Consider the following 120,808-nt stretch of genomic DNA (forward strand, 5'->3'; position numbering starts at 1 on the left):
AAAGGTGGGAGGCACCCATTTTTCTTAGGGCGTTAAATTGTAGATTAAACAAATAATAGAGCGTATTCTTAGGTTTTTTTCGGTAAAGTCACGTAGGTAAAAAAATAAAATTAATAAAAGTAAAATACAATTTTTTATTTTACTTTTATTAATTTTAATTAAAATTTTAATTAAAATTCATAAAGTAAAATAATTTATTTTATTTTATTAATTTTAATTAATAAAAGTAAAACAATTTTTTATGATTTTACTTTTATTAATTTAATTTTTTTACCTACGTGACTTTACCGAAAAAAACCTACGAATATGAATCCTTGCAGTCACGAAAGCTTCAAATCTAGAAATAATAGAGCGGCCTTGAGGAATATTTGTGGTTTTAAGGTCGAGCCAGGTTAGGCGTTGACATGCACTCTCACTTGGGAGGCAGTCAACCGGTTGTCTTTTATTGTTTTTGTGAGTGTTGGGTCGCAATAATAACTCATAAACAAGCTGTATTTCCGGGGTTATTACACATGTAATGCAAATACAGTATGTGTTAGTTTGATATGTCTATGGTGGAAATAATATGTAACATTACATTTTAGTTTTTATTTCATAACAACAACGTGATGGACAGACGATTTTTTTTATTTACAAGGCTGAATGGAGGCCTACATGCCGAGGCTTGAGTATTATATTTTTTACATCACATTTTTAGGGCCTAATGTTCAGCATATATTTTGTCTTTTCGTATGCACATGTATTACTCTGGAAATAATCAAAACGCACTTCCATAACATTTGCAAACGGCTAACAGCTAGAGTATACATTCTCTGCAAACTGGTGGTGTGCGTGCAGCATTGACTTATTTACGTGTTTATGTTTGCTTCCGATGTGATGCGGGTCGCTAAAATTACAAAAACCAATAACAACAAAGTACGACACAGCACACGGCAAATCGAAGATCAGAGGAAACAAATAAATCCAGTTACGGTTGAAATCGAACAAGACTGCACAAATATTATCAATATCAAATTAGGTATCTTCAAACACAAGTTACCTCGGATAAATGACTTAAAAAAAAACTATAAAAGCACAAAAACAAGTTTCAGAAACATGAAATTGATTTGGGGATAATTTCGCTCATATACACACAGATACGAAATAAGGTACGGTTTGAATATCATCAACATTTCATGGCAGCTTTGATGATGGTGCGTGCATTTTTAATATACAGTAAACTCGATTATCTGCGTGCGACTTATCCGCTTTGAGGATTAAGTGCGCGCCTGAGATTTTGGCATAAATTAATAACGCGTGTATTTTCCCTTCAGCCCAAATTAATAATCTAAAAGCAGGGATACATTGTTTTCTAGTAAATGTATATTACAAGTCCCGTGTTTTTAACCAAACAAATGTGATGCGGTTAATCCGATATCCATGTGATCGCCTCTACAATACAGTAGTTGCCATATCTTTACAACAGTGGGCGGAGTTTGATTATTTTTTGATTGTCTGCGATTTTGAATTATCCGCGGCTGTCCTTCCTGTCAGTGCGGATAATCCAGAGTTTACTGTAATTTAATATGAATTAACATTAATATTTAAAATGGCTCAGCTTTGAAGCAAGGTTAGTTTTATGGCCAGCGAGAATAAGAGCACACCCACTCTAAAGTGCACTTGCTTCCTTTGTTAAGGATAATTTGAAACCGATCGTGCGAACTCATTGCTAATCAAAGAGTCTTTCGGTCTTGAGATTATAATATGATGTTCTACCACGTCGAAAGTCTTTATGCAGATAGCTGACCACACTTTCTTATCTCTAAAGCCACAGACATCTCGACAACTGCTACAGTAGCCATCGATAGGGCGCTACCAAGTGAACGAAATCCTGATTCATAATAACGTTTTTTATTTATAAATGTGTCAGCAACCCTCCACCACCCGACACGGCCAATCAGTAAAAGAAAGTGTCACGTTGACAAAAGACAACTATTTCACTACTTTAGCCCACCGGTGTGTTGAAGAGTGAATCCACAACATTTACAATTTGAGTACGACGTTTCGCTGGTAATTACATCCAGCATCTTGGGGCGATTTGCCAGAAGAGTGAAGCCATCCACCTGCTTCCGGTCTTAAATAGTGCAGGATGACGTCAATGGTCAGTGGGCAGATCAGCTCCACGGTAGGTCCTGGTGTCAAGGACATGGACCCGCATCCGCTGCTCTGTCACTATGTAGTCCAGCAGATGTTCTTGCTTGGATCCGGCATGCATCCATGATGTTTTGTGGATGCTCCGATGCCAGAACAGCATGTTGGTAATTTCAAGCCCATGGGCTGCACGAAAATCTAGCAGCCTCCTACCATTGTTATTGAGCTGATCTGGCCCATATCTTCCAATCACTCCAGACCAGGTGCTAGCATCATGACCAACTCGGGCATTGAAGTCACCCAACAAGATGATTCTATCCCGAGGGGCCACTTTAGCCAGTACCTGTGACAGGTCATAGAAGGCATCTGACTCATCGGCCTTACCTGCATCCTTCCACGGATGTTCGTCTTCGGTGGGGGCATAAGTAACCACGACCACCACTCCTCGCCTCTAGTTAATGGGAAGGCGAGCCCAAAGTAGCCTGGGGCTTACAGCTCCCCAAACCTCACCGCCACGCTCCCACGCCTCCTTCATTCTTTTGTTCAGAAGAGCCACTCCCTGTTGTTTGGCAGTCTCCTATCCCGAGTAGAGGACTCATGGTGGCAGGAGCCAGAACCGGTCCACCATACCTCTTGAATACCACAGAGATCCAGGAGGTACCGGTCCAGCTCCCGACAGAGGAGTGGCAGCCTCTCCTCCGCAGTGAGCGTTCGAACATTCCACTTGGCCATCCGAAGTGGCTTTTTGTTCTTTCTGGAGGAGCCCCGAGGGTGAGGATTCAGTCTCCTGGCTCCGCCACCCACACCTCAGCCTGTCATCTAGAAACGTGATGGGGTTCAACAATGATGACGTCATCCTGCACTTTTTAATATTGGAAGCAGGTGGATGGCTTCACTATTCTGGCAAATCGCCCGCAGATGCTGAATGCAATTTCCAGCAAAACGTCGTACTCAAATTGTAAATGTTGTGGATACATTCTTCAACACAACGGTGGGCTAGAGTAGTGAACTATTTGTCTTTTGTCAATGTGACACATTTCTTACTGATTTGCCATGTCGGGTGGTGGAGGGTTGCGACGCATTTATGAATAACTCGACCCGGAATGCATCCATAATCTGTTATTATGAATAATACTGGTCATGAAAGCTAACGTGTTAAACTGAATCCCGATTGTCTCGGATTAATCCTGCCTCGACAATGTTGCTTGTGTACAAGCTTCCCCACAAGTATTGACAATACCGTATGGGCAATTTTTGTGCATATTGGATGGGAGGGTGTTTGCATGGGTGGGTGTTTGCATGGGTGGGTGTTTGCATGGGTCGGTGTTTGGTATGGTGTTTGCATGGGTGGGTGTTTGAATGGGTGGGTGTTTGCATGGGTGGGTGTTTGGTATGGTGTTTGGCTGGGTGGGTGTTTGAATGGGTGGGTGTTTGAATGGGTGGGTGTTTGAATGGGTGGGTGTTTGCATGGGTGGGTGTTTGGTATGGTGTTTGGCTGGGTGGGTGTTTGGATGAGGGTGGGTGTTTCGCTGGGTTGGGTGTTTGCATGGGTGGGTGTTTGGTATGGTGTTTGGCTGGGTGGGTGTTTGGATGAGGGTGGGTGGATAACTGGGTTGGTGTTTTGTTGGCTGGGCGTTTGGATGGCTGGGCGTTTGGATGCATGGGGGTTTGGTTGGGTAGGTGTTTCGATGGGTGGTTTCGATGGGTGGGCATTTGGCTGGTTGGGCATTTGGCTGGGTGGGCATTTGGCTGGGTGGGCATTTGGCTGGGTGGACATTTAGATGGGTATTGAGATGAGTGGCGGTTTGGGTGGCTGGGTGGATTTTCTGGTAGGGTGGCTTTCCTGAATGAGCGAGCTCACCCGAGTGTTTTTTTTTCTCTCTTGCAAGGCAATGCAGTGGCTGTCACTCACACCTCACCGACCACCCAAATCAGACACCACACACACACCCACGCGAACCATTGGACCGACGCGATGGGGGAGGTTAGCGTTAGTGGGCGGTGTGACTGGCCCTTTTCGAAGACAGTGCTACGACGATTGGCTCTGCAGTGATATTCCTGGATAGGGGAAGGTTTTTTTTCTTTCAAAACCAGTGGGCCGATGCTGCAGTTGGTGCTGTGGTAGAGCGAAATAATGTGCTCCACGTATTTATATGGAGGGTTAGTGTGCATTTACGAAGGCGGATACTGTACGTTCAAGCGTGCTGCTGAATGGTGATTTATCGGTAGGTGTCTCTGTTTGTGTGTGTGCAGAGGACAAACGCATCAGCACACAAAGACATTTGAACACATCCGTACATATACATACGCGTATGCAGACATGTACATGGTCATACGCGTACGGTACGTGAACTCAAGCACCTACACATCCACACACGTGTCAGACACGTACAGACGAATGTCCATACACATACACGCATGTCGGCACGTGTGTGGCAGTACACGTAGACTGTAGTAGGTATGTGCATACACAATCATACACACGTACAGTCATAGATCGTGTGCATTTCCCGTGTAGCCTTAACAGACTGTAGGGGCAAGTGCTGTTAGCGAGTAGCACCTATGACGGCCGACACTGGTACACGAGGGGGTGGGTGGACAGAACCACGCCCGACCGCCTTTGTCTCCCCAGTGGCGATGTTTACACACCGCACCAGGTACACATTTGAGGCTGAGTCGACCTAGGGGAAGCCCAGGACCGATTCAGATAATTGTTACTGGCGGTGTTGGCCGTGAGCGGGAATCGAACTCGGGTCGCCGGGTTCGTAGCACAGCGTGGCGCTAACCACTCCACCACCGCTCCTCATAACACATATATGGACATGTGCGTACATACAGTACACACATGTGCACATACAGTACACGCATGTGCACGTACAGTACACACTCGCTGCTACGGTGGCGGCGTTGGGCAGAATCGAAGTAACACAACAAAATAATCAGACAAAATGCGTTTGCGTTGTTAACTCACGTATATTGTATTGTTTCTATTTGTGCACATCCACGACCCCGGACCGGTTTCACACGCTGTGTCTCATCAGCAGTCTCAGGCTTGCTGAGCCACTGGTTTAACACGAGACACACTATGGACCGGTTTCCACACGTTGTGTCTCATCAGCAGTCCCAGACTTGCTTGAGCCACTGGTTTAACACGAGACACACTATGGATCGGTTTCCACACGCTGCGTCTCATCAGCAGTCTCAGGCTTGCTTGAGCCACTGGTTTAACACGAGACACACTATGGATCGGTTTCCACACGCTGCGTCTCATCAGCAGTCCCAGACTTGCTTGAGCCACTGGTTTAACACGAGACACACTATGGATCGGTTTCCACACGCTGTGTCTCATCAGCAGTCTCAGACTTGCCTGAACCAATGCTGAACTGCCAGATCTTCATAGACAAAGACCCTCTCTGTCAAATATTGGTCCTGGGTTGACGCATAACGATATAATGAACAACACAGAATACACAGAACACTCATTAGCGTGGAGAATATCCAATAACAAAGTCAGAATCTTTATGCAGACTGGAGGAATCCGATGAGCTATGAAGCTCTTGATGGCAATGTCCAGTATTTCACAGGTAGAACGGTTAAGCAAGACCTGTTTGACTTTAAAAATAAACGATATATTTTTGTTCACATATCCCCATCTGCCCCATGTGGACTACGGGATGTGTGAAAACATCACGGGAAGGTGTTGACTTTGGACTGTGCAGCACACAGCACGTTCTGCAACTATACGTGCGTGTGTACAGGGGCAGGAGGCAGTCTGTGGCCGTGTTATGATAATTTGAGCTTCTGGTTTGCACGCACAAAGACACGGTACACCATCACCCCTCTACACACGCGTAGCAGTCGGCGGCACGGTGGCTTGGAGATGTTAACTACCTCGCCTGGTACACAGGAGGTCGTGGGTTCGATCTCGACCCTGACGCCTGCTGCTGTATATTTGGAGTTTGCGTGTCTCTCTTTCATCATGATCACGATGGCTAGGAGATGTTAGCTACCTCGCCTGGTACACAGGAGGTCGTGGGTTCGATCTCGACCCTGACGCCTGCTGTATATTTGGAATTTGCGTCTCTCTCTCTCATCATCATCACGGTGGCTAGGATATGTTAACTACCTCGCCTGGTACACAGGAGGTCGTGGGTTCGATCCCGACCCTGACGCCTGCTGCTGTATATTTGAAGTTTGCGTCTCTCTCATCATCATCATCACGGTGGCTATGAGATGTTAACTACCTCGCCTGGTGTGCAGGAGGTCGTGGGTTCGATCTCGACCCTGACGCCTGCTGCCTTATATTTGGAGTTTGCGTGTCTCTCTCTCATCATCATCACGGTGGCTATGAGATATTAACTACCTCGCCTGGTATACAGGAGGTCGTGGGTTCTAACCCGACCCTGACGCCTGCTGCTGTATATTTTGAGTTTTCGTGTCTCTCATCATCATCACGGTGGCCTGGAGATGTTAACTACCTCGCCTGGTGTGCAGGAGGTCGTGGGTTCTATCCCGACCCTGACGCCTGCTGCTGTATATTTGGAGTTTGCGTATCTCTCTCTCATCATCATCACGGTGGCTAGGAGATGTTAACTACCTCTCCTGGTGTGCAGGAGGTCGTGGGTTCTAACCCGACCCTGACGCCTGCTGCTGTATATTTTGAGTTTTCGTGTCTCTCATCATCACGGTGGCTAGGAGATGTTAACTACCTCTCCTGGTGTGCAGGAGGTCGTGGGTTCTATCCCGACCCTGACGCCTGCTGCTGTATATTTGGAGTTTGTGGTGTCTTTCTCTCGCTCCCCGTGGTCGCGTGGCTTTTTCTCCGGTTCCTCTGGGGTTTTCCCTCCACATTTAGAATCGACCTCACTCGTTCGGAGTATTCGCCTGCCATAAATGTCCATGCGACGCTCACACCACTTTGTTTAGCTGTCATCTGTGGCGAGGTCGCTTCTGAAAAAATTAACCCGTAAAAACAAAGTTTTTCACTATAAATCCTTTATATGCGTGTTCAATGGGCCACAACCCAGCCCACATTGGTCTTTGAAGCGGGCGGCTAGAGTCCTCTCGTCCTCTGGCTTGAGATGGCTGCCACCTATGGGTGAGATGATTGTCTGCCACCATTAAGCAATTGGTAATTAAATATAATGTTTTTTTTCCTAAAAGGTGTAAAATTTTGGAATTTTTTTTCACGGAAATACATTGTCACGCACAACGAGTCTGTGTGCAAAATGTCAGCTCGATTGGATCACGGGAAGTGGGTTAAAAAACGACGGAAATATTTGCACGGTCGTAAGCGGGCAAGTAAGTGAACTTAATATAAAGGATTTAAAAAGAAACAACTAACACAGCTCCCTGGGCCCAATCTGGTGAAACGAAAGTAGTTTTTTTTTAACATGACCGCATGTTTCGATTTAAAGCTTTCGTGACTGCAGGGATTCATCTTCTTGGTTCTTTCTGTAAAGTCACGTAGAAGGGAAATAATAAAATAATAAAAATAAAACATAATAAAATACAATTCTCACGACGTTTCGGCCACAACGCAAGCAGCCGTCCTCAGGTGAAGACCAGGTCTGTCGGGGAGACAGCGATTCAGACGCTGTCTCCCCGACAGACCTGTTCTTCACCAGTGCCTGACACTGTCTTCCCGACAGACCTGTTCTTCACCTGAGGACGGCTGCTTGCGTTGTGGCCGAAACGTCGTGAGAATTATTTTATTATGTTTTATTATTTTATTATTTCCCTTCTACGTGACTTTACCGAAAGAACCAAGAAGATGACCGCACGTGTCGCCTTAACTCTCGGGGTAAGTTAGCGAGCACCTATGAAGGTCGGCACGGCACACGAGAGGGGTGTGTGGCCAGCACCACGCCCGACCGCCTTTGTCTCCCCGGTAGCAATGTTAGCACGTCGCAGCCAGGTGTGTTTTCATTTGAGGCTGAGTCGATCTAGGGCAGGCCCAGGACCGGTTCAAATATTCGCTGTCACTCTTTAATTGCTCGTGCACGGGAATCGAGCTCGGGTGGGCCGCGTTCGCAGCGGAGTGCGCTAACCACTGCGCCACCGCTCCCCACAACAACAACAACAGCCATTCGTCACAAGTGGCGGTGACGTCGGCACGGCGCTCGTGCCAGGCTAGGTGCACTTTAAGGCCACGTGAAGTGTCGAAGGCAGGTCACGGGACAGACCCGGTTACCCATGGCTTGACTGAGATGACCGGCAAATGCACCACCTGTGCTCCCCCATTGTGCTACCTGGCTGCGTTTTATCCGCCCAGCGCTCTATTCGTTGTTGTGAGCGTCGCCCCCCTCCCGTTGTTGCTGGAGGGCGACTGCCTCCAACTGCGTCCTTCACGAGCCTCCTCCACAGAGGCCGATCTTGACACCGCTGGTTACCAGTCTTCGGCAAGTCCGCTCAGCTCCACATCCTCCTGCACCAAATCAGCTCCATCTCTTCTCTGGCCCGTGTCCGTACCCGTTGGGCCCCCTCGATGCGGCCAAATAAAACCTGCTTGGCCATGCGGTGGCCGGGCATGTGGGCTACATGACCCAGACAACGTCAGCCTTGGCCGCCGGAGGAGCTCACCGATGGGGCTTTGTCCAGATCTTTTGTCCAAACATTTCAAATATCAGCAGCATCGTCACGCGGCTGATAAAAAGATAATGCCGCCCGAATGATTCATTCAGAGCGAGACCTCTGCTGCCAAACCGCAGCTGGGCATGAGCACACTGCCCAGGTATGGTTACTCCTGCATGGATATGCATATATAGCCTCTACAGACCGTTTCGGAAAGTACTGTTAGCACACGAGGAGGGATGGGTGGCCAGCACCACGCCCGGCCGCCTTTGTCTCCCGAGTGGCGATGATTTTACACACCGCACCAGGTACTCATTTGAGGGCTGAGTCGACCTAGGGGAGGCCCAGGACCGGTTCAGATAATCGTCACCGGTGGTGTTCGCCGTGAACGGGAATCGAATTCGGTTCGCCTGGTTCGTAGCGCAGCGCTGCCACTTTTTCCACATCCACACGGACACACACACACACCAGACAAAGATCCCCCGTATAGCCTGTAACAGACTTTTGGGGCAAGTGCTGTTAGCGAGTAGCACCGATGAAGGCCAGAACGGGTACACAAGGGGGGTGGGTGGACAGTACCACGCACTCGTACACACGGACACACACACGGTTACACACACGGACACACACTCACCACACACACACGGGGACACACACACCACATACTGTGTGACACACGGGGACACACGGAGCGCGTGTAATAGGAGGAGTAGCGAAGGCGATGCTGCTGCTGCTGTGTCATCATAGCCCCGTGTGCGCGCACACACATACATCCACATAGACAAACATCCACATAGACACACATCCACATAGACACACATCCACATAGACACACATCCACATAGACACACATCCACATAGACACACATCCACATAGACACACACACATTCACACAGACCCACACACATTCACACAGACCCACACACACCACACACAGACCCACACACACAACACAGACCCACAAAGACTCACACACAGACTCTCACACCCACAGACTCTCACACCCACAGACCCTCACACCCACAGACTATCACACCCACAGACCCACACAATCACACACACACCGGCTCGCACACAGACTCTCACAACCCACAGACTCTCACACCCACAGACTCACACACAATCACACACACACCGGCTCGCACACAGACTCTCACACACATAGACTATCACACCCACAGACTCACACACAATCACACACACCGGCTCGCACATAGACTCTCACACCCACCGACTCTCACACCCACAGACTCTCACACCCACAGACTCTCACACGAACATACTCTGACACCCACAGACCCACACAATCACACACACACCGGCTCGCACACAGACGTTCACACCCACAGACTCTCACACCCACAGACTCTCACACGCACAGACTCTCACACCCACAGACCCACACAATCACACACACACCGGCTCGCACACAGACTCTCACACCCACAGACTCTCACACGCACAGACTCTCACACCCACAGACCCACACAATCACACACACACCGGCTCGCACACAGACTCTCACAACCCACAGACTCTCACACCCACAGACTCACACACAATCACACACACACCGGCTCGCACACAGACTCTCACACACATAGACTATCACACCCACAGACTCACACACAATCACACACACACCGGCTCGCACACAGACTCTCACACGCACAGACTCTCACACCCACAGACCCACACAATCACACACACCGGCTCGCACACAGACTCTCACACCCACAGACCCACACAATCACACACACACCGGCTCGCACACAGACTATCACACACACAGACCCACACAGTCACACACACACCGGCTCGCACACAGACTCTCACAACCCACAGACTCTCACACCCACAGACCCACACAATCACACACACCGGCTCGCACACAGACTCTCACACCCACAGACCCACACAATCACACACACACACCGGCTCGCACACAGACTATCACACACACAGACCCACACAGTCACACACACACCGGCTCGCACACAGACTCTCACAACCCACAGACTCTCACACCCACAGACCCACACAATCACACACACACACCGGCTCGCACACAGACTCTCACAACCCACAGACTCTCACACCCACAGACTATCACACCCACAGACCCACACAATCACACACACAATCACACACGCACAATCACACACACACCGGCTCGCACACAGACTCTCACACCCACAGACTCACACACAGTCACACACACACCGGCTCGCACACAGACTATCACACACACACCGGCTCGCACACAGACTCTCACACCCACAGACCCACACAATCACACACACCGACTCGCACACAGACTCTCACAATCCACAGACGCTCACACCCACAGACCCACACAATCACACACACACCGGCTCGCACACAGACTCTCACCCCCACAGACCCACACAATCACACACACCGACTCGCACACAGACTCTCACAATCCACAGACTCTCACACCCACAGACCCACACAATCACACACACACCGGCTCGCACACAGACTCGCTGCGCGGGGGAGGGAGGGAGCGTCGTGGACACGCGCATGGAACAAGAGGAGGACAACACGCACGGTGAGGCCGGTTCCACGCTGCCGTGTCCGTGCGTGTACCTGTGTGTGTACCTGTGTGTGTCTCCGTGTGTGTACCTGTGTGTACACGTGTCTCCGTGTGTGTGTACCTGTATGTGTCTCTCCGTGTGTGTGTCTCTCCGTGTGTGTCTATCCGTGTGTGTCTCCGTGTGTGTACCTGTGTGTGCACGTGTCTCCGTGTGTGTACGTGTGTCTCCGTGTCTGTGTGTGTTTGTGTGTACATGTGTGTGTGTACGTGTGTGTGTACGTGTTGTGGGGAGCGGTGGTGTAGTGGTTAGCGCTACGCTGCGCTATGAACCCGGCTACCCGGGTTCGATTCCCGTTCACGGCCAACACCGGTGACGATTATCTGAACCGGTCCTGGGCCTCCCCCTAGGTCGACTCAGCCTTAAACGAGCACCCCGGTGCTGTGTGTAATCATCGCCACTGGAGAGACAAAGGCGGCCGGGCGTGGTGCTGGCCACCCACTCCCTCGTGTACCGTTCCGGCCTTCATAGGTGCTCGCTAACAGCACTTGCCCCTACAGTCTGTTACGGGGGATCTTTGTATTTTATCTTTGTGCATGTGTCTATGTGTACACGTGGTGTATGTGTGTGTACACGTGGTGTGTGTGTGTGTACACGTGGTGTATGTGTGTGTGTACACGTGGTGTATGTGTGTGTGTACACGTGGTGTATGTGTGTGTGTGTACACGTGTTGTGTGTGTGTGTACACGTGTTGTGTGTGTGTGTACACGTGGTGTGTGTGTGTACACGTGGTGTGTGTGTGTGTGTACACGTGGTGTGTGTGTGTGTGTACACGTGGTGTGTGTGTGTCTACACGTGGTGTGTGTGTGTGTACACGTGCTGTGTGTGTGTGTGTACACGTGGTGTGTGTGTGTGTACACGTGGTGTGTGTGTGTGTACACGTGCTGTATGTGTGTGTACACGTGTTGTGTGTATGTGTGTGTACACGTGTTGTATATGTGTGTGTGTACACGTGCTGTATGTGTGTGTACACGTGGTGTATGTGTGTGTACACGTGTTGTGTGTATGTGTGTGTACACGTGTTGTATGTGTGTGTGTACACGTGCTGTGTGTGTGTGTAAGTGTAGCGATTAGCGCGCTGCGCTACGAACCCGGCGACCCGAGTTAATTTCCTGCTCAGGGCCAACACCAGCGACGGATTATCTGAACCTGTCCCGGGCCTCCCTCTAGATCGACTCGGCCTCAAACGAGCACCCGGTGCGGTGTGTAGTAAACATCGCCACTGGGGGAGACAAAGGCGGCCGGGCGTGGTGCTGTCTACCCACCCCCTCGTGTGCCACAGTGCCGGGAGCCTACATAAGGTGCCCGGGAGCCTTCATAAGGTGCCCGGGAGCCTTCATAAGGTGCCCGGGAGCCTTCATAAGGTGCCCGGGAGCCTTCATAAGGTGCCCGGGAGCCTTCATAAGGTGCCCGGGAGCCTTCATAAGGTGCCCGGGAGCCTTCATAAGGTGCCCGGGAGCCTTCATAAGGTGCCCGGGAGCCTTCATAAGGTGCCCGGGAGCCTTCATAAGGTGCCCGCGAACGGCACTTGCCCCAGCAGCCTGCTACAGGCTACACGGGGGATCTTTGTCTTTGTCTCCGCGTGTCCCTTTGTGTCTGTGGCGGCCTTCAGAGGGGTACGCTCACAGCACTCGCCCCACGGTCTGATCACGGATCCGTGTTTGTGTGTCTGTGTGTGTCTCTGTGTGTGTCTGTCTGTGTGTCTGTGTGCGTGTCTGTGTGTTTGTGTGTCTGTGTGTGTCTGTGTGTATGTCTGTGTGTATGTCTGTGTGTGATGCCTTTGTTTTTCAGTACTGTACCCACGTATATCGGTATCCGTGCCAGCCTCTGTCTGTGTGTAGGTCTTGGTTTGTGTGTGTGTGTCTCTCCGTGTCTCCGTGTCTTGCTGTGTTAGTGTGTCTTTGTATATATCGGCGTGTGTGTCTCTGCCTTGGTCTCTCCCTGTCTCCGTGTCTTGCTGTGTGTACGCGCTTCTGTGTCTCCACGTGTCTCTGCCCTCGTTTTTGTGCCTGATTTTGTGTGTGTGTATTTGTGTGTGTGTGTGTATTTGTGTGTGTGTTTATGTAACCCTTTATCACTACTTCTGTTTTTAATGCCTCCTTGTGTCTGGCTGTCCACGTGTGTGTTCGTCTTCATGGCTGTTTGTGTGTCCGTATGACTCCATCTCCTTGCCTTTGTCACTGTGCCTCTGTCTTCGTGCGTGTCTCCGTGTGTAGCTGTGTGTGTCTGCCTGTGTCTCGCTGCTGTTGTCTTTTCATCCGTGTGTTGGTCTCATTGTGTCACGGTCCGCCTGTCTCTGTGTGTGTGTTGTCTCAGCATAATTGTTTAATTGTCTCCGTGTCTCCCTTTCTGTATCCGAGTGTGTCTGTCTTTCTGCCTCGCTGTCTGTCTTGGTTTATTTTCGCCTTGTCTGCCTCTGTCTCTGCGCGTGTCTAAGTGCGTGTCTGTCATTTTTGTATCTCTGTGTCTCTACTTGACTTTACAGTCTGTACTGATGCGTCTGTTGTGTCTTTTAGTCGATAACGTGTTGAGCCTCCAACTCTAATGTCTCGCTAGAATGTATCCATCTTCCTGTATTTGTCTTTATGCCATATCCCTACGTTGTGTCTACATTGGATTGCCCGCTCCATTATATCTGATATATCGCTCACTGGGAGGTCGCTCATTCTTTTCTGCTGCCCCCAATGTCTGGGAATCCCGACCTCCCCCCCCTAGCCAACGATGGTATCGACTCCCTGGCCCACGTTCAATAACCTGGGGCATTAGTCTGCCAGTAGGGGGGGCGATGATGATTGCTTTGTACAGTCCCAATTGAGTTTTCGAATCCGGCATTTGTTTGAGTCTACAAGTGCTCCCAGCAAAGGAACGTGGAATTTCCACGCCTGACTTGGGCACCGCTCCATAATCACTGTAGTAGGGGGGGGGGGGGACACTTTGACATTTTGACCTTGGCTTGATGATACGTAGTTTGCACATCTGTAAGGATACACGGTGTGAACAGCTTCATAGCTTCGTCTCGGCATCAGTCGGCCTGTCACAGCGTGCTCCCGAGTAATTTGCGTCACGCAGAGTCCAGTGAGGGCTCACTCCCTCGGGAATAACTCGAGGACCGATGGTATTGAAGACGAAGCTGTAATTCATCCAGATGAATATTCGTGGCTCAGCGGTAGAGCGAGCAGCTGCTCGCAATTGGAAGGTTGCGAGTTCAAATCCTGGTTGTGGGGGTTGACTCGGTCCATCATCCCTATGGGGTCGATACAGTTGCTACCGTAATTTTTTTGGGGAAGTCAATGTTGGTTGTCCTATGGAGAGACACGCCCCTGCCATATGAACGTGACATTTCCCCCACTGACCTTAGGGCTGTAAATGAGAAATGAGCACCGATGTGTCAATGCTTATTTCAGCAGGAAATTGCTTTGCATGTTTTGTGCAAAACCTACGACCTTTAACCAAAACTGCATTTTTTTTGGGCTTAGATCGTGTGAATATAAATGTGTCATAAACCCACCCAGGATGGCTTCTTCGCAATGCTGGCAATCGCCTGATGATGTGTGGTGTAATCACCAGCGAATCGTTGTTAACTCAAATTGTAAATGTTGTGGTTTTACTCTACAACACAGCGATGGTGCTGAAGTTGCCACGTTCTGTTCACGTGACAAACCTTACTAATTGGCTGTGTGCCGGGTGGAGGTGGCTTCACGACACATTTATATTTCGGCAATCTAACCCAGAAAATCAAACCGCGTTTTAATGAATGTGGGAGAGAAAGTGCTTCGCTGTGGTGGCTGGAGACTGTGGGAGGCACGGGGGTGGGGGGGGGGAGTTGCCACAATCATCGATTTGAAACTATTTCTCTGAACCGAGCTCGTGGATTGAGTAGAATAATCCAACGTATCATCATCATCGTCGTCGTCATCGTCACGGTTCATGGGCAGGCAGCCCACAGGTTTCCACTGCACGTTTCATCACTTGATTCCAAAATATACAAATTCAATTACATTCGAAATTTAAACGCTTTCTATTATTCTTTCTCAGTGTCCGCCCACACGAATACACTCCGCTTTGTCTTTTCCACATTAATCCTCAAGTCCTGCATCCTTTTCTGACCCATGCAGCGTATGAAAACTTTCCTGCGGTACTACACAGCTTTCTTCCATCAGATGTGTGATCCAGCGTGTGTGTGTGTGTGCTGCGCTACGAACCTGGCGACCCGGGTTCGATTCCCGCTCACGGCTAACACCAGTGACGATTATCTGAACCGGTCCTGGGCCTCCCCTAGGTCGACTCAGCCTTAAATGAGTACCTGGTGCGGTGTGTAAACATCGCCACTGGGGAGACAAAGGCGGTCGGGCGTGGTGCTGGCCACCCACCCCCTCGTGTACCGTTCCGGCCTTCATAGGTGCTCGCTAACAGAACTTGCCCCTACAGTCTGTTAAGGCTATACGGGGCATCTTTATCTTTATATATTCTCACCGTTCCGAGCGCCGGCCAAGACCGAATTTCTGTGTCATTTACAAAATGTCATTTCATAGGCGACCAATATTTACTTTTCGGATAATGTCGGGATTATTATCGGTAACCCCCTACATTAAAAAAAAATGTAGTTTAAAATTTACGTTTTGGGTGATTAATTTTCTCAGCCGTCTTGAGATGTTGATTTTGGGTATCGGGTGAGCACGGAGTGGTGACTGAGCGATTGGTGAGTGGTGTTAGCTGAGGTTGTCAGTCAATTAGTGGGTGTCCGGTGGGTGGTGAGTGTCTCAGGCAGGTGAGTGTTGTGTATCTGGTCATTGTCTCGGGAGAAATGAGTGTTTGGTGAATATCTGGTGACTGGTGACTTTCTGGTGAATGTATAAGGAAACTGGCTAGCGTTGGTGCCTGGTGTGTGGTGAATGTGAGTGGTGAGTGTCAGGTGAGTGTCAGGTGAGTGTCGGGTGAGCTGGAGTGATCCATAGAGGGCAGATTGCCCTGCGGTTTATATATCCCCATGTGTGTGAAATGACTCAACTGTGCTGAACGTACACAAAGACAAACACAGACAAAGATCCCCCGTATAGCCTTAACAGACTGTTGGGGCAAGTGCTGTTAGCCAGCACCTATGAAGGCTGGAACGGTACACGAGGGGGTGGGTGGCCAGCACCACGCCCGGCCGCCTTTGTCTCCGTAGTGGCGATGTTTACGCACCGCACCGGGTACTCATTTGAGGCTGAGTCGACCTAGGGGAGGCCCAGAACCGGTTCAGATAATCGTCACTGGGTGTTTGCCGTGAGCGGGAATCGAACCCGGGTCGCCGGGTTCGTAGCGCAGCGCGCTAAACCGCGACACCACCGCTCCCCACACACAACACACACACACACAGACACACTCACGGACTTTCATTGCTATCCACATTCATTGCTCGCAATTCCGCACTAAAAGCCTCTCCATTGAAATGGTCCCAACGAATGCAACTGGCCCCTTTTGTTTGAATCGGAGGAGCCCTTTTTAGAATGACAATAAAAAACAACCCCCCCCAGGCATCCCATAGCCAACACCCCCAACCTTAGCATTAGCCCTCACCCCAACCTCACAGCAACCCCCCCCCCATTCACGAGAAAACCTCCCTTTTCTACCACATCTCCACCCCCCCCTACACAAGCACAACCTCACAATTGGAGGTGTCTCGGAGGGACCGCCGTTCCAGAGTCGTTGAGCCAGGGCACCCAGATTGCAATCCCGAACTCGAATCATCGGTTTCGTGCGACCTGCCTCCGGGTTGAACTGATTTCAAGTGTAGCAAGTTGTTGATGGCCTTGGCTCGGTCACCAGAAACTGTGCACACACACACACACAACAAACCAGCCCCCCCCTCCCACCACCTCCCTTCACATAAAATATGCTCTTCACTGAATGGGGGATCATCCCGTCTTGAAGAACTAAAGCTCTAATGTTTGTTCAACTGCGCAGAGTGACGATAATACGATACTCCGCTAAATCACTGCGTACATTCGGCAGTCGTGCGTATGAATGCGTCAGAAAGTAAAACGTGCTTAAGTGTATGTACACAAGGGAGCAGACATCGCAGCTATCACGAGTTTCACCTGAAGACGAACGCTTGCGTTGCGTTCGAAACGTCGTGATTTATTTTATTTCTACCCTCGTGACTTTACCGAAAGGACCAAAGAGTATGGATTCCTGCAGTCACGAAAGCTTCAAATCAAGATTTTATGTACACACCTGCGTACATGTACCTCGGTATTCGTTCTCGGTCCTTTGCCAGTCCACTGCTGGATGAAGGTCTACACCATTGCTGTGTAGGTCGCGACGGATTGTTTGACCATACTTCACCATGCTGGTTCAGTGCGGGCTGGGGAAGGGATTGAGCGGTTCAGAGCCAGCTAGAATATCTACCCGCCACACCGATGTTAGACCTGACCGAAAGTTGAGCTCAGACCTCCAGGGTTTGATGGCACAGTGTAGCAATCGCCGCGCCATGTTTGGTACATTGAGTCTGGATTAATGGGATTTCACCAAAGCACAAGCTGAAGGCAAATTATAAGCAGAGCCATGCAAGTTTAGACGAGACGCATTAAACATTTGATTGTGTCTGCCCATCCTCTGTTAATCCTCCCTTTAATGATCGGATCTCTGGGTACGTGGGTGTGAATGTCGTCATATACGATCAGACACTCATAAGTACAGTACTCCAAAATGTGTATTATTCCACAAAGAAATGTTGTTGACGACTTGATTCAACTTTTTATATTTAAAGACGTACCCATCGGAAACCGCTCCGTTTTAAGATTCCGTTCCTTTTCATTAGAAAGAACACAAATTTATTAACTTAATACTCTGAGGGGAAGCTCCTGTCTCTTACCGTTCTCAAATTATTCAGATTTGAACATCATAAAATACAATTTTTTTCGTTAAAAACCGTTTGAGTCAGAAATATCTCAAATAACAATAAAAGATAGAAAAACGGTTCTCGCTTAAATTTTATTTTCTGTTTAACGCTTTCAAACTAAGAAACCCGCAATCTTATATGTTGAACGGTTTCTGAAGGACACCATGCACATGAACATGTTTGTGGGGCACTTAAAATCGAGATTTGGAGGCCTTAAAATGAAAAGCCACGGATTTCCAGATGGTTCTGTTGGTTGTGGTCTAAAAGCTACCTATGTACCACATTGCAGCTTCCTACCTTGTCGAGAAGTAGAGGAGTTTGAGACATACAGATGAAGGTCTTTATTTGTATAGATGACTGGGATATGTGTGTGTGTGTGCGCATGCGTATCTATGTCATTCGGTCGGTCCTTTAGACCCAAGTGCGTATGCATGTGCATGTTGGTGCATATCCCTTGTATAGGGGACGTGGTAATGTGGTGATTAGTGCACGGCGCTTACAGGCCTGGCGATCCGAGTTCAATGCCTGCTCGCAGCCAACATCCGCGACGAATATCTAAACCAGTCCTGGGCCAGCCCTTCGCGAGCATTAAATACAGGTACCTGATGTGTGCAAACATCAGCACCGGGGAGACAAAGGCGGCCGGGTGTGGTTCTGGCCGCATCGCCCACTCAATAGACGCCCCCGTGCAAAACTTTCTCCAGCAGTCTTTAAGGCTATACGGGGGATCTTTGTCTTTGTTGCTTAAGCGCGTGTTTCTGCGCGTGCTAAACGCGTGCATCTGTGGGCATCTTTGGGGTTGTGTGTATTCATGTCGGTATGCGTGTTGCGGTTGTTGAGTGCGTGGGTTGTTTGTTTGAATAGGCTTCCCAGCACGTGGAGTGGAACGTCGGACATTGTGCCAAACAACACTCGGTACAACGCAAACACGGGTCGTAGAGCTGTTCAGCGCAACTGCACAAGTAACTTAGCCGAGTTTTGTTTCTTAGTCCCGGATTGAATTGGATAAAAAATTAACTCGTAAAAACAAAGTTTTTCACTATAAATCCTTTATATGCGTGCCAGCCCACATTGGTCTTTGAAACGGGCGGCTAGAGTCATCTCGTCCTCTGGCTTGAGATGGCTGCCACCTATAGGTCAGATGATTGCCTGCCACCATTAAGCAATTGGTAATTAAATATAAAAAAAAAATTCCTAAAATGTTGAAAATTTATGAAAAAAATTTTCACGAAAATAAATTGTCACGCACAACGAGTGTGCAAAATGTCAGCTCGATTGGATCACGGGAAGTGGGTTAAAAAACGACCGAAAGATTTGCACGGTCGTAAGCGCGCAAGCAAGCAAGTGAACTTAATATAAAGGATTTAAAAAACCGAAGTTGACATGATGGTTAACGTAAGAATCCGGTTTCATCGCGGGCAGCTGAAGAAACATGGATTGGAATTTAGGATCTCAGTAGTGCTGACTCAACACTGACTCCTAAAACGTCCAACTCCCTCGTTGTAAAACCTAATAGAATTAATCAGATGAATAGAGTCTCAGGCACAGTATTGATCAAAGGCACGATCGTCATTCCGTTGAGTATATCATTTCAGCGTCGTTTATTTAGACTGCCAAGAGCCCACTTAGACTCATTCGCTGTCAAACCGAGACACGGATGAGAGTGGGTAAGCGTGTAGAATTGCGTGCGTATTTCTCTCGTTCGGTTTGTCGAATGAGTGGCTGCCGACTTGTGGCATGTCACGAGCAGTCGTCGGGTTGAGGAGACTGGCCTCGGCCATGGTAAGGTGGAATATCCACCGCTGGCTCTGCACCGCCCTGGAGATTAGCGCCGCCAAAGGAGGAAGACTGGGACCAGTTCGTGAAGCGTCTTTTGGGTGCGATTCCGCCGATGCGAGGCAGTTGACATCGTCCGAACGTCGTACGCATGCGGTCATCGCAATAATCACGTTTATAAGAACATGACCACCATTGTCATCAACATCATTACCATCATCATCATCAATCATCGTAGTCGCTGTGGTTTGCGTTGAGCGTAGCTGCCAATCGTTTGACGCAAGGCAAACGGCATCCATAGCACGCGCAATTTGCATGTTGCGCGCGTCTCTCTCCTTTCTGTGTGTCAGATGCACTGCAGTCCGATTGGTCAGCTCCGTTTGTGGGCAGAAATAGCATCATGACATCATGATGCTGGTGCCAGCACAAACTTTCCCTCCCCCCAGCCGAATGATTTGCTGCCGGGGCTGGGTGTGCAGTGGTGCCATGCCCATTCATTCCTCCGGGTAAATTGGTGGCCTTCCCTGACATTGTTGTGATTGCAACACCACGCGGCTCTTGATGGACAAGTTATACGACGAGTAATAATGTACAAGTTCTCTGCCAGGCCGCGGGGGGTTTGTTTGACCATGCTGGTCAGTGCGCGTCGGTGTAAAGGTGGGGGTCCAGGACCGATTCAGATCAAGCTGCGGACCTCCAAGGCACTCGATGGGTTAACCTCGCAATGTTTACGGGAACTGGCCCTTCCCCCCCCCCTCAACCATTATATATACGGAGTGGTATTTCCTGTAATCTCTCATTTACTTGATACAGCTGTCGGGCTGTGACGGTTCCACCTGAAGACGGAAGCTTGTGTTGCCTCCGAAACGTCGTGATTTTTATTTTATTTTACTTTTATTAATTTTAATTTTTTACCTACGTGACTTTACCGAAAAAAACCTAAGAATATGAATCCTTGCAGTCACGAAAGCTTCAAATCTAGAACTGACCCGTGTTTATACTCCGACGAGGTCCTCGAGATCTTCGTATTGTCTTCTTCTTCTAAGCACTCCGAGGTCCAGGCTCCGTTGCTGGGACGATTGGGCTTTTGCCACTGCACAGCGTCCCGATGTTTGGAACACCATCACCTTTCTTCTTGGTTCTTTCGGTAAAGTCACGTAGAATGGAAATAATAAAGTAATAAAAAGAAAGTATAATAAAATTTTATATTATATTATTATGTTTTATTTTTATTTTATTATTTCCATTCTACATGACTTTACCGAAAAAACCAAGAAGATGAATCCCTGCAGTCACGAAAGCTTTAAACCATCACCTTTGCCCATAACACAATTTAGAATCGTCGGATATATTTCAGATTGTCTCAAAAACTCGCCTCTGTAAACCAGCCGTTACCCCCTCGCTAGTTCTGGCCGCTTACCCCTGACAGGTTCTGTTGATTTCCTGGCTCTTCCATACGTGGCAACACATTGGGATCTACGGATGAAATGCGCCGTACAAATGTCATCATCATAATGTTGACGATCCATGGGGCAGATGGCTCATAGTAGGTGTCCGCTGCACATGTTTGTCATTTCTTTCCAGTTCCCTCGGTCTTGTAGTGCCAATATTCTCAAGTAGCGCCACATCTTCCTGGCAGCAGTCTTTCCGGTTCCTTACATTTTATCCGAACAACGACAACACACTTTAAATTTTCCTGTTGTCGTCCATCCCACGTGTGTCTAAATAGTGTCAGTACCCTTCTCATCGCTGCCTGCATCGTCAGTTTGTCTCCTTCTGCGTGCAACCTTATTCTTGCTTCTGCCTTGGTCACTTTTTTAGGGCCAGCTTAGACGCAGTATCTTTCTGTCACTAATACACTCCCAGTGCCAATTTCTAACATCTGCCCCCTTAGAAATGTATATTATTGTAATTGGTTTTTTACCCTTCTATCTGGCAACAAAACTGACACCTTTTTTTACAAGGAGTCATGTTTGCATAGACCACAATACCTGCAGTCATAATGCAAACAAAAAACATAACTCTGATAATGTATGCACTGTCCTTGAAGTTGATTGGTCAGTGCATACATTATCAGAGTTATGTTTTTTGTTTGCAAACATGACTCCTTGTAAAAAAGGTGTCAGTTTTGTTGCCAGATAGAAGGGTAAAAAACCAACTATCATATTTTTTACTGGCAAATGAGGTTCCAATGATGTATATTATTATTCTAGCTCGTGGAGTGGTGGCACAGTGGTCAGATCACTGTGCCACGAATGTGAAAAAGTCAACACTGCGCTGTACAATTATAATCTGGCATTTAAAATTATTTTAACACGTATTTTTTTGCAGCAGAGATTATGATTCATGGCTGACTTTTGACTTGGGCCACGTAATTATTTCGGCCAAATGTGTCACTAAGACTCTGCACCACTCAATACAGCCAAACAAAATGAAATCCTCACATGTACAAGCGTTTAATGCGCCAGATATTATTGTTGAGCTCGCAGTGAAGGTGAAGAACAGTAAATGTAGCGAGTTGGGCCCTGTGGCACGACCCAAAAATCAACTCCAAATATTTCAAATTAAGTAAAAAAATTACTTTAAACATTTTTTTACTAGCTATATAGCCCTTTTTCAGAAGCGACCTGGCCACAAATGATAGCTCAATGAAGTGGCTTATCACGTGGAAATGTATAAATGCCACATACTCTTAAACGCACGTTGATTCTAAATGTGGAGGGAAGAACCAGAGGACCCGGAGAAAAATCCAGCCGAACACGGGGAGAGAGACATACAAACACCAAATATACAGCAGGCGTCAGGGGTCGGGATCAAACCCACGACCTCCTGTATGCCAGGCGAGGGAGTTAACCTCTCGCCACCATGGCGATATTAAAATCAACACCGTGGCACGAGTGTTATATTTTAATTGTAAAACCTAACAACCGTCCACGGACTGGATAGGGGTGACTTTGGGAGCCCCCCCCACCCCGCGCTTCCGTGCGGCAGAAGAGCCGCACTGTGAAATTAACACACATCGACTCCGCTATCCCGATAGCTTGTGTTTAAGGGCCATTAGCACAATCGATCGCTGATTCACCGCGTGTGGCCCTTGTTTATATCAGTTCTCATTCTGCTGTTTAACGTCATTTTACAAGTCGTTTGATTTGACGCGTGTTCGGACGGTTTTGACGTCGTCGCAAATGCTACGGCAAGCCCCCCCCCCCCCCCCGTCTTCGCTTGCTTCCTTCCGCTGGAGCCTGCCACTCATGCAGTGAGACAGAGGTTCACAAACGGGTTTTGATTCCTTACCCGTACCCGGCCGCACCAGGGTCGCAAACGGGTACCCGTACCCGTACCCGGCCGTACCCGTACCCTACCCGTACCCGGCCGGGTACCCGGCCGGGTACGGGTAGGGTATGGGTACGGCCGGGTACGGGTAGGGTACGGGTATCGGGTACCTGATTGCGACCTCTGGGATGAAGCCATGTTGCAGGCGCGGGTGGGTTGATTCTAGGAACTTGAATTGTGAGAAGAGACAAGACGTTGGGAAATGAGTGACAAACGGTGACTCACCAGTGACTCACGGCCTACCCGTACCCGTACCCGGCCGCACCAGGGTCGCAAACGGGTACCCGTACCCGGCCGGGTACGGGTAGCCGGGTATCGGGTAGGGTACGGGTATCAGGTACCCGGTTGCGACCTCTGCAGTGAGATCACCATCGTCAGCTTCTGGATTCACTTCATCCGTCCACCCATCGCAAGCCCCTCTTCCTGAATACAACTAGGTGACTTTTGTTGTTGTTGCTACTTTCTATTCCATACCTCCAGGTTGTTTACCCTATCCTCATCCAAGCTGTACACGTGTCCCGCCCATCGCGGTCATCTCTTCTTGATTAACATCCCTCCTTCAGAGCACACGAAGCTTCCCGATTGCGTCTAGCGATGCTTTACTGCCGCACTCTGTTCCAGTCCTCGACCCTATCCTCCTCTACCCTGCACAACGCGTCCCACCCATCGCGACCCTACACCTCCACGGTTACTTCCAGAGACGCATTCTTCCAATGCTCTTGCGCCTCCCAACCTCCGACTTGTTTATCGGATCCCTCGCGTGACATTCCGGCCATCTTCCACCGTGCAACCGCACGCGCACACGCAAGACCAGCAGGACATTTTCCCCGGTGCCTTTTTTTCTTCCAGTGCCAACGCCACGTGGATGGATTCGTGCAGCATCTTTAAATGCAAGCGCATTTCAATGGACTGCCCAGTGGGCATATGCATTGTATAGAGAGGCAGGTAGTTGGTTATGGGTAAAAAAAAAACAACAAGCTATAATTCGAATTCATTATTAATGATGTATTGTTATTATTTATTTAAGCAGGTCCGTGAGCTGCATTCAATTACAAACCATACAAGTGGCATTCTGAGTATTCTGAGACGTGTACCTGCATTCGGAGGCTTACACTTGCACGGCTCGTTCAGAGTCGCGTTTGACCGCACGCCGGCTCCTCGCTGTGACAAATTTGCGGAAGATCAATGGTTGCTGTTGTTGTTTGTGTTTGTTTGAGGCGTCCGTCGGTGCCTCTGTTATTTTGGACGCTGCAAGCCCTGCCTGCTACTGCTGCTGCTCCCCTCCCCCCCCTCCTCCTTCTTTTTTATCCACATCAGCCACGGTGTGGTGTCATTACCTGCTGATGCAATCGTTGGGTTTTTATTGAAAATATGTTTTTCGGTCCAATTAATGACGACTTGCGGAGGCCGCGGTGAAAACCCCCCACGGCTTTGCGCGAGCGTGGGCAACCAACGCTCCTGGCCCCCTCGTACGGATGGCGACGGGTGGCGATTAGTCCACTTGCTGTACTGCCTCCTCCTGGCAAGCCCGGCGGGTATGGCGTCGCCTCCTGATGGCCACATGTGCCAAGGGAGTTTAGCGACGTCTTTGCGGTGACCCACGAACCCTCGCTGCTGCTGCTGCTTCCTTCGCCACCGCCGCCACCGCCACCACCGCCACCCCCACCACCGCCACCGCCACCGCCACCGCCACCGCCACCACCACCGCCCGGCTTAGAGAGAGTGCGATGTGTGGGGGAAGGGGCCGCTTCGACTCTGGGCCAATTGATCTCGTCCGCAGGGCCTGTCGATACACGGCAGTCACGCTTGAGATCAGGCACCGCGTTTGATCCGTTTCCGACGCCAAGTATATGGACGGGTTTCGGATTGAAGACCGTCTGATTTCTGATTTTTAGACCCCGAACGCCCGGCATGACGACAGCACCCACAGCTGGGTGTAGCTGCTGGCCTCACAGCGGACTCAGCAATCCAGCGGTCGCCCGCCCGATGCAATTTCCCTGGCTGTTGGAAGGATGGGCATTGTTGATTTGCTTTTATTCCCGCGACCATTTCTCACGGTGTCACAGTGTAAACAATTAATATGACCCTCCTGCCGACGAGATTATCAGTCTCGAACACCGGGGCCGTTATCCTTAAATTGCAGTGAGTGACAGGGTGGGGAATACTCATACTCTTAGGTTTTTCGGTAAAGTCACGTAGGTAAAGAATAAATAATAATAAAGCAATTGAAATAATAATAGAAACAAAATAATTTATTTCTACTATTATTTTATTTCTATTACTATTTCACTTATATTTTTATTATTTATTTTTTACCTACGTGACTTTACCGAAAAACCTAAGAGTGTGAATCCTTGCAGTCACGAAAGCTTCAAATCTAGGAGGGGGAATGCATGGATCAGAGAGCAAACATAAGGTAAGAGGCATTATATATAATATATATATGTTTTATATATATATGGGCTGCTCAGAAAAGTTAAGTGGGTTTGGCCACCTTGCGAGAAGGGCATCAATTATTCATGGGCTGGTCATGCAATGCGCAGACATGTCGGAAGCGTGTTTTGAACACACAGCTGCGGTTTGGTGATGCGGTTCGTGATGATGATACTTTCATTTTATACAGCCTCATTTTATACAGTGGATGTCTTGATTCTGTCCAATCTTCTCTGCCTTGTTTATTATCCCTGCCTTGTTTGTAGTGGCTGAATCACAATTTCTGCCTCATCTGTACTGACCGGAACTCAATATCTGCCTTGTTTGAGTCGGCCTCATCATTTATGTTTCCACTGTCGACGTCGTTTTCAACGAGGTTGTTTCACGATTGGTCGCCAAACGAGTGTCCAGATGGGGGCTTACCCACGCGCATTTCTTGTTCGCACGCGATCATCATCCAATAAGTAATATTTAAAAATACTTTTTTTTTTTTTTAACACGCTTTAATGAAATGTACCGTACTGGTAATGGAAGAACTCCACGACTCCAAGAAGTGGCCCCGAGGCTTGCCGTAACGTAAGGGGCCGTGATCATTTACAGCCAACGTCAGTTGAGCGTGGACAATTAGACCCAAGCCGAAACATAACATATAAAAAAGAATGTTTACATTATTTATTTTTATTTTTAACGATAGAATATAGTATTGTTATCAGTATGACATAAGTATACAAAGTTTGCAGTCGATACCACATTGGGAAGTTGGTTAAAATTGAGTTGCAAGATTTGAGGATACGACAACAACAGACAGTGAGTTAATAGAAAGCGTGTAAACAGATTGTTTAAAAAATAGATTTTAAATTTCTTATGATAGAATATAGTACTGTCATAAGACATAAGTACATGTATACGAAGTTTTCAGTCGATACCACATTGGGGAGTGGGTTAAAATTGAGATATAAGATTTGAGGATACGACAACAACAACAACAGACAGAGTGAGTTAAATAAAAGCGTGTAAAAATCAATCGTCACGAATGGAATGAAATATCCCGTTCACCTTTGCGCTTTTCATTTTGTAAGTTGCGTACCTAAAGTGCCCTTCCTCTGAATCGGTGGTTCTTCTTCTTAACCTGGAGTGCACGCTGCACCGTCCTGGGGGGGTGCGAGATGCCCTCTCTCAGCGGTGCGGCACGTGGCCAGATATATATGTTTTATTTTAGAAGATAAAATCATCAAACTCAAACTAGGCACGTAAGTAGAACGACTCTGTTTCATCAAACGCCTACGTATTTATGAACATTATGCAATTTTTTAACGATTGAGACCCAAAGGGGGGTGTAAGGCTGCTGTAAAGGTTTAAGAACCACTGCTTTCAGTGGGCCATTCGGGTTAGTTTCGCGTTCCAGGTCTATGTTCATCATTAGGGTACTTTTCCCCCATCCACTGCATGAATGACAATCGCGTCCAGGATAATATACGGAAGAGCCGTGGGTAATCGCTACGCGTCCCCTGATGAAAGGCACCGAAGCAATATTAATATTTCTATTCTTAGGTTTTTTCGGTAAAGTCACGTGACTTTACAGAAAAAACCTAAGAATATGAATCCTTGCAGTCACGAAAGCTTCAAATCTAGAATTAATATTTCTACTTTTGATAATTGTGCTAATACTATTCGGTGCGAAGATGTACACAGCAGCATATTCTCCGCATTACAAGACGCTCCAGGATGTTAGAATGTACCACAGATCTCGATTTGAAGCTTTCGTGACTGCAGGAATCCATACTCTTTGGTTCTTTCAGTAAAGTCACGTAGGTTTTAAAATAATAGATCACGATGTTTCGATCGTAACACAAGCAATCGAAACGTCGTGATCTATGATTTTTTCGCAGTGTAAATACATCTATACACATCTGGTCACACTCAATTTTCATATTCACCCCCCAAACTATTGCTTTCAAATACCAGAGGAAAACGTGTTTTTTGTTAATGCCATATACCACTATTTTATTTATTTAAGTTATAAATTACAGTGCTTTGTTATCTTTCGGTGAAAGGTGGAGTGATAAAATATATGATTGTTGTTATCTGGAGGATATGGTAATAAAATACTGTGCGCTATTAGTTGCTGATAAACGAAAGTTGCTTAATCTTTGACAGCTGTGCTGAAGATTGAGCTATGCCTTATCAATCGATTGTGCTACTCCAAGCACGGTTGTTGTAAAACTGCCCCTGTTTGTTCTACCCTGCCTCGGGTTCAGGTTATGTGAAGCTACACTGGTGCTTAGGGTTCAGGTGAGGTCAGGCTACACTGGTGCTTAGGGTTCAGGTAAGGTCAGGCCACACTGGTGCTTAGGGTTCAGGTGGAGCGTCAACAACGAATGCGCTGGCATGGCACGTGGGGGCCTGCAATCGGCACGGCGTGGCTAAGTCACCGCGTGGTTACGTTTAGCCCTCGTTTCTCAGTTTAAATAAGGTGAAGGTTGTATACAGAAATTCGCCACACTATACGGATCAGATTCACTCTACGCGCGGCTATGCAGTCGGACGTGGGGCAACACTGTGGTGGCTAGGAGATGTTAACTACCTCGCCTGGTGCACAGGAGGTCGTGGGTTCGATCGTGACCCTGACGCCTGCTGCTGCTGTATATTTGGAGTTTGCGGTGTCTCTCTCTCTCCCCGTGGTTGCGTAGTTTTTTCTCCGGGTCCTTCGGTTTTCACTCTCCACATTTAAAATGAACATCACGTGTCTAAGAGTATTTGGCTGCTAGAAATGTCCACGCGATAAGCCACTTGGTTGATCTATGATTTGTGGCCAGGTTGCTTCTGAATAAGAGATACATAGCTCAGTGGGCCTTACCTGGTAAATGAGTAGCTGGTCCGGTGTGTAAAAACATCGCCACTGGGGAGACAAAGGCGGCCGGGCGTGGTGCTGGCCTTCATAGGTGCTGCTCGCTAACAGCACTTGCCCCTACAGTCTGTTAAGTCTACACGGGGGATCTTTGTCTTTGTGTGTGTGTAGTGTGTATACTGTGTGTATGCTATGTCTGTGTACTGTGTGTGTACTGTGTGTGTACTGTGTGTGTAAAGTGTGTGTGTAGTGTGTGTGTGTACTGTGCGCTACTCAGGCAGGCAGCTGTCTCGTGCCATTTCACTTAATGCGCCCGTTTTGTTTGGAACGCATCTACTACGACCGCACAAAGCGAGGGGAAAACATGTAATTGCCGCCGGATGTTACAGGGTTCACAGTCGGTTCACTGCCAATTTCCCAAGAAACTGGAAAAGCTGGCTTTTGTTCTGTAACCTCTGCAGGGCATCCAATTGGAGCTTTTAAAGTTTAACCTCGGCTCTTACACAATCTGGAAAAATCACCCTCGCAGAGTTTCCATGATCCCTTATACAAAGGTGTCCCGTATAGCCTTAACAGGCTTTTGGGGCAAGTGCTGTTAGCGAGCACCTATGAAGACCGGCACGGCACCGCTCCCGAAACCTTTTCCACACCTGTCCTCCACGCACCTAACTGTATTCAAAAATAAGTCAGAGTCAACAGCGTTCCCTGCTCAGACGAGTATTGAGGGCATTGTTAAGCTCCTGTTCACAGCCCTGAGAGAGTGGTTGACATTTCCACATCCCTATGGCTGGGGTTGAGTCTATTCACAGGACAACCGCAGTTCAAAGACCATCCTACACAATATTATTTCAGGCATCGATGATGCCCTGGTTATGCATCGATGGTGAAGACCTGGCACTTTTTTGACACACATGTGGGATGGACAACAGGACAATTCAAAGTGTGGTGTTGTTCGGATTAAATGAAAGGAAGCGGAAAGAGAGGAAGACCTTGCAGGGAACGGCTTGACGACGACATGTGGCACTACGACACGTGGCACTACGACGTGTGGCACTACGACGTGTGGCACTACGACGTGTGGCACTACGACGTGTGGCACTACGACGTGTGGCACGACTTGATCACATTGGCACTACAAGACGGAGAGAAAGGTGAAAACAAACGACAAAAATGTGCAGCGCACACTTACGGGGCCATCTGCCCATGCATTGTGATATGATGATGCCCTGTGCTATGCAGCCTCAGCAGGCAGTTGTCTTTGTTTGATTGATGGGCCTTGACAATGCCACCAAACCTCATTTCTGCAAGTCGGTGATATTGGGCTGGCGGCGGACGGACACGTTGACAGACAAGCAGACTGACAAGCAGACTGACAGGCAGACAAGCAGACCGACAGGCAGACAAGCAGACCGACAGGCAGACGAGCCAGATGGACAAACGCGCAGCACGACGGACAGATGAGTAAACGGACAAGAGAAGGTCAACAGCCGAACAGACAGCAACAAAACAGACATGATGTGCCGTTTCGTACAGAGATACTTGGGGCTGCTTCAGCAGAGAGACAGTGCGTGATGGTGAATTTAAAGTGCAGTTGAAATCTCAGGTGAACTGCCAATGAGCTTTGTAAATTGCGGCTTTGGTGAAGTAAACAAGAATGTGGTAACAGGAGTGGACTTTTATATTCTTGGTTCTTTCGGGAAAGTCACGTAGAAGGGAAATAATAAAATAATAAAAATTAAACAATAAAATTCTCACGACGTTTCGATTGCAACACAAGCAATCATCAGGTGTGAAAACCACAGCAAGAAAATTATAAAAAAAATTGTGGACTTTGTACAATTTTGTGCTGTGCCCTTGGAGCTAAGCATTCGGTAAAACATTGCCCTTGCAATAATACCTACGGTACATTTATAATTTTACCCAAAAAATTTCCACCCAACTTTATCTCAATTGTGCCGTCGGTGTCAAGAGAAGCGGATAGTGCAGAGCTACATCTTAGAGACCCCTTCAAGCGATCTTTGGGTCCGCAACACTAGGGCGGGCAGCACTTTCCCACCCACCCTGTCACTGGTGATTAAACGTCCGTAGCGTGGCGCGGTCCATACTGAGATTTTTCATAATTTTTATTTTATTTCAGAGCTGTGCATTTGGCGAGTTAAGTGCAGGAGCAAATGTAACGCGATGGGTTTTCTTCGCACGCTCATTGGTGACCGAGCAGAGGCTACCAACTCTGCGCTTGAACACCTCTTGAGAATTCTAGATTCGAAGCTTTCGTGACTGCAAGGATTCATACTCTTAGGTTTTTTTCGGTAAAGTCACGTAGGTAAAAAAAAACATTAAAAAAACCGTACTTTGGTTGACTTTACCGAAAAAACCTCAGAGTACCTCATGAGAACCCAGTCTATTCACAAGCCACTGCCTGGGTTTGAACCCAGGCTCTCATCGGTTTACTTATTTATCCAGGAAATGTCGCACTGAGTCGTATGAGAACCTCCTTTTCAGGAGGGTCCTGCATTGTCTTTTTTAGTCTATACTCCTGAGGAGCCTCCCCTTGCCATGCCTGGTAGCGGTGGTTGTTTTGACCGAACTTTGGTTGGTGAAGTGGGAGACCAGTTTAGAGACTGCTCGCCATTGATGTTAGCCGTGCCTGCCAATCAGATGTTATCTGCCTCGCCTGCTATGCAGGAGGTCGTGGGTTTGATCCCGACCCTGACGCCTGCTGTATATTTGGAGTTTGCGTCTCTCTCTCTCTCTCCCCGTGGCCGCGTGGATTTTTTCTCCGGGTCCTCTGGGTTTTCCCTCCACATTTAGAAACATGTGCTGACTATTTAGATTGTTTTGCTGCTGTAAACGTCCAAAACGATGGGCCACTTTGTTGAGCTATCCATTTGTGGCCGAGTCGCTTTTGAAAAATAAGTTTCATACCTCAGTGAGCTTCCTCTGCGTTTAGAGTATTTGGCTGCTATACATTTTCCAACACGCGAGAAGCAATTTCGTTAGGCTGTCATTTGTGGCCAGGTAGCTTCTGAAAAAAGAGCTACAAAAACTCAGTTGGCCTTACCTGGTAAAATAGAAATAGGGAAACAGTCGTGAAACTCAGGTCGATTGTTTCGTAGCGCAGCACGCCAACCACTGCATCCCCACGTCCACATCGTATTTGCACAGTGAGAGTAACAATAACACTGGTCAACAAAAAAAAAAATTCTGGCCTGGACTTTTGCAGCTGTTTTAGACTAATTTCAGGGTGCTGATTCCAAATCTGATCTCAGATTTGCTCTATCACATCTCATTTTTATGCTATCGGCATACCCCATTTTCATTGATTTTACCCGAAATTAACTCCGTCACTTATGATTGCAAGTTGTTGCGAGTCAGTGACTGCTTTAGTGTTAAAATATGGTGCTGTATTTTTAGGATGGTGTGTTTATAATATATTTTTATGTAGATATCCACATTTTAAACATATTTTTCTTCTGCAGTTTTTATTGAAAATGCAATATTTGATATCTCAAAAACCTGATGTGATAGACAAAAACTGATGCCAGATTTGGAATCGGCACCCCAAAATTATCTTACAAAACGTTGGAATACCCTATGCCAGAAAAAGTGTGTTGACCAGTGTAATAGAGGTTTTTGTTGGGTTAGATCGTGTAAATATATAAAAGCGTCGTTAAACCCGCCACCACCCGACACAGCCAACTAGTAAGGGTTGTCACGTAAACAGAACGTGGCCAAATCGTAACTAGTACAGCACTAGTGTGTAGTGTATAGTGTAGTGTATAGTAGTGTAGTGTATAGTGTATTATACTAGTACAGCAGTAACCGGTGTGTAGGAGAGCAAAGCCACAACATTTACAATCTGAGTACGACGTTTCGCCAGTAATTACAACCAGCTTCATCAGGCGACAGCCAGATTTGTGGAGAAGTCTAACTACTACCGTTAGAATACCTGATGCCAGAAAAAGTATGTTGACCAGCCCTTTGTTGCCCAGGAAAGTGTCAACCATCAGAATAACCCCTGGTCCCTCAGTTGGTGGCGAATTGATTTCCGCACCGCGCTATCAACCCGGTGAGCCAAGATCGATTCCCGGCCGTGGATAAGATCGGCGGAGAGTAATATCTGAAGTGGCTGCACCATCTTCACCAATCCACATTGACCAGCATGATGAAGTATGGGTCAACACAAACCTCCCTCCCCCTTATTATTCATTCAACAGTGGATTAACCAAAGAACTGTCATTCATTTTATATATATTGCGATTATTATTATTATTGTTATTCTCCACCTATAACCAAATAACACATAGTGCACTCCATCCCGAACGTTTCCATGTACTGTGCATTGCAGGGGTTGATATACAGGATGCTTCAAAAAGTGATAATTTGCAACAATACTACAAGAAATGTGCCTACGGGCTCTGGAGACCATCTGGAGAAGATTCCAGGCACGTGTTGACTGTAATGGGCAAACAAGTGGACACTCTTTGACTTTTTGAAGCTATTAACATTACATTTGTTTTAATGTTATCGTGTATTATCCGTTCTTCTTCCATTAAAAACGATAGTCCTATGTAAGTGTTCACATTTTTTTGAAGCACCCTGTATATGAACCCAACATTCACCGTCTCGCGGGCTCATTAACGCCGCTCACAGTCGCTCCCCTCTCCACTCTATCACCCGTCAGCCTCCCCGTCTCGTAGCCACGGTGGCGAGATGTTAACTACCTCGCCTGGTATGCAAGAGGTCGCGGCGTTCGATCCTTACCCCGACGTCTGTATATTTGAACTTCTGCATGGGTGTCCCCGTGGGCGCGTGGATATTTCTACAGGTCCTCCGGTTTTTTCGTACACATTTAGAATCAACGTGTGTTTAGAGTATTTGGATACTATGCATTTCCACGCGATAAGCCACTTCGTTGGGCTACCGTTTGTGGACAGGTCGCTTCTGAAAAAGAGCTGTACAGCTCAGTGTGCTTTACCTGGTAAGCAATATAGTTGAGTTTTAGTCCAGTACATGGGCATTTATTTTCCAGGATGGTCATGCTCTGAATATCTGACCGGTTTCTCGTAGAGTTCCCCTCCCCCCCCACTCCACTTTTCTTGCGAGCGCACTGAAGGCACCACGCATACGTTTGCAGAAAGGGGGGGGCGGTAATGGGGGGGGGGGTGCAGTAAGAAACTTCACGTAACGCCGCGCAGTTTCTTAGAGAATTTGAACCCGCAATCCGACTCGCCGCCCTGGGTTTGGGGTGACGGATGGACGCAGTTGCGAGGCGTGGGCTGGTAAGGTGTGGCTGGGAGCGGTGGCGCAGCGGTGAGGCATTGTATGTATGTTGAACTTCTTTCGCGCCATACAGATCCGACCGTGCTCATCAGAGGTGCGGGCATCGCAGGCGGGTGTCCGATTCCCGCTCACGGCCAACACCGGTGACGATTATCTGAACCGGTCCTGGGTCTCCCCTAGGTCGAGTCAGCCTCAAATGAGTACCTGGTGCGGTGTGTAAACATCGCCACTGGGGAGACAAAGGACGATCCGTGCGTGATGTTGGCCACCCACCTTGCTTGTGCCGTGCCGGCCTTCATGGGTGCTACTCGCTAACAGCGCTTGCCCCAACAGCCTGTGAAGGCCACAACGGTGTGGATGGGGGTTGGTGGTGAGGGTGGGTGTAATGGCTGTGGCCTGAAAGCAAATACCCTGGGCAGGCGTCACAGTCGCAACTCAATCCTTGCGGGGTGGAGGGGGGGCGACAATCCACACGTGGCTCGCAGGCTTTCAACTCTTACAACTCCGGCCGTCCCACGATCACCGCGGGCTGTCAGCGTTCTGCGTCACTGCTCCGCTCGGGTTATTGTGTCGCCTTTGCGTTTTGTCTGTCTCGTGCGCTGTGTCTCGTCTCACAAACTGAACGAAAGTGTTAATACCAGGCGTCATCTGGTCGAACACCATATGAGACGAGGCTCCAAAGAAAGCTGTCTCTGGTGTGGACCAATCAGTTTCAAAGACAATGCATAACTTACCAGAGTATTGTTTGTTGTTTGCATTTGACTGCAAGTATTGCGGTTAATGTAAACATGATTCCTTGCAAAAGGTGTCAGTTTTGTTGCCAGAAAAAAGGGGAAAAACCCTATTAGTATATTTTGGTACTGGCAAAAGAGGTCCCATGATGTAAACGAAAGTGTGTTTTGTTTTACGAGGAAAGTCCCCAACGCCGAGCTGTATAGCTCTTTTTCAGAAGCGACCAACCTGGCTATCACAAATGATTTTGATCTTTGACACTTTCCTGGATAACAAAGGGCATTATTGTGACTACCACTGTGCAAATAATAAGATGGGGAAGTGGGGATTGCAGTGGTTGGCGTGCTGCGCTGCGAACCAATCGACCTGAGTTTCACGACTATTTCCCTATTTTTGACACGTAGGCTTTCGCGAACAATATTATTCATAATCAACGTTTTTGGGTTTAGATCGCGTTATTTATAAATGTGTCGTAACCCTCCACCACCCGACACGGCCAATCAGTAAAAAAGTGTCACGTTGACAAAAGACAAATTAGTTCACTGCTTTAGCCCACCGGTGTGTTGAAGCGCGAAACCACAACATTTACAATTTGAGTACGACGTTTCGCTGGTAATTGCATCCAGCATCATCGGGCAATTCGCGAAACCATTCTGGCGAATTGCCCGATGATGCTGGATGCAATTACCAGCGAAACGTCGTACTAAAATTGTAAATGTTGTGGTTTCGCGCTTCAACACACCGGTGGGCTAAAGCAGTGAACTAATTTGTCTTTTGTCAACGTGACACTTTTTTACTGATTGGCTGTGTCGGGTGGTGGAGGGTTACGACACATTTATAAATAACGCGATCTAAACCCAAAAACGTTGATTATGTTCCCTATTTTTATTTTACCAGGTAAGGCCCATTGAGCTTTTATAGTTCAACGTAAGTGGCTTATCATGGGGACATTTATCGCAGCCACATACTCTTAAGCGCGTGACGTTGATTCTAAATGTGAAGGGAAAAACTGGAGGACCTGGAGAAAATCCACACGACCACCCGCAGAGAGACACGCAAACTCCAAATATACAGCGGGCTTCAGGGTCGAGATAGAACCCACGACCTCCTGTATACCAGGCGAGGTAGTTAACATGTTTGATGATGGCCAGCACCATCGTGGCGATGTTTTCCACATTGCACCAGGTACTCTGGTGGGAGGCCTAGGACCGGTTCAGATTCTCGTCACCGGTAGTTGGCCGTGAGCAGGAATTGGAACTCTGATCGCCGGTTTCGTAGCCCACGACCGCTTCCCACCATCATCACTATACATCCTCATCACACATCCTCCCCCCCCTCTCTCCAGCTGCAGCTGCTCAGGGAGTCTGCCCCCAGGCCTCCCCCTCCCCTCCCAGCCAGGCCACCTAAGCCACCCCATTTCCCAGGGATCACGGTTCCCACGGAGACCACCTCTGACCTCTGCCAGTCCCCAATGCAGATTGCTTCCTGCAGATATGGCCACGTGGGTGTGCTCGCGTGCATGTGGGTGCAGTGGTTAGTATCGCTTTGCTTAGCGCACTGTACTACGAGCCCGGCGGCCTGATTGCAGGACATCTCAATGCTAACACCCGAACCGCGGGGTCATGGGCCCTCCCAGAGGTCAACTCCAGCACCTGGTGTGGCGCGTAACAAAAACAAAGCAACGACAACAACAAAAAAATCACCACTGGGTGAGACAAAGGCGGTCGCTCTCCCTTCGTCGGCGCGCACTGCGGACAGCAACTCGCCGCGGCAGTCGTTTTAGTCGGCGATTTGTCCGTCTTTCGTCGTCTACAGATGCTGGTGGCGCTTGTGTTGCCATCTGGCCGCTTGAGTGCAACGCTGTCGTTTGCAATGTACAGCGGCGGTGTTGTCTTCAGCCACGCCACTTCACCGCACTGCCATTCCACCTGGCCTACCTCCCTCACCAACCCCTGAAGCACCGTCGGTGCCAAATCATTCAGTCAGAATCTTTATTCACAAGTGAGGAATCCGATGAGCAGACAAGGCTCTTTCTCACAGATGTCCAGCCGGGGCACGGGGTAAGAACGTAAGGACAGTACGAGAACACGAGAGGAGTGCAAAGAACAAGAAAGGTAAATAAACCATCAAAAGCATTGGAATCTCATTTGCCAGGAAAAAATATGATAAACATTTTTTTACCCTTCTATATGGCAACAAAACTGACACCTTTTTTACAAGGAGTCATGTTTGCATAGACCACAATACCTGCAGCCATAATGCAAACAAAACACATAACTCTGATAATATATGCACTGTCCTTGAAGTTGATTTATCCACACCCGAGACAGCTTTCCTTAGAGCCTAGTCTCACATGGGTTGGACCACATGACGCCAGTACCTATGAAGGCTGGCACGGCACACGAGGGAGCGGGTGGGCAGCACCACGCCCGGCCGCCTTTGTTTCCCCAGCGGCGATGCTTACGCACCGCACCGGGTGCTCATTTGAGGCCGAGTCGACCTAGGGGGAGGCGCAGGACCGGTTCAGATAATCGTCACGCACACAGGCAGTGTGCGTGCTAGCATGTGTGCTGGTGTATGTTGTTGACTCGCCTTTAGACGAGCACGTTGGTGCGGTGTGTAAACGTGGGCACTGGGCAGTAGGCACAGGCAATCTGTTGGGCACGGTTGTGGTCACTCCACCCCTTTGCCTGCCGTGCCTGCCTCTTCGATAGGCGCTCGCTAACAGCAATAGTCGAGGGTCAAATGTCACGCCTGCGTTGTGGCTCTTTCAGGGTCGCCTCGCGACGTTTGTTTAGTAAGGAACCACCGTGCATTGGTGTCTTGAAATATTGATTCTTTTTATTATCAAATTCGAAGAAAAATGTCTCTTCTTCTTCTTGGTTCTTTCGGTAAAGTCACGTAGAAGGGAAATAATAAAATAATAAAAATAAAACAATAAAATAATTCTCACGACGTTTCGGCCACAACGCAAGCAGCCGTCCTCAGGTGAAGACGCTGTCTCCCCGACAGACCTGGTATTCACCTGAGGACGGCTGCTTGCGTTGTGGCCGAAACGTCGTGAGAATTATTTTATTATTTTTATTATTTTATTATTTCTCTTCTACGTGACTTTACCGAAAGAACCAAGAAGATGAATCCCTGCAGTCACGAAAGCTTTAAATCGAAATTTACGTCTCTTCTTGTTATTTTGGTTACCCCACATTGTCCAGCACATAATTGCGATCGTTAAATCGTCGTTATCAATCGCCTTCATCCTGGGTGGATGTCCATCTCTGTTGGCAGCCCAGAGTTGGTTGTTGGAAAATTCATCTTCCCATGGCAGTGGACATCCGTAGGCAAACCATCAAAACGTCTCGCGAAGTGGTGTCAGTCGTCGTATTTATGCAGCAAAGATGACGAGGATGACGATGATGATTACTGCCAATTGGTCAGAACCTCTGAGATATCTTGAGTTTAAATCTGGATTTCAGCTGCCTGTGGTTGAACCTCGGTTCTCAAGTGGAGGAGATTGACAGTCATCAATGACTGGACATAAAAACCCATCGATGGTTTGGTCACTGAGTTTGACGAAATCAAGTGAAACGCCAGACTTAATGTTAATTGTGTCAGTTTGGCTGTCATGCGATGAACATCGCTGTCTGTAGCAGAGTGAGGCACCATGGTGGTGAAATGTTCACTACCTCGCCTGGTATACAGGAGGTAGTGGGTTCCACCCCGACCCTGATGCCTGCTGTATATTTGGAGTCTGCGTCTCTCTCTCTCTCTCTCCCTGTGGTCGTGTGGATTTTTCTCCGGGCCATCCGGTTTTTCCCTCCACATTTAGAATCAACATCACGCGTTTAAGGGTATTCCACGCGGCGATGAGCCGCTTCGTTGAGCTATCATTTGTGGCCAGGTCGCTTCTGAAAAAGAGCTACATAGCTCAGTGAGCCTTAACTGGTGAAATAAAATACAGCGTTTAGTTGAGGGTGGGAAATTGCTGCCCCCTTCCTGTGTAGGCCAGAGGTCACTTGCTGAAATGATCTCAGGTGCGGCTCTGCGACATCAACTTCCGCGGGCTATTCTCCACGACAGAGTGATGCACCGCTCTGCAAAGAGTTCTGAATGGAGACGATGCGTGACACTGACACCACAGCCGGGATCTGAGAAGGGAAGAAGACAGCATGAGAATGAATAAAAATAATGATGATAATTAGCCGATTGGATGAGTCACCTAACAGGATTATGTAATTCCCTGTGTACGTGTACACAGTAGGGGAGAGGGAGGTGCGAGGCGTGTGGAGGCAAGATCCAGTGATGGACGTGATGTGAAAACGCTGCTGTGGCACAGCCGGCGAGGGAGGGAGAGAAAAAGGGGTCGTTTCTTATTCCGTGTTATCTTGGAACCTGTGTAAGAAACCGGAGGCCTTGGCCTAGAGCGGGGGTGGGGGGGGGGGTCAGAAACCAAAATAACAAGAAGAGGAGCCATCTGTTGGGAATTCGGTCAAAAGAAACCCCTCAATATTTCAAGAGTCGCGACACGTGTGAATGTCTATACGAGACTCAATTCTAGATTTGAAGCTTTCGTGACTGCAAGGAATCATATTCTTAGGTTTTTTCGGTAAAGTCACGTAGGTAAAACATCAAAATTAATGAAAATAAAATAAAACAAAAATCACGACGTTTCGGAGGCAACACAAGTCTCCGTCATCAGGTGGGACCGTCACAGCCGAATTAGCTGCATCAAGTGAGGCAATGATTCAAGATGTAATCCCTTATAAGCAAGTTGAAGGGGGGGAGGAGAGGGGGGGGGAGCTCATCAGAATGTGGTAGCCAATGAATGGAAGGTATCGGGAGGGAGGGGGGCGGGGCTCAAAGACAGCACGGGGCGCCAAGCACAACGCATCGGGAGGGGGGGGGGGCGGGGCCAAAACAATGGACGACGGCTTGGACGCGGTTTACACTTTTTTGGACCATCTTATCTGACAGGCACTATTTTACTTTACTTTACCGAGTGTTAACATCCCCAGTTGTTTTTTGGCAGTGCTCTCTTCATTGTTCAGCCGGCATTGGTGTAGGCATGGGCATTTTCGTTCTTTTGTCTATCGTGTGTATCAGACCTCCCCTCCCCCCTCTCTGTCTATTGTGTTGGCGTGTGCAGCGGCAACCGCGTCCAAGCCGTCGTCCATTGTTTTGGCCCCGCTCCCCCCTCCCCCTCCCGATGCGTTGTGCTTGGCGCCCCGTGCTGTCTTTGAGCCCCGCCCCCCTCCCTCCCGATGCGTTCCATTCATTGGCTACCACATTCTGATGAGCTCCCCCCCCCCTCTCCTCCCCCCTTCAACTTGCTTATAAGGGATTACTTGTTGAATCATTACCTCACTTGATGCAGCTAATTCGGCTGTGACGGTCCCACCTGATGACGGAGACTTGTGTTGCCTCCGAAACGTCGTGATTTTTGTTTTTATTTTATTTTATTTTCATTAATTTTGATGTTTTACCTACGTGACTTTACCGAAAAAACCTAGGAATATATATACGAGACGTCGCCCCTTAATAAACAACGCGGCACGTAGCGGTCCTTGAAAGAGCTGCGAACGGCCCCGGAGCTGCAGTTTGCCGACCCCTGGCCTAGCGACGACGAGTCGGTGACTCGGAGAGACTGGGGTTCGAGCCCCGATAACAACACCGGGCGATCCAAATGTAAGTAAGAGGTAATGGTACGGCCCTGCAAACACTGTGTCGCAGAGGTCGCAAACGGGTTTTGATTCCTTACCCGTACCCGCCGCACCAGGGTCGCAAACGGGTACCCGTACCCTACCCGTACACGGCCGGGTATCGGGTAGGGTACGGGTAATCGGGTACCCGATTGCGACCTCTTGGACGAAGCCATGTTGCAGGCGCGGGTGGGTTGATTCTAGGAACTTGAATTGTGAGAAGAGACAAGACGTTGGGAAATGAGTGACAAACGGTGACTCACCAGTGACTCACGGCCTACCCGTACCCGTACCCGGCCGCACCAGGGTCGCAAACGGCTACCCGGGTATCGGGTACCCGATTGCGACCTCTGCTGTGTCGGTCACGCCGCACCTGTCGAAAGGGTCCCCCCCCCCCCCTCTGCTAGAGGGAGCTCTGCAAAGGGTATTTGGCCTACTCTTTCACGCCGACTGGATGTGTCCCCTTGACGAATCCGCGGGCCAAGTGCTGTTGCACATCTGCCTTGGCCCCGCACTACACGGAGTAGGCCTTTCATCCAGCAGCAAATTCACATCGAGCGGTAACGTTTCATTTTTTAAAACAACCTGAATTATTGTCGCAGGAGCTGCAGATCGATGATGCGGAATGACGACGACTGATTTAAAAGAGATGTCGATGGCGACGATGATACAATTATGAAGGCGATTATGATAAATATATTATAATGTTGGTAATGTCAATACTCACAATCCTTGCACCAATATGCCCAGTAATTTCCCGCTTTCAGCTATTGCGCAAGCTGTATCTAATGTACAGTTTAAAACAAATATTCAGACGATTACATCGAAAGGCATTACCCCTGCCTCCTGTTGTCCTATGATTGGGTTTCAACAACAAGAAGAAACGTCCCATATTTCGTATCATGAAATGAAAATAAACTTTAGCATTAATGCACGCTTAATATTGAAATGCTCCTTTGGATACCGTGAAACCTTTAAATTCCAAAAAAAAATCTATGAAGCCACAAATGTCATTATAAGGTGTTAATGAAGAGAGCACATGTGGCACAGTCCTCGGGAATGAAAGCGCCCTTGAGGATTGCGTCCAAAAATATACGCTCCAGAGAACCCTGGAGCTTTATTTGCAGGGCTTGACGAACATTGTCGCCTGGATTGTGGCCTCGTTGTTTCTCTGTATGGCCCACTGAGGGCCCATCACGCCTGGGCCCTTCATTAGCACCATGACCGTCATCACAACCATTATAATCAATACTCAAGTGTCGATCCCTTCCCTTCTGGTATTGTGCTGCTGCTGCTGTCACTTTAAGATGTTTTTTTGTTCATGTTTTTGGTTTTTTGTTTGTTGCGGTTGCACCCGATTCAAGAGCCGAATGGCTCACAGGGCTCTACCTAATACATGAAACTTGAAACCCATCCTAGAATCTCACCCAGATCCGGAAGACCGCTGGCGACCAGAGTGAGAGAATCCGCACGCACTCACTTTTAGCTCTGGTTTTGTGAATTATTTTTCTTTGCCAAATTCTGCCGCTCACATGAGTCTTCCCTACACACTAGCTCTGGTTTTGCGAACGGCTTTAGCAATGGTTTGAGTCTCCGAGCTTCGGACATGCTTTGGATCGACGTGACCGGTTTTGGATGGGGTTATGTCGTCTATGATAGCAGACAGACGTCACACTGAAGTTTCCTCTGCTGCGGACGATCTGTTCGAGAGTTGTGAAAATTGAAAGCGACGGACAGAGATATGCGTTGACGATTTCAACCCGAGTGGAAGATTTGATGTTTATTTCTTGTCCTTCCTCTGTACCTCTGACTAGTACGGTGGCTGCGTACGGCGCGAAAGAAGTTCATTGTACGTACGTGCACTTTGTTCTCAAAACACTGCAATGGCTCCTTGCAAGTGTATGCGCGCTGTGTGTGCGCTGTGCGTGCGTTGTGCGTGCGCTGTGCGGTGATTCATAAATAAAAACGCCTGTCAAAATAGCCTGGCGCAATCAGCGCTTTGTCGGCGAAATGCATTAACGTGAATAGATTTAACTATGGGCTAAAATTGTGCTTAATTATAATTTTCCCGTCCATGCCCTGGCCCATTGTCCTGGGTCTTCAGCATGGCAATTACAGACTCGTGTTAGCAAAGACAAAGATCCCCATATGGCCTTTACAGACGATTGACTAAGCATCGAACAAAGAGGGTCACTGCACCAGATGTGCTTCTGCGGCTGTCTGGAACGCTCTTCCCTCCGATATTCGTGAGCCACTGGAGCTGTGCACTTCTAAGTCTGCTAGCTTGAAAATTCATTTCTGTGTTTGGTTTGTTGTCCTTCCCCCGCACCTTCGATTAGTACAGTAGGCTACGTACGGTGCGAAAGACCTAGGCAAGGCCAAGGACAGGTTCGGTGAATTGCCACTTGTGTTTGTGGCCGTGAGCGGGAATCGAACTCGGGTCGCCGGGTTTATAGAACGCGCTAACCGCTACACCACCGGTCCCCCCACACACACAGTGTGTGCATACTGGCATGTGTGCTGGTGTAGGTCGACTCAGCCTTAAATGAGTACATGGTGCTGTGTATAAACATCAGCACTGGGGAGACAAAGACGGCGGGGCATGGTGCTGGCCACCCTATCGTGAGCTGTGCCGGCCTTAATAGGTGCAGTTAATCAGTCTGAGAGATGCCAGTCATCTCGGGTAATTTACAACATCTACCCGGGTCTGTCCCGTGACTTCCTGCCAGCGAGCCTTACGCACTTCACGTGATGACCCCGTTATTGTATTGTATGCTGATCTATTTGGTTATTTATATTATCCGCAATGACGTTAGTGATTATTTCCCCGTCAAAATCAGACCCGCATCTTGGAGAGCGTCCTTGCCGATAGCACCTGGCAATGTACCAGCAGCGATTCCAACAAGCGTTACTCTGCCGATCACACTGGCTCTTCTGAGGAGACTGTGCATGTTGAAACCGGTCCAGAGTTTGCTTGTGCCGAATCAATTCTTCTGAAATGTTCCACAACCCGGAAGGCCCATTTGGGCGATGGGTTTTTGTAAGAAAAAAAACATTTACGTGTGTATTCAAATATGGGAAAGACACAATATGGATGCTTATGTATTCTATTTCATTATATTCTACGCAACTATTTTATTTCATTATACTGTACACAACGACACTCAGCAATTCAATTATTATTCCAGTGATGCATATTACTGGTAAAACATTATCCATTACCACTGCACTGGATCCTAACTAGCCCTTACCACCACCATGCCCACGACATACCCACACCGCGCATGCACCAACACCATACCCGCACCAACACCATACCCGCACCAACACCATGCCCACGACATACCCACACCGCGCCCGCACCAACACCATATCCGCGCCCGCACCACCACCATGCCCACGCCATCAATCAACACATCACTGCAACGCGAGACAGAGAGAAGAGAGAAACAAATCGGGCTTTGTGCAGGTGGTGGCCTAGTGGCCCCCGTGGGGGGGTGGGGGGGTTACAGAACTCGGCCCACACTGCTCCCCACATCCTTAGCTTCAACTCGATTGACTGTGCAAGCGAAACTTCATGGCCAATTGAATTTCCCAGCTTGGCAATTGGTGTAGCGTGTTGCGCGTGAATCGCCGAGCCACGCGGTTGTTGTCAGGCCTCCGTGGCCCCGGGCGTGTGTGGCTCTCGTCGGGAGGGGATCTCCGCCGGACTTGGTGGACGGTCGTCAGAACAATGAGCGGCGTTGTTTTGACGAATTAGCCCCGGCAAAGTTATGCCGTTGAAAATGATCAGTCCCCGGTGCGGATAACTGAGATCGAGTGAAGTGACAATTCGGAAGCGGTTCTGCGACGTCCTCTTCCGAGGCCTTTATTTGACACAAGGTGGTGCACTGCTAGCTCCAAATGAAAGACTTTCTTCGTCTTGTGACGTGACATGGGTAGCTCGATTCAAACATATTTCGGGGGGGAGTGGGGGATGGGTGGGAAATAAGTACATCGAAAATCAAACTTCTCGTTACGGAGTGTCACATTGTAAAAAAAATGGGAAAAACAATAGATGTTTTAGGAAGTTCGTGAAATATCTGTTCAGAGCGGAGCAGGTGCCCGGAAAGGAAGTTACAATGTCTGACAGGCAGCAGCAGAAAGAGAAGCAGCAGCAGCAGCAGCGGAGGTAAAGTTGTTTGGGTATATATGTTGAACTTTTTTTCGATGTAAAGCTTTCGTGACTGCAGGGATTCATCTTCTTTGTTCTTTAGGTAAAGTCACGTAGAAGGGAAGTAATAAAATAATAAAAATAAAACATAATAAAAAAATTCTCACGACGTTTCGGCCACAACGCAAGCAGACGTCCTCAGGTGAAGAACATCTGGGAGACGAAACAGGTCTGTCGGGGAGAGACAACCTCTGAATGCTGTCTCCCCGACAGACCTGTTCTTCACCTGAGGACGGCTGCTTGCGTTGTGGCCGAAACGTCGTGAGAATTATTTTATTGTTTTATTTTTATTATTTTATTATTTCTATGTTGAACTTCTTTCGACTCGTACGTAGCAAACCATGGCGATCGGAGGTGCGGAGGAAGGCCGTGGATATCTGCGCGCGTCGCTTCAATACTCCAGCGAGGGCTGCCGCCCCTGCCACGCTTGATACATTTTTTTAAAGTGGTTCCGTTTCGATAATTGTTTTTTTACCATTTTATCTGGCAAATGAGGTACCAATGGTGTAAATGCTTATCCCGAGCTCTCATACTCTGATGGTGCATTGTCTTTGAGTTGTGCGCCTTTTGGCGTCATCTGGTCCAACACCATGTGAGACTAGGCTCTAAGGAAAGCTGTCTCTGGTGTGGACCAATCAACTTCAAGGACAGTGCATATATTATCAGAGTTGTGTTTTTTGTTAGCATTATGGCTGCAGGTATTGTGGTCTATGCAAACATGACTCCTCGTAAAAAAGGTGTCAGTTTTGTTGCCAGATAAAATGTAAAAAACCAATTATCATATTTTTTTTACTGGCAAATGAGGTACCAATGGTGGTTCAGTTTCTTTAATTCGGTTCCTGAAGAAGCCTCCGAAGCACGCGTTGACGCGAAACGTCGTGCATAGCCGAGCGTAAAGAACGTGCGTGGAATTTTCCCCGCGCGTGGCACGAGCGGGGAAAACACGTCGGGAGGGAGAGGCGTCTGTCGCTGACCTCTGCACCCAGCGGCGTTCCCATTTTACGAGCGTCATTGAATCCAGATCGAAATCGTGGAAAATCCCGACGCTGATCTGTTACCACCCACTGCAGATTGTTTAAAAAGAAAACGACAATAAGTTAAAACACTGGGGGGGTCGATATTTGCCCCGTTTCTGTGGATTATTTTTTTGGTTTTTCCACCACATAGCTTCATTGAAAGCACCATACAAATACACCAAATGACAATCGTTCGCGATTCAAAAAAAATAGTTGGGCCAAGCCAATGATGGGGTGAAAAGAAAAAAAAATCCCTTCAACATTTCAGTTGGACTCGAGCCATGGGTCAGCAACCAAAATAACGGGGCATTTTTTTTTTATATTCGGTAAAAAAGACTTTCAAGAGCTGCAACGCATGTGAATATGAGGCGGTGTTTCCTTAATAAATACTATGCTATTTGTTATTTTACCAGGTAAGGCCCATGGAGCAACGTAACTTTTTTTCAGAAGCCACCTGGCCACACATGATCGCCAAATGAAGTGGCTTATCATGTGGAAAAACGCACGTTGCTAAATGTGAAAAACCGGAGGACCCGGAGACAAATCCACGCGTCCACGGGTAGAGACAAACTCCAAATATACAGCAGGCGTCAGTTGGGATTGAACCCACGACCTCCTGTATACCAGGCGAGGTAGTTCACATCTAGCCGCCCTAACTAACGTGAGGAAGTAGACTTTAAAGAGCCGCATGCGGCTCTGGAGGAGCCCAGGGTCTCACGAAGCAGCGAGTGGCTTTCATCCAGCTGATCGCATTATCTAAGACCTTAAGTGAAATGTTGTGAAAATTGTACTGGAAGTGAACACTGCTCTACGCGGACGCGTTTGACAGATGTATACTGCAGAAGAGAAACACGGTGGATTCTTGTTCCTGGAAAAATATAATAGGAAAGAATGAATAGGGTTTAAAAAAAAATCATTGAGTATAGCATTATAAGAAAATATCTTAATTGGTGGTCTGGCTACCTTTGCTATGGTTGATAGTCTATGGGCCAGAGGAGAAAATGGTACCCACCTAAATTATATTCTCGGTTCTTTCGGTAAAGTCACGTAGAAGGGAAACAATAAAATATAAAAAATATAATTTAATTTTTGTTGTTTTTATTGTATTGTTTTATATTTTTATTATTTAATTGTTTCCCTTCTACGTGACTTTACCGAAAGAACCAAGAATATGAATCCCTGCAGTCACGAAAGCTTTAAATCACCTAAATTAGTTACACTTTATTCGTGCCGATAAGAGTGTATGATTTTAACACCCCCCCCCCCCACTCATTTTAACACAATTCACTGTTGTTGGTCACGGAACGAAATTGGAACCGCGAGCAGTTATGTCACCCCAAGTCGTACTGACAAGTGGGATGTCTCGTCTGGGCGACGAAGATATGACAGCTGCCATTACCCCCGTCAATACAAAAACAAGTGAAAGGAAACAAGAGTATGGGAGGACAGAACAAACAACGATTGGACATCTTTGAAAAAGAGCTTTATCGCTCATCGGATTCCTCCGGTGTGAATGAATATTCCGATTCTGAAGAGGCGGCGGAAAGATAAGAGAGATGAGACTGGCGAAGGATTTGCATTTATTGCGCGCTGGCTTAATCACCCCGGCTTCTCTACACGTTTTTCCATCTTATCTCTTATCATTCCAATTCCCAGTTGTCGTTTAAAATTTTAAATAGTTTGTTGTTTTCCTCCCACACCTCCGATTAGCACGGTTGGTTACGTACGGTGCGAAAGACCTAGGGAAGGCCCAGGACCGGTTCAGATAATTGCCACTTGTGTTGGTGGCCGTGAGCGGGAATCGAACTCGGGTCGCCGGGTTTGTAGAACAACGCGCTAACCGCTGTACCACCGGTCCCCCCACACACACACAGTGTGTGCATGCTGGCATGTGTGCTGGTGTAGGTCGACTCAGCCTTAAATGAGTACATTGTGCGGTGTATAAACATCAGCACTGGGGAGAGAAAGACGGCGGGGCATGGTGCTGGCCACCCTATCGTGTGCTGTGCCGGCCTTAATAGGTGCAGTTAATCAGCCTGAGAGGTGCCAGTCATCTCAGGTAATTTACAACATCTACCCGGGTCTGTCCCGTGACTTCCTGCCAGCGAGCTTTACGCACTTCACATGATGACCCCGTCATTGTATCGTCTGCTGATCTATTTGGTTATTTATATTATCCGCAATGACGTTAGTGATTATTTCCCCGTCAAAATCAGACCCGCATCTTCGAAAGGGTCCTTGCCGAATGCCCGGACCGGTTCAGATAATTGCCACTTGTGTTGGTGGCCGTGAGCGGGATTCGAACTCGGGTCGCCGGGTTTGTAGAACAACGCGCTAACCGCGTACGCGTACATACGTACAGCCGTACCCCGTGTGGCGTAGCGTCACGTAGCACCAGCCCCAGAGTGGGCATGAGTCCGTTAAGGGTGCAGCTGCTATTGGTTTTATCGCCACTGAGTAAGTTAGTAAGTTGCGATGTATAAGAGATAAGATTGCGACTGAACGGAGCGGTGATACCGGAACCGTGGCGTAAATGACCCCGCGCCCCCCCAGTTGCCGCTCACGAGCCAACTGAAGTGACAAATGGTGACTGTTATTGTTGGTATCTTCATTGGCCTTAATCACAAGATAAGACCCGGCATTGCTTTTTGACAAATTTGTTGAGTAGAAGTACGCGGGAACCTACATTGACCTTTGCTCCCCCCCCTTCCGTAATAACGGCGGCGGCGGCATCGTCAACGATGGCCCATTAACTTTGAGCCTTGCTCTGCCCCCCCCCCCCACCGCGTCTCTCTCTCCGTGTGTCAGATCGACACTCGCCTCTCACGCGATGAGCTCCTGACCGACTCTCCTGCCACCCCCCCCCCGACCGGGAGACTCTCACGCACCTGACGGCGTGGGGGGGGGTGCTGGGCGGCCTGGGAGGGGGAGGGATGGTGAGCGGAACAACGGGAGGGAGGAGGAGGAGTTGAGTCGCGGCGGTGCCAACAAGGGCGGCAGCGATGTTCGCAGAGCGGTAGTGCCGTCGCAGTCGCTGGACGACTTCGCCGCCGAGTGCGCACGCAGTGAGACCGGCACTGGGTCGGAACGGGTCCAGGCTCCAGGCCGCAAGGAAGGGGGACTGTGACGGGGGGTGAGGGTGGGCGGGCACCACTTTAATGAGCTTCACAGCTCATCGGATTCCTCCCGTCAAAATATTCCGATTTAGCTCCTTGCAACACGGGCCCGTGTGAACCACACTGCGCAAGTGCTACTACTGCCGGTAGCAACACCGCCTCTCCTGCTGCCGGAGGAAGGCAACCGTGGCAGGCGGGGTGGGATTTTGGGAAATGGCCTGCCAGCGCCGGCGTGTGCCCGGCTGGCGCCTCTTCCTCGCCGCCTGCTTCCTCTCGTGGCTGCTGGCGCTCGCCGCCGTGTGCCTGCTGCTGGGCGACGTCAACCGCGACGCCTCCGCTCCCGCCGCCCTCTCGCGCTCGCTGGGCGCCGTCACGCGACTCCTGGGGAGCGGCGGCGGCAACCGCCGCCACCCGCGACCCTCGCGGAAACCTCCGAGCGACGCCGATGACGGTGGAATCGGCGGGAGGCGACGGGACGACGGGTTCCGCGGGCCGGCGCGGCCGGGTCCGGCGGAATCCTTCGCGGGGAATCCGCCCCGGGCTTTGCTGCTCGCCAATCGGGAAGACGGGCGGCTCGGGGCGGGGGCCGAGCTCTCGCCGCCGCCGCCCGCGGAGGCCGGAGGCGACGGGCCGGCGCTCCGGAGGGCGCCCGGCAGGAGCGGCGTCCTGAAGGTCGTGTCGCGAGACGGCGTCGCGCCGGCGGGAGGTCCCGTGGGGAATGGCCGGGCGAGACCGCGACCCCAGAAACCCCAGCAACCCCGACCCCAACAACCCCGACCGAGACACCAACAACCCCGGTGGCCCCAACGACGGCCGCGGCCGCGGCCCGCGGCGCGTCCCGCCGCGTGGCCACGCGCGATCCACGCGGGCGTGTGGAACGAGGGCACGGGCTCGCGGCAGCTGGCGCCGCGCCTGCAGCGGGCGCGCGAGAAGTACATCGAGCAGAACAAGCACGGCGTGCGCTACGCCGGAGCGGTCGGGCGGCCTCCTCCCGCGGGGCCGCTCTCGGCGGCCGGCCGGCGCGACCTCCTGTGCCTGGTGGCCGAGCGGGTGGCGGCGCTGCGGTCGACGCTCACGCTCGGAGGCTCCGAGGCGCCCTTCTCCGCGATGGGCGCGTGGAGAGAGGCGCTGGACGCGGGCGGGCTGGAGCGCGCCGTGTCCGGGGGGCGCTCGCTGGAGCGCTGCGCCGTCGTGTCGTCGGCAGGAGCCATGCTCGGGTCGGGGCTGGGACGAGAAATCGGTGAGGGTTGTGTGTGTGTCACCCCCCCACCCCCACCCCTCTCCTTCTTACCCAAACACATCCCTTCCACACACGTGCCACCAACTGGAACGGTTTGAGAGAAGCAATGAGATGGTAGCGGTGGTTGGTTGAGCGATTCAGCCAGATCGTCAGGGTGCCGAGATGTTAACTACCTCACCTGTTCTACAGGAGGTTGTGGGTTTGATCCCCTACCTTTGACGCCTGTATACTTGGAGTGGATTTTTCTCCGGGTCCTCGGGTTTTTCCGACCACATTGGGAAACACGCGTTAAGAGTATTTGGCTGCTATAAATGTCCACGTTGGGCTTATTATTTGTGACCAGGCCGCTTCTGAAAAAGAGCCACAAAGCTCGGTGGGCCTTACCTGGTAAAATGAACCTCGTTTCTTTGTGTCATGGCCCGTACACTTTTAAATCGTCGAGATTGAAAACTCCATTTATTTTCGAACTGCTTTTGGTGTTTGGTTTGTTGTCCTTACCCCCGCACCTCCGATGAGCACGGTTGGCCTCGTACGGCGCGAAAGAAGTTCAACGTACATTGAACAAGCACCTCCCAGGTCGTGACCTCCAACCCTGTTGATGGGTATTGTTGTCTACAGGAGGCTCACAATGGCCTCGTCAGATATACGATACACACATGCATTGGTATGCAGCAGCGAACCGCATGCACAGTGCATTGTGGTCTATAGTAGGTCACGTGTAGCCAACCATGTGACTGACCTAAAGCCTCCAGTGACACTGAGGGTTAGTGTTGATGCCGTGGGTCAGTGTTGACACTGTGGGTCAGTGTTGACGTCGTGGGTTCATGTCGCGAGTTCCTTTAAAGGCCCTCACCATCGCGCCCCTCCTCCGACAGACGCTCACGATGCTGTGCTCCGCTTCAACGCTGCGCCGACCGAACACTTCGAGAATGACGTCGGGACCAAGACCACGATCCGTCTCGTCAACTCCCAGGCAAGAGCTGCGGTGTAGCACAAGACAAAGCAGAGTAGAACCAGTAACAGAGTAGAACCAGTAACAGAGTAGAACCAGTAACAGAGTAGAACCAGTAACAGAGTAGAACCAGTAACAGAGTAGAACCAGTAACAGAGTAGAACCAGTAACAGAGTAGAACCAGTAACAGAGTAGAACCAGTAACAGAGTAGAACCAGTAACAGAGTAGAACCAGTAACAGAGTAGAACCAGTAACAGAGTAGAACCAGTAACAGAGTAGAACCAGTAACAGAGTAGAACAGGTAACAGAGTAGAACCAGTAACAGAGTAGAACCGGTAACAGAGTAGAACCGGTAACAGAGTAGAACCAGTAACAGAGTAGAACCGGTAACAGAGTAGAACCAGTAACAGAGTAGAACCAGTAACAGAGTAGAACCAGTAACAGAGTAGAACCAGTAACAGAGTAGAACCGGTAACAGAGTAGAACCGGTAACAGAGTAGAACCGGTAACAGAGTAGAACCGGTAACAGAGTAGGACCGGTAACAGAGTAGAACCGGTAACAGAGTAGAACCGGTAACAGAGTAGAACCGGTAACAGAGTAGAACCGGTAACAGAGTAGAACCGGTAACAGAGTAGAACCGGTAACAGAGTAGAACCAGTAACAGAGTAGAACCGGTAACAGAGTAGAACCAGTAACAGAGTAGAACCGGTAACAGAGTAGAACCGGTAACAGAGTAGAACCGGTAACAGAGTAGAACCAGTAACAGAGTAGAACCAGTAACAGAGTAGAACCAGTAACAGAGTAGAACCGGTAACAGAGTAGAACCAGTAACAGAGTAGAACCGGTAACAGAGTAGAACCAGTAACAGAGTAGAACCAGTAACAGAGTAGAACCGGTAACAGAGTAGAACCAGTAACAGAGTAGAACCGGTAACAGAGTAGAACCAGTAACAGAGTAGAACCAGTAACAGAGTAGAACCGGTAACAGAGTAGAACCAGTAACAGAGTAGAACCAGTAACAGAGTAGAACCGGTAACAGAGTAGAACCGGTAACAGAGTAGAACCAGTAACAGAGTAGAACCGGTAACAGAGTAGAACCGGTAACAGAGTAGAACCAGTAACAGAGTAGAACCGGTAACAGAGTAGAACCGGTAACAGAGTAGAACCGGTAACAGAGTAGAACCAGTAACAGAGTAGAACCAGTAACAGAGTAGAACCAGTAACAGAGTAGAACCGGTAACAGAGTAGAACCAGTAACAGAGTAGAACCAGTAACAGAGTAGAACCAGTAACAGAGTAGAACCAGTAACAGAGTAGAACCAGTAACAGAGTAGAACCGGTAACAGAGTAGAACCAGTAACAGAGTAGAACCGGTAACAGAGTAGAACCGGTAACAGAGTAGAACCGGTAACAGAGTAGAACCAGTAACAGAGTAGAACCGGTAACAGAGTAGAACCGGTAACAGAGTAGAACCAGTAACAGAGTAGAACCAGTAACAGAGTAGAACCGGTAACAGAGTAGAACCGGTAACAGAGTAGAACCAGTAACAGAGTAGAACCAGTAACAGAGTAGAACCAGTAACAGAGTAGAACCGGTAACAGAGTAGAACCAGTAACAGAGTAGAACCAGTAACAGAGTAGAACCAGTAACAGAGTAGAACCAGTAACAGAGTAGAACCAGTAACAGAGTAGAACCGGTAACAGAGTAGAACCAGTAACAGAGTAGAACCGGTAACAGAGTAGAACCGGTAACAGAGTAGAACCGGTAACAGAGTAGAACCAGTAACAGAGTAGAACCAGTAACAGAGTAGAACCAGTAACAGAGTAGAACCAGTAACAGAGTAGAACCAGTAACAGAGTAGAACAAGTAACGGATGAAGGCGCGGCCCTGCAGCTGCCTGCTCACACCACTGCTGGCAGAAGGGGCCTCTGCTCCTAGGCGGGGGCTCCAGAGAGCTCCTCTAAGAGGGTATTTGGCCTACTCTTCCACACTGGTCAGGCATCTTGGATAGACGTGGGAGTACCCACACTTTACCCCACCACACACGGACCCGTCTGTCGATCGGCTGGCTTTTGAACAGGGGGGCATGACCCTGGTCCGAGCGCGGTATTTTTCCTTTCCACATTTTTGCCACGAGTTGTCCGGAGGAAACTCGGCGTTCTGGGTCGAGAGAAAACATTGGAACGTTCTTCCCCCACTGGAGGTGCATTGCTGGGTCCCAGGAATACATCGCCACCGTGGCTAGGAGATGTTAGCTACCTCGCCCGGTATACAGGAGGTCGTGGGTTCGATCCCGACTTGGACACCTGCTGTTTCTTTGGAGTTTGCGTGTCCTCGTCATAGTCATGTGGATTTTTCTCCGGGTCCTCCGGTTTCTCCCTCCACATTTGAAGAATCGACGTGCGTTTACGGTGTTTGGCTACTGCTATAGATTTCCACGTGATAAGACACTTTTGCTGAGCGATCATTTGTAGGGCGAAGTCGCTTCTGAAAAATATCTACACAGCCTCAGCGGGGCCGTGACCTGTTAAACTAAGAAGTAGTTTAGTTTAGACGGCGGCGGGCCGTGAAAGGGTTCAAGAGGGCGTCTAAGAATCACCTCCCGCACCCCCCCGGGTCTGCCCCTCGCGTTCGCAGATCCTGGCGCGGCCTCAGAACAACTTCTCCCGGAGCACTCTCTACCGTGACGTGGCGCTGCTCGTGTGGGACCCGGCGCCCTACTCACTCAACCTCACACAGGTACGGGGGGCAGGGGGGGGGGGGGGGGCGGGGGGGGGCACTACGCCGCCAACAGACTGTTGGGGCAAGTGGTGTACAATGACAAAGTCATAAGATTCCCCCGTATAGCCTTCAATAGAACGTTGTGGCAAGTGCTGGACAATGACAAAGTCATAAGATTCCCCCATATAGCCTTCACTAGAACGTTGGGGCAAGTGCTGGACAATGACAAAGTCATACGATTCCCCCGTATAGCCTTCAATAGAATGTTGGGGCAAGTGCTGGACAATGACAAAGTCATACGATTCCCCCGTATAGCCTTCAATAGAATGTTGGGGCAAGTGGTGTACAATGACAAAGTCATACGATTCCCCCGTATAGCCTTCAATAGAACGTTGGGGCAAGTGGTGTACAATGACAAAGTCTAAGATTCCCCCGTATAGCCTTCAATAGAATGTTGGGGCAAGTGCTGGACAATGACAAAGTCATACGATTCCCCCGTATAGCCTTCAATAGAATGTTGGGGCAAGTGGTGTACAATGACAAAGTCATACGATTCTCCCGTATAGCTTTCAATAGAATGTTGGGGCAAGTGCTGGACAATGACAAAGTCATACGATTCCCCCATATAGCCTTCAATAGAATGTTGGGGCAAGTGCTGGACAATGACAAAGTCATACGATTCTCCCGTATAGCCTTCAATAGAATGTTGGGGCAAGTGCTGGACAATGACAAAGTCATACGATTCCCCCGTATAGCCTTCAATAGAATGTTGGGGCAAGTGGTGTACAATGACAAAGTCATACGATTCCCCCGTATAGCCTTCAATAGAATGTTGGGGCAAGTGGTGTACAATGACAAAGTCATACGATTCCCCCGTATAGCCTTCAATAGAATGTTGGGGCAAGTGGTGTACAATGACAAAGTCATACGATTCCCCCGTATAGCCTTCAATAGAATGTTGGGGCAAGTGGTGTACAATGACAAAGTCATACGATTCTCCCGTATAGCCTTCAATAGAATGTTGGGGCAAGTGCTGCTGTTAGCGAGTAGCTCACCTATGAAGGCCGGTACGGTGCACAAGGAGGTGTAGGTAGTGTGGCAAGAAAAGTGCCCGACCGCCTTTGTCTCCCCAGGTACTCATTTAAGACCGGGGCCGGTTCATATAACGTAGCCACAGATGGTCGCTGTTGCCGGGAATCCAACTGAGGTCACTGTATTCATGGTACGGTAATCATCTGAGGCTGAGTCGACCTAGGAGAGGCCCAGGACCGGTTCAAATAATCGTCACCGGTGTTGGCCGTGAGCGGGAATCGAACCCAGGTCGCCAGGTTCGTAGCGCAGTGACGCGCTAACCGCTACACCACCACACCACCACACACAGGCACAAAGATACCCCGTATAGCCTTCACAGACTGTCGGGGCAAGTGCTGTTAGCGAGCACCTATGAAGGCCAGAACGGCACACGAGGGGGTGGGTGGCCAGCACCACGCCCGACCGCCTTTGTCTCCCTAGCGGCGATGTTTACACACCGCACCAGGTACTCATTTGAGGCCCAGGACCGGTTCAAACAATCGTCACCGGTGTTGGCCGTGAGCGGGAATCGAACCCGGCTCGCCAGGTTCATAGCGCAGCGTCGCGCTAACCGCTACACCACCACACACACATGCGGTACGAGGTGGGCGTGCGTGTGCCTTTGACAAGTCCTCTCCATCTCGGCCATCCCGCAGTGGTTCCACGACCCGGACTACAACTTCTTCCCCGCGTTCCTGCGCCGCCGCCAACGCCACCCAACGCAGCCGGCGTTCGTGCTGCACCCCGCCTACCTGTGGCGCATCTGGGAACTGCTGCAGGACAGCGCCAGTGAGCGCATCCAGCCCAACCCGCCGTCCTCCGGCTTCCTGGGTACGCAGGCAAAAGATCCCCGCCCCCCCCCGCCCCCCCACCGCCCCCCCGTTTTAGCCTTCACAGACTTGTTGGAGCAAGCGCCGTCAGCGAGTAGGACCCTACGATCAGAATTCAGAATATGATTTCATACTGGAGGAATCCGATGAGCTGTGAAGCTCTTTTTCACAGATTTCCAGTAGGGGGCTGGTCAGAACGTTACAACAACAAACGGCCGGCACGGCACACGAGGCGTGGGTGGCCAGCACCACGCCCGGCCGCCTTTGTCTCCAATAATATGAATCCCTGCAGTCACGAAAGTTTTAAATCGAAATTCGACTTCAGTTTGTTTTTGCTGTCCATTATTCTGGCCTCACCGAAGGCGGGAAACCCCTGACAAGCCACGCCCAGCGTGACGGTGATGCCGATGACGTCACCAGCGGCACACGGCTGGTTGAGCAATCATTTCAGTTTTTCAGTTTCATTTATTAGGTATAGCCCTGTGAGGCATTCGGCTCTTGATTCGGGTGCAACCGCAACAAACAAAAACATGAACAAGAAACATATTTTTGATTTAAAGCTTTCGTGACTGCAGGGATTCATATTCTTGGTTCTTTCGGTAAAGTCACGTAGAAGGGAAATAATAAAACAATAAAAATATAAAACAATAAAATTCTCACGACGTTTCGACTGCAACACAAGCAATCGAAACGTCGTGAGAATTTTATTGCTTTATATTTTTACTATTGTATTATTTCCTTTCTACGTGACTTTAACGAAAGAACCAAGAATAAGAAACAAAGTAGATTAATCGTTTTCTGCTTAAAATACTCGGGAGGGGCCAGCTGAGGCTTTTCCCGTAGAAGTGGCTGGGCCACTGGGTCAGGCGAGTGCGGCTTATTCGTACTTGACGCGCGCTCAGCACAGCGGTGCCCCATCTGCTGGACAAAGCGCGCTACTGCACCTCGTGCAAGCGACACCACCTACAGAGCGCGAGTGACCACTTTGCAATAAGTCACAATTTCGATTTAAAGCTTTCGTGACTGCAGGGATTCATCTTCTTGGTTCTTTCGGTAAAGTCAGGTAGAATGGAAATAATAAAATAATAAAAATAAAACATAATAAAATAATTCTCACGACGTTTCGGCCACAACGCAAGCAGCCGTCCTCAGGTGGAGAGCAGGTCTGTCGACAGACCTGCTCTGGTACGCAGGAGATCGTGGGCACAACCCAGACCCTGACGCCCGCTGTATATTGGGAGTTTGTGCGTTCTCCCCGTGGTCGCCGTAGATTTTTCTCCGGATCCTCCGGCCCACATTTAGAATCAACGTGCGTCTAGAGCAGGGGTCCTCAAACTACGGCCCGCGGGCCACATGCGGCCCGCCGAGGACATTTATCCGGCCCATGGTCACTAATTGGGCTGCGCTTGTGAGCACTAATTGGGCTGCGCTGGTGAGCACTAATTGGGCTGCGCTGGTGAGCACTCATTGGGCTGCGGTGGTGGGCACTGATTTGGCTGCGCTGGTGAGCACTGATTGAGCTGCGGCGGTGGGCACTGATTGAGCTGCGGCTGTGGGCACTCATTGGGCTGCGCTGGTGAATGGTTCAATGGGCCAATTGACTGGACTTGCCCCCCAGGCCTAAGACTGCCAGCCCTCCCCTGGCTGCGCTTGACTGGCTCAACCCTCCCTCAGCTCCCTCACTTGCCCCTCGGCTCCACTCCCAGTGATATTCCTGTGTGCTGGGGATGTACTGCGATCTGTGAACAAAACTGCAGGTGTAATTAACGTTTTAATGGCACCGGCACCAGTGTGAGCCTGGGGTAAAAGCGGAGTTCCCTCAATCAGACTGCATTGATGGGCAGTGCAGTCTGTATGTCTCTGTGTGGGCAAAGTTATTGCTGGTATATTGTTTTTGTAGCGCTGTATATATATTGGTATTTTACTAATAGAAATTTTGACTCCCTAGGAAACTGATGTCAAGAAAGAGAAAAATTGACTCGGAGTGTAGGATATTCAAAGAAAAGTGGACTTATGATTACTTTTTCATGCAGTACAAGGGAAGAGCTGTGTGTCTGATATGCCAGAATATAGTGTCTGTGTTCAAAGAATACAATTTACGTCGACACTATGAAACTCAACATAAAGATAAATATGATTGTTTGGTCGGAGAAGGGAGAAAAGATAAAATATTAAAACTGAAAAATACATTAACAACTCAGCAAAATACTTTTGTGAAGCGGAAGCAGCTAAATATTTCATCACTGCGAGCAAGTTTGCAAGTTGCCAAGCTAATAGCGTGCACTGGCAGACCATTCGTGGAGGGAGAATTTGTTAAAGAATGCCTTCTTTCTGTTGCCAAAGAGATGTGTCCAGAGAAGGCCGATTTATTTAGCACAGTGAGTCTTTCAGGACCTACAATTACACGGAGGATTGAAGAAATGGGAGACAAATTGCATCAGCATTTGCAAAACTCCACAAAAAAACTTTCCGATTTTTCTTTGGCACTCGACGAAAGCAATGATGTTCGTGGTTCTGCACAACTTCTAATTTTTATTCGTGGGACGAATGACTATTTCGAAGTCACAGAAGAGCTTGCTGCACTGCAAAGCATCAAAGGAACAACTACAGGAGAGGATATCTATGAAAAGGTTTGCCAAACTGTGAATGGTTTGGAGCTGAACTGGGCTCAACTAGCCAGTGTGACAACTGATGGTGCTCCTAGCATGGTGGGGTCTAAGAAAGGAGTAATTGCTCGCATTAACCAAGAGATGGACAAACATAACCATTCTCATCCAATAGCCATACACTGCCTCATCCACCAACAAGCGCTGTGTAGTAAATCACTGAAGTGGAACTCTGTTATGAAAATTGTGGTATCTTGTGTTAACTTCATTAGAGCTCATGCACTAAACCACAGACAATTTCTGGAATTTCTGTCTGAACTAAATGTTGACTATGAAGATGTTCTGTACCACACAGAAGTCCGTTGGCTGAGTCGAGGGAGAGTTTTGAAACGTTTCTATGACTTACTTCCACAGATTACAGCTTTTCTGCTTTCAAAAAACAAAGAAGTACCAGAGCTCAATGATTCAGAATGGAAATGGCACCTTGCCTTTCTGACAAATGTAACAGAGCTACTCAACAGTTTCAATGTGCAACTTCAAGGAAAGGGGAAGCTCCTCTGTGATATGCAATCACATGTCAAAGCATTTGAAGTAAAATTAGGCCTCCTCATCAAACAAGTTAAGGAGTAAAACTTCTGCCATCTCCCCACAAGTCAAAATCTGTTAGCGGAAAAACCATTGGTTGCAATTCCCAAATAAAACATGTGTGGATTCACTGGAAAAATTGCAAAAGGAGTTCCAATTTAGATTTAAAGAGCTTCATCTCCATGAACAGGACATACAGCTTTTCCGTAACCTATTTTATATTGACATTGAAAATGTGGATACAATTTACCAAATGGAACTGGCTGAACTGCAGAATTGTGACTCTGAAAGACGCATTCAAGTCAAGCAGCCTCCATAATTTCTATGCATCTCTCCCCTCTGAGACATATCCTCATCTCAGGAACCATGCACTCAAAATGGCAACCATCTTTGGCAGCACTTATGTCTGTGAACAGACTTTTTCCAGAATGAAACATTTGAAATCTCCAACCAGATCTAGACTAACGGATGCACACTTGCATCACTTGTTACGACTAGCAGTGACAAAATGGAACCGGACATTGACCATCTCATTAGCCAAAATCAGGCCCATAGTTCCCATTGAAATACCGGCAAGTTTGTTGATTTAACTTTACTTGTTCTTCATTTTAAATATTGTATTTGTTCCTGTTTTGTTTCTTCACTTCAAAACAAGATATATGCAGTGTGCATAGGAATTTGTTCATAGTTTTTTTTAACTATAGTCCGGCCCTCCAACGGTCTGAGGGACAGTGAACTGGCCCCCTGTTTAAAAAGTTTGAGGACCCCTGGTCTAGAGTATTTGGCTGCGGTGAATGTCCACACGGCGATAAGCCACGTCGATGAGCGCTGTCATTTGTTGGGCCACGTCGCTTCTGAAAAATAGCTACTGTAGCTCCAGTGGGCCTTACCTGCTAAGATACAAACCGTTTTGTTTTTAGCCGAGCGTGAAACGTGCGTGCCCGCATCTCGGTCTGTACGTGACCCCCCCCCCCCCCTTAACGCGTGTCGCCACGTGCGTGCGTGCGTGCGCGAGCAGGCGTCGTGCTGATGATGTGGCTGTGCGACGAGGTGAGCGTTTACGAGTTCCTGCCGTCGCGGCGCCGCACCGACCTGTGCCACTACCACGAGGACTACACGGACCGGGCGTGCACCGAGGGGGCCTACCACCCCCTGCTCTACGAGAAGAACCTCGTCAAGAGACTCAGCACCTCCTCCGACCACGACCTCTTCTGGGCCGGGAGGGCCACCCTGCCGGGACTCAGGAGGGCGATGGAGAGCTGCCCCCCGCGGACTCGCCAATAATCGTGGCCGCCCAAACTGTTGCGGTCGACGACATCGTCGTTGCGTTCGCCGTCACGGATGGGGGATGACGATCGCTGGGATTGCGTCGGCAAGGAAGAGCGTCGTCGCAACAATCATGGCCACCTAAACCTCAACGTTGTGACGACGATGATGACGATAACAGGTGATTGTGGTCGGGAGGTCCGCAATTCTCATCCACTGGCTGCTGGACTGGGCCCTGCCACTGGAACGTGGAATTGATAGTGGTGTCGCCTTGTAAACCTGCTACCCTTGCCGCCGCTGTTGACCCATACCAACAGCACCAGGAATTGCCGCAAGGGACTTTTACCAAAGCAATTCTGAAAGACTCCATGATGTCATCATCACCGCGAGCAAGCCGTTATGTTTCCGGTCAATGTCCTTTCAAGAGCGATCGGGTTCTTTTTTGTCCAATCCAACCGGGAGAACGGAATCGGCCAACGATTGCCGATTATTTATGATTTGAAAAACCACAACAACGACGCCGAACGTCGTTTTATTAAAGAGAGGGTGAGTGACGATTAGAGGACGTGGGGACGGACGCTGTACAATGAAGAAGCTTGACAACCAGTGAATGGACTCCAACCTAGGAAGCTGCGATCTCGCGTATCTGTATTTGTCGCGTTTAGAATATTTGGCTGCTCGAAATTGCCACGTGACGATAAGCCACTTAGTTGAGCTATCATTTGTGGCCAGGTCGCTTCCGGAAAAAGAGCTGGCACGGTATTAGCTCAGTGGGGCTTCAACAGAAGAAAAGTACAAAATAAAATAAAAAGTTTAGTTTAGTTTATCTGTGATCCGGCACGATTGAGGAAAGGGTCAGCGGATCACACGGAGATTTTACAAAACTCCCAAACCCGCTAGGGGCTTCGGGTTAAACCAGATGTGTGGTACAACAAGCGGGGAGGGGGGGTGGGGATGGTTGCGAACCCATATGTGCAGACCTTTCGAGCATTAACCCATCGTATGCAAGGTGGGGTTTTCTCCAGGTGGTCCGGGTTTTAGGACAATGAACGGAAAACAAACGGAATTTGTTTCGACAATTTAATTGTTTCGACGATCGACAGTTCGACGATTTCATTGTTTCGATGATTGACAGTTCGACGATTTCATTGTTTCGACGATCGACAGTTCCACGATTTCATTGTTTCGACGATTGACAGTTCGACGATTTCATTGTTTCGACGATTGACAGTTCGACGATTTCATTGTTTCGACGATCGACAGTTCGACGATTTCATTGTTTCGACGATTGACAGTTCGACGATTTCATTGTTTCGACGATCGACAGTTCGACGATTTCATTGTTTCGACGATTGACAGTTCGACGATTTCATTGTTTCGACGATTGACAGTTCGACGATTTCATTGTTTCGACGATTGACAGTTCGCTAATTGCATTTTCCAACAATGAAATTGTTTCGACAAGCAACAGAATAGTTTTAATAATTCGTTGCTCAAAATGGCCTGATTCAGGACTCTCCTGAAAATGAGTCCTGAGATTCGGCGAGTGAGACGAGCGCGCGAGTCTTCCCTCGATGACGCGAATTATTTTTCAACTTCTTAACACCTGGGATTTTTCCGCAGCCAGTGCTACGATTCACGATCGATCTTCCGGGTTCGGCAACGACATCGTGATTTGTGCCAAATTTGTGTTGTGTTAATTTACCCTCCACCACCCAACACAGTCAAACAAAAGAATTGTCACGCCAGTGTACGCGTGTCGAACAACACGCTACATTCCTCTCCTGATTCTTTCAGCTCACTCACCGGCAACCTGGAGAACAATTCTCACAATGGAAATTAGAAACTCGTTGCTGATTGTACGCGCGCCTGCTCATCGGCTGCGTCGGATGGTGGAGGGAATTGGCAAACGCAAATTGAGATGTGTTGACAACATTCACAATGTTTATTGCAGAGCCGTGACTAGCGGTGGATTTGCCAGCATGAGCTGCGTGGGAGTTCTTGGGGGGCTGGGAGCGGGAATTCAGCTTCTCTGGCATCCATTCGCGGGAGCTTCGGCTGGCTTCGTTGATGATCCTAAACACGACCAATCCCAGCAATAGGATGTTCAAATGTATACCCGGTTCACTGTCTGGTAAGCCGACTAGGTTGGTGTACTAAAACGTACAGATATGTACACACACACACAAAGTACATAATACCAAAGCCATATGTTAAGTATGGTATCCACACGCCTGCGTGCGCGCATAACGGAGCGGTAGGGTGCGGTGGTTACTGCGCCCTGCGCAACGAAACCCAGAGATGTAACACCAGGACCTGGGCCTCTCCTAAATCGACTCGGCCATAAATGAGTGCCTTGGCACGGCGTGTGAAAACCGGTGCCGGGGAGACAAAGACGGCGGGGCTGGCGTGGTGCTGCATGCACCACCAACTCTCCTTTGCCATGCCGGTCGCTCGCCAACAAGCTACCAAGATCTGCGAGGCCAAATGGAGGATCTGTATATGTAGACGACAGTGATTTGTTGATGTTAAAATATCAATCGTATTTTGACAAGGGGCCCTCAATGCATGCAATACAGAACCCTCATCTCATCCGATCGTAGCAAAACAAAACCCTCATTGATTCAGAGAATTCTCGCAGTCAGTGTATCGTCAACGGATCGCTGCGATTAATTCACGCGCGCACGCGCAGACACAAGTGACGCACTCAATGCTCAGAGGAGCATCGGTCATTTCTCGCGTCTTTGGGCTATTCTGAGAGAGTGCTGGAAATTCCGCATTTTTTTCCCCCATGGAGGGGGGGAGGGGGGGCAGCCTGTCCCATCAGACGAACGTTGTTGAAATCCCCATGAAGTTGCATCAGGTTTATCGACCCCCTCCCCAGCGAGATGATGAACCATGGCGACCCGCACCAGGGTTTGAACTCGTAACCTACCGGTCACGAGTCAATCGCTCCGACTGCAGCGTCGCCGCCCCTGCCACTCAGCCGGGTGTGCGCGTATCGGGTCGGGGTCATGCTTTGGACAGACTGTGCCCCGCCAAAGGAATGTGGAATTTCTACCGCTGCGTTTGGGGGGGGGGGAGGGGTTTAGCCTGTGGATAATGAGCTCCGGCCACAACGATTTTTTTCACTTAAAAAAATAAAAGTACGAATAAACTGCACTAAACACGAGCTTAAAAAAACCCTTACTTTGTACAGAAAAAAAATGTGACGTTTTTTGATAGACCCCTTTATACATAAACGTTGCGTGCATAATGCTCATCAGCAGTCACTTGTTAAGTATTTTATTCACACGTCGGTACTGTATATCCCAGGAGGGAATTGGGATCTGTGTGGAAACGTTTTTAAGAAAAAAAAGTAAAGCAAAAAAAAACTCCCGAGGCTTGATAAACAAAAACACTTTTCGGATGCGATGAATTTAAAATTGGGTAAAATACCGTTGGGCTTAGTTTACAATTGAAAATATGCAGTCTTGCATATCATTTTAATGAGGTTCAAATATTGTTTCAAACGGAGTGTCACCTTGGCCATCATGATTGCCACCGTCATATCACAGTGCCAGTGTCCACCGTTATCGTCACCATCATCATCATCACCACCATCACCACCACCACTACCATCATCACCACCACCATCATCATCACCGTCATCACCATTACCATTACCACCATCATCACCATCACCACCACCATCATCATCATCACCGTCATCACCACCACCACCATTATCATCACCACCACCATCATCATCGTCACCACCATCATCATCGTCACCATCGTAATCACCATCATTGTTACCACCATCATCTTCATCATCGTCATCACCACCACCATCATCATCATCATCACCACCATCGATGTCCCGAGGCTGTCATCCCAGTCTAGAAGAACTCTCCGTCTGGCTCCTCACTCCACTCACAGCTCACAGCTCAGGTTGCTTGCTCGCCACACAGACAGTCGCTGCCCCCCCCCCCCCGTGAGCGATTTCACAGCTGGGGAGACACGTGGGGAGACACGTGGGGTGGCACTGGGAGCTGGGTGCAGTGAGCGCGCGTTTCATTTCGATTGACAGATTTCACCATTTTTCAGTTAACACACCAACAATCCGGCAAAGCGTTTAAACCCTTTAAACAAATTCATCGCACCTGAATCTGGCCGCCAAATCACAACAGGCACAGAGGCACAACTGATGGAAAAAAACCGATTCCATCATTAAGTGCGGTCACACGCGTCGACATCGATTTGCCCCTTTGGAGCCAGTGGTGGAAATTCCACGTTACCGTGCCGGGAGCGATTTCCTCATGGGACGAATGGAACTCTGTGGCCACGGCGAACATGAGCTGGCGAGCACTGCCGATTTCTCCCCAACAACATCGCCGTCGACCGAGCGCCAGGCAAAGTGCGGGTGAAGTTCCGGTCAATCAAACCTCACGCGACTGGCACTGAGTGCAGAGGCCTTCATCCAACAGTGTATTTGACCCTAAAGGGCTGCGATTTTTGTTTTATTTCAATGAAATGAAAGGGGACAAAGAATGGGATCGAGATTGTTGAATTGACGTTCTTCATGAGATACTCGCTTTGAACTTCCTGCCGCTTTGGATAGCAAAACACTGTCGCCCAAACGCTCCATACGGCCAGAGCACTGCGTTGGCACTGGCCTGTATATTTGTTACACGATTTCTACGTGTATATGTAGACACAGACACACACATACGCATGTTGGAAATTCTTTCGCACCGTACGTAGTCAACCACGTGGGTCCGCACTGCGTTGTGCCCGTTACATTACGCTGAAGCTTCGGTGTCGAGCCAGCGGTTTGCATCACTCGGGTAATATTTGAATGGGATGGGGGGTGATTTAAGCGGTGGGTGGTCATGCTGCGGTAATACGTTTGCGTGCTGCCGATACGTTTCGGAGAGGGGGGTGGGGGAGGGAGGCTGCACTTTAGCAATGCAACGAAATTGGAAGCTGCTCGCCTTGGAATCCAGGTGGCGGGGTAAGGATGGTGGGGATTGCCTGGCAGGAGGGGGGGTGGGTGGCAGTGGGGATTTTTTGTGTTTACTCTTGCAGGGGAGTCGTCGTTGTTGATGGAATCGGGAAGAGGAGGTTGCAATGATGAGTTTGGGGGGGGGGGGACGCACACACGTGTGTGTGTGTGTGTAAGGTTGAGGAGGGAATGGTAAGCTGAAGGGTAGGGGGGCATCCATTTAGTAGGTACGCACAAATCTGTCAGCTTGACCCCCGTCCTGTACGCACGCGGACTTTTTACACCGCCACCCCCCCCCCCCCGAATCCTATAGAACGGCCGATATTTAATCCACGCAGAAGCGATCAGGGAATAATAATAATATTAACGCGTTTAAGCAAACAGTCCACCCACCGGACTATCTAACTCATTTGAAGGCCAATGTAGACAAATTATTGTCGAGGCTTTACCCCCCCCCCCCCGTTTCCTATGCGTGCATTGTCAGTAGACCCCCCATACGCAAGCGTACGCGTTTGGGTTAACCCCCCCTCCCCCCTCCATGCAAACGTACTCAATGGATGGCCCCTAAGATCGGGTTAAGCTCAGGATGGATGGAGGATAAGGTGATGGGAGCGCTGCGGTGGCTAGGAGATGTTGACTACCTCGCCTGGTATACAGGAGGTCGTGGGTTCGATCCCGATCGTGACGCCTGCTGCTGTGTGTTTGCGTGTCTCTCTCCCCGTGGTCGCGTTGATTTTTCTCCGGGGCCTCCGGTTTCCCCCCCCCCCCCCCTTCTACATTTATAAACACGCGTTTAGGGTGTTTGGGTGCTATAATAACCATCCACACGATGATAAGCCGCTTCGTTGAGCTATCATTTGTGGCCAGGTCGCTTCTGAAAAAAGAGCTACATAGCTCAGCAGGTTTTACCTGGTAAAACAGAAAACGTTTTAGCAACTTGTAAGTTGTCAATAGAGGAGGTCGAAATGACGGGTGGGACACACACACGTGTGCAGGGTGGCGGAGGGCAGGTGCACCTGGCCTGGCACAGGCACCGTGGTGACGTCACTGTCAGGGCATTGGTATTGGAGGGGCACCCAGAGGTTGACGACTCTAAATAACACGTGTCATTGATAATTGATCATTGGTTTTTTACCCTTTTATCTGGCAACAAAACTGACACCTTTTTTACGAGGAGTCATGTTTGCATAAACCACAATACCTGTAGTCATAATTCAAACAAAAAACACAACTCTGATAATGTGCACTGTCCTTGAAGTTGATTGGTCCACACCCGAGACAGCTTTCCTTAGAACCTAGTCTCACATGGTGTTGGACCAGATGACGCCAAAAGGCGCACAACTCAAAGACAATGCACCATCAGAGTATGAGAGCTCGGGGTAAGCATGAGGTAGCAATGGTGGAACACGTGTCATTATGAAGGTGATTTTCGACAGTCTTCGAAGATGTGGCCGACGAATGAGATGCATCAGTGCTTTGACACACGGACAAACATCTGAATGCGCCATCCCGGTGTGGAGACGAAAGTCGGTTCTTGTCCGAGTACGTTCAACATCGCGGTATTTGATCTCCCTTGTCAAGGAAGGTGGACATCCGTTAGAGGTTCTTTGTGGGTTAGATCGCGTAAATATAAATTTGGCACGTTCTGTTTACGTGACCAACCTTATTAATTGGCTGTAACGGGTGGTGGCGGGTTGAACGACACATTTATATTCACGTTATCTAACCCAAAAAAACCTCTTATGGATAATATTGTTCGCGAAAGCCTACGTGTTAATTATTGACATCTTAATTAGAACCCTAAATGATTGGCACACCATTCCGGAGTAAACGACCACTTTCGTGACCATGCTGATGATTACCCACATGTTTTAGAGCGTCTGAAACGTACGTCCGACGTTTTGGAACTACCCTCAAATAAAAACACGAGCCTGTCACTCGACTCTTGTCAGCAGCCCAGCTCAAAGCTAGTGGTAGAAATTCCACATTGCCATGACAGGTGCCAGATCCTTCAGTGGTATTCCTCTGACCTTTGGGTTAACCAAACAAAAAAATCTTCAAAAAATAGAAAAAATCTGATCTAGAAATGAAATTTCGGATGATACAATAAATGTTTTGGATGGATCTGAAAACCGGACGTGCCGTCACGAGCATGACCTCGCGTCCGTACTCTTCCCGCCAAAATATGATGTCACGTGGTGTCGGGTGACATCACTTCTGTGAGGACGTGGACACGTTAATGTGACGTAATCTAAACAATCCGAAAGTTGTAATGATATTTCAAATGTCCACGTAAGCTTTCGCGACGAATATTATGACCCATCATTTTATTCTGGGGCAGATCACGCGAGAAAAATGTAACGACACATTTTCATACTCATGCGATCTGGCCCAAAAATATTGTGAATCTGAAATTTCCCATAACAATCGATGTTTTTTTTTTACTCATGCTTACACAAAAAATTCAACACATTCGTCCTCCCAACAGCCTCTCTCCGTCTCTCAGCCCTGCAACGAACACCTCCATAATGAAAATGTGGTCGTCGGTACGGTGTGGAACGGATCGCGAGTGTTGATGAGGTCTTTCACAGCCTTGTAAACCAATATTTCAATACCACGACGGCTTTTTATTGCCTAAAATTGTATAATCAGGGTCGTTTTTTATACTGAACGTGTTGTACGCTGTGTGTATTTGAAACCGTGTGTTCTATACAACTATGTACTGTGGAATAATACGTACTCCGCCTATGGCCTCCTTTCGTGGCCAAAAGGGACTTTAACATTTGAACGGAGCGACCTTTTCTACTTTACTGGGATGTACTCCTTGATATTTAACGTAGGCTGAAGACGTCGCAGCGTAGCTTGTAGCGCTGTTCGCCGCTTGTTCACGGTTCGGATCGGCGGCCACCCTGGTTATCGCTGCGGTTTAAACCGAACGCAAAACGCGGCATCTTACGTCACAGTGGAATAGGACGTCAAAGATCCGGCGACGTTGATTCGCAGGAGCAGGACATCGTGCGCCGACTGTCACGCTGCCAAATTTTCCCAAATTTTATCAAGAGAAACGATCCGCAAATTACTCAATTTGAATATGCACAGTGGCCGTCGCTCACTGTTGTCAATACTTGTTAGGACCCTCCTAAAAAACTCATGGAACTCAAGTGAAGCTTCCGGGGTAATCAAGTGTAATAATAAAATCAGTGGCGAGCGATATCCAAACCGGTCCTCGGCTTCCCCTTCACAAACCCCAACTGACCAAGTCGCGGTGGTCTCCTTTCGTGTGGTGGGGAGTTGATCAGCAACATTTATATTCGGGTTTGACCCGGCACACTCTGGGAATCGGCATCCGTGTTCAGGTGACGAACTTGAGTTTATTTGTCCCGACATCTGGTGGCACTGTGTTGGAAACTTTATGACGGTGACACTTTCGCAGTGTCGGTAGACCTGGGCTGCATGAGAAAACGTCTGTGGGTTTTGGTCTGCAATGGAAAGGGCGGCAGCTCTAATGCTCACGTCGAGGTTGGTGGGCGAGCCACTGGACGGCTTTAACCCAATTCCAGTTCCGATGGCGTACGTGTACGTCATCAGTTTTTTTCCTTCTGGTTACGTTCCAACGACGTCATCGATGACGTCATCGGAACGCAATCGGAAGGAAAAGTCAACTAACTTTATCGGTACCGAGGCTCCCACACAAGGCCATGCGGGGAGGGCACGTGGCACAGTTTGGCTCCAGCTATCATAAGAGTGCGGCGGTCGTTTCGCTACGGTTCTCTGCGGTACCGATGTCTTTAAAAACAATGGTGTTGCGCCCCTCTAAATGGAATAAAATAAAACGCCGAGCCGCTGGTGCGTTCCGAGCTTCAGCGGTGAACGGTACACCTAAGGAGTTGCGGCGGTGAATGTGTGAACGACGTCAGCGAGCAGATCGAAGCGGCCAGTGGTCCATGGCTTGAGACGAGCCGCTGAAGCGATTGACCGCGGCAGACTTTGGGAGGTTTGGCTGTTAAAACTCTGTTTGCAACAGCTTGGCAGAAGGGCGTAAGGAAGCGATAGCCATGCGTGGGTGCCATCACAGCGGAATTGGCCATGAAAATGAGCGCACATTGATCGTTTAAACGTCGACGGTAACGTCTGACGGACGGGTTTGTCAGTAGCACTGTTTTACTATTTCTACTGCTGTTCCCACGTTTTGTTTACGTTTGCGTTTTTTTTTATTCGGGTTGCGGTCGTTTCCCGCGGTTTATTTGAATACGCGGTACGGGCAACGCAACAACGTAACGTGTTTGCGATTGGTCGGAATGAGATCACTTGGGTTTGAGAATGCCGTCACAAGGTAAAAAAAAACCCACGTGTTTTTTTGTTGTTGTGTAGCGTTTGACAACAATAATTGCCGACCACTCTTTTTTAAGATCCGAACGGCACGCGCGGGAACTTTGTACGAACACCTTTTGAACGTGAAATAAAAAGTAATCTCTCTCAGGTAGTCGTGCGGACGTTAACAATGTCGTGTTTGTTGTCCCCGATCATTCGCTCACATTTCTCCTTTTATGCCACGAGCCGCGCTGCAATATAAACTCGCGGCATTCCGTTTGTCCGTGAACTAATACATTATAAGAGAGCCTTTCAGAAGGCCTGAATCAACAAGTTACAGGAAGTGGACCTCACACACCACCACCAGATGTTTGGCTCAAAAGTTGATTCTGCAGGTTTCGTGTCGGCCGCCGAAATTGTCGTGATCTAAAACTGGGCCGATTGAGCGACATACGGGGGCCCTGTGAGCGCCTCTCAGAAGACAACTCGAAACAATTGGAAACAATTGGAAACCTATAGACCCAGTAGACATGGCGCGTTGGCTCCAGTGGTTTCAAGCACGTGCTGACAGCCCCTTTGGCCCGATGATGACGGTGCATCGACTGCACGTACCTACGACAGCGTTGATGGTGCCGCTGCATTTGCACGTACAGATGATGGAATATAAAGAGTTTATATTATTTCCGTTTAAGGCAGTCTTATCTACACGCCTGTGTTAGAGGCTCCCATAGACTTAAATGTTAAATATTCCCATAGACTTCAATGTTAAATCCTCCCATAGACTTCAATGTTAAAACCTCCCATAGACTTCAATGTTAAAGGCTCCCATATACTTTAATGTTAAATCCTCCCATAGACTTCAATGTTAAATCCTCCCATAGACTTCAATGTTAAAGTCTCCCATAGACTTCAATGTTAAAGTCTCCCATAGACTTCAATGTTAAATATTCCCATAGACCTCAATGTCAAATCCTCCCATAGACTTCAAAGTTAAATCCTCCCATAGACTTCACGGTTAAAGTCTCCCATAGACTTCAATGTCAAATCCTCCCATAGACTTCAATGTTAAAGTCGCCCATATACTTCAATGTTAAATCCTCCCATATACTTCAATGTTAAATCCTCCCATAGACTTCAATGTTAAAGTCTCCCATAGACTTCAATGTCAAATCCTCCCATAGACTTCAATGTCAAATCCTCCCATAGACTTTAATGTTAAATCCTCCCATAGACTTCAATGTTAAAGTCTCCCATAGGCTTCAATGTCAAATCCTCCCATAGACTTCAATGTTAAAGTCTCCCATATACTTCAATGTTAAATCCTCCCATAGACTTCAATGTTAAATCCTCCCATAGACTTCAATGTTAAAGGCTCCCATAGACTCCAATGTTAAATCCTCCCATAGACTTCAATGTTAAAGTCTCCAATATACTTCAATGTTAAATCCTCCCATAGACTTCAATGTTAAATCCTCCCATAGACTTCAATGTTAAAGGCTCCCATAGACTTCAATGTTAAATCCTCCCATAGACTTCAATGTTAAAGTCTCCCATAGGCTTCAATGTCAAATCCTCCCATAGACTTCAATGTTAAAGTCTCCCATATACTTCAATGTTAAATCCTCCCATAGACTTCAATGTTAAATCCTCCCATAGACTTCAATGTTAAAGGCTCCCATAGACTCCAATGTTAAATCCTCCCATAGACTTAAATGTTAAATTCTCCCATAGACTTCAATGTTAAATCCTCCCATAGACTTTAATGTTAAATCTTCCCATAGACTTCAATGCCAAATCCTCCCATGGACTTCAATGTTAAAGTCTCCCATAGACTTCAATGTTAAAGTCTCCCATAGACTTAAATGTTAAATCTTCCCATAGACTTCAATGCCAAATCCTCCCATGGACTTCAATGTTAATGTCTCCCATAGACTTCAATGTTAAATTCTCCCATAGACTTCAATGTTAAATCCTCCCATAGACTTAAATGTTAAATCCTCCCATAGACTTTAATGTTAAATCTTCCCATAGACTTCAATGCCAAATCCTCCCATGGACTTTAATGTTAAAGTCTCCCATAGACTTCAATGTTAAATTCTCCCATAGACTTCAATGTTAAATCCTCCCATAGACTTTAATGTTAAATCTTCCCATAGACTTCAATGCAAAATCCTCCCATAGACTTCAATGTTAAATCCTCCCATAGACTTCAATGTTAAATCTTCCCATAGACTTCAATGCCAAATCCTCCCATAGACTTAAATGTTAAATTCTCCCAGACTTCAATGCCAAATCCTCCCATAGACTGTAATGTTAAATCTTCCCATAGACTTCAATGCCAAATCCTCCCATGGACTTCAATGTTAAAGTCTCCCATAGACTTCAACGTTAAATTCTCCCATAGACTTCAATGTTAAATCCTCCCATAGACTTAAATGTTAAACCCTCCCATATACTTTAATGTGAAATCTTCCCATAGACTTCAATGCCAAATCCTCCCATGGACTTCAATGTTAAAGTCTCCCATAGACTTAAATGTTAAATTCTCCCATAGACTTCAATGTTAAACCCTCCCATAGACTTAAATGTTAAATCCTCCCATAGACTTTAATGTTAAATATTCCCATAGACTGCAATGCTAAATCCTCCCATAGACTTCAATGTTAAAGTCTCCCATAGACTTCAATGTTAAATTATCCCATAGACTTCAATGTTAAATCCTCCCATAGACTTAAATGTTAAATCCTCCCATATACTTTAATGTTAAATCTTTCCATAGACTTCAATGCCAAATCCTCCCATGGACTTCAATGTTAAATCCTCCCATAGACTTCAATGTTAAATCCTCCCATAGACTGCAATGTCAAAGGCTATCACAACGAGTTGTGAATCTCTTACTCTTAGTTTTTTCGGTAAAGTCACGTAGGTAAAAAAAATGAAATTGAAATTAATAAAAAAATAAAAAAAATAAAAAATCACGACGTTTCGGAGGCAACACAAGTCTCCGTCATCAGGTGGGACCGTCACAGCCAGATTTGCTGCATCAAGTGAAGATCTTGTTCACAGTTGTCCATGCGGGGGGCACGTGGCGCTGTGTTTAGCTCAACAAAGACAAAGATCCCCTGTATAGCCTGAACAGACTGTAGGGACAAGTGCTGTTAGCGAGCACCTATGAAGGCCAGCACGGCACACGAGGGGGTGGGGTGGCCAGCACCACGCCCGACCGCCTTTGTCTCCCCAGTGGCGATGTTTACACATCGTACCAGGTACTCATTTGAGGTTGAGTCGACCTAGGGGAGGCCCAGGACCGGTTCAGATAATCGTCACTAGGTATTGGCCGTGAGCGGGAATCGAACCCTGGTCGCCAGGTTCGTAGCGCAGCACGCTAACCGCTAAACCACCGCTCCCCACAACACACACACACACCGCCAGCCGACACGGGGTACACTGCGCACACCTGGACGAGTGGCTCCTCGGCCTGGCATCAACTCGTCCTCCTCCCCATGCGGATGGAGTTCGCTCCAGGACACCGACACGCGGCTCAGGCGGTTGTCCACTGCTGGATGGTTTTGTCTCTCTCAACTGCACGAGGCTACGAGGCTGCAGCCCTCGTCGTCGCCGTTCTTCGTCGACGTTCACAGCGGCCGCGGTTTGTCGCCGACAATCGCAGCCGCGTTCAGGCGCCTCTCTCGGGGCGCTCCCAACCGCGGCTCACTCCCTCCCCCCCTCCCACAGCTACCCCCCAGCTCCTCCCACCCTCATCCCCCACACCACCTCCCCCCAGCCTCCATCTCCCCCCTCCCACTTCCACTCCCACTCCCCCCCAACCTCCACCCCCCCAACCTCCACCCCCCCACATCTCACCTCACCTCCCACCTCCCCCCAGCCTCCATCTCCCTCCTCCCACCCTCATCCCCCACACCACCTCCCCCCCAGCCTCCATCTCCCCACTACCACTCCCACCCCCCAACCTCCACCCCCCCACATCTCACCTCACACCCCACCTCCCCCCCAGCCTCCATATTCCCTCCATTCCCCATCTCCCCCACCTGTCTCACCCCCCCCCCCACATCTCACCCCCTCATCTCTCCTCCACCTCCCTCGAGCCTACCCCCCATCTCCCCCCCCCATCCCCCATCTCCCCACCCCTCTCACCCTCCCCACATCTCTCTCCCCCATCCCCCCCCATCTTCACCCATCACCTCCGCCCCCCAAATCTCCCCACCCCCCCTCCAACTTTTAATTTAACAAATACCATAATAATAATGATGAGTGTGTGCGTCTCATACTCCATAGAGCCTTGAACATTGACGTCTAGATTTTTTTATCAGGGCCTCTTCACGGCTCGGCTTCACGATCCGACACCCAGACCCAGGCTCAGGCTGTGAGCCTCCGACACCCAGACTCAGACTGTGAGCCTCCGACACCCAGGCTCAGACTGTGAGCCTCTGACACCCAGGCTCAGACTGTGAGCCTCTGACACCCAGGCTCAGACTGTGAGCCTCTGACACCCAGACCCAGGCTCAGACTGTGAGCCTCCGACACTGAGGCTCAGACTGTGAGCCTCTGACACCCAGACCCAGGCTCAGACTGTGAGCCTCCGACACCCAGGCTCAGGCTCACACTGTGAGCCTCCGACACCCAGGCTCAAGACGCAGGGGCGGCTCAGCCGTGTTCCTGGCTCAGGCTCAGGCTATTGTGGGAATCCTGAGCGCCGTGGCACACTTGAGCCAGAGCGGAGCCGGCTCCTTTGGGCTGCGAAGTGCAAATGGCGCGGACCAAAATAGAAAACGCAAATGAGGCCGAACAAACGAGACAAAAATCTATTGATTGGAAGGGTGAGGCGAGCCCAGAATCGTTGCAACTCATCAAACCACGACCCTTGGGGATTAGAATCTCCGCGTGACGAGAAACACCAAAATCATCACAACAGAACCATCGGTTGCAGGCTCAACAAACCCAGACGTTTTCTACAACGCACAAAGCACGCGGCACCTTCTTGCGGTACAACAAAGCTCTTGGCCTTAAGCGCCATGCGAAAAAAACCACCACCAGCTCCTGAGGATCTGCATTGCCCAGGTCATACATTGTCTCAAGTCACATTTGTTTGATGTATTGGTAACTTAAGACGACGTTACAACGATGCAGTTCTTCAGGAACTAGTGGGTTTTTTTAAATCGCAGAATGATTACGGCCCGATAACTTTTTGTACACATGCAGTGTGGGTCGACGATGCATGTTGATCAGACGGTTATGAACGACATTGTTGGCTATAAACTATGAACTATAAACTATTTTTTTTATTTCACCAGGTAAGGCCCACTTGAGCTATATCGCTCCTTTTTCAGAAGCGACCTGGCCACACGTGATAGCTCAACGAAGTGGCTTATCGCGTGGAAATGTATCGCAGCCAAATAGTCTCAACGCGTGTTTCTTAATGTGGAGGGAGGAGCCGGAGGAGCCGGAGAAAAAAATCCACGCGACCACGGGGAGAACATGCAAACTCCAAATACACAGCAGCAGGCGTCGGGGTCGGAATCGAACGCCGCGACCTCCTGCATACCAGGCGAGGTAGTTAACATCTCGCCACCGTGGCTATGAGACGGGGAGGCTGACGGGTGATGAGGTGCAGAGGGGAGCGACTTTGCGAGCGGCGTTAATGAGCCCGCGAGACGGTGAATATGTCGGGGTCATATACAGGGTGCTTCAAAAAAATGTTAACACTTACATGGGACTATCGTTTTTAATGAAAGAACAGATAATACTGGTAGGAACTACCTGGTTCCATCAGCCCACAGGGCATTATTGTGCCCGTCCGTCCGTCGTCCATCCAAAAATGGGAGGAGTGGGGCTGGGTGGAGAGGGGAGGGTGGGGAGGGGCTGGGTGGGGAGGGGTGGGGAGGGGCTGGGTGGGGAGGGTGGGGCTGGGTGGGGGGTGGGAGGGGTGGGGCTGGGTGGGGAGGGGCTGGTCACCCCGTGGTGCCCTTATAAAACTCAACGTTTAACCTACTCACGCCGGCTTGGGCCCGCCCTCACAGTCGGCCATATTTGCGGAATACACCACGCCGCCGTTGACCCTGGCCATTGACCGAGCAACCCAACGTTCCTACCAGCTCCCTCCGCAGGAATGTGTTACACTGCAACATGATAACAAATGTAATGTTAGTAGCTTCAAGTCAAAGAGTCTCCACTTGTTCGCCATCGTTGTCAACACGTGCCCGGAATCTTCTCCAGGTGGTCTCCAGCGCCCGGAGGCGCATTTCTCGTGGTGTCGTTGCAAATTCTCGGAAGTGTTCACATTTTTTTGAAGCACCCCCCTGTATATCAACCCCTGCGATGCACAGCACATGGAAACGTTGGGACGTCTCTGGGCCCAGCTTTGGCCCAACGATTCCGACCACTCACCAATGGTCGGCTTAACGTTACCGGGAAGACAGAGGCGGCTAATGTGTGAGCAGCGTTGGGTAGGGTTACTTTTTAAAAAGTAATCAATATCTCATGGTTGTCCTCACATTAACCCACGTGATAAGACTCCATCATTAGCACCCCTCCCCCTGCCCTACCACCCGTCAATTGTTCTTTTGACTCATTTTAGAAACATTCTTAACGACGAACAACGACCACAAGTAATCAACCGGGACAAGTTTACCGGAAGTAATCCGACGGCACGGTGAGTGGAGTAATCGTAGGGGGTTGCCGGCACGCGCCGGCCTGCTGGCAATCCGATTATAGCGGTTGTGGTGTGTGGGTTACGGTGTGAGGATGTTGATGGCGGTGATGGTGATCATGGTGGCGGCGGTGGTGATGGCCGTGGTGACGTTGATGTCGTTGTTGATGGCAGTGGTGATGGTGATGGTGGTGTTGTGGTGATGGTGGCGTTGCGATGGCAATGGTACTGATGCGGTGGTACTGGTGGTGGTGGTGGCGGCGATAGCAATTGGGATAACGGTGGCGGTGTTGGCAGTGGCAGTGAGAGCGGTGACGGTGGTGGTGATGTGTCGGTAGTGGTCGTGTTGGTGGTGCTGGTGGATGATGTGTTGGTAAGGTTTGGCGGTGCTGCTGGTAGCGATAGCAATTATAATAATGTTGGTATTGGCAGTGGCAGTGAGAGCGGTGACGGTGGTTGTGATGATGCGTCAGCAGTGGCCACGATGATGCGTTGATACTGGTCGTGTTGGTGGTGCTGGTGGCGTTGGTTTTGCTGGTGGGTGGCGGTGGTGTTGGCAATGGCCGTGTTGGTGGTGCTGGTGGTGGTGTCGGCAGTGGCAGTGAAAGCGGTGATGGTGGCAGTGGTGTATCGATAGTGTTCAGCGATCGTGTTAGCGGTGCTGGTGGTGCTGGTGGTGCTGGTGGTGTTGCTGGTGGTGTTGCTGGTGGTGGTGCTGGTGGTGCTGGTGGTGCTGGTGGTGGTGCTGGTGGTGCTGGTGGTGCTGGCAGTGTTGGTGGTGGTGGTGGTGCTGGTGGTGTTGGTGGTGGTGCTGCTGGTGGTGCTGGTAGTGCTGGTGGTGCTGGTGGTGTTGGTGGTGCTGGTGGTGCTGGTGGTGGCGGTGGTGGTGTCATCAGTAGTCGTAGGGGTGGCGACTGTGTGGGCCGCGGGCCGCGTAGTAGGCGTCGTGCACGCCCTCTTGGTCGGCGTTGTCCTGCCGGCGGAATCGCCCGTCCACCCACACGCCCGGCACCCCCAGCTCCTCCATCATGCGCATGTAGCGGTCCTGGTATTCGCGCATGCGCTCGTACTGCTGCTCGGCGTCGCGCGGTTGGAAGAGGGAGGGAGGGAGGGAGAGACGCAACAGCAGCAGGAATAATTAACAGCAGCCGGATTCACGACAACGGCGGCAGCAGCAACAGCATCATCGACGGCGGTGAGAGCGCCACCCGTCGCGACGCTGCCGTCTCACTCACTAGCTGCTGGTACTCGTGGTAGGGGTTGTAGCTGCGCGAGCTGGAGTACGGGTTGTACTCGTTGCTGTAAGGGTCGCGGTGGTCTCCGTACGAGTCCTGGTGACCGCCATAGCCGTCCTGGTGACCTTCGTGGGATCCCCGCTGACCCCCGTAGGGGTCGTAGGACTCCTGCTGCCGCCGCCTCTCCTCCTCCTCCTCCTGTCGCCGATCCTCCTCTTCCGCGCGCGCGCGATCTTCTTGGCCGTAGTGGCCGCCGCCGCCGCCCCTGCGCGACTCGTCGTCATGGTCGGGCTCGCCGTAGTCCTGGCCCCTGTCTTGTCCGTCATCGTCGTCTTCACGATGACCTCCGCCCCGCTCTTGCTGCTCCTCCTCCTCCTCCTCCTCCCTGCCCCCGTGCCTCTCAGACTCACTGCAACATCGGGGGAGGAGATCGAGAGGGACCGGGGTTGGGGTGTCAACTCGGTCTTGAATTTTCAAGCCTTTTTAGGTTTTTTTAACAAGGCCCTCCGTTAATTAGAAAATACACTCCGCAATGTAATTTCCCTGGTAAGTATCGATGCACTTTGAGGCCACATGAAGTGTCGAAACACCCGCTGGCAGGAGGTCACGGGGACAGACCCAGCAGGGCCACACTGGCGAGATGTTAACTACCTCACCTGGTATACAGGAGGTCGTGGGTTTCATCCCGACCCTGACACCTGCTGTATATTTGGAGTTTGCGGTGTCTCACTCCCCATGGTCACGAGGGTTATCATCCAGGCCCTCCGGTTTTCCCCTCCACATTTAGAAGAGTATTTGGCTGCTATAAATTCCCACGTGATAAGCCACTTCGTTGAGCTATCGCTTGTGACGGCGCTTCTGAAAAAGCAGCACACAGCTCAGTGGGACCTTACCTGATGAAACAAAATTAACAAAATAGGCGGAACGAGATGACCGGCCGATGCACCACCACCTGTGCCCCCCCCCCCCCCCCCCCTTGTGCCAACCTGCTGGGCAGGCCTGGCTCCACTGGCTCGGCAGGACCCACGGGGTAGAACTTGGGCGCCAGGACCCCGTCCATCTCCGGCGGGGCCTGCGGAGGGTCTCCCCCGGCCCCCTCCGTGTCAGAGGCCTCCTCCTCCGCCGGCTGCCTCTTCATGCGCTGCAGGCCAAGCTGACAAGACGAGAGGGGCGGCGGGCCCGTCGCTATCGGCATCACAATATTGATTTATACTGGAGGAATCAGATGAGCTACGAAGCTCTGTTTTTCGCAGGTGTCCAGCCAGGGGCAGCAACAACGAGGCCCCGGCGCATCGCCTTTAATTATTAAACTCAGAATGAATAATGTGATGCACTCCTGGTTAATATTGTAAGCTGCCAAGTATAAGTGCCTTTTGTTTTTTTTTCTTATTTATTTTTAAGCATCTCCCCACGATTCTTTGGCGCCTTTTCAGGTTTAGTTTTACTTGCCGATGTCGCACGCTTCTATGAAGTTAACAGAAAACTTTCGGTGAAGTTGATTAAATCTCAAAAGGTCGGCTCACCTCCTTTCCCTGCGGGGTCAGCAGTTGACGGAGCGCGTTCTTCGGACGTGCAGCTGCTGCAATCAGAACGTCAACAACAACGACAGTGTCAGCTCGTAACGTCACACAGTGGTCGCTCACTCTCTGGGCGCGTGGGTGGGGTGGGTGGGGTGGGTGGGGTGGGTGGAGTGGGTGGGGTGCGTGGGGTGGGTGGGGTGCGTGGGGTGCGTGGGGTGGGGTGGGGTGGGTGGGGTGCGTGGGGTGGGTGGGGTGCGTGGGGTGCGTGGGGTGGGGTGGGTGGGGTGGGTGGGGTGCGTGGGGTGCGTGGGTGGGGTGGGTGGGGTGGGTGGGGTGGGTGGGGTGGGTGGAGTGGGTGGGGTGAGTGGGGTGCGTGGGGTGAGTGGGGTGCGTGGGGTGGGGTGGGTGGGGTGCGTGGGGTGGGTGGGGTGCGTGGGGTGCGTGGGGTGGGGTGGGGTGGGTGGGGTGCGTGGGGTGGGTGGGGTGCGTGGGGTGCGTGGGGTGGGGTGGGTGGGGTGGGTGGGGTGCGTGGGGTGCGTGGGTGGGGTGGGTGGGGTGGGTGGGGTGGGTGGAGTGGGTGGGGTGAGTGGGGTGCGTGGGGTGAGTGGGGTGCGTGGGGTGGGGTGGGTGGGGTGCGTGGGGTGCGTGGGGTGCGTGGGGTGGGGTGGGGTGGGTGGGGTGGGTGGGGTGGGTGGGGTGCGTGGGGTGCGTGGGTGGGGTGGGTGGGGTGGGTGGGGTGGGTGGGGTGGGTGGAGTGGGTGGGGTGCGTGGGGTGGGTGGGGTGCGTGGGGTGCGTGGGGTGAGTGGGGTGGGGTGGGTGGGTGGTTTGCGTGGTGTGTGGGCTAGTGCATGGGTAGGTTGGAGCAGTGGTCAGCGCGCTGCGCTACGAACCCGGCAGCGTCGGGTTTCGATTCTTGCTCACGGTCAACAGCAGTGAAGGTTATGTGAACCGGTCTTGGGCCTCCCCTAGGTCGACTCAGCCTCAAATGAGTACCCGGTGCGATGTGTAAAGATTGCCACTAAGGAAACAAGGGCGGCCGTGCCGGCCTTTATAGGTGCTCGCTGACAGCACTTGCCCCTACAGTCTGTTAAGGCTATATGGGGGATCTTTGTTTTTGTTGGTGGGTGTGTGCGCATGGGTTGGAACGTGGGTGGATGGGTGCGTGGGTTGGTGCGTGGGTAAGTGTGGGTGCGTGGGTGTGTGGATGGGTGCGATTGCATGGGTTGGTGTGTGGGTGCCTGTGGGTGGGCACGTCGGTGCGCGGGTGGCGGTGTGTGTGTGTGGGTGTGTATGTGGGTGGGTGTGTGGGTTGGTGTGTGGGTGGGTGCGCGGGTGGGCGTGTGGGTGGGCGTGTGGGTGGGCGTGTGGGTGGGTGCGCGTGTGGGTGGGTGTGTGGGTGGGTGCGTGGGTGGATGCGTGTGTGGGTGTGTGGGTGTGTGCGCGGGTGTGTGGGTGGGTGTGCGGGTGGGAGCTCGGGTGGGTGTGTGGGTGCGTGCGCGGTTGGATCTCAAATTCACCCAACTGTGAGACAAACCAACCGAACGGCTGAACGCCTCCCTAACAGCTGCCCTCCATTGGCCGCAGGGGAAGTGAGAGTGGGGGGACCTGCCTTTGCGCGCCGCCCCGTGCTGGCGTCGTGGCAGCGGTGCTCCCTGCACGAGCTCCGCTGCAACAGAGATGCGAAGGGCACAGTTCGATTCAGGATCACAGTCACCGGACTAACGAGCGGAGATTTCATCGGACGCATTCCCGGTCGTTCGCGTCACTTCGTGTGAAAGCGGTGCGGCTCTGGCAACGCTTGCTCACGCCACTGCGAGCGGGATGATCTCCACTAGAGGGGGTTCTAGAAGGAAGGATGGCAAGACAAGAAACAGGATATGAACCAGGTCAAGAAACACGGATAGAGAGTGAGTGCAGACCCTGGCAATTCCACATTCCTCGTAAGAGAAAACCACGGATAGAGAGTGAGTGCAGGCATTGGCAACTCCACATTCCTATGAAGAGAGCCAGTCACACCAACACACAACAACAACATTATTATTATTTTAACCCGAGCCTGCTATATGGAGCCACTGAATGGAATTTATTACAATTGTTGGACACAGTCGGGGGGGGGATAGAGAGAGGGAATGTGGAAGGGGTTGGGCATTGGGGTAGAGTGGAGAGGGAGGAGAGGCCTTATTACGTAACTTGGCCGGTCTAACAGTGGGACCCACTGTGCGTTCGAAAAGTCCATGACCGGACAAAGAGGGGGCCGCCACTACAGGAAAGGAATACCAGCGCTGTGAACATACTTTGTAAAAAATGAATAAACCTACCGTTGTAGTGATAAACAACCTAATGGCGTCGAATGGCGGGTGTTTGGAATAATATTCGTCGAGTGAAGACCGTGGAAAAACAAGTTGGACAAGCCGCACACTCAGCACACCTGGGCTCTGGGCTCTCAGAGCCGTCCGCGTGTCCCTACAGCTGGAGAATCACTCACGGGGAGAGGGGGGGGGGGCTGTCCTCGTGGTTGTGAGCCGTGAGTGGAGCGAGGAGCCAGACGGGGAGTTCTTCCAGACTGGGATGATAGCCTCGGGACAGCGATGATGACGATGGTGGTTGTGGCGATGATGATGGTGGTGGTGGTGATGACGTTGGTGGTTGTGATGACGATGACGGTAGTGGTGATGACGATGGTGGTTGTGATGACGATGATGGTGGTGATGATGATGGCGATGGTGGTGGTGATGACGATGGTGGTGGTGGAATTGATGTTGGTGGTTGTGATGACGATGGTAGTGATGAAGATGATGGCTGTGATGGTTGTGATGATGATGACGATGACGACGACGACGATGATGATGGTGGTGATGACGACGTACCACGTGCACTTCAAGGGAGCCACGTAGAGAAATAACCACAGCTTGGAGGACAAAAGCCCGCTCACGACTCTGTGTGTGTGTGTGTCAGCGCACAGACTCGTATGTCACCGCACGTACGCGGCTCGCACGCATGTGGAAGCACTCAGCCCACGATGCTCAGCAACAAATTACCCTGTCCAATGTAAGCAGAGGGAGTTGATTTATATATTTATGCGAAAAAGGGCCCTGTCTGCTCAATGTCCCCGGTGGAAAAAATGAGTCGCTGTGTTCAGACTCAAATAGGGGGTCTCGCTTTGGGTTCAGTGTGTCACGTGTCACTTTTAATATGGCCTGCAGCCGGGCGATGTTGATATAAATGCGGAACGAAACTGTGTTTGCGTACAATATTACGTAATTATCGACTTTAATTTTTGTTTATTCGCTGTCTGTAAAAGTTTGCACTCGAGCGACGTGTCGACCATGTTCTTGGTTCTTTCGGTAAAGTCACGTAGAAGGGAAATAATAAAATAATATAAATGTAAAACAATCAAAATTCTCACGACGTTTCGACTGCAACACAAGCAATCGTCATCAGGTGTGAAATCCACAGCAAAAAAAAAACGTCGTGAGAATTTTAATTGTTTAATATTTTTATTATTTTATTATTTCCCTTCTACGTGACTTTACCGAAAGAACCAAGAATATGAATCCCTGCAGTCACGAAAGCTTTCAATCAAAAGACGTGTCCACCCTTTAAAACAGAAACCAAGAATATGAATCCCTGCAGTCACGAAATCTTTCAATCAAAAGACGTGTCCACTCTTTAAAACAGAAACCATGAATATGAATCCCTGCAGTCACGAAATCTTTCAATCAAAAGACGTGTCCACTCTTTAAAACAGAAACCAAGAATATGAATCCCTGCAGTCACGAAATCTTTCAATCAAAAGACGTGTCCACTCTTTAAAACAGAAACCAAGAATATGAATCCCTGCAGTCACGAAATCTTTCAATCAAAAGACGTGTCCACCCTTTAAAACAGAAACCAAGAATATGAATCCCTGCAGTCACGAAAGCTTTAAATCAAAACACGTGTCCACTCTTTAAAACAGAAACCATGAATATGAATCCCTGCAGTCACGAAAGCTTTAAATCAAAACACGTGTCCACCCTTCAAACAGAAACCAAGAATATGAATCCCTGCAGTCACAAAAGCTTTAAATCAAAACACGTGTCCACCCTTTAAAACAGAAACTTGCAGGCCGAAGACAAAACCACCCCCCGCCGCCCCCCCCATCTCTCCCTGTCCCCCCACCCACCCACCCCCCCAACGTCTTGGATGCGCCACTGACCAGGGATCAACGTGGAGAAGAGCACCAGGAAGGCGACGAGAATCACCGAGGGCACCTCCATTGTCGGCCGTCCGGTGATGCTGGAACCTTCGTGACCGCACCTGCGGTGAACAACGTCGACTTGCTGCTACATCGTCACTCGCAAGGGCCCCCCCCCTCCCCCCAAACTGGGCACATTTATTAATGTATTTTCAGTGGTTTACAATAAAGATGAAAACTATATGAATAATATACACCCGCAATGCACGAGTCAAATTTTGCCCACGCCAACCGCAAACCCTGATCATTATACATTCTCATCATCATGAAATGAATACCAGTTCTAGCATCGGTTGTCTTATGGAATCCGGACTGGTCCACGCCATAGGAATGTGGAATTTCCACCACTGGCTCGGGGCCACCAATGTCGACGAGGGCCACCGCACGTGATGCTGCTCGGGATTCGGTTTCTGGCTACGCTTCTAATCGTGCCATGAGTTGGTTGAAATATTCAAACGCTTCTACCAGATTTGTCGTTGGCGTCGTGTGAACGGTCAGACGAGGATCCCCAGTGCCCTGCAAGCAGGGGGAGTTCCCTGGCCGCCCTCCTGGTGGCCAACGCTACGAGTTGGGGGGGGATGGGGGGGGGGGCCTTGACAACCACCGTGAGATTATAACGTGGGACCTTTTTTTGCCAGAATCAAAGCACGAAACGAAACGGCGTTTCATCCGTGTGGAAGTTTACAGCGCCCAGACACTCTAGACACGTGTTTCTAATATTGTCTTTATATAGCCTCTTGCATTATATGTACCTACATAACACTGTGCCAAAGTCAAGTCTGCAACTATATATCAATGGGTCTGTGTAGAAGGCAGCGGGTTTCTATACAAATCTGTGTAACATCGACAGGCCTTTGGGCAAGTCCATTGACTCCCTTGCTTACATTTCATCAAACCTCCAGGTATTAAAAAAATAAAAATACTGTAGAAGTTACCCTTTCTGGCAGGTGTTAAGATGTTCAAACACCAAATAGAAACCTTTTCGCGAGGAATCGAGCGTAAAACAACACCGCCGCCACTTGTTTTCAATGATGCGACTAGTCTAGAGGATTTAATTTTTCAATTTAAAGCTTTCGTGACTGCAGGGATTCATCTTCTTGGTTCTTTCGGTAAAGTCACGTAGAAGGGAAATAATAAAAATAAAACAAATAAAACATAATAAAATACAATTCTCACTATTTAATTTTGTTTTGTTTTCATTATTTTATTATTTCCCTTCTACGTGACTTTACCGAAAGAACCAAGAAGATTTGATGCTGCTAATCCTGCATAATGCACGGGCATAATATGACTTTGAAACCCCCCGCCCACCTCCTACGCATTTCACAAGTAGTACTAATCCCTTATCTGCATTTTTCATAAATATGCAAAATTACTCTTGAAATGCAAATTCTTTTGTCAAGGCGCTCTTCCCCCTTCAACCCAGCTTTATTATACGCTCCAAGCCTGGTGGTGTTCATTCAGACGCCGTCTTCTCGACAGACCTGTTCTTCACCTGAGGACGGCTGCTTGCGTTGTGGCCGAAACGTGGTGAGAATTATTTTATTATGTTTTATTTTTATTATTGTATTACTTCCCTTCTACGTGACTTTACCGAAAGAACCAAGAAGATGAACGAAGAAGATGACTCTAGAGGAGCCGTGATTTACGAACCTCGACACGACCATGCGATACAACATCAAATATTGGAGGGGCCCCCACCTGACCGACGGCCTCACCCCGTGAGCTGATTAATTATAAATGCCGCTACTACGTGCAGCACGCCGATCTGCATGCTTCACGTTGTCTGCAGAGACAGGGAGGGAGGCAGAGCGATTATCTGGTGGCCACGAAGCGATGGGAACCGCGAGCTTTTGGGGGAGGCTCGGCAACTCTGTGACTAAAAATGTTCCAAATGCCGAAACTATTTTTCCGTAACCCCCCACCCCGCTCCGCAGCGACCCCCTTCCGATCTCATTCCTCAAGCAGCATCGATGCCTCCATCCGTGCCGAGGTGATCTGGGACGAGAGCGGACTGTGTTTCCTCTCCTCATCCACCACCACACTGTTCAAGCAGTCCCACACTGCAAGTCACACCACCACCACTACAACACGCACCCTCCAACTCACCCACGCCGCACATACGAACTCACACAACACTCACATCGCACTCACATCACACAAACTCACACTCACTCACATCGCACACACGCTCACACTTACACACTCACATCGCACACTCACCCGCCGACTCGTCCACTCCCTCGTCCACACAATCACCCGCTCACTCACCCGCTCACTCACCCGCACACTCACCCGCCCACTCACCCGCACACTCACATGGTACACTCACCCGCCGACTCGCCCACTCCCTCGCCCACACAATCAGCCGCTCACTCACCCGCCCACTCACCCGCACACTCACCCGCCCACTCACCCGCACACTCACCCGCCCACTCCCTCGCCCACTCACCTGCATACTCACCCGCTCACTCACCCGCCCACTCCCCGCCCACCCACTCACCCGCCCACTCACCACCCTGTGGACCACAATCCAACGTCGCTTTCTGATCCTTCCCTAGCACCGCTCAAAATGTAAAAATTCCCTCCCGTCATCAAAATCTCCCCTCCCCCCCAAAACGTCTCAACAATCTTTTGTTCGGTTTAAGAAACGTCACTGGCTCCTTTTTTTGTTTTAACAAACACAACCCACTTAAACAAAAAGTATACAACGGCGAAGTTTACTGCTGACCAGCTCGGCGTCGTTGGGTTCCTCTTGGAGGCCTTCTCGTGCTCAAGAATCATCGATTATAAAACACAAAACAAAGACAAAGATCCCCCGTAATGGCACAACAGACTGCTGGGGCAAGTGCTGTTAGCGAGAGACCTATGAAGGCCGGCACGGCACACGGGGGGGTGGGTGGCCAACACCACGTCCGGCCGCCTTTGTCTCCCCAGTGGCGATGTTTTTACGCAACGCACAAGGTACTCATTTGAGGCTGAGTCGACCTAGCGGAGGCCCAGGACCGGTTCAGATAATCGTCACTGGTTGTATTGGCCGCGAGCGGGAATCGAATTGGGGTCTATAGGGTTCGTAGCGCAGCGCTCACCGCCACACCACCGCCCCCCCCACCCAGAGCCCCCCCCCCATCACAGCACGCAATGGAAATCGCCGTGAAAATTTAGAAAAAATGCGAGCGAAGAGGAGGAGGATGGGCAGAGCTCTGGGGGGATGGATGGGACTTTGATCAGAATGGGATCAGAGAAGTCTGGGGAGATTGGGGGTAGGGGGGGAGATCGGGGCTAGGGGGGGGAAGATCGGGGGGGGGGTATTTTGGGTGGCGTGGGGCGAGGAGGAGGAGGGGGATGAGACTTGAAAGGGTTTTTGGTATTCGCGGCTCTGGCTGCCGTCATGTGGGCAGCAGACAGAGAGGAGGTGAGGGCGGGTGGCAGGCTACAGCCACCCGTCCCAACAGTCTATGTAGACTGCACAGTATGCAATATATAGACTGTATAGTATATACTGTGTAGTATATATAGACTGTATTGCCACCTCTCACACGACTTTAATACACCAAGCCGATGTTATTATTTATCCAACGCCGAAACGTTGTGGCCGAAGCGTCGTGAGAATTGTATTTTATTAAGTTTAATTTTTATTATTTTATTATTTCCCTTCTACGTGACTTTACCGAAAGAACCAAGAAGATGAATCCCTGCAGTCACGAAAGCTTTAAATCGATATTTATCCACACTGGACACACACACACACGCACATGATATAAAACTCAACATATATCAAATAACTCCGTGCCCTACAAAGGACATCGGCGACGTTTCGGGCAATGGCCCTTCCTCGTAGCACAACATGCGCGAAAGAAGTTCAACATGCACGTGCTTAACAGCACCTCGACTCTTGTATTTAAACGTCGCCTATTGCTGGACACGCGTTTGCTTTGACACGGCACAAGATGCAGCCGTGGGGTGCTGTGAAGAGGGGTCATTGTCCAAAACGTCGCCTGTTGTATACTGTTACTTGTAAGGCCACAGCGTTGTTGACGAATGTGTTGAGTTTTGTTTGTTATTGTTATTTGTGTACCACTGGCAAAGCAGCAGCAGCAGAATTTAAGTTTGGTTTTGTGTGTGTGTCCCCGTCTGTGCCTGTGTCTCCGTGTCTCTCTCTGGGTGTCTCTGTGTCTCCGTGTCTCCCTCTGTTGTCTCTATGTCTTTCTGTGGGTGTCTCCGTGTCTCTCTCTGGGTGTCTCTGTGTCTCCGTGTCTCCCTCTGTTGTCTCTATGTCTTTCTGTGGGTGTCTCTGTGTCTCTCTGTGGGTGTCTCTGTGTCTCCGTGTCTAACTAACTGCAGTGTCTCGGTGACGCTGCTGTATGAAGTTAGACGAGTCGGCCCAACTCACCCTCAAATTAACCGGTTCGAACCGGTTGTATGCAACAAATTAACCAGAACCGAACCATTTTAACATGTGCCGAACCGTAATTATTTCAATCGGTTTTTGGTTCTACCGGAAACGAATCAGAAATAACGACGGTGACCGCGTAACCATGAAATCATGACAATGATTTGTCATTACGATGTTGATGATTGTATAGCACTTCTGTATTGTGATGATGATTGTGGCACTCCGATGGGTAACGATGAGTGTAGTACACCTTCGAAATGATGATGAATGTGCCATGAATATAAGATGGCGATGATGATCAGTGGAGTCGGTCATCTTTATTTAGCCAGTAGATGAACTAATACAAAACGAGACTGGCGAATTATCGAGGGCGACCTGGGTTACACCATGAAGGACACGTCAAGAACACGCAACGATTTGTTTTAAAAACATTTAAACGCAACAAATCTGGACCAAGTTTGACAATGATTTTACAAGTGCGTAGAAGGCTGAAATGTGACGCAGGCGAAATTTGCACTTGACAATTTGAGACGAACATTCGACAGTGACTCGTGGAACTCGCATGACATGATTCGAGTCAGCGACGTGTGTGGGATCATGTTGATGGTGGTGGTGATGATGGTGATGATGGTGATGATGGTGATGATAATGGTGGTGGTGATGATAGTGATGGTGGTGATGATGGTGGTGGTGATGATGGTGGTGGTGATGATGATGATGGTGGTGATGATGATGATGATGGTGGTGGTGGTGGTGGTGATGATGGTGGTGGTGGTGATGATGATGGTGGTGATGATGATGATGGTGGTGATGGTGGTGGTGGTGGTGATGATGATGGTGGTGATGATGATGATGGTGGTGATGATGATGATGATGGTGGTGGTGGTGATGATGATGATGGTGGTGATGATGATGGTGATGATGGTGGTGGTGATGATGATGATGTTGGTGATGATGATGGTGGTGATGGTGGTGGTGATGATGGTGGTGGTGATGATGGTGGTGGTGGTTATGATGATGATGGTGGTGATTATGATGGTGGTGGTTGTGGTGATGATGGTGATGATGGTGGTGATTATGATGGTGGTGATTATGATGGTGGTGGTTGTGGTGATGATGGTGATGATGGTGGTGATTATGATGGTGGTGATTATGATGGTGATGATGATGGTGATGATGGTGGTGATGATGGTGGTGGTGATGATGATGTTGGTGATGATGATGGTGGTGATGGTGGTTGTGGTGATGGTGGTGGTGATGATGATGGTGGTGATTATGATGGTGGTGATTATGATGGTGGTGGTTGTGGTGATGATGGTGATGATGGTGGTGATTATGATGATGGTGATTATGATGGTGATGATGATGGTGATGATGGTGGTGGTGATGATGGTGGTGGTGGTTATGATGATGATGGTGGTGATTATGATGGTGGTGGTTGTGGTGATGGTGGTGGTGATGATGATGGTGGTGATTATGATGGTGGTGATTATGATGGTGATGGTTGTGGTGATGATGGTGGTGGTGATGATTATGATGATGGTGGTGATTGCGGAGCGGCATTGTAGCAGTTAGTAGGCTGTGCTACGAACCCGGCGACCCGAGTTCGATTCCCGCTCACGGCCACCAACACCAGTGATCATATTCTTAGGTTACCTACGTGACTTTACCGAATAAACCTAAGAATATGATTCCTTGGAGTCACGAAAGCTTCAAATCTAGAATTAACACCAGTGATTGTGAACCGATCCTGGGCCTCCCCTAGGTCGACTCAGCCTCAAATGAGTACCTGGCGTATAAACATCGGGAGACAAAGGCGACCGGGCGTGGTGCTGGCTGGCACCTTCATAGGTGCTCGCAAACAGCACTTGCCCGAATCGTCTGTTAAGGCTATACGGGGGATCTTTGGTAGCGGTAATGGTGATGATGATGATGATGGTGACGGTGCTGTTCGGAGTGAGTCGTGAAGGCGGAGTGATCACGGAAGGTGAAGAAAGAGACGACCACTTTACCAGAGGTCCGCGTGTCCGTTCCGAGCTCCCGCAGATCAAGGTCTGAGTTCGTGTCCGGGTCAGTGGTGGGTGAGCGCGTGGGTGAGTTCGTGGGTGAGTTGATGGGTGAGTTCGTGGGTGAGGTGAGAGAGACGGAGAGACGCGGCAGAAAGTGAGAGCGGTCAGCCCGGTGGGTGAGAGTACTTGCCGACTGCAACTCCCCTTACACCCCCCCCCCCATTCTCTCTCCCCTCTCCCCTCCCCTCTCTCTCCTCCACCCTCGCTCTCCTACACCATCTCCCCCCTCTGCTCCCCTCTGCTCCCCTCTCTCTCCCCACCTCTTCCCATCGCCCAACTTTTTCCCTTCCCCCTCCTCCCCGTCTGTCCCTACCTCCTCCCCACTCTCGACTCCCCCCCCCCCAGACTCCACTCTCTCTCTCTCTCTCCTTCCTCTCTCTCGGCTCCTCTCAACCCCAATAACGCCGCATATCTTCCATCTCGCCCCCCTCCCTCCCTCCCAACCCACCACCTATCCCCGTCCAACTGCCCAAGGCTGCCTCCCATCTGGCATTCGTCGTAATGCGCGAGCGAGGCGGGGGTTAGAGATGAAGGGAGATATTGCGTGTGCGTGCGAGGAGAGCATTAGCCAGTGTGTTTGGGTTATTGTGGGGGCGCCGTGGTGGCTATGAGATGTTAACTACCTCGCCTGGTGTACAGGAGGTCGTGGGTTCGATCCCGATCCTGACGCCTGTTGCTGTATATTTGGAGTTTGCGTGTCTCTCTCTCTCTCTTATCATCATCATCACGGTGGCTAGGAGATGTTAACTACCTCGCCTGGAATACAGGAGAGGTCATGTCTTCGATCCCGATCCTGACGCCTGCTGCTGTATATTTGAAGTTTGTGTGTTCTCTGCGTGGTCGCGTGGATCTTTCTCCGGGTTCCTCAGATTTCCCCCTCCACATTTCGAATGAACATCATCACGCCTTTAGAGTGCCTGGCCGATAAACACAGCCACGCGACGAGCCACTTCGCCGATCTCTCATTCGTGACGGGCAGCTCGCTTCTGATAAACATCTACACAGCTCAGTGGGCAAATACCTCGGTAAAATAAAACACTGAGAGTCTGAATTAATTATGGAGATAATCCGCTGCCGTGCTGCGCCAGCGAAAGTTACGATCCATCCCCGTGCCATTGTTTCGCAAGAACAAAGTGTGGAATAGACACCACGTGCGTCGGTGTCATGGCGACATTAGTGACGTCACACGGCGACATTAGTGACGTTACACGGCGACATTAGTGACGTCACACGGCGACATTAGTGACGTTACACGGCGACATTAGTGACGTTACACGGCGACATTAGTGACGTTACACGGCAACATTAGTGACGTCACACGGCGACATTAGTGACGTTACACGGCGACATTTGTGACGTTACACGGCAACATTAGTGACGTCACACGGCGACATTTGTGACGTTACACGGCGACATTTGTGACGTTACACGGCAACATTAGTGACGTCACACGGCGACATTTGTGACGTTACACGGCGACATTAGTGACGTAACACGGCGACATTTGTGACGTAACACGGCGACATTAGTGACGTTACACGGCGACATTAGTGACGTTACACGGCGACATTAGTGACGTAACACGGCGACATTAGTGACGTTACACGGCGACATTAGTGACGTAACACGGCGACATTAGTGACGTAACACGGCGACATTTGTGACGTTACACGGCGACATTAGTGACGTAACACGGCGACATTAGTGACGTTACACGGCGACATTTGTGACGTTACACGGCGACATTAGTGACGTAACACGGCGACATTAGTGACGTTACACGGCGACATTAGTGACGTTACACGGCAACATTAGTGACGTAACACGGCGACATTAGTGACGTTACACGGCGACATTTGTGACGTTACACGGCGACATTAGTGACGTAACACGGCGACATTAGTGACGTTACACGGCGACATTAGTGACGTTACACGGCGACATTAGTGACGTAACACGGCGACATTAGTGACGTTACACGGCGACATTAGTGACGTTACACGGCGACATTAGTGACGTAACACGGCGACATTAGTGACGTTACACGGCGACATTAGTGACGTTACACGGCGACATTAGTGACGTAACACGGCGACATTAGTGACGTAACACGGCGACATTAGTGACGTTACACAGCGACATTAGTGACGTACACGGCGACATTAGTGACGTAACACGGCGACATTAGTGACGTTACACGGCGACATTTGTGACGTTACACGGCGACATTAGTGACGTAACACGGCGACATTAGTGACGTAACACGGCGACATTAGTGACGTTACACGGCGACATTAGTGACGTAACACGGCGACATTAGTGACGTTACACGGCGACATTAGTGACGTAACACGGCGACATTAGTGACGTTACACGGCGACATTTGTGACGTTACACGGCGACATTAGTGACGTAACACGGCGACATTAGTGACGTTACACGGCGACATTAGTGACGTTTCACGGCGACATTTGTGACGTTACACGGCGACATTAGTGACGTAACACGGCGACATTAGTGACGTTACACGGCGACATTAGTGACGTTACACGGCGACATTAGTGACGTAACACGGCGACATTAGTGACGTTACACGGCGACATTAGTGACGTTACACGGCGACATTAGTGACGTAACACGGCGACATTTGTGACGTTACACGGCGACATTAGTGACGTTACACGGCGACATTAGTGACGTTACACGGCGACATTAGTGACGTAACACGGCGACATTAGTGACGTTACACGGCGACATTAGTGACGTTACACGGCGACATTAGTGACGTAACACGGCGACATTAGTGACGTTACACGGCGACATTAGTGACGTTACTCGGCGACATTAGTGACGTAACACGGCGACATTAGTGACGTAACACGGCGACATTAGTGACGTTACACAGCGACATTAGTGACGTACACGGCGACATTAGTGACGTAACACGGCGACATTAGTGACGTTACACGGCGACATTTGTGACGTTACACGGCGACATTAGTGACGTAACACGGCGACATTAGTGACGTAACACGGCGACATTAGTGACGTTACACGGCGACATTAGTGACGTAACACGGCGACATTAGTGACGTTACACGGCGACATTAGTGACGTAACACGGCGACATTAGTGACGTTACACGGCGACATTTGTGACGTTACACGGCGACATTAGTGACGTAACACGGCGACATTAGTGACGTTACACGGCGACATTAGTGACGTTACACGGCGACATTTGTGACGTTACACGGCGACATTAGTGACGTTACACGGCGACATTAGTGACGTTACACGGCGACATTAGTGACGTTACACGGCAACATTAGTGACGTTACACGGCGACATTTGTGACGTTACACGGCAACATTAGTGACGTCACACGGCGACATTAGTGACGTAACACGGCGACATTAGTGACGTTACACGGCGACATTAGTGACGTTACACGGCGACATTAGTGACGTAACACGGCGACATTAGTGACGTTACACGGCGACATTTGTGACGTTACACGGCGACATTAGTGACGTAACACGGCGACATTAGTGACGTTACACGGCGACATTTGTGACGTTACACGGCGACATTAGTGACGTAACACGGCGACATTAGTGACGTTACACGGCGACATTTGTGACGTTACACGGCAACATTAGTGACGTAACACGGCGACATTAGTGACGTAACACGGCGACATTAGTGACGTTACACGGCGACATTAGTGACGTAACACGGCGACATTAGTGACGTTACACGGCGACATTAGTGACGTAACACGGCGACATTAGTGACGTTACACGGCGACATTTGTGACGTTACACGGCGACATTAGTGACGTAACACGGCGACATTAGTGACGTTACACGGCGACATTAGTGACGTTTCACGGCGACATTTGTGACGTAACACGGCGACATTAGTGACGTTACACGGCGACATTAGTGACGTAACACGGCGACATTAGTGACGTTACACGGCGACATTAGTGACGTAACACGGCGACATTAGTGACGTTACACGGCGACATTTGTGACGTTACACGGCGACATTAGTGACGTAACACGGCGACATTAGTGACGTTACACGGCGACATTAGTGACGTTTCACGGCGACATTTGTGACGTTACACGGCGACATTAGTGACGTAACACGGCGACATTAGTGACGTTACACGGCGACATTAGTGACGTTACACGGCGACATTAGTGACGTAACACGGCGACATTAGTGACGTTACACGGCGACATTAGTGACGTTACACGGCGACATTAGTGACGTAACACGGCGACATTAGTGACGTTACACGGCGACATTAGTGACGTTACACGGCGACATTAGTGACGTAACACGGCAACATTAGTGACGTAACACGGCGACATTAGTGACGTTACACAGCGACATTAGTGACGTACACGGCGACATTAGTGACGTAACACGGCGACATTAGTGACGTTACACGGCGACATTTGTGACGTTACACGGCGACATTAGTGACGTAACACGGCGACATTAGTGACGTAACACGGCGACATTAGTGACGTTACACGGCGACATTAGTGACGTAACACGGCGACATTAGTGACGTTACACGGCGACATTAGTGACGTAACACGGCGACATTAGTGACGTTACACGGCGACATTTGTGACGTTACACGGCGACATTAGTGACGTAACACGGCGACATTAGTGACGTTACACGGCGACATTAGTGACGTTACACGGCGACATTTGTGACGTTACACGGCGACATTAGTGACGTTACACGGCGACATTAGTGACGTTACACGGCGACATTAGTGACGTTACACGGCAACATTAGTGACGTTACACGGCGACATTTGTGACGTTACACGGCAACATTAGTGACGTCACACGGCGACATTAGTGACGTAACACGGCGACATTAGTGACGTTACACGGCGACATTAGTGACGTTACACGGCGACATTAGTGACGTAACACGGCGACATTAGTGACGTTACACGGCGACATTTGTGACGTTACACGGCGACATTAGTGACGTAACACGGCGACATTAGTGACGTTACACGGCGACATTTGTGACGTTACACGGCGACATTAGTGACGTAACACGGCGACATTAGTGACGTTACACGGCGACATTTGTGACGTTACACGGCAACATTAGTGACGTCACACGGCGACATTTGTGACGTAACACGGCAGACATTAGTGACTGAACAAACTAGGAAGAAAGAAAGAAAGAATACAGTTTGGGTACTCACCAGTCTCCCGATAGCGAAGGAATTGGGGGACAGCTGTTGCAGCAGCTGGCTTCTGTTCCACATGCCCTCAGATGGTTTCATTCTTTGGTGAACCGTGTGAGTTAGGGGGTGTGTGCTGTGTGTGTGTGTGAATGCGAGCGGTGGTGCAATGGTTAGCGCTAATCTGCGCTACGAACCTGGTTACCCGGGTTCGATTCCCGCTCACGGCCAACACCGGTGACGATTATCTGAACGGGTCCTGGGGCTCCCCTAGATCGACTCGGCCTCAAATGAGTACCTGGTGTGGTGTGTCAATATCGCCACTGGGGAGACAAAGGCGGTCGGGCGTGGTGCTGGCCACCCACCCCCTCGTGTGCCGTGCCACCCTTCACAGGTGCTCGCTTAACAGCACTTGCCCCAACAGTTAAGGCTATATCCGGGGAATCTTTGTCTTTGTATGTGGGTGTGAGAAAGAGAGATGTTAAGAGAGAGTTTTCGACACCGCCGACTTCGCATGGAGACGTTATGTGGCCGCATGGACGGGGCTGTCGTTGCCTTGCAGATGAATTCCCAACTGCCCTCGACTCCCAACAACCGCCGAGATCCAACGCTGGACGAATGACAATTGGCCAAAGCTTCACCCGGGCAAGACGTGGGAGGTGGGTGGGGTGGTGTGAACCAGAGGTCGCAAATGGGTTTTGATTCCTTACCCGTACCCGTACCCGGCCGCACCAGGGTCGCAAGCGGGTACCCATACCCTACCCGATACCCGGCTACCCGTACCCGGCCAGGTCTGTCGAGAAGACAGAGTCTGATAGACCTGTTCTCCACCTGAGGACGGCTGCTTGCGTTGTGGCCGAAACGTCGTGAGAATTATTTTATTATGTTTTATTTTTATTATTTTATTATTTCCACCTGAGGAATGTCGCCCCGCTACACACGACGACCTCCGAAATCTGGTCCGCCGTGACGTGCGTCAAACTTCTTTCGCGCCGTACCTAGCCAACCGTGCAAATCGGAAGTGCGTGGAGGGGGGGTGGAAGGACACCAAATTGAACACAAAGAGCAGTTGTAAAGAAATTAACTTTCAATCTGGATGATGATTATAATTTAAAAGTGCATAGCTCCAGTGGCTTCCTAATATCGTAAGGAAGAGCGTTCCAGACGGCCGCAGAAGCTCATCTGAAAGTGCGCGATGCGGTGACCACCATCTTTGTCGGATGACCCAGCAGCCAAAAGCCGCCGCTGCTGCTGCTGTTGCTGCTGCTGCTGCAGCTGCTGCTGCTGTTGCTGCTGCTGTTGCTGCTGCTGCTGCTGTTGCTGCTGCTGCTGCTGTTGCTGCTGCTGCTGTTGCTGCTGCTGCTGCGAGGATGACGACCGGAGTTCGCGTGATGTTGGCTTATGCTCTTGGACGAGATCAGCGAGGTATTTATTGGTGGTTCATTTGTGGAAAGCTCTTCGTGTGGAATGAGTGCGACCTTGTAATGCCATCGTTTGGCCACCGGAGTCCGATCCAAGAGTACGGGTAGCCGGGTATCAGCTCCAGTGGAATCCTGATATCGGAAGGAAGAGCGTTCCAGACGGCCGCGGAAGCAGCAGATCTGGAAGCGATGCGGTGACCACCGCCGTATTTGTCCGATGGCCAAAAGCCGCTGCTCGACTCCCGTTAACCCTGCGCCCGCCAGGGTCACCCGGCGCGACATCGATTAGTTCACTTGTTAATGTGCAATCGGAGGCCATACCGGGGGACGCTTGTCTGTTGTGCCGCTAGAGAATACGCGGGTTCGTGAGTTCCGCGTTCCCGCTTCACGTGTTCACGGAGTGGCACACGGGCGATGGTCCATCACCATCCTCACCATCACCTTCACTCCCTCCGCCATGCATGCCCCAGCACCCCCCTCCTTCCTGGTCCCACCAGGCAATGGGATTGGTCGTGACCCGCCGTGGTGGTTATTAAATGCCGCCAGTACCTCCTAGCATATGGGCGGGTAGGCACCGTGGACAGACAGCGGAACGTGTGTAAGCAGGGGACTCCCCTACTTACGAACATTCGACTTACGCACAGACCTCTGGAACCGAACTTCTTCGTAAGTAGAGGATGCTTACCCCGAGCTCTCAATACTCTGATAGTGCGCTGTCTTTGAGTTGTACGCCTCTTGGCGTCATCTGGTCCAACACCAATGGAGACTAGGCTCTAAGAAAAGCTGTCTCGGGTGTGGACCAATCAACTTCAAGGACAGTGCATATCATCATTATCAGAGTTGTTTCATTTTGTTTGCATTTTGACTGCTTGTGTTGTGGTTATTGCAAACATGATGCCTTGTATAAAGGTGTCAGTTTTTGTACCAGTTTAAAGGGTAAAAACCTATTACTCTAAGTAGAGGAGTCCCTGTACACCATGTCAGGTATGTATTCAATCGTTTAGGGGGGGGGGGGGTGTTGGTTTAGATGCCACTCACCACTGGTGTTAGCCAGGAATCACTCGGATCGACTGGATTCCTAGCACAGTGCGCTAACCACAGCACCACCGCTCCCTGCAGTCAAAACAGTGTTTAAAAGCAAATAAATCCCCGCACGAGTAGCGCAGACGCAGTTAAAAATAATTGAGCGGTTTCCTGTGCGAATGAGTCCTGTGGCTCGCTTGCTTGCAGCTCCGAGGCAGTGGTGCAAATTCCACATTCCCATGCAAAATGTGCGAGTCTCCCAAAGGGTGAGTCGCAGTCTCCTGCTCTCGTACTGCCGGTGATGTCGACGCGGAGCAACAAGCGACAATTCCACGTTCAGGTGGCCAAGGCCAGACAACCGCGCCAGCAGCGTCGCTGTGATGTTTCCTCATTCGTAGCTGTGGATCGGGGCTGTTCTGGGGTAGTGGTCGGGGTTAGGGTAGTGATGGGGGTAGTGATAGGGGTTGGGGTAGTGATGGGGGTTGGGGTAGTGATAGGGGTAGTGGTCGGGGTTGGGGTAGTGATGGGGGTAGTGATGGGGGTAGTGGTGGGGGTAGTGGTAGGGGTTGGGGTAGTGATGGGGGTAGTGGTCGGGGTAGTGATGGGGGTAGTGATGGGGGTAGTGATGGGGGTAGTGATAAGGGTTGGGTTAGTGATGGGGGTATTGGTAGGGGTAGTGATGGGGGTAGTGATGGGGGTAGTAATAGGGGTTGGGTTAGTGATAGTGATAGGGGTAGTGATGGGGGTAGTGATAGGGGTTGGGTTAGTGATGGGGGTAGTGGTAGGGGTAGTAATGGGGGTAGTGATGGGGGTAGTGATAGTGATAGCGGTTGGGGTAGTGATGGGGGTAGTGGTCGGGGTAGTGATGGGGGTAGTGATGGGGGTAGTGATGGGGGTAGTGATAAGGGTTGGGTTAGTGATGGGGGTATTGGTAGGGGTAGTGATGGGGGTAGTGATGGGGGTAGTAATAGGGGTTGGGTTAGTGATAGTGATAGGGGTAGTGATGGGGGTAGTGGTAGGGGTTGGGGTAGTGATAGTGATAGGGGTAGTGATGGGGGTAGTGATAGGGGTTGGGTTAGTGATGGGGGTAGTGGTAGGGGTAGTAATGGGGGTAGTGATGGGGGTAGTGATAGTGATAGCGGTTGGGGTAGTGATGGGGGTAGTGGTAGGGGTTGGGGTAGTGATAGTGATAGGGGTAGTGATGGGGGTAGTGATAGGGGTTGGGTTAGTGATGGGGGTAGTGGTAGGGGTAGTGATGGGGGTAGTGATAGTGATAGCGGTTGGGGTAGTGATGGGGGTAGTGGTAGGGGTTGGGGTAGTAATGGGGGTAGTGGTAGGGGTTGGGGTAGTGATAGGGGTTGGGGTAGTGATGGGGGTAGTGATAGGGGTTGAGGTAGTGATGGGGGTAGTGATGGGGGTAGTGATAGGGGTAGTGATAGTGATAGGGGTTGGGGTAGTGATAGGCGTTGGGGTAGTGATGGGGGTAGTGATAGGGGTTGAGGTAGTGATGGGGGTAGTGATAGGGGCATTCTCTCTCGTACGACAATTCCACGTTCAGGTGGTCAAGGCCAGACAACCGCGCCAGCAGCAGCAGCAGCGGAGTGTGTCGCGTGTGATGTCTCCCTCGTGTTCGTGGATCGGGTCATTGCGTCATCCGCTATGCGTCGTCCGGTCTCCTGGTTGAGGCGATGCAGACGTCGAGGGTGAAGGCAAAAAAGGATGGGGGGGGAAGGGGTGGGACATGTTGAGGGTTTGGCAAAAGGCAGTGGAAAAATTCAACTTACCAAGAGAGCCGCGGCTCACATGACCACAAAACACGCCGTGGGAAGGGAACCCTCAAGGATTGGGAGTGAGTGTGACCGTGGTGAGTGCGTGTGTCTGTGTGGAGTGCAGCGGTGAGCGCTACGCTGCGCTACGAACCCGGTGACCCGAGTTCGATTCCCGCTCACGGCAAACACCGGTGGCGATTATTTGAACCGGTCCTGGGCCTCCGCTAGGTCGACTCAGCCTCAAATTAGTACCATGTGCTGTGTGTAAACATCGCGACTGGGGAGAGAAAGGCGGCTGGGCGTGGTGCTGTCCACCCACCCCCTCGTGTGTCGTGCCGGCCTTCATAGGTGCTACTCGCTAACAGCACTTGCCCCTACAGTCTGTTAAGGCTACACGAGGGATCGTTGTCTTGTAGGGGGCAATGCGCTCTGGTTAGCGGCTTAGCGCACTGCACAACGAACCCAGCATTTGATTCTTAGCCATGGAAATCGCAGTTCGATCCCCAGATCCGAGTTAGATTCCCAGCCATGGCTAACGCCAGTGGCGAGTGGAATTTGAACTGTAGGTCGACTCAGCCTCGTGCGGCAGGCTAAATATCAACACTGGTGAGACAAAGGCGGCCGGGCGTGGTTAATAGGTGGCCACTAACAGCACTTGCCCCAACAATGTATGTAGGCCATACGGGGGACCTTTGTCTTTGAATTGTACGTGCTATAAAGAGATTCTCCCCCCAGAAACGTCGCCAATGATACATCATTCCTTGTCAAGGTAGTTATTGATGAACGCGCTGAAGTTGTTTGATCTCTGCACCGCCGCCGCCAATGTGGTGTCACCAAAGCATTCGCGTCCTTTCTGATGGAAGTGGCTCGCGGAAGCTCGGTCCGACCGTTTGGAACGGCCAGCACAACCAGTGAAGATTATCTGAACCGGTCCTGGGACTCCCCTAGCTCGACTTAGCCTCAAATGAGTACCTGGTGTGGTGTGTAAAGATCGCCCCCTGGGGAGACAAAGGCGGCCGGGCGTGGTTGCTGGACACCGACCCCCTCGTGTGCCGTAACGGCCTTCATAGGTGCTCGCAAAGAGCACTTGCCCCGACAGTCCGTTGGAGGCTATACGGGATGAGCTTTGTCTTTGTATTACCATCTGGACCATATAACCCATCTACAATACACACATCGCCTCGTGTGCCGCGTCGGCATTCACATGGGCGATCGTTTGGTCTTTGTACAATTCATGCGTATGGAACTCTCATGCTGCACCCAGACAGCCACCGTGCTACATACACACAGCCACCGTGCCGCACACACACTGCCACAATGCTACACACACACGCAGCCACAGTGCTACACACACATACACACAGCCACAGTGCTACACACACACAGCCACAGTGCTACACACACACCCACCCACACCCACACACAGCCACAGTGCTACACACACACACACAGTCACCGTGCTACACACACACACAGCCACAGTGCTACACACACACACAGCCACAGTGCTGCACACACACACAGCCACAGTGCTGCACACACACACAGTCACAGTGCTACACACACACACAGTCACAGTGCTACACACACACACACCCACAGTGCTGCACACACACAGCTACAGTGCTGCACACACACACACACACCCACAGTGCTGCACACACAGTCACCGTGCTACACACACACACACAGTCACCGTGCTGCACACACACACACACACAGCCATCGTGCTGCGGTCGAGTCGTGAAAGTTTATTCCACAATTGCTACATCTTACAGGGCAAGGTGTGTGTGTGTGCGTGCGTGTGTGCGTGTTGTTATAAACACAGCGTCTGTGTCAGAGACCGGAGTCGGCCTCCCTCCCCAAAACCAGACACCGGAGCGCGCCTTCACCGCCTTGGGACGTGCGAGCATGCGGCCCAAAAATCATCAACAACGTCCGGTCACCCGGCAAGCGTCAGCGAGTGGCCCACGGCCCCCATCAGACGTGTCTCGCTACTGCAAGCGACCGACTCTCAAGTACCACTTCGTGGGAAGTCAGCGGTGGGCGTCCTATGGGGCTCGTCATAGAAATGCGGAATTTCCACCGCTCGCTGTGTCGGCAGCAGCTGAGACGAGCACGCCTGGGAAGCAGGGGCGGATTGAGGTGGTGGGGGGGGTCGATTTGGACTTTTGTCCAGAGCCCAAAAATGTCAGAGGGGGGGGGGGGGTCCATGAAACACAAAAAAATACAAAAGCTTAAAAAGTAGAATGCACTCACGACGCGAGAAGCGTCTTCAAGGGCACAGCTTTACAAGGCAGGGAGGAGGAGAAAAAAAATGGAAGGAATTGAGGGGGTCGAGCCAGAAAAATGCGAGAAAAACAGAAGTTGAGGAGGGGGGAGCGGGCGTCCCCGAAGGCGACAGAGGAAGGGCGGTGGGAGGAGAGATTTGAAATCAGAGAGGGGGAGAATCATGGGCACGGAGTTGGGGGGGGGGTAGGCAGTGGCTGAGAGCAGCTGCTGTCACCAAGTCGGGCTGTTACCCTTATTGCCGTTCTAACTGCGAACAATGCGCAACGCCGCCTTGATCAATTGCCCTCTCAGGGGATGATGATGGAGGAGGAGGGGGGGGCGAGAAGATATATTCTGCTCAGGACTACTTGGGAGTCAGGAACACCCAAACCAGGAGGCCCCCCCCCCCCATGTGTCGCAGGCTCCCTCACCCGAGCAGAGTGACGGCGGCGAGGTTGTCGTGTCTACATACTCTTAATTCTAGATTTGAAGCTTTCGTGACTGCAAGGATTCATATTCTTAGGTTTTTTCGGTAAAGTCACGTAGGTAAAACATCAAAATTAATAAAAGTAATAAAATAAAAATCACGAGACTTGTGTTGCTTCCGAAACGTCGTGATTTTTATTTTATTTTATTATTTTTATTAATTTTGATGTTTTACCTACGTGACTTTACCGAAAAAACCTAAGAATATACATACTCTTAGTTCTTTCGGTAAAGTCACGTAAAACTTCGATTTAAAGCTTTCGTGACTGCAGGGATTCATCTTCTTGGTTCTTTCGGTAAAGTCACGTAGAAGGGAAGTAATCAAATAATAAAAATAAAACATAATAAAATATTTTATTATAAAATAGTCTACGTGACTTTACCGAAAGAACCAAGAAGATAAAGTCACGTAGGTAAAAAAATTAAATGAAAATTAATACAAATAAAATAAAAAATCACGACGTTTCGGCAGGCAACATAAATCTCCGTCATCATATTAATTTTAATTTCATTTTTTACTTACGTGACTTAACCGAAAGAACTAAAGAGTATGAATCCTTGCAGTCACGAAAGCTTCAAATCTAGAAATTGTCGTCGTGTCTACTTCACGTGAGGTTTGCGATCGAGATCTGCGGTATCGTGAAGCGACGTAAAGGAAAGTTTCCCAAACGGCGCTCCTCGTCACCCACCATCACCAACTACGCTCCGTCTCTTTCCCGAAATGACATCTCCCCCCATTCAAATGATACTCGTTCCACGCTGCCCGCGCCCGATGATGGTTAAACACGTCCCACGTGCCGCGCGAAGCGAGTGACGCTGTTCCGCGCCACGTGGTACACGCGTACACGCACACTGACATCTCGATCTTTCACTTTGAATCGGCTCCATGAACGCAGACGGCGTCAATTGTTTTTTGCGGCACGTGGGACGTGTTTAACCATCATCGCGTGGAACGAGCATAATTTGAATTGATCATAAATTGGGATAGCGAGGAAAGACGTGGGAGTCGTGGTGGGTCGCAAGGACTGGAGTTCGGTAAACCCAGACGTACACTCGAGGTTCATCAAACACACTTGATTCTTATGCTCACTGTACATTCATCAAATCGCGTATTGTTAAGAATGCATGATTTATACATCGAGTATTCTGCGTTATCTTTGCACTGATTTGCGTGCGGTTCATTGAACCCTCGGCTGCCACTAGCGATTCTACATGCACCACAAGGACAACAACAACAATAACAAAAAGCACCCAGACCTATTTGCGAACCAAATCGTGACAAATCTTGGGATTTCGCGGAAGGTGGCAATTGGAGCGTCCTGGACAAAACGCTTGGAAATCCACGAATTCTCGCGGCCCAGAAACGAGGCTTTTGTTCAGATTAAGCGGATTAAGTGGATGAAAAGAGTTAATGATTAATTCAATTGTTCGGCCATCGGTGGGGGAGGTGACAATCAAAACAACGGTGTATTGTAAAGTGTTCCAATGGGGTTATATTAAAAATAAGTACGTATACCTTAGCAATGCGTGTGCTTATATTGCGTCCATAACCCATCTCAGAGGAGGGTTTTTCTTTATTTTATCAAGGGGACCTCCCACCCCCTCTACTAATGGCAGCTGGCCCTGTTCGGCACAAATTGAACACGGCACCAGCCTGCAACGAGGCATTCGTCTGCCAGTAGGTGGGGGGGGGAAATCATTCCCCTCTAATCTCAACAGAGTAACTTGCAAAAACAATTTGGACCGTGACGCCGGCACAGGTGGCCTACTTTCTTTGTTTGTTAACAATATCCACTGAAAAGCGGACGGCGCGTATTTACGGTCAAAAGTATTCACCTGGGACGGCCAGGAGGTTTGAACCGCAAACCTCCACAAACGGCAAACGCACGGCCGCATATACAAAGATAAAGATCCCCCGTATAGCCTTAACATACTGTAGGGGCAAGTGCTGTTAGCGAGCACCTATGAAGGCCGGAACGGTACACGAGGGGGTGGGTGGCCAGCACCACGCCCGACAGCCTTTGTCTCCCTAGTGGCGATGTTTATACACCGAACCAGGTACTCATTTCAGGCTGAGTCGACCTAGGGGAGGCCCAGGACCGGTTCAGATAATCGTCACTGGTGTTGGCCGTGAGCGGGAATCGAACCCGGGTCGCCAGGTTCATAGCGCAGCGCGCTAACCGCTACACTACAACATATGTCTGCGTTATAAAGTTTAATTTTTTGTTTGTTTCCAGAACACCCTCCAATTGTCACGCCCCTATATGTCTTAGACTCGTAGACACATTGGTGTGTAGCTTTCCCCTCTCGTTAGTGACTCGTGTCAGCCAGCAGCAGCAGTCTTTATTTTCCGGTTAGGTGTGGAAGACGTATCGTTTAGTAACCAATAACTGTTCAAAGCATTGTTAAATATGGGCATCTCTATAACTAGTACCTAGTTTATAACCGTGGCACCTCGCCGTGTAGTCGGCGATCAGTGTGCGGTCGGTGTGGTCGAGTTCGATCATTGCATGGTCTCAATTATTGTGCGGTAGAGTCCAGTCTGTGTGATCAGTCTGATCAGTCTGTGTGATCAGTCTGTGTGATCAGTCTGTGTGATCAGTCTGATCAGTCTGTGTGATCAGTCTGTGTGATCAGTCTGTGCGATCAGTCTGTGTGATCAATGTGCGGTCTAATTCAGTGCGTGTGATCAGTCTGATCAATCTGTGTGATCAACATCCCCAGCGTTTAACAGGTACTCTCCTTTTTTGTATTTGTGTTGTCACCAGCATCATGTGCACCTTTAACATGTGCACATGTTGTTCCCTTTTAGCCCCGCCCCCCCCCAATACGTTCCATTCATTGGCTACCACACTCAGATAAGCTCCTCCCACCCTTAACTTGTATTTAAGAACTTGTATCTTGGAATGTTTTGCCTCACTTGATACAGCAAATCTAGCTGTGACGGTCCCACCTGATGACGGAGACTTGTGTTGCCTCCGAAACGTCGTGATTTATTATTTTATTTTGTTTCTATTAATTTTATTTTTTACCTACGTGACTTTACCGAAAAAAACTAAGAGCGAGCCCACACGGCTTACAGCCGTTTCGATACGGGCAAAAAAAATCCGTTTGTTTCTGTTTCTCCCTTGCAATGTGACTTTGTAGGATGAACGTTGAGATTCATAAGGGGCACGGGGTGGCCAATAAGGTGTGAGTTGGTCTGTAATAAGGTAGGGGGCACTGATAAGGGGTTGACAGGTACGCGAAGTGCATTCGCTTGCTGACGCCACAGCATCAAGGAGGCTTCACCTACTCCACCCCCCCCCAACATTATCATAACCTCTGGAAATCATCACCCACGTCCTCCACCACCACCACCACCACGCGCTGCTGCTTAACTCAGGAATTGACCACCCACCTTTCACACGACATTGCCAAACTCTTGGAGCTCACGAACCCTGCTCCCTTTGCAGCGTATATAACTTACACACTGGACCATCATCACCCCACCACCACCACCATCCTCCTCCTCCACATCCACATGCTGTGGTGCTCTAACTCGAGAACGTAGAAATCCTCCTGCGTCTTCCCACCCGAATACAATTTGCCGTTCACCGTTGGCTCTGCACTGTTCGCCCAATGTTTACAATGTGTTGATACGTCATCAGCAACCTTCTATGCATGTGTAGTAAGTTCGAGGAGACGAGGTCGGAGTTGAGGCACACTCTGTTTATTAATTCAGTGACAGGCACAATCGTTGAAGGGGTAACGGCCCCTTCACCCGTACTATGGGAAACCCACCCTAGTACTAAGCCCTCTGTCCTGTTCCCCGGTCCTCCTCTAGTGGGCTACGGGAGGCTGACTGATCTGGCCCTGGCAAGCACAGATCTCGGCACCAGCTAAGCCGGCCTTGCCCTGACAAGGGCAGAGGTCCGGGAGCTCTTGGTCCGCGCCGCTGGCTTACCCAGCTCGGCCCTGACAAGGGCAGCGAGACAGGGGAGTCCCAGGGCCTAATCTCCGAGTCTTCGATCTTCACCGGTCACCTTCGTGTCGAACTGGCCTCGAGCTCTCTGGCTCCCCGCCTTTTATAGGGATCCCCTCAGAGGGCTGAGGGCGTGGGGGATAACGGATGCGGACGTCGGTGTGACCACCCGTGTGTGTGAGTGCAGACACCCCTGTGTTTCTCGTCCGCCGTTTCTCCCGTAATAACCCCTACATCACCCCCCCCTGTACAGCTCGCAGCCGTCTCGACTGCAACAATCCCTCAACCCCCAAGAATAAAGATTAACCCCAGTCAACACGCGTGTGCCTCGTAACCGTAACAATAACAAGTGTAACAACAACAACAACCAACGGTCCCCTATACGTACCCACTTCCCCAAAATGCAACATATATACAGAACGTGGTTCCCCATCCCCATGCACACAACAGGAAAAAAACAGGTGAGTGAGCCCACCAGCAGCGGAACGCGCGCGGAAAGCACTTTACAATAACCGGCGCGTCCTGGCGTGTGTCCGTGCAGTGGGCCCGTCACAAAGGCCCGACCTGGTAGGGTCGGCGGCAGGTGGTGAATGTACAGGTGCGCGGCGCACCGACATCCTGGACGAGCCAGCGTCGACCTCCTCGGAGGAGGCTGGCGGCAGAGAGGGCATCAGTCCTCGGACCCCTGAAGATGGAACAGTCAGCAGCGGATCGGAGGCAGACAGCGACCCCGCCCTCCCGGAGTCAGTGGACCCCCCACATGTACGGCTCTAGTCATGAGAGGAAGCATGTGGAGCAAAGAACGGCTTCAACCGTGAAGGGTGGACAAACCACCGACGTTTCCCCCATTTAATGCGAACACATTGCGGCCGCATAACCTGCACAATTTCCACGGGGCCCCTCCACGGCCTCAACAACTTCGACGAGGTGGCCAATGGCACCTGGGGGCAGTGCAGCCACGCTCTGTCACCCGGGTGCCATTCGTGCGTGTGTGACCGGCGCGATCGCAACTTTTCATTTTGCTTCTGGCGTGAGGCAGAGTTTTGCATGGCCGCCTCCCGTGCCTCAGCCAACCGGAGGACGTTAAACTTAACATGGTCCGCCAACTTAGATTTAGCGTGCGGCGCGGTACACGTCAGCTGAGTCGCGACAGGCGGGTCAACTTCGCGGCCATACATTAAAAAAAACGGCGAGAATCCGGTCGCCGCGTGAGGAGCCATTCTGTATGCTGCTAGGACTCCAGGGATCTGAAGGTCCCAGTCGGTTTGGGACTCAGATACCTGGTGGGATAGCATGGACGTAAGAGTCCTATGCAGGCGGTCTACCATCCCATCCGTTTGTGGATGGTAAGGTGAAGTACGAATTTTCTTCATACCCAGAAGCTCACACACCTCGTGTAAAAGGGCACTAGTGAAATTCTTCCCCTGATCGGTTAACAATCGTTCCGGAGCGCCCTTGTCAAGGACATAGCCGTGAACAAAAGCCTCCGCAACAGCCGCTGCTGACTGGTTGGCGAGGGGCCAAGCCATAGGCCATCGCGTGAAATACTCGACGCCAACCAGCAGGTACTTATTACCCCTCGGCGTGGAGGGAAACGGCCCCAAAATATCGAGGGCGACAAGCTCATTAACCTGGGTGACCGAAATAGACTTGAGCGGTGGGCAGGCTCCCCTCGCCGGCGGTTTCCGTTGAGCACACTGGGTACAAGATTGCAAGAGATCGTCCACATCCCTTGCTATGCCCGGCCAAAAGAAATTAAGCTGGAGCATGGCAAGGGTTTTGAGGGTGCCCAGGTGCAGGAGCCGCTCGTGAGCGGCCCATACAGCCCTACCCCTCAACGCGGAAGGCACCACCAGCCTGTGGCGGCGGATCGTACCATCCCAATGCATGAGGAGGCCCTGGCACAACCCCCATGAGTCCATGCCCGACTTTCCCTGAGCGGATCCTTCCGCGCGACGCCGTAGCGCCAGGAGGGAAGCATCCTCCATTTGGAGGCGCCCCCACTCCGCACATGACAAGCCCAATAGGGAATCCTTCCCTCCCACCGCAATAGGGTCAACGTCCGAAGGGGCCTCAACGGCGGCCGCTAGGACCGGATTGTGGCCGTCGTTTGCCGATTTGCAACGCCCCGAGCCCAAGAAACAGGTGCAATCAGAAGCGACCGGCAGGCGTGACAGGGCATCGGCATTGGTGTGGCGAATCCCCTTACGGTAAGTTGTTTCGAAATCGAAATCTTGAATGATCTCCAGCCATCGGGACAACTGCCCCGATGGCTGGTGAATACGCAGGGCATACTGCAACGCCGCATGATCTGTACGGACGGTGAAACGCCGGCCGTACAGATATGGCCGGTACTGTTGGATAAAGAAAACAATAGCCAACAGTTCGCGGCGGGTGACGCAGTATCGCTGCTCGGCCGGAGACAATACTCTACTACCACAAGCCACAACGCGCTCCACGCCACCCACAATTTGTGACAGCATGCCTCCAATCCCGGTGTTGCTCGCGTCCGTGTCGAGCACGAAGGGTATAGAAAAATCGGGGTAGCTTAACGGCGGGGCCCCCACCAGGGCGTCCCGAAGAGAGTTAAAAGCGGCCTCCTCCTCCGGTCCTCAATGAAATTTGACCCCTTTGGCCGTTAAGGCATGTAATGGCTTAGCGATGGAAGCGAACTCCGCGACAAACCGGCGGTAATATGAAGCAAATCCTATGAAGCTTCTAACCTCCCCCACCGAGGTGGGAGTTGGCCAGGAGCTGACACAACGCGTTTTGGCGGGATCGGTTGAGATGCCTGACCGGCCGACGATGTGACCCAAATATTTTACAGATTCGCGCAGCAAATGGCACTTTTGTGGCTTGAATTTCAAATTAGCTGCGCGCATTTTGAGAAAGACGGCCCGAAGCCTATCAAGATGTTCCTCGAACGTCTTACTGAATACGATAACGTCGTCCAGGTAAATCAAACACACCTCCCATTGCAAGCCAGCGAGAACCAATTCCATCAGGCGCTGGAACGTCGCGGGAGCGGAGTGGAGCCCCATGGGTAACCGATTGAATTGGAAGAGGCCGTGCGGCGTTCTGAAAGCTGTTTTGGGCTTAGATTCGTCGTCCAAGGGAAGTTGCCAAAATCCTGAGAGTAAATCCAAAGTGGAGAAGAATCGCGATCCCGCGAGGGCATCCAGCGATTCGTCCATTCGAGGAAGCGGGTAAGCATCGGCCACCGAGATCTTATTTAACCGCCGGAAATCAACGCAGAACCTTAGGGACCCGTCGTGCTTTTTAACCAACACTATGGGTGCACCCCAAGGGCTGGTCGAGGGAGAAATGATGTCAGAAGTCAACATGTCATCTACAGCCGATTTGACATGATCCTTTTCGGCGGGACTTAACCGAAAAGGATTTTGTCGGATAGGAGCGTTGTCACCGGTGTCAATATGGTGGCGCAGCAAATTGGTACATCCGATATCGTATTTATGTTTACTAAAGACGTCGGAAAATTCCCGCAAAAGGGTGCGCAATTTAGCACGTTGTGAGTCGGACAGGTCAGGTGACTCAGCACACAGCGCCTCGAGCCAACCCTCGTCAATGTCTGAGGGCAGCCGCGACTGAGAATCGGTGGCCACCTGGCCAATGATCGGCATCTCCGCAGGTACCGGAACTGCATGTGCGAACACGGTTCCCTGCGAAACCAGCGCCGTCCGTGTTCCGACATTTAGGACCGCGATAAACGGGTCCGCATCCCCTTTAACAATAGTCTGGGCCGTCACCAAATCTGGTCCATTCACCCCGGCCCTAGACGGGCCCAGCATAATGCCCTGGTCTGAGACCCCTTTAGCGAATGGTCGACGCAACCGCAGGGGCACCAGCATCTGTGCCCCCGGGGGTACGCGCACCGTTCGAGCAACGAGCGCCTGTACCGTTGCACAGGCAGTATGCAAGGCAGGGGTGGAAGGCAGGAACGTTATACGTCGGCCCGATGGAAGCTCGATGCATCGCTGGTCAATCAAAATTTTGATGGGCAATTTGGCCAAAAAGTCTGTCCCCAACAGGCACGGAATTGCCAGCGAGGAGGAGACGAACACCGGGCCAGATAGTTTAATGTCTCCGATAGAAATTTGCGCTCGAATTTGGCCGATAATACCTAACGAGCCCCCATTCGCAGCGTAAAATGGTATGTCGACAGGGAGCAATGGGCGACTCTGAACGGGCAGGATATTATAAATCAAATCCGAAATGATAGTCGCCGAAGCTCCCGTATCGACGAGTACCCGTACCTCCACCCCGTCAATATGCCCCGTGACAACGGACGACCCCGCCGACGCAGCTACAACCCGGTGAGCCAACTCGGACCATTGGCCCGGTTGGAGCGCCCTCCCCGACAAGCCGCGACCCGACGCACCAGCACCCAAACCCCGAGACTCGTGTGTCGGAACATGTGAGAGGGAAGTGGGTGTGCGTGCAGGCCGAACATGTGGGGTGCCACGACTTGCCCGAGGATGTTGCGAAGGCTTGTGAAGAGGACCGTCCGCAGCCCCAGGTCTCGCTCCGCGCTGTCGAGGAGCCCGGCATCCCGACGCCACGTGGCCCCGGAGGCCACAATTGTAGCACGCGACGAGCGCTCCCGAAGACTTGGGCTGCTCTCGGTGGCTCGGTACGTCCCGAGCCGGTCGCTCGCCAGATCGCCATCCCGCAGAACGGTCGGTAGCGAAGGCCCCCTCAGATTCGGAAGTGGTCGCCGCCACGGTGTGTCTCGCAGCTGCCTTGTTAGCCTTCCTCCGCTGGGAAATGAGATTGGCATGAATGTGCCTTGCAGCCCGCAATGACGACATGTCCGCATCATCCTGTGCTAGGATGACGAAGTCCAAGTCATCGGCCAGCAGCAAAATTTTCTCGGTCACCATCGCATCGATCCCCTCTTCATCCATACGCAGGAAGGCCTCCTTCGCCAATGACAGCAGGGCCGTGCGATACGCAAGTGGTGACTCCTTGTCGCCCTTCTGTCGCTCGTAGAAGAGCTGGCGACAATCGGAAGGCGGCCCATAAACCGTGGCCAGCAGCTGCAGCGCCGACTGAAGCGTGGAGCGTGTTGACTTGGGTGCAGCGGTGAGGGTGCCCAGGGCGTCGCCATCTAGCATCGCCGGGAGAGCACACAGCGCCTCGTTGTCTGTCCACCCAGCCATTTCTTGGTGGGCGAGGAACCGGCGCTGGAACCCACCCCAATCGCCGCCGCTTGCTACGAACACCTGCAGGGCCGGCAGGCGTTGTTGAAATGTCGGCTCCGTCTCCGATCCTCTCGCAGCACTCGTACCGTGTCCATGGACAGTATGAGCAATGACGGCCCCTACTGGAGGTCGCGCCGTCAGTGACGCGCTGGTTTCAGCTTGGTCGGTGCTGGCGTCCACTGGTGGTGACGTGGCAACCCCTGATAGGCAGCCACTGCGACCCGCCCCCGCCGATGACGTGGCGCCCGCTGGTTGGGCCCCGCCACCCGCGTGACGAGCTGGGGCCCCTCCCTCGGCCCCTACTGTCCCCATGGCGGGAATTTCAAGCTTCCTGCCCATCGCAAAGGCGGGAGTTTCTGGCGGGCGTTGTGCATCTTCCTGCCGCCTCGCTCCTCCCGGCCCCAGGTGAGTTATCTGCTCCAGCATGGCGGCCGCTGCATATAGGAGCTCCGCCAGCCGCGAGTGGGCTAACGCCAACTCGTCAGCCGACGTCCCGAGCCTCTCCGACGATCCCGCAGGTGTTGGAGCCAGCAGCGGTTGTGCAGGTACGTCGGCGGCGACGTCTTGCACCACCTCTCCCTCGTCGTCATCCTCTCCTGGGTGTTGGGCACGAGCCGTCCATCTCGTATCCATGCTTGGACCACTTCTGACGCCAGATGTAGTAAGTTCGAGGAGACGAGGTCGGAGTTGAGGCACACTCTGTTTATTAATTCAGTGACAGGCACAATCGTTGAAGGGGTAACGGCCCCTTCACCCGTACTATGGGAAACCCACCCTAATACTAAGCCCTCTGTCCTGTTCCCCGGTCCTCCTCTAGTGGGCTACGGGAGGCTGACTGATCTGGCCCTGGCAAGCACAGATCTCGGCACCAGCTAAGCCGGCCTTGCCCTGACAAGGGCAGAGGTCCGGGAGCTCTTGGTCCGCGCCGCTGGCTTACCCAGCTCGGCCCTGACAAGGGCAGCGAGACAGGGGAGTCCCAGGGCCTAATCTCCGAGTCTTCGATCTTCACTGGTCAGCTTCGTGTCGAACTGGCCTCGAGCTCTCTGGCTCCCCGCCTTTTATAGGGATCCCCTCAGAGGGCTGAGGGCGTGGGGGATAACGGATGCGGACGTCGGTGTGACCACCCGTGTGTGTGAGTGCAGACACCCCTGTGTTTCTCGTCCGCCGTTTCTCCCGTAATAACCCCTACACATGTAAGTTCACCTTATAATAATAGGTTTTTAACCCTTTTTTCTGGCAACAAAACTGACACCTTTTTTTTTCAAGGAATCATGTTTGCATTAACCACAATACCTGCGGTCAGAATGAAAAAAAACTCTGATAATGTATGCACTGTCCTTGAAATTGATTGGTCCACACCAGAGACAGCTTTTCTTAGAGCCCAGTCTCACATGGTGTTGGACCAGATGACGCCAAAAGGCGCACAACTCAAAGACAACGCACCATCAGAGTATTGAGAGCTCGGGATAAGCATTAAAATCACGAAGCCTCCTTTGCAAACATGATTCCTTGAAAAAAAAGTGTCAGTTTTATTGCCAGAAAAAAGGGTAAAAACACCTATTATATTTTGCTACTGGCAAAGGAGGCCTCATGAAGATACGTTCACCTTCTTTTGCACCGCACGTAGCCGAGCGTGCTCATCGGAGGTGAGGGCTAAGCAATACAATGACTTGTCCGACGCGTGGGACGTGACGCGTAAGAGTGTATGCTTTCTACAAACAAAGCTGCACCGAACATCACAAAAATAATATTCAGGGCCTACCTTGGCTCCTCCCACCCTCAACCAGTATATATACAAGGACTGTTTTCTTGGAATTTCTCTCACTTGATACAGCTATCGTGCTGTGACGGTTCCACCTGAAGACGGAAGCTTGTGTTGCCTCCGAAACGTCGTGATTTTTATTTTATATTTATTTTACTTTTATTAATTTTAACTTTTCACCTACGTGACTTTACCGAAAAAAACCTAAGAATATGAATCCTTGCAGTCACGAAAGCTTCAAATCTAGAAATTCTACAAACAAATCACTGCAATGTGGAAATTAACCACAAGATTGAAAATGCAGGGGACTGACTCAGTACCTCATGGCTCCTCCTGGGGTCAATAAAAGTGCCGCCACTTCGATGGAAAGCTGTCTTGCAATTGTGCTTTGGATGGAATCGCCCTTGCGGTACGAATGTGGAAATCCCACCACCGACTCCTGGCATTGGACTGGACGACGGCAATCATCTCCACTGTCTGTTCATCGATTCCCGTGACCCTGTGGGTCACCGCTAGTCTAGTTCGTGGCGAGGGACAGCTACTGCTGGGGGGGGGGGGTGGGGGGGAGGTGGGGGGGGGTCTCCTTTGGCAAGACTGCAGCAGAGCATTGGGATGAGCTGTAATGGTAAGGCGCTTTGAGTTGCGTTTAATTCGGCGCCCTATAAACACAAAACCTTAGTTGTCGCACGTGGCCGAGTTGTCGGTTTCACGCATGGCGCGTGGGTCCTACCCTCGAGTTAGTGCCTAGAGTTAGTGCCTAGAGTTAGTGCCTAGAGCTTGTGCCTAGAGTTAGTGCCTAGAGTTAGTGCAGCATTGAACAGAGTGCAGAACAAGCTGCGATGTTGCAGAGAGCAGAACTTGATTCGACACGACAGAGCACAGATTGCGTTTCGACGTCCAAGAGAGCGATGAGGGCAACTTGCACGCTGCGGAAGGGACTGTGTCGGTGACGTCACAACGTGACGTCACAATGCCACCGTGACAAAAATGGTGGGCTTAACCTTGCAAGACGCGTGGACAGTAGTTAAGACAGTTCACAGAGCCAGTGTGGCTTGAGACGACACACCGGCAAACTCGTCAAATGAACACAAATATATATACAGGGCTATTTAAAAAACCGAGCACACACACACGATATAACCCAAACACCCAATTGACAGACAGCGCATCAGTTCAAAATTACACGTTCATTTTGCGTGAAGGAATGACGCAAAAAATAATAATACTACACGCATATCACAATGGAAACGCAAGGCATCTATAAACGGCGTACAATGATTGGCATGACAATTGTTTTAGCTCGTAATAAAGGCAAGACGTGTTAAATCAATGAGTTAGATTTCATATTATATATATGTATAAGGGCTGTCTCGACGTGAAAGTGACCGATATAAATCAACTATCCGCCGATTAAAAAGTCGCCCGATGATTTGGAAGCGCGCGAGACAGAACGAGCGCAGCTCCACGCTGCAGAATATCGATCACGTTGATCGTGTCCGCACGCGCGCCGGAAACCCATGTCGCTTTTAAATACAGAGCCACCTTCCTCCAGAGGTCGCAAACGGGTTTTTATTCCTTACCCATACCCGCACCCGGCTGCACCAGGGTCGCAAACGGGTACCCGTACCCGTACCCTACCCGTACCCGGCCAGGTACGGGTATCGGGTACCTGATTGCGACCTCTGGGATGAAGCCATGTTGCAGGCGCGGGTGGGTTGATTCTAGGAACTTGAATTGTGAGAAGAGACAAGACGTTGGGAAATGAGTGACAAACGGTGACTCACCAGTGATTCACGGCCTATCCGTACCCGTACCCGGCCGCACCAGGGTCGCAAACGGGTACCCGTACCCGGCCGGCCGGGTACGGGTAGCCGGGTATCGGGTAGGGTATGGGTATCGGGTACCCGGTTGCGACCTCTGCCTTCCTCTCACTCGTTGTTCATGCCAACAGAACAATCACACGTTTAACCAGCATGGTAGTCACATAGGCGTTGCGATTGAAAGGTCTTTGTCCTGACACAGGAAGCAGTGGGATGGGGTGGGGGCTTTAATGAAGCGGCGTTATTTCTCTACGTGGTCACCTTGAAGTAAAGTACACTTGATCTATCGTCACCACCACCATCATCACCATCATCACCACCACCATCGTTATCATCACTATTATCATTACCACCGCCATCATCATCACCACCGTCATCATCACTATTATCATTACCACCACCATCATCATCACCACCACCACCATCATCACCACCAACATCACCATCATCACCACCATCATCATCATCACCACCACCACCATCATCATCATCACCACCACCATCGTCATCACCACCACCATTATCATCATCATCATCACCACCACCATCATCACCACCACCATCATCACCACCACCACCATCACCACCACCACCACCATCATCATCACCACCATCATCACCACCACCATCATCACCATCATCGATGTCCCGAGGCTGTCATCCCAGTCTGGAAGAACTCTCCGTCTGGCTACTCACTCCACTCACAGCTCGCAGCTCAGGTCGCTTGCTCGCCACACAGACAGCCGCTTCCCCCCCCCCCCCCCCCGTGAGTGATTCTACAGATGGGGAGACACGTGGGGTGGCACTGGGAGCTGGGTCCAGTGAGTTTTGTTCAGCTTTCTCCAGATTTGACGACTTTACTCGCGTTTTTCGCCTGCGTTTGTAAAAAAACAAAAATCCCCGTTTTTCAGTTGACACAAAAGAGATACATTTTTAAAAGCCTGTGCACAAGGTACATCTATTGCCATGAAACGTGGTAATCGTGAGCAACGTCACGCACATTCAACTGCGAATACATCCTCCTCCTCCTTCCCATGTCAGGTCACAGAATGCTCAATCGACCCTCGCATGAACACGCGCGAGTGAAGGAATAAAAAAAGACCTCTAAGACCGGATGAGTTCAAGTCGGGGTTCCTGTGGTCGGGGTTCCTGTGTTCTGGCCGGACCCTACAGGTTGAACACCCCGGTCTCGCTCAACTCACCGCAATTCCCTTTGTTTTTTTCTACCCTTGTCGTTGCATAGAATGAAACTACTGCATGGAACGGCGCATTTCGCGTTAAAAAAAACTCGACAAATAAGACGTAAAATTCAACGCGGTTGTAAGACCCCCCCCACCACCACCACCATATGCATTGGCTGCCCCCCCCACCCCCCCAAACATAATGTGGAATTTCCACCACTTGCTGAACAGTGATGAGACACTTTCACGCTCTTTCCTAAGACCCGACGAATTGACTTGATATTTACGATATCTTTAGAATCATCAACGTCAGCGGACACACGCCGCTGGCGATAGCCCCGGCAATGTAAGAGGGCCGCGTGGTGCACGAACAGGACGCGCCGCGCCACGTGAAACGCCTCTGTCGCTACGGGCTCGCGAGAAGACGCACGCACGCACGGGGCTTTCTCAGCTCAAACCCTCGCACCGCGGGACTTCTTGACGCGCGCGCGCACAGAGGAGGAGGGAAGGACTGCAGCAGGCAATCGAGCGCCAAACGCCGAAAGTAAACGCGGGCCGCAGTTGGCGTAAAGTAGGAAAAAAAGAGCAAAGAATAAAATGGCACTCCGATCGTCCTTGAAGGCAAATGCAATCCAAACACCAAAACTCGCAAAGGGGGTTATCTCTCTTCCCAATAGCCCCTGGTAATCGAGCAACAGATTCTGAGTTTCCTCGCTCAAACAAGTGCCGGCTCGATTATTTTTCCCAGGAAGTGCGCAACGTTGGGTCAACGTCGTTGGCGTGTGGTTGGGAACCGGGTGGAAGGACGTTGAGCCAATGATCCACGTTGACTGGATTGGTCCAGAAATCCGACATCGGCAGGGTGGTGTGTCTGGAAGTGGTGGTGGGGGGGGGGGTAGCTCACGCGGTGGAATGGGAAGCAGAGCTGCAATGTGGGCCTGCAACGTACAGACACGTTGACTCTCTCTCGATTTATATATTTTTTCAAAATTGTTTTTGCTGGCCATGCGACACCGCTGTGATTAGGCCAGAAGAGGTCACATTTGTGGTCGACAGGTTTGCCATGGCAATCAATGTACCAGCCATAAAGATAGTTTTTTTTTCATGAAAGTATACAGTTAATAGTAAAAATGGGCTGATCATTATTTTCCAAGTGAAATAATAAAGTCACGTTAGTTATTATATACATTAAGTATTTTCTACAATACTTGGATATTGTGTTTTTATTTACCGAGTAGACCACGCCAATGTGAACTTGAAAACGAGCCACATTTTCAACGGTATCCGGGACGGAAGCACCAACGGCAGAGAACCCCACTTCAGTCGTGAGAGGCCAATATCCCTGCCTGCGTAGTGTGGGTGATTTTGGGAGGGCTATCCAGGCAATGGGTAGGGCAAGGGGCCGGGTCTCAGGCCTATTCTAGACTCTCAATAGGAGCGTTGCTGTGGCAAGATGTTAACTGCCTCGCAAAGTATACAGGATGCCATGGTTTTTAATCCCGACCCTGACGCCTGCTGTATATTTGGAGTTTGCGTCTCTCTTCCCCCACGGTCGCGTGGATTTTTCTCCGGTTTTCCCCCTCCACATTTAGAAACACGCGTTTTAAAGTATTTGGCTGCGATACATTTACACGCGATAAGCCACTTCGTTGAGCTATAATTTGTGGCGAGGTCGCTTCTGAAAAAATAGGTATACAGCTCAGTGGGGCTTTCCCTGATAAAAGAATAATAATGCATCGTTAAGTTTCAGGATCATTAATCGGGCTCTGGCAGCTGGTCAGTGGATGGCGCGCTGCGCTACGAACCTGGTGACCGCCGCTTAATTTCCGGCCGCAGTTAACATCAGTGGCGAGAAGTTTCTGGAACGGGTCCCAATCCATCACCCCCCGCCACCCCTACAACTTGCCGACCCCGTGGCCCCCACAAGACACCGGTGGAAAAGAGCTTCATAGCTCATCGGATTCATCCGGTCTAACTAAAGATTCTGATTCTAACGAAGGGATTTAAACATATTTTTGCATGCGCCGTGATTGACTATCGTGTTGTTTGCTCAGCAATGTGCAACTTGTGCGCGAAACGGAATCGGATGGAGAGGGATATGACGCTTAACGCGTGCGGGGAGTTTCGTGGCGTCTGATGGGTGTAACAACATCGAGTCGCAGCTGGAGACTTATTTTCCTGCTTTACCTCCATAAGCGGCAATACCTCACCGCTCACAAAGCACTGTCGTCCGTGGGCTTCTGTAGAGAGAGGAGGCAGATTACATTAACTAAACGAGGCCCTTCTGTGGGATGACGCCATAAAATAAACAACCGAGGGTGGATTGTAAAGTATTCCAAAGGAGCTGGCGTGGGTTTATGTAAAATATATTTTAAAAAGATTTAGGCGCAGCCCTGCAATTTCTTATCTCACGCCACTGCTGGCAGAAGGGCCTCCCTCTGGAGAGTCTCTCTCTCTCTGCAGGGTATTTGGTCTTCTCTTCCTACGCAGGTCATGTCTCTGAACACGTGGGAATACCCACATTTCACCCCACCACAACGCAACCTGCCCATCAACTGCGGTGTACCCACTTTATACTGCTGGATTGGCAGTGCGAATCTAAAGAAACGCGGACAGCAGTTTCATCTCTCGCCCTCACAGATTCACCCCCTCCCCCCTGGCTTGCAACCGAAGAGTCAACACCCAAGAGCTCACGGCATCCACTGTCGTTAAAGACTCGAACCACCCACCACCACCACCAAACTAGACAGCTGGGATCTTGCCACGCGCTATACGACGCGAGTTTGACGGCACTGCGGATTTCGGCGACGGGATGAACATTTTTTTTTGAATGTCGCTCCAAGTTGTCACTCCCCTCCTCACCCACACCCCCCTCCCTCCACCCCCCTTCTCATTACCAATGATTCAATCTCGCATTGACACAGCGTGCATCACGCGGCGTATGCGCGTGTCGGGCAAGATTAGAGATTTATATTCGGGGTTTTTTGTTGTTTTGGATTGCAACTTCCCTTCCTTTAGGCGACGCATACCCCGCCCCCCTCCGCTGCTGGTTACCACTCGGGGCGCTATAAGGCAACAAAAAATAAAGATAGAGTAGTTTATAAACCGTCAATAATCATAGAACGTCGCGTTGCAGTGCCAAATAATTGTGGATATGACGCGCGCGTGTTTTGTTTGTTTGTTCTTCCGCCGAGGCGCGACAAACTTGACAACAACAACAACGTGACCTCCCCCCCCCTCTGCTCGCACACTAATTCGACACCTTCGCGAAATCGTCGTCGTAGCCACGTCCAAATTAACGCGCCGCGTGGTTCGAGTCAATGGCATTCACGGGTTAGTGTTGAGCCTCACGATTGTGAAACAAAGGCGAGGTGGGTTGGAGGTGGTGGTGGGGGGTTGGTCCTAATACGCGTACCCACAGCGAGATGACGAGTTGCACAAACCGGCTGCGCGCAAACCGAATCGCTCACACGCGGACGTCTCTGCAACCAGTTGCGCAATTGGGTTGCTCACAGGTAGACGAGACTCTTACTCGAAAGTAAATGTTGTTGTGCAACTGATGCACTCAGGTGTGCACCCAGCATGACGATCACTAGTCTGACCCATTGTCTCTCGTCGTTGCTTGGTGTGTAATGTTCGTAGTCCAAGTCTCCAAGCTCACACCAGGAAAGGGGGGGGGGGCAACGTTGGCTCCTCTCGAGCTGTGAATAAATTCCACATTCCCATGGCGAGGGGTGGGTATCTCCAGAGGATAAGCGCAGGGGACTTCCTGCGAAGTAGTACTCGTTTTATCGACCCCCCCCCCCCAGTGGGATGATGAGCCGACCTCGGGCCACGATGACAGCCGACCAGTTTGAGGACACAAGTTTCGGGGCGGGTTTCCAAAAGGGGGATGGCAATTTATCAGGACGACGATTAGAACGCTAAGGGCCGGGGGGTTCGGTTAACTGCTCCAGCATGGGACTTCGCTTCCGAACGAAATCGAAAGGGGGTTCTCCACACGTGTTGCTGTGCACGTAGCAGGCAAACACTCACTTTGAGGTCTTTCGCAATTCGTTTGCCACACGGAGGTCAAGGAATACAAATTCGCACCAGCTGCTGTCCGAGCCCAACTACAAACACGGCCTAACACCCTCCCCTCCTCGTCTGCTACGGGAGTGTAACATCCCCGCCCGAGAGAGAAGTAGTTACTGGACTCAGGATTATAAGACGCACCACCCCCCCCTCCATAAAAAAGTTTACGTGTTTATTTTAAAATGATAAAAAAATTACTCGGTGTTTTATAATTGGGAGTATACGGTATTGTATGGGGCTAAATGTCTTCCAGAAGATGGGGGGTACGAACACAACTCATTTTGCAACGGGGAGAATAGACATGTCTTTTGGGAACGATCATTTCCGAGGGGCTTTGCGCTGTCTTCTGTTCTCTGGGTGGTCAATGTCTTGCGATGGTGGAGAACCATCTTTCGGAAGATGCAATTTTTACCAGATTATAAGGCTTGCCTTTAACTTTTTTTTATTTAAAATAAGAGGGGGGGGGGGGGGGGTGAGGGAGTGGTGTGCGGGGAGTGCATCATAATCTGGAGAAAACAATATACAACCGGGTGATAAAAATGCCAACACCACTGACGAAGAGCGAACACTTCTTACGAGTAACGGCCCCCCCCGGTAGCCCGACACCGGACCCGCATCTCGGGGGACATTTCATTCACCAGCCACAGATCCACAACAATGTCGACGGATCGGCTGCCCGCGGCGATAACGGAGTCGCGCAAGTCGACGGCGCAGCAATCCCCCTGGATCGCTTGAATCAGTGCGATGTTTCACAGCGAGATGCAGTTCTATCACCACTGCTGCTCGCTCTTTAACCCCCCCCCCCGCCCCCCATTGTAAATTCGACCTCGATTAGCAACTACATGACTCCCCCCCCCCCCTCTCCCTCACAGATCCCCGGCGTTTCTCTCGACGTTGTCCAAGGTTAGTTTTCAAAGGGGCATTAGTGTTACAGACTGGCGCGCGGCTTTCGAGGACATGGCGTGAGAGCGAGCGGGCCGAGCACGAGAGGTCGTCATGGGGGTGACGGGAATTGTCGCTGCTTCCGCTGGTGGAGGGAGCGAATCCCAAGTCGAGGGTTGGGAGTTCAAATTCTGGTTTGGGAGGGGGGGGGTAACTAGGCCCATTTCGTTGCTCCGGGGTCGATAAAATAGGTACCACTTCGTGGGGAAGTCTCAACTGTTGTTGTTGTCACATGGGTATACTTGTCCCTGCCGTAGGAACTGGAATTGGGCTGCAAACAAGAAGGCAGCACTGCC

The 120,808-nt window shown here is 50.4% G+C and overlaps 2 protein-coding genes across 4 annotated transcripts; one reads left to right on the forward strand and one right to left on the reverse strand.

Annotated features, from left to right (window-relative positions):
- The first annotated feature begins 4,144 nt into the window (after window positions 1-4,144).
- Window positions 4,145-69,388, forward strand: LOC144732579 (beta-galactoside alpha-2,6-sialyltransferase 1-like). 2 transcript variants are annotated; one of them, XM_078614026.1, is made up of 6 exons: window positions 4,145-4,355; window positions 48,344-49,891; window positions 50,767-50,864; window positions 53,481-53,582; window positions 55,292-55,466; window positions 59,675-69,388. In XM_078614026.1, the coding sequence occupies exons 2-6, from the start codon at window positions 48,865-48,867 to the stop codon at window positions 59,938-59,940; spliced, it is 1,668 nt and encodes a 555-aa protein (XP_078470152.1). In that variant the 5' UTR covers window positions 4,145-4,355; window positions 48,344-48,864; the 3' UTR covers window positions 59,941-69,388. The 2 variants fall into 2 exon arrangements, with proteins under 2 accessions (XP_078470152.1, XP_078470153.1); XM_078614027.1 differs by lacking the exon at window positions 4,145-4,355 and adding an exon at window positions 10,936-11,279.
- Window positions 69,389-75,847: 6,459 nt separating this feature from the next.
- Window positions 75,848-89,485, reverse strand: LOC144732580 (uncharacterized). 2 transcript variants are annotated; one of them, XM_078614029.1, is made up of 7 exons: window positions 89,289-89,485; window positions 82,842-82,942; window positions 80,253-80,309; window positions 78,646-78,701; window positions 78,109-78,275; window positions 77,123-77,531; window positions 75,848-76,959 (listed from the first exon to the last, which is right to left on the reverse strand). In XM_078614029.1, the coding sequence occupies exons 2-7, from the start codon at window positions 82,900-82,902 to the stop codon at window positions 76,780-76,782; spliced, it is 930 nt and encodes a 309-aa protein (XP_078470155.1). In that variant the 5' UTR covers window positions 82,903-82,942; window positions 89,289-89,485; the 3' UTR covers window positions 75,848-76,779. The 2 variants fall into 2 exon arrangements, with proteins under 2 accessions (XP_078470155.1, XP_078470154.1); XM_078614028.1 differs by lacking the exon at window positions 89,289-89,485 and adding an exon at window positions 84,534-84,656.
- Window positions 89,486-120,808: the final 31,323 nt, after the last annotated feature.

Source organism: Lampetra planeri, chromosome 43 (assembly GCF_965212315.1).
Source record: "Lampetra planeri chromosome 43, kcLamPlan1.2.h2, whole genome shotgun sequence".
NCBI lineage: Eukaryota > Metazoa > Chordata > Hyperoartia > Petromyzontiformes > Petromyzontidae > Lampetra > Lampetra planeri.

What these genes read in the sequence shown, in the direction of transcription:
- LOC144732579 (XM_078614026.1), top strand. Translation starts at nt 48,865, where the DNA reads ATGGCCTGCCAGCGCCGGCGTGTGCCCGGCTGGCGCCTCTTCCTCGCC. An exon ending in GGGGCTGGGACGAGAAATCG is followed by an intron (nt 49,892 to 50,766) that starts GTGAGGGTTGTG and finishes CTCCTCCGACAG; the next exon opens with ACGCTCACGATGCTGTGCTC. An exon ending in GCCGTCCTCCGGCTTCCTGG is followed by an intron (nt 55,467 to 59,674) that starts GTACGCAGGCAA and finishes GTGCGCGAGCAG; the next exon opens with GCGTCGTGCTGATGATGTGG.
- LOC144732580 (XM_078614028.1), bottom strand. Translation starts at nt 84,559, where the DNA reads ATGTTGTATCGCATGGTCGTGTCGAG. An exon ending in CTTCTCCACGTTGATCCCTG is followed by an intron (nt 80,310 to 82,841) that starts GTCAGTGGCGCA and finishes TCTCTGTTGCAG; the next exon opens with CGGAGCTCGTGCAGGGAGCA. An exon ending in ACCACGAGTACCAGCAGCTA is followed by an intron (nt 76,960 to 77,122) that starts GTGAGTGAGACG and finishes GACGCCGAGCAG; the next exon opens with CAGTACGAGCGCATGCGCGA.